General features: G+C 36.1%; 3 protein-coding genes across 6 annotated transcripts; 2 read left to right on the top strand and 1 right to left on the bottom strand.

The window, feature by feature from the left end:
• Positions 1-9,614: 9,614 nt before the first annotated feature.
• Positions 9,615-27,407, bottom strand: LOC123529697 (LIM domain-containing protein A-like). Of its 2 annotated transcripts, none has more exons than XM_045310148.2 (7): positions 27,254-27,407; positions 21,891-22,007; positions 17,900-18,136; positions 17,388-17,455; positions 16,690-16,838; positions 12,492-12,612; positions 9,615-11,402 (listed from the first exon to the last, which is right to left on the bottom strand). In XM_045310148.2, exons 2-7 carry the CDS (start codon positions 22,003-22,005, stop codon positions 11,238-11,240), a joined length of 855 nt encoding a protein of 284 aa, XP_045166083.2. In that variant the 5' UTR covers positions 22,006-22,007; positions 27,254-27,407; the 3' UTR covers positions 9,615-11,237. The 2 variants fall into 2 exon arrangements, with proteins under 2 accessions (XP_045166083.2, XP_045166084.2); XM_045310149.2 differs by having other exon boundaries at positions 21,891-22,010; positions 27,254-27,401.
• Positions 27,408-47,064: 19,657 nt separating this feature from the next.
• On the top strand, positions 47,065-121,691 carry LOC123529006 (uncharacterized). Of its 3 annotated transcripts, none has more exons than XM_045309159.2 (4): positions 47,065-47,125; positions 47,669-47,922; positions 48,880-48,942; positions 49,875-50,297. In XM_045309159.2, exons 2-4 carry the CDS (start codon positions 47,680-47,682, stop codon positions 49,983-49,985), a joined length of 417 nt encoding a protein of 138 aa, XP_045165094.1. In that variant the 5' UTR covers positions 47,065-47,125; positions 47,669-47,679; the 3' UTR covers positions 49,986-50,297. The 3 variants fall into 3 exon arrangements, with proteins under 3 accessions (XP_045165094.1, XP_053377219.1, XP_045166073.2); XM_045310138.2 differs by lacking the exons at positions 47,065-47,125; positions 47,669-47,922; positions 48,880-48,942; positions 49,875-50,297 and adding exons at positions 115,916-116,071; positions 116,635-116,890; positions 119,119-119,184; positions 121,562-121,691; XM_053521244.1 differs by lacking the exons at positions 47,065-47,125; positions 48,880-48,942; positions 49,875-50,297 and adding exons at positions 119,119-119,184; positions 121,562-121,691.
• On the top strand, positions 60,190-76,322 carry LOC123529099 (uncharacterized). Its single transcript, XM_053521245.1, has 4 exons — positions 60,190-60,343; positions 71,672-71,927; positions 72,998-73,060; positions 75,762-76,322. The coding sequence occupies exons 2-4, from the start codon at positions 71,685-71,687 to the stop codon at positions 75,864-75,866; spliced, it is 411 nt and encodes a 136-aa protein (XP_053377220.1). The 5' UTR covers positions 60,190-60,343; positions 71,672-71,684; the 3' UTR covers positions 75,867-76,322.
• Positions 121,692-121,896: the final 205 nt, after the last annotated feature.

The following is a 121,896-nucleotide window of genomic DNA, read 5'->3' on the forward strand; positions in this document are numbered from 1 at the left end:
TTGCTTTTGTGACTTATTCAGATTGCATAATAAAATGAGAACTTGTTTGCTTTGATATATTTGTTATAAATTATTTAACTGATATATTATATATGAATATTTTTCTTTAGTATGGTATGCAAATATTGAACTCAGTTGAAATCTGTTTTATTATATATATGCTATATAATGACTGAATCTCATTACACTAGAAAAGAAGGTACGCTGCATACAGTTTATCTATGTGATATGACTACGGTCAAACTTTGCTTATAAAACAGAACTATTGAAATAATTACAATTGTATGTTTTGCTTTACCTTCACTTTTTTTATAGGTGTGACGTCATTGTCCAAAGATTGATGAATAGCGAATATGCATTTGTTAAAGCGAGATCAGTTGGCCTATTTTAAAAATAAATAAAAATAATAAATAAAAAAATCCTTTAATTGATTTTTTCTCATGTATTCTAATCAAACTTGATTTGTAGCATCTTTATTAGGCCCGCAGCCAACTTTGTTCAGCTGGGACATTTAACCCCCTTTAGGGGCTGCTAGAGCTAAAACTAGAAACGCCTTTATACAGCGTCTCATGAACAGCTTGGTGGATCTTTGGCATACTTGGTCTGGAGCATCATTATAAGGTCCTCTTCCAAATTTATTTATATAGGAACTTGGGCCCCATTAGGGACCACTATAGCTAAAAGTAGATATGCCTTTCTTCGCATTAACCACTAAAATGTAATGGATTTTTATCAAACTCGATGTGTAACAATATCGTAAGGTCTCCTGCTATTTTGTTACACATGGGGATAGGGACCAATTTAGCTAAAAATATAAACACGTTTAATGACCTCTTCTCATGAACCGCTTCATGAATCTTCATCAAACTACTGCTGTAATTATTCGTCTAAGGATAAACGAAACAAAATTGCAGCCCTACGAAACCTTTGCGAAAAATTAAAAGAGAACCATTTAAATTGTTAAAGTGCGGTGTTTAGTTTTGCAATTTGAAAAATGTTAGATGAAAGATGAATGTTAGATGAAAAATTCATAAACTTCTTTCCTTATTACAATTCGCCGACCATCATTTTTAAAGATATTTCTTGTTTATATATTTCATGCGACAAAGAGGTTGTTCGACCGCAGAATAATTTTAACAGGGCATAGCCGGAGTGAATAATTAATATACGTGGCATGTAATCAATTCGGAGTGTTAATATTATATTAAATCATGGTTCTGCTTTATATTATTTCGATACTGATATATATATATATATATATATATATATATATATATATATATATATAAAAGTTCAATTTGTAAGGAATAAACAGCAGCAGACTTCTGTGTTTTACAATTATTTTAATTCTTCACTGCAAGCGCTTTCAATACATATATCTTCAGGCAGTTTACATTTTGAAATAATGTACAATGACGTCACGTCATAACAAAACCTGCACAAGGATTTTACTGACTTTTTTAATATATATATATATATATACGTGTATTTTATGTAAGCAAGGATCAATAGTGAAACACTACTTCATGGCACATGTATGGCGACAAAAACAGTAGGTCGTCAACACGTACCGCGAAATGATTTAGGATGCATAGATGTCTAGGGGGTTATCCAATACGACTAATCATGTGAAATTGTTATATATATTTATTATTTCGATTCTGAAATGTCTTTCATACAAAGTAGTAGAACAAATATTACACATTTCGTGCACTTCCCTAGAGACGCTAATTCCTATACCATAGGCTAAGTACATGGATTTTTCACCAAAGTCCGCAGCATCGTTTTTAAGATTTTCCTCGAGTTTGCACATATAGTTGCGCTTGGTCCCTTTAAGGACCGCCAAAGTTAAAAATATTTTTAACACTTTGAACAACTTCTTAGAAAGCGCTTGCATCTTTTCTACCAAAACCCGCCTGCTAAGCTCAATAGGGAAAGCGCCGATCTACGGATCGCGGGGCCGTGAGTTCGATCCTCGGGCGGTCCGTATGTTCTCCGTGACGATTTGATTGAAGACAGTGTGTCTGAAATCATTCGCCCTCCACCTCTGATTCATGTGGGTAAGTCGGCATTTACTTGCGGAGGACAGGTTTGTACTGGTACAGAATCCATGAACACTTTTTAAACTATTTTTGATGAACCACGTGATGGATGTTCTCAAAAGTGTGTGTATAGTATTCTTGAAATGACTTTTTTTGTTGTAAAAAATAGGTCACTTGACGACTTTTAATAGTTATCAGAGCTGAAAATAAAATAAAAATCTTTAAGCAAATGCTTTTCATAAACCATATGAAGTGTAGTCCTCTCTAAGTTTTGTTCAACTGGTAGTGTCCAGCCCCTTTAGTGGCCGCCACAGCTAACTATAAAAAATCTAATGATCAAGAACCTTGGATTTCCAGCAAACTTGGTGGTTTGGAGGAGGACTGTCTCAAAGGTTAGTTCAACTATCTGTTGTTGGCTCCTTTAGAATCTACTAGAGCTAAATATAGAGAATCCTTGAAACAACATCTTTTCATGTAATACTTGAAGGACGTTGTCTGTAGCATCCTTATTAGTCCCGTCTCTATTTTATTTAGATGGTTGTGTTTGGTCACTTTTAGGATTGCCAGAGCAAAATAAAGAAAATCTTTTAAGTAACTTACCATGAATTACACGATTTTGTTCATCAAACTTGGTCAGAAGCATCTGGCATCAGCTTTTCCACATATTTTCAAGTAGTAATGTTTGACTGGACTGTCAGAATTTAAAATACAGCAGTATTTACTGGTTAGAAACATTTTTGTTTGAACTTATCTAAAGTCAGTTCAAACAGGCCTCAAGAAAAATATGAAATCCTAAAACTGCGTCATCTCTGATACGAAGTTCGTTTACGAAAATTATTATTGCCATATATCCATGGCCATATTATTGAAAGAATGATATAAACTCTTGATTTGGCATGAAATAAACCACAGACTGACTCAAAATACCGGTAGTCTAAAACTTGTTGTGTAATGCAACATATCATAGAAGCATTATAGTAAAACATAGTGTGGAGTGGGTCTCATTAGTGTTATAGCCTAATAAGCCATGGTGACAGGAAGAAAATGTCACTGTAAATGTTATACCATACCCTTAGTATGCTATAAGAACCATGGTCATGAACGGGAAAATATACTAACCCATTTCAATCGCGCATTTTTCACATAAAAGGAGCAGTTCGGTAAATGTGTACTATAGATACTGTACAAGTGGTAATTTATATTCGATTGTGTATCGGTCATATATTCAATATTTGTTACAGAAAACAACTTGGATGAACTTCCCTTTACGGAGTTCCGGTCTAGATAACAAAATTATTCTGATTGGCTGATGTGAAAATGTATGTCAGTCGTCGTTTAACTACACGTGTACGCTAAATGTGCAATGTGAATTAAATAAACAATACTTATAGGTTATTAGCTTTGTATCGGGAAATATGCACGAGTTCTTCAGCGGAAATATTGCGCGACTTTAAGAGCGCAATATTATTCCGCTTAAGAACGAGTGCATATTTCCCGATGCAAAGATAATAACCTTTTTATTACGTCACGCACCCGATATGAAATTCAGGCGTTAGTGTATGGAAAAATATTGACGTTTCCGGTACCAGAGTAACTTAACGGGGAATAGAAACGAGTATGTAATAAAAATGTGTACTAATGTATGACCATTTCTAAGATGAAATTCATTCATCATTTCGATTTTTGTTGTACAGCTGTAAATATTTTGCATTCTAATTTTGTTTATTAACAATTCGCCTAGCATGTACACACTGCTGTGACCCCTAGACCGGATGGTCATTAGGGAAGTTCACGCAAGTATTTTTCTATAACGTTGACGAAAGCATAAAATACACAGTAGGGAGTATCTCTGCAATGTGAAATATTGATACAAAGCGACTGATGCACGATGGAAAATAAATTACCGCTTGTTCAATATGGTTGATACCCATTCATCGAACGAGAAAAGTACGATTGAAATAGGTTAGTGCATGTTACCGTTTATGACTACGATTCTTATAGTATACCTAGGGATAATTATAGGTTATTAACTTTGTATCTGAAAATATGCACGAGTTCTTCAGCGGAAATATTGCGCGACTTTAGGAGCGCAATATTCCTCCGCTGAAGAACGAGTGCATATTTCCCGATGCAAAGATAATAATCTTTTTATTACATACGTATCTACACGTAAATATATAACGCAATTATCATAAATTTGTTCAACAGCCTGAATAGGACTGACAAAACTGAACTAAATAGAAAAAAATAGTGCAGCAACACACACTGAATTACGTCACGCACCCGATATGAAATTCAGGCGTCAGTGTATGGAAAAATATTGACGTTTCCGGTACCAGTGTAACTTAACGGTAAATAGAAACGAGTATGTAATAAGGTATAATATGTACAGTGGCATTTTCATTCTGGTCTGGTGCCAGTGACTTAAACATACTGTGGATTGGAGTTGAGTTTACTGAATAAGATTTATATCTAAGGATTTTAATGATTGATGCCGATGGATTTTTTTTTATATTTTACACAGTGTTTGAGGTACAATTGCATTAAATTGTTGACATACTCTCGTTAAATTTCGAAATAAATTCTACACTATAATCATTTTCTTGGAGCGATAACATAACAACGATAGAAGGTCAATGTCTATAATAATTTCTCTTACAATAGTGACGCAATACAAAGGTATGTACCATCTTTTTATTTAAAAATAAAAACACACACACAACAATTGCTGTATTGCATTCAGGCCAGTAAAAGGTTTGCTTTGATGGTGTCAAATAAAACAAATATTCATGGTGATCTTAGTCAAGTTGTGAATATATTACAAAAGATACATGTCCGTATTCTTTCTAAACGATTGAAATACCAACGGTATCTGATTCTATTTTCTATTCACAAATAATTATGATTGCTATTGTTTACCTAATTCATTTTGCACCAAAAATAGTAATATGTATTTTCATACATTTTGCAATTATTATATAAACTAATTGTGCTTGTCTAACAGATACTTCTCAGATACGGAGTATAACGTTCTGCTATGTTGTGGCGTTCAAATTGGTCATTTCAGCGGGTGGCAGGAGGACTTCATCTATGGACAGTACCTGAGAAACAGGTCCAATATGTTCCCATCTATAGACAGTACTTGAGACACAGGTCCAATATGTTCCCATCTATAGACAGTACCTGAGACACAGGTCCAATATGTTCCCATCTATAGACAGTACCTGAGACACAGGTCCAGTATGTTCCGGTTTCGTACTAAAACTGTTTCACGGAGCCAGTAGATGGATTTGATTTCAAGTTCCAGATTTTTTTAATGCTTTGGACGCCAAAATATGTAGAACTGTACCCGAGGAGTAATAATTGACACAAATTCAACTTATATATATTGAATTCTGCTTAAGCCGGTGCTAGGGGGCGTGGGCAGTGTTGCGTTTTCCATTACTTCTCATGAACAGACTCAATAAAACCGAGTCTGCAATTTTCACTGTTTGCTTTGTTCTCGGTGCTTCCGAGGGATCTACTTTCCAGATTTTATATCAATTCATACTACTTTGAATATACGAAACACTAAAATTCAAAATAAATAAAATCATGGAGGTAGACTCATTGTTAAATCTACAGATTTTGTTTGATCATTAAAAATACAGTCATACATCATTGGGTGTTTTTAACAGTTTATACAGTATAGAATACAGAAATTGTCACGTTAAAAAAATAGAAGAATTTATATAAGTTAAGACATTAGCCGAGTTTACCTATAAATGCCAAACAGCAGGTTTATCGATATTTTAGTGTAAAGGGAAACAACTACAACGGCGCACAAGGCAAAAAATCAATACCGACAAGAGTTGCGGTTCTCGTATATTTCACGCTCAAAGTTGGGGATGTTAAGACATTATTACTTTTGCTATCGTTCTATTACAGAGAAATCAGTCGTCCTGCAATATATGTACTTGAGAACTCTGTATTTATCGTTACAAATCTTAATGTATTTGCATACAAATGTGTTTTAAACATATAATTGACAACAGATATGGACTGAGTAAATTTTCAATGTATTCCAATTGCCACGTCATGCATCGGTATTACAGCTTTCACGCCGTCTCTTATACTAACAAGAGGGTCATGATAACCCTGGATCGCTCACCTGAGTAATATGAGCTACATGTTTCAAATGTCAAACTGATGCTAAAATATTAAGAAAGTTGGTCAGTAGGTCACATTCATGGTCACTGAAAGTCAGTTTTAAGATCAGTGTGCAAAACTGTATGTCATCCAAATTTTAAGGCTGTATCTTAAGGAAGAAGGTCAAGGTCACAGTCAAGTGACCCCTACTTGGGGTCATCAGGTAATTATAATTTTAACAGTCTAGGAAATATGATTTGATCATTTTTGAAGTATTTTTTCCTATATAACTAATATAACAAGTGACCCCCGGGGCAGGGCCTCTTTTCATCCCAGGGTAATAATTTGAACATTCTTGTTAGAGAACCACTAGGCAATGCTACATAACAAATATCAAAAGCCTAGGCCCTGAACTTTCAGACAAGAAGATTTTTAAAGTTTTTTTCCTATGTAAGTTTATGTAAAACTTTGGACCCCTAGGGCAGGGCCTCTTTTCATCCCAGGGAGCATAATTTGAACAATTTTGGTAGAGGACCACTAGTTAATGCAACATACCAAATATCAAAAGCCTAGGCATTGCAGTTTCAGGCAAGAAGATTTTTTAAGTTTTTTTCCTATATAAGTGTATGTAAAACTTGGGACCCCCTGGGTGGGCCTCTTTTCACCTCAGGGGAATAATTTGAATAATCTTGGTAGAGGACCACTGGGCAATGCAACATACTAAATATCAAAAGCCTAGGCCTTGCAGTTTCAGACAAGAAGATAAAAAAAGAAAATTCCTATATAAATCTATGTAAAACTTGGGACCCCCGGGGCGAGTCTCTTTTTAACCCAGGGTAATAATTTGAATAATCTTGGTACAGAACCACTTGATGATGCTACATACCAAATATCAAAGCCACAGGCCCTGTGGTTTTGGACAAGAAGATTTTCAAAGTTTTTCCCTATATAAGTCTACAGTAAACCTCGCTTACAAGGAACAGCTTGGGACCTCTAAAATTTGTTCCTTATAACAGAGGTTCCTTATATCCATACAGCAAACTAGTTCCTTGTAACCGAGGTTTGTATAAAGAACACAATTTGTATAGCAAACACTATTTGACTGACATTTGAAAAGGGCTATGTGTTCACACTCTGGGCCAACCATGAATCTTTATGTGAGAAAGTTGCGAGTCTAGTACAGAGATAGTAAAGGTAAACCGCCTGCATCTATATGACTGAAACAGTGTTCAACCTTATCTATGAACATAATTATATCTATGAACACAGTGTTAAACCTAAACTTAGCCAAAATGTACGTTCGTAAGAATGACCGTAATTTGTGTTTATTTTTTCTGTTATTTCTATCTTCTTTTTTAGAGAGCGCTACATTATGACTATGACTCCCCTTACCTTGCTCGACTGCATATTATGTGAATAGGCAACAATACTAATACAAGAGGACCATGATGGTCCTGAATCGCTCACCTATCCCAACATGACCCAGTGTTGAACTAAGTATGATGTCGTTATTTCTATTATTTGACATAGTGGCCTAGTTTTTGAGCACATGTGACCTAGATATCATCAAAATAAAAAATTCTGACCAATTTTCATGAAGATCCATTGAAAAGTATGACCTCGAGAGAGGTCACAAGGTTTTTCTATTATTTGACCTAATGACCTAGTTTTTGAAGGCATGTGACCCACTTTTTTATTTGACCTAGATATTATCAAGGTGAACATTCTCACCAAATTTCATGAAGATCTCATGAAAAATATGGCCTCTAGAGAGGTCACAAGGTTTTTCTATTTTCGACCTACTGACCTAGTTTTTGACCGCACATGACCCAGTTTCGAACTTGACCTAGATATCATCAAGTTGAACACTCTCACCAATTTTCATGAAGATCCATTGAGAAATATGGCCTCTAGAGAGGTCACAAGGTTTTTCTATTTTTAGACCTACTGACCTAGTTTATGAAGGCACGTGACCCACTTCGAAATTGACCTAGATATCATCAAGGTGAACATTCTTACCAGTTTTCATGAAGATCTCACGAAAAATATGGCCTCTAGAGAGGTCACAAGGTTTTTCTATTTTTCAACCTACTTACCTAGTTTTTGACCGCACGTGACCCAGTTATAAACTTGACCTAGATATCATCAAGCTGAACACTCTCACCAATTTTCATGAAGTTCCATTGAGAAATATGGCCTCTAGAGACGTCACAAGGTTTTTCTATTTTTAGACCTACTGACCTAGTTTTTAACCGCACGTGACCCAGTTTCGAACTTGATCTAGATATCATCAAGATGAACATTCTGATTCATTTTCATGAAGATCTCTTGAAAAATATGGCCTTTAGGAGGTCACAAGGTTTTTCTATTTTTAGATCTACTGACCTAGTTATTGACCACACATAATCCAGTTTCGAACTTGACCTAGATATCATTAAGGTGAACATTCTGACTAATTTTCATGAAGATCCATTGAAAAATGTGGCCTCCAGAGAGGTCACAAGGTTTTTCTATTTTTAGACCTACTGACCTAGTTTTTGACTTCACGTGACCCAGTTTCAAACTTAATCTAGATTTCATCAAGGTAAACATTCTGACCAATTTTCATGAAGATCTCATGAAAAATATGGCCTCTAGAGAGGTCACAAGGTTTTTCTATTTCCAGACCTACTGACCTAGTTTTTGACCGCACGTAACCCAGTTTCAAATCTGACCTAGATATTATTAAGATGAACTTTCTGACCAATTTTCATGAAGATCCATTGAGAAATATGGCCTCTAGCGAGGTCACAAGGTTTTTCTATTTTTAGATCTACTGGCCTAGTTTTTGACCGCATGTGACCTAGTTTCGAACTTGACCTAGATATCATTAAGGTTAACATTCGGACTAATTTTCATGAAGATCTATTGAAAAATATGGCCTCTAGAGAGGTCACAATGTTTTTCTATTTTTAGACCTACTGACCTAGTTTTTGATCCCACGTGACCCAGTTTCAAACTTGGCCTAGATTTTATGAAGGTGAACATTCTGACCAATTTTCATGAAAAACTCTTGAAAAATATGGCCTCTAGAGAGGTCACAAGGTTTTTCTATTTTTAGACCTACCGACCTACTTTTTGGCCGCACAAGACCCAGTTTCGAACATGACCTAGAATTTACCAAGATAAACATTCTGACCCATTTTCATAAAGATCCCATGAAAACTGTGACCTCTAGAGATGTCACAAGGAAAAGTTTACGGACGGACGCACGCACGGACGCACGAAGGACGGACGACGGACACCGCGCGATCACAAAAGCTCACCTTGTCACTTTGTGACAGGTGAGTTAAAAATGTGTGTCAAGGTATTTAAAGTCACACAATAATTTCGGGCGGACTATCCTCGTCAATGGAGATATAAATGAACTAACCTGGTTTTCAAACACAAAAACAAAGGCACAGAATCTGTGAAATGAAATTTATTTAGTACTACAGATTCTTCTATATACACTGAATAAAATTGCTTTATTAAGTACTCTACTAACACAGATACTTGCGATGCTAAATTTGTAATTTTTTATAATAGCAATACCATTACTGAAATCGACATAAAATTTGATTAAGTGGTAAAACTTTACAATGAAGCAATGATAAGCCGTGTCTTTTTTTTGTTAGCTGGAAATCAAAAATATGGCGGAAATAACTCATTTGTAACAATTTCCTTAAAACTTTGGGACATGTATCCGAAACAAACCATGTTTTATTGTTATTAAACTGAAAATAGACTAGACACATAAAATGTAATTTTCGATTTAAATATCTTTGCGCATGCGTTTTTTTTTCATTTACATTTTGTAAACTGCTGTGTTTTAAACAACAATTTGCTTAATTTCATTTCATAAAATGATATTTTGTTGGTATATATAAATTATATTGTGTGTTAACAAATTACGTTACTCCCGAAGATCTCCTTAGCAGATGAAACCGGTTGAGTTATTTTATTTAAGACAGAATTTAATACGAATAATTAAATATAAAAAATGGCAATTTAATTAATCTTTTTTTCTGCCATTTAATGCATTACCAATCAATACATTTTGAAGATACAGATCTCTCAAAATGTTTTGTTTTAAACAGTCATTGAAAATTGGTGTATTTAGCAATGTTGTTCAGTGTACATTAAATATTAGACACATAAACCAAACTTTAACCCTTACCATGCTAAATTTCTGTAATGTCCATCTTTCAATTTTGACAGCACCATTAACTGTTAAAAGGGTGCCCACCAAAAAGATACTGACTGAATGGCGAACAGTGCAGATCTTTGATCAGACTGCATGGATGTGCAGGCTGATCGTGATCTACACTGGTCGCTAAGGCAGAATTAATCGTGTCCAACATGATAAGGGTTAACATATTGCAATGGTCTAAAATTGTACTCTCAACACTCAATAAATAACACTGTCCCTATATTCCAAAAGCATGTACAGTGCTTTAGGGTATAGCGGATTTTATGGTATAGAGGATAGATTGACAAATTTTATCTTTAGACTTCAGTTATTGTATAAATTTTCATATCATTCTTTTACTGGCATGCAAACAGACAAATGACATACATTTTAAATATTTGCTTGTTGTGTTATTTTTCATATGTCACCAAATGTAAAATGTAGCTATCCCCTATAGACTAAATCAGTGTATATGTAAAAAAACGTCAGTGAATGAAAAGTATTTGATAGAAATTTAAAAAGCTGAATGTTTTTGAAAAGAGAATACATTATTATTCTGATTTATAGTAAAGAAATCTTGGAAAGTTTGTTAAGAAGTGGATTTTAAACTAATAATTGAAAAATTGACCAAAGCTATCCTGTACACCCTAAATCAGCGCATATGTAAACAATGACTATGAGAGAAAAAACATGTGAATTTCTATTAAAAGCTGAATGTTTTAAGAAGAATAGATGTTTTCTGTCTGATATACTGAAAAAAAACCTACTATTTTCATTTTTTTGAATTGGAATGCAGGAAAAATTAGTTAGCTATCCGCTATACCCTAAAGCAATGTAACTGTCTGAGAACTTTAAAGCTAATGATGGTGACTGTGACCGGTGTGATCGTGGTTGTGCGTGGAGTGATCGTGGTTGTGTGCGGAATGATCGTGGTCGTGGCTGTGATCCATGCCGTGATCATACGTTTCAGGACTCCAGCCAATCGCACAGCACGACATAGATTTGCCATCTGAATCATGTACCTAGAAATATAAATAAGTACTATACAATAATGTCTCACTCAAACGTATATGGTAGGGTTGAAGTCCAGTCTTATAATTGTTCAATTCTTCACGTGAGGAAGCCATCCAGCTGGCTTACGGAAGGTCGGTGGTTCTACCCAGGTGCCCGCTCGTGATGAAATAGTGCACGGAGGGGCACCTGGGGTCTTCCTCCACCATTAAAGCTGGAAAGTCGCCATATGACCTAAAATTGTGTCGGTGCGACGTTAAACCCAACAAAATAAATAAATAAATATAATTGTTCAACATTATTATAGTTATGAGATACGAAAGTCCTTAAAAAAGTTACGACCCTCTTGTTTAACAGCACATTTAAATCATTTTGGGCAGAGAATTTCTTAAAGTTGAATTATTACAAAATGTTAAAAATATCTTACTTAGAAAACAGACGCTTTCTTGAATAATTGTAAAGCTATATAAACGTAAACAATATTACAAAACCTTACATCTTTTTGTCAAAGAAAGTTGAACAATTCATCGTATTTCATTAAACAGTACAAAATGAACCATTTTTGGAGACAAGCGAAACGGAATGATAGTTAAACGTCATATTGCGGATGATCATTATAACTCTTTTGAATGTATTGTCATGTTTGCGATTTACCGTTTTTAAATATGGAAATTAATCCGTACAGAACAAAATGCCAGTGCAGTCTGCATATAAATACTAAGTAGCCCGAGCCCAAAAAGCAATATGTACATGAACTCTGTTCCTATGTGTGTCTTCACGGCGCTGTATACTGCTTATCTACCATAAAAGTCTTGCCAAGACGACGAAATCGAAATGTGTGCTATGTATTCTGTGAGTGTGGTAAGTGGACATTTTCCCTAACCATCATGCACCAGCCTGCAGTCTAATGCACGTCAAATTTGTGCTATATTTCTAGGTGCGTAACTGATACATACACATTTATACATATATCTTTACTTTACATTACTTTATACATATATCGTTGAGACATACAAATCCAGGAAGGCCAAACTGCGTGTTAACTGTTTATAAATGTCGTCTGCAGACAGCAGAGAACACTCCTATAAAACATTACCTACCATTATACTCCTGCCTACAATGCTAAACTCGCTAAACAGTGTAAGATGAGTGTCGTTCTTCCAGGTTCCAGCAATTTCGCCATTCCCGTCTGTTTGAATTGTACCCATGTCTCCGACGTCACTGTTATAGGCGAAAGACAACAATTAAAAAGTCGCAAAACAGAAATGCTGCCAGAAGATAATGATACAGATACAATTAAGAAATAATTTATAGGAAAATAGTGTTTCAACAGTTATTCATGCACGATGGGAGGTAATACGTCGGGCGTAATAATTTCACGAGGGCGCAGCCAGAGTGAAATTATTTTGACGTATTACCGTCCAAGTGTATAAATAGTGTTAAAAAATGTTTTTGCTATGAATTATTTCGATTCTAAATAATTATGCATTTAATGTAAAACAGTTGATATAATATAGAAGCGCTCTTTCTTGGTCGCAACAAAAACTTTGACGTCATCGCACGTTAATGTGACGTCGTGTTTTAAGGTATTGGACCCGTAATAGAGTACCTCCTTTTTAAAGAGTATTAAATTCCTACCATAAACCTACTTTGACTGCAATTTTCAGGGGGCGTGGGTTCAAGCCCCACTGGGACCAACATTTTTTCCATATTTTCCTTTTTTCTAGTAAGATTTTACTTCTTTCAAGACTTATTATGGATGTATTGTACAAAAGTGGAAAATTTTCATTTCATAAGCGATTTCTTGCTGTTCAAAATGAATTTACCTCTGAATCAGGAGGGATAGAGTTACACATCTTTAAAAGTACTGATATACATGCGGTAAAAGTTCTCTCTTTTGCCTTCAAACTTTAGATTACATATTGTGGAAGAAATGCAGGTAGGTTTTACTTCTACCTCAAGGCAAGGTTATTTTCGAATGAAGTGAGCAAAATTCAAAACAGACCCACAGGATTCAACCTTAATTTTTCAATGTTGGGAGTTAGAATTCTGTCTCATTAAATCTGTTGACTTGAGGCACCCTAGAAAAAAAAAGATATATACAGTTTTGTTTTGTGTTGTGTTTTATAATTGTTTAACAATAGTTTGATGTTTTTTTTTATCAAAATTAATGTTGTAATGAATTCTCTCCTAACGTTTTAGATTGTGGCCATCACATTGAAATTTGTCTTCACTTGAGCTTGAGGAAATGCCATACATTATACAAAATTTACAAGAAACGGCACGGTAAAAGTTGTTTAAAATTTGTAACACAGTGCGAAACATGGTCAACTTGAAGAAAATACCAAGCAAATTTTCAAACATTACTATTAGGGGTCCAATACCTTAACAGAGAAAAGCATATTAGAATGTATATTTATTCAACAGTCGTGAACCTAAATTGGTGATTCAGCTTTGTTTGAGAACACTGTAAATTTTTGTTATTACGGCCACTATGATATAGACTGGCATCACAGGTGGCAGTAACGTACCTAGGATACAGTATAGGTCCATGGGCCATATGCACTTACATTTATTACAATTATAATGTTTTCTTAGGAAAAAAATGACAAAAAGCCATTTCGAAAAAAATTTTGCTCCTGTGACAATGAGCCATCTACAAGGTAAGTATGAACAGTTTCACACGTGTATTGCTACCAGGTCCGTATTTTTTTTTCAAAACAATATTTCCTTATCAATGATTGGCCGCCTTTTCGGCAAGAGATTAATCTTTCAGAAAAACCTTACTTCAAAACCCAGTTCCAACCCGTTTACGCATCACGAGCGAGCAACGGCGTACAAAACGATAGTGATTTCTCCACCCGAAAAAATCCCACACATTTTTCGCACCGAAGTCTCCCCCCTAAAACAAATCAAGTACACCTTGTCAGTTAAAAGTTGCGCTACAAGCAGTCAGAATATGCTAAATGTAAACTAACAAGACTAAAAGTAAGGTTCAATTCTACTTTATTACTTACCAGTTGTTATTTATTTGAATTTGGTAAATAATCTTCGTGAGCCATCGCTGCTTGTTTATATTCGGGTACTCTTTGGATTTTATCGCTACGTTTGAAATACGTAAACTGTCTCCGCCAATGAAAACGTTCTTTACAACCACCGTTTTGTCAACGGTAATCATGGCAGGCGAAAGTAATTTTCGAAAGCGAAAAAGTTAAATTGCAAATTTGTAAGTAATTACGAAGAGTTAAACCTGATGTTCGGTCTTGCTAGTTTGCATTTGGCCAATTCTGACCGGTTGTAACGTTATTTTTAACTGGGACGGAGTACTTGATGTGTTTTAGGGGGAGACTTCGGTGCGAAAAATGTGTGGGATTTTTTCGGGTGGAGAAATCACTATCGTTTTGTACGCCGTTGCTCGCTCGTGATGCGTAAACGGTTTGGAACTGGGTTTTGAAGTAAGGTTTTTCTGAAAGATTAATCTCTTGCCGAAAAGGCGGCCAATCATTGATAAGGAAATATTGTTTTGAAAAAAAAATACGGACCTGGTAGCAATGCACGTGTGAAACTGTTCATACTTACCTTGTAGATGGCTCATTGTCACAGGAGCAAAATTTTTTTCAAAATGGCTTTTTGTCATTTTTTTCCTAAGAAAACATTATAATTGTAATAAATTTAAGTGCATATGGCCCATGGACCCATACTGTATCCTAGGAACGTTACTGCCACCTGTGACTGGCATCAGTCTTTAGAGTCCTTCAAAACAAATACCCCTACCATACAATCCTCTCTAATAGCACTTTCTTGAAAAAAAAAACAATATCTCTTATCTCTGACTCTAACTGTTGAGATGAGCTAGTGAGAAAATGGTTTCTTGAGAAAAAATCATTGTCAGTATGAAAAAAGATATCAACATTATTACAGATTATTTAATTTTAACAGACTTTGTAAATCTAGGACTGATATTGTTCAGTAGGTGGGGGTTTCAGCAGCTTCTGATGGGAAAATGTTTCAAATTTCCTATGCGGCTTAACCCATAGTGTTTCACTTCTTGACCCATGGCTATACGTATAGTCTATGATGGTCTTTAATATCAATAAACAAAATCTAAAAGAGATCTGTACACTTAAACAAAAATGTCTGCATACTTTTATAATTTTATAATGAACTAAAAATTCGAATAAAGTAGTGCTGTCTTTCAGAAAGTTACATCCTTTTTTGCTACCAAGAACTCTAGTTGTAGGTCTGAAAAAATGCAAACCTTCTGCGAAAACAAGCAAAATGTCTGTGACCACAGGAAACATACCTCTATGTTTTGTGCAAAATGTAAAAGAATGAAATAGAATTCTATGTACTACCATGGGATTACTAACTGTCTGAAATTAATGTCATGAATGATTATCGTCAGAGATTTTGCTATTGATGAATAACGGTTGAATTCATCTTTAACAAAATATGATATTGCCATATGAGCCGTGCCATTGGAAAACCAACATAGTGGCTTTGCGACCAGCATGGATCCAGACCAGCCTGCGCATCCGTGCAGTCTGGTCAGGATCCATGCTGTTCGCTTTCAAAGCCTTTTGGAATTAGAGAAACTGTTAGCGAACAGCATGGATCCTGACCAGACTGCGCGGATGCGCAGGCTGGTCTGGATCCATGCTGGTCGCAAACCCACTATGTTGGTTTTCCCATGACACGGCTCATATAAGTATTGAATGAGCAATCTTAAAGTTATTCTATTTTCCTACAGCTGAACCAAACATCATGATAACATCATTTTGTAGAGAAAACTAACCATTTCCTTTGATATATAACATGACGAAACAATATAAATTTGTAGCTTTTTAACTCATACATAGCAAGGCCAATGTGCACATTGGGCTGCATCAGCACAATTTTGCCTTTGACTGACTACTGACACCTTTTTATTTTAAATATAAATTATTTTAAAACATTTCATTAGAACTGTTTCTCGTTTGACTTGTGTGATAGGAGATAAAAGGCTGTTTTCACTGAAGTATAATTTGTTTTTCTTTCTTTCTTATGCATAACCTTTACACAACAATATATTAAAGAATGCAACTTTTCTAGCCAAGTATCACATGAATATGTGTAGTGTACTTTATGATCTTATACGAACTGAAGGAATTTTTATATAGAAATTAATGTAACATGCACATAAACTGGTTAGAGACCAAAACTAGACAAGACTACAATACGGAATATAACGTGCAAGCGAATCTTTAACAAATTAAATTGTAGTGAAGTGATAACGGAAAGGAAAGAAATATTACTCACACGTTCTCGTGGTATGGATCATAGTGTTTGCCAACCATTTTACAATTGTCAGAGATGTCCCCATACTGATGCACGTGAAACATGTGTTCACTGTTTGCATCTCCAAGATGGTCGAATTGAAAGTGGAAGTTAGCAGCACGTTCATTATCCTAGTATAGAAATTGACACCAATGTTAAACAGATATCAAAACTAAAATGAGTAGACAATGCGCCATACCCATAGTCCAGAGAAGCAATATGTACATTTTGCTGGATTATGAAAACCCTTAAATCTTATGTAATTACATCTCAAGAAACTAGTTCTGGTGCCGAATGAGGAGACGTAATTTTTACCCTTTTTAGACACATTGTATTTAGCCCAGGCTAAAAATTCTAGAAAACGATTTACATTAGTGTGCAACGCTTAACTGACCGTTTTCAAGAAAGCGTCCGATTCAGTAACATCTATTATTTTAAACTAAATGTGCGACAAAATAAGGTTGACTGATTTTCGCTTTTCTATTTGTTAATGTTGTTTGTTTAGATCTGATAACAAACAATTCACGTGATTTTTGTTGTCTTTATCGGTATAGCTACAACAGTTTTAATTGCACTTTCACTGTGGAGTAAATAATTTCGTTTTCCTACATTATACTGGAACAGTCTAAAAATAGCATTTTTATTGCGCGTGCAATTGAGTAGCAAGAAAAATCACCTACCCCTTGAACAATAAGTATTGTGCCATCAGCATTTGAATCGTGCATATTGCAAAATGCTACATGTTCATCTGAAATTATTGTAAAAAGTATAAACACATTTTGTTGCATTTCTTTTTCCGAACATGCACAAGTATTGGTACTACTAACTATGGTTATAATCATTAAATAAGAGGCAGTACATAGAGGATATTTGTTGATAGAAATGTATATATCATATGCAATAATTCACGATATACTAGTATTTGTGTAGGTATTTATATACATCTATATCTATCCGATTATTTATAATTCGAGTGTAGTTCCGTACCAATCAAAAATAAATAATATTTTCATTGTTTACTCCACTGATATATTCCAGTATTTCATTGAAAAACATCAAATACATAGAAAACCGTTACTACGGGTTATAAACCGAATCTGGCGTTATTTAAGAGATAGAGCAGTCAACATTTGCTAATGTATATTTCAAGCGTCCAGCGGAGCTTTACACGCGCGAACGTTGACATACTTACGGTGTACGTGATCTTCCCCTCCACTGTGATCATGTGGATCATGGTGGTCATTTAAGTGTAAGTCAATATGCACGTGCGTATCGTCCTCAGCGTGACTGTGTTCGTGCTCATGCTTGTCGTCGCCGTGGAAAAAGAAATGGACGTTTTGGCCAGGACACGAGCCGTCGGAACCATGGGCTGATTCAACTTTTTCCTCCAGCTCTTCCACTCTCGCGATTAATTTCTGAACTTCTTCATCTGAAACAATCAGTAGCATCAGCCGAGTGTAAACTTTAGTTTTCCCGACGAGTATTGTTTTCAGTTCTGATTATAGTTATAAAAGTACATAATTGTCTAGTTTCTGTCCATAAAGGTGGTTTTAAGTGAAATGCGGCCTTCTGTTGTAAGAGGCAGATATAAAAAATACAATATTGTAAAGGTCTTCATTGACTGTAGTAGGATCTTCTCGAATGTTTAACATATCCTAAATACTGTCAATACCATGGCCCAAATTGTTTTTTCCATTGCAAAAATCGGACAAAATCACAATTTGAAGCTAATATTGATTGAGGTGTCTCGCGAGCAACATCATACGGTGTCTATGTTTCACAACTTATTCGTTTTGCAAGAGCTTGCTCAAAGATAGAGGATTTTAATGATAGAACTCTTCATATCACCAAGAAATTATTATAACAGGGTTACCGTATTCAAAAGCTACGGAAAGTTTTCAGTAAATTTTACTATAGATCGTCCGAACTGTTAGAAAAATACAATACTAACCTAAAACACTTTTAAAACATTGGACTTACAAACCCGGAATACTATGGAGATGTAGTATATAAAATTCGGAAAAATTAAACATAGTCCTTATTTTAATTAGATATTTGTAAAATGTGTTAAAAATTTTATCAAAAGAGACGATGTGAAAATCGTGAAGCACAGTGCATGTTTAGTGATTGACGCTAATTGCTACGCTTTCCTATTTGATGGTGCGGTGACTAATAAAGTGTAAGACTCCATGATGCTTTCCTCCTAAATCCTACATACAACGGACGGAGGGAGTTGATGTTTGTCTTGCAGCTTTCTTAGTCGTGCCCTTAAAAGTTAGACTCTTGGTGCTGCGACTTCAGACAAATTGTTGAGTACATTGGTGTAATTATACCTTAGATTACCTTAATTTTATGTTTTACTTAATTAATCAGGTATTTTTTCGCTAATTTAAGCGGGGATTTTATTTACATTATGTTGTCTAACTTGTTAAAAATAAGATAAGTGCGAGGTTGGCATGCCCTTAACGCATTTAACCCCCCCCCCCCCCCCACACACACACACACCCCAGTTTCCTTTATATAGGTTACTGACCGTTCCAAGGAAGTGCCCCTATTTTCAACTGATTTTCTGTCTGTCTTGTATTTTCTGTTGCGTATGTTGTCTTGTTTGTTGTAAGCATTTTTCCCCTCCTTCTCCTTGCTCCCCCCTGTCGCCCCTCATTTCCCCTTGTATTTGCGCTACCCCGTGTTTTGACGTCCCCTCCCCCTTTACTATGAGTTGGTTTTCGTGCCTCCCTTTGCTTTTGCTGCCGAGGTCCTGGGGCGGTGCACGATTGTTTTTCCTGCTTGTAGGTGTGCGTTTGTGTGCTTGTGTGTCTAAAGCGGTGCCCTGCAGTATTCTTGTATCTTACTTGTCTGTTTTCCTATGTTAGTCAGTTGGGCGTGGTTCTGTGTTTATCTTTGGTAAATGAATGTCTGCGCTATTGTGAGTGTAACTGTGATTAAGGAACGTGACATTCCCTTTGTATATTCATCCTTGATCTACTTTCCCCTTAAACCTCCTCCCCGACCCTATTTCTACCCCTTACTACTCCTCCCCCCTCTATCTATATTTGGCATAAATTTATCTGTACTTGTTAGATTCTTGAATTAACCCGTCTGTAATATTTTTCAGTTACAGCTTCGTTTTTGTTGTGGGCCTAATTTACAAATGCGTGGCTCTGAGGCTGTTTTCAGTGCTCCTTGCTTCTGAGAAATCTACCCTTACCTATTATCGTTTGCATTTCACAAATAAATATGAACAGACAGGCAAAAGTTCCGTATTGTACCTTTTGTGTTTTATGTTGCCGGACTACTTTCATTTAATTAGCATGATAAATAGCGCACATAAAACATCATTAATTTCTTTTTTAACATTGAGAAACATTTAAGAATTCGTACAAACAAAAAGGTGGAGGTATATAATAGAAGAGTCATTACAACAGTAGCTAGATCTGGCTTTTGTATTCGGCTCAAATGGAGTTTTGCCAGATCGGATTTCACGAGGAGAGTCATTACAACAGTAGCTAGATCTGGCTTTTGTATTCGGCTCAAATGGAGTTTTGCCAGATCGGATTTCACGAGGAGAGTCATTACAACAGTAGCTAGATCTGGCTTTGTATTCGGCTCAAATGGAGTTTTGCCAATCGGATTTCACGAGGAGAGTCATTACAACAGTAGCAGATCTGGCTTTTGTATCGGCTCAAATGGAGTTTGCCAGATCGGATTTCACGAGGAGAGTCATTACAACAGTAGCTAATCTGGCTTTTGTATTCGGCTCAAATGGAGTTTTGCCAATCGGATTTCACGAGGAGAGTCATTACAACAGTAGCTAGATCTGCTTTGTATTCGCTCAAATGGAGTTTTGCCAGATCGGATTTCACGAGGAGAGTCATTACAACAGTAGCTAGATCTGGCTTTTGTATTCGGCTCAAATGGAGTTTGCCAGATCGGATTTCACGAGCGAGTCATTACAACAGTAGCTAGATCTGGCTTTTGTATTCGGCTCAAATGGAGTTTTGCCAGATCGGATTTCACGAGGAGAGTCATTACAACAGTAGCTAGATCTGGCTTTTGTATTCGGCTCAAATGGAGTTTTGCCAGATCGGATTTCACGAGGCGGTCATACAACAGTAGCTAGATCTGGCTTTGTATTCGGCTCAATGGAGTTTTGCCAGATCGGATTTCACGAGGAGAGTCATTACAACAGTAGCTAGATCTGGCTTTTGTATTCGGCTCAAATGGAGTTTTGCCAGATCGGACTTCACGAGGAGAGTCATTACAACAGTAGCTAGATCTGGCTTTTGTATTCGGCTCAAATGGAGTTTTGCCAGATCGGATTTCACGAGGAGAGTCATTACAACAGTAGCTAGATCTGGCTTTTGTATTCGGCTCAAATGGAGTTTTGCCAGATCGGATTTCACGAGGAGAGTCATTACAACAGTAGCTAGATCTGGCTTTTGTATTCGGCTCAAATGGAGTTTTGCCAGATCGGATTTCACGAGGAGAGTCATTACAACAGTAGCTAGATCTGGCTTTTGTATTCGGCTCAAATGGAGTTTTGCCAGATCGGATTTCACGAGGCGAGTCATTACAACAGTAGCTAGATCTGGCTTTTGTATTCGGCTCAAATGGAGTTTTGCCAGATCGGATTTCACGAGGCGAGTCATTACAACAGTAGCTAGATCTGGCTTTTGTATTCGGCTCAAATGGAGTTTTGCCAGATCGGATTTCACGAGGCGAGTCATTACAACAGTAGCTAGATCTGGCTTTTGTATTCGGCTCAAATGGAGTTTTGCCAGATCGGATTTCACGAGGAGAGTCATTACAACAGTAGCTAGATCTGGCTTTTGTATTCGGCTCGAGTGGAGTTTTGCCAGATCGGATTTCACGAGGCGTGCAAGCGCCGAATGTGATCCGACCTTGCAAAATCCACGAGAGCCGAATAAAAAACCCCAGTACTAGCTACTGTTGTAATGACTCTTCTATTATATACCTTCCAGCTTCCCAGATTGAGCTACTATTATAATAACCCTTTTATATTTAACGAAAAATCAGAGTAAAGCCTTGTTACAGAAATAGTGAATCAAACAGAAACCAGTATTTATAATTATTGATTTTGAAGTCAGCTGAATATTTTCGCTATTTAATTTTCTGCTGACTTCACAATCAACCAATAAGCTATAGTACACGCGAACATATACCTGAATCAACGGACTTCCCTGGCCTTTTTCTCTTTCCCTTGTCCTTTCTGGCAGCTGATACACTCACCAACAACACAAAAAACAACAGAACGACAGTACGTCTCAGGAACCCCATTTCTACTAAACATATTTCAAAATGTTAAAGTCAATAAGCAATGGGCAAAAAACTTACACTTTCTTAACACATGCGGAATTAAAAAAAAAATAGATATAAACAGAATGACGCCAACACTGCATAACACATGACACCTGAAAAAGCTTCAATAATAATATTAAGTCGAAATGGAACATAACAAAACATTAGTCAGACATGAAACTCTTGATAAATTGCACAAGACTACTTGATGCTAACCAGGTTTCACTTAAAATGAAACGAAAATGTAAAATTTGAGTGCATCATGTTCTGATAAGCTAAGAAAGGGGTTAAAAGGCACATAAATTGTTTAACATTTAAGTCCCAAAAGTATATGCATGTCCCCTTTTTGCTAATGATGTATACATGAACTTTCAATTCAGCTGGAGAGTCTAGTACACAAGAAAGTCTGACGGACGAACGTGCATACGGACAGTATGCCTCTAAGATCTTCAACATAAAGACATGAAATTAGGATATAATTCGTAACAGTGTTGACTAATTCTGCATAATCATATACTGTGGCTATAGACACTTTGAGAATACACTTTGGAAGAGATACTTTCTGTGCAATTTTTTCTTTAGGGGAGACCGGGGCTAGTTGATACACGGGGCAGGTTGTTACAGCGCTTGTTTTGAAAAGATGACGTAGTTTATAAAGTCATCGATTTCTAGAATCTACAGGATTTCAATACCGCCATTTTTTCCGGAAGCCTGACGACCAAGAGAAAGGTATTTTTGAAAATTTTACAATAAAGTCAAGTTTTAGCCTCAAAAGTAATTTTCCTAATTTTTCCGAAAAAAAAAAATTCTCATTTATTCAATAATTGAGATATATTGCTCCGAATCAGAATGAAACCTTTGCACCATATAATGAGTACAATTTCTTCAGTTCAAAACAGTAAAATATAACATCTGAATTGTCTAGCTTGGTTTATGACACACGGGGTAGGGATGGGGCAAGTTGGTACACACACCACGGGGCACGTTTTTACAGTGTACCAACAATATTTTGTTTCAATTTATGAGTTACTTTTGTGCAAAGCTGGTTATAATTTTGCATGTAGACATCCACTATTTGGTTTAAGCGTCATTTTACATCTAGTGAATTTCAGAATAGGCTAGATCTCGTAGGTTTAATGGGTAGGAAAGCTGAAATACTCTATATTAGTTTCAAGTATGAAAACAAGAAATATCTTTAAAAATGATGGTCGACGAATTGTAATAAGGAAACAAGTTTATGAATTTTTCATCTGACATTCATCTTTCATCTAACATTTTGCAAAACTAAACACCGCACTTTAACAATTTAAATGGTTCTCTTTTAATTTTTCGCAAAGGTTTCGTTGGGTTGCAATTTTGTTTCGTTTATCCTTAGGCGAATAATTACAGCAGTAGTTTGATGAAGATTCATGAAGCGGTTCATGAGAATAGGTCATTAAACGTGTTTATATTTTTAGCTAAATTGGTCCCTATCCCCGTTTGTAACAAAACTGCAAGAGACCTTACGATATTGTTACACATCGAGTTTGATAAAAATCCATTACATTTTAGTGGTTAATGCGAAGAAAGGCATATCTACTTTTAGCTATAGTGGTCCCTAATAGGGCCCAAGTTCCTATATAAATAAATTTGGAAAAGGACCTTATAATGATGCTCCAGGCCAAGTATGACAGAGATCCACCAAGCTGTTCATGAGACGCTGTATAACGGCATTTCTAGTTTTAGCTCTAGCAGCCGCTAAAAGGGGTTAATTGTCCCAGCTGAACAAAGTTGGCTGCGGGCCTAATAAATATGCTACAAATCAAGTTTGATTAGAATACATGAGAAAAAATCAATTAAAGGATTTTTTTATTTATTATTTTTATCTATTTCTAAAATAGGCCAACTGATCCCGCTTTAACAAATGCATATTCGCTTTTCATGAATCTTTGGGCAATGACGTCACACCTATAAAAAAGTGAAGGTCAAGCAAATCATACAATTGTAATTATTTCAATACTTCTGTTTCATAAGCAAAGTTTGACCGTAGTCATATCACATAGATAAACTGTATGCAGCGTTCCTTTATTTCAGTGTAATGAGATTCAGTCATTATATAGCATATATATAATAAAACAGATTTCAACTGAGTTCAATATTTGTATACCATACTAAAGAAAGATATTCATACATAATAAATCAGTTAAATAATTTATAACAAATATATCAAAGCAAACAAGTACTCATTTTAATATGTAATTGTAACAAGGAAAATCTTTTAAAAAGCACTTCTCTACATAAATGACTCTTATCACACCCTTATTCATGTGATACGCAGACTGTATTCAGCTCTTTCTTTAATTTGATATATGTTGGTATTTGAACAGGTTTTTATCATATTTATTAAACTTACTTATCATTTTGAGATATATCAATATTCTTGCTAAATATACCGAGCCAAAGTTAGCTTTAAAACTGTGAACAGCGTCGTTTAGGATAAACGCTTTGTCTACATTTCACTCAGCGTAGCACAATCAACAGAGTGAAAGAAATTGACACTCTCGTCCAATCAGGCAGAGTGTTACATAAATCTTCCATTTTGATAAATTATCTATAATGCGTTATCAAGTAGTTTGATTTGCTAACTGAAGTCACGTGGCATAGGTAACGAAAACGAATTTAGACGGCGTCGCCGAAAAATGACCTCAACATATTTATAGATCTATATCCATGGTTATAGAATACATGTTTATAAATCTAGATAGATCTATACCATAACATCATCTTATATAATCATCTAGATCTATCTTGTTTTTCAGATTGTGAGAGATTATATACGAAACACAAACGGGTCCTCAACACCACACGATCTCTTTTATTGTATACTAGATAGGCCTCTTTACAATTATTAATCAAAATTTTTGTTTATTTTACTAACAATGAAAAACTAATGTATGTGAATTTGCAAGATCAGAAATATTCAGTTTCTAAACAAAATTATTTAGATCTAGATTTATAAGCTATTTGTTTCAATTACTTTCAGCGTTGGCATAACAATGCAGATAAGTCTATGAAAAAATAAGGATGATTTCATAAACATTTAACCTTTTTTTATTCAGGTTACAGGAATTCACCCTTTAAATGAAGACACTTTTGAGGAGACATAGTTTGGCGCTTCCTATGTAACAGATCGCCCTCAGCCTTGTCCAGATGCGACCGTGAACGGCAGACTTAGCTTATGGGGGTAGGAAAGCAGTTGAAAGCCAAGTCAGCAGTGAAATTTCTACACAGCAAGTCGAGTCGGACTTGCAAACCATTTATGCGATTATGTTGTCATGTTATGTGTTCTTATTAGAAGCTACATTGTTATGATTTTACAATTAGAAAATTTCAAGGATACTATAGACTTTTGAATAAGTGAGTGTTTTTGAAACTTGAATGTAAGTTTAAATAGACAGAACATTTTAAGGATACTATTAATATTTAAAAAAATGCTGTGTTTGAAACTAGTATTTAGGCTTACTGAAGTATGCAGAATGATGTTCTTTGTTGCTGCGTTGAAAGTTTTTGAAGTTTATAAAGTTAAAAGCAAAATAAATTAGCAATTTTGTTATTTTTTTGACGAAGTACAGTTTGTAACAACTTGCTCCAATCTATGTAACAACTTGCCCCGATGGCGGGATAAGTTGTTACATTCGACCTGGCTGATTCAACCGAACCTTTCAAGCTGTTGAATACTTCCCTTTGGGGAACCACAGCATTTATTTGATGGTCGGTAGAATGAGCTTTCTGAAAATAGTATCGAATCCGAAACTGGTGTATTAGTTTAGATCGTACACCAAAAAATCTAAAAAGTGTAGCAACTAGCCCTGGTCTCCCCTAAGTTTTGTTTGTTTTGGGTTTAACGCCGTTTTTCAAAAGTTAACCTAACCAGTGTTCCTAGATTCTGTATGACCTGTTCTTCGCAAATAACTGCCAGCTTTCCCACATAAATCGCAGGTGGAGCACGAATGATTTCAGACACAATGTCTTTTTATCAAATCGTCACGGAGAACATACGTCCCGTCCAGGGATTGAACAAATGACCTCGCGATCCGTAGATCTGCGCTTTCGTTATTGAGCTAAGCGGGCGGGCTTTTTCTTTAGTAGATAGTGTTATTTGTTCATATATAACAATTATTCTCAAGCATAATGACGTTACAAAGTTATTAAGATAACGAATTCGCAGAAAGAACGAAAGTCGCAAACACATTCGTAGGTACAACTTTTAAAAAAGGCTTCTGGTTACTCAGCCCTGCATCGTGCAGTTAGAGAACTGAAGACTTAAGCATTGAGTATTAAGTTCTAGCTCAGTACACAACTATATTGCTTTGTGTAAGCTTTTCTTTTGGGTTTAACGTCGCACCGACACAATTATAGGTCATATGGCGACTTTCCAGCTTTGAGGGTGGAGGAAGACCCCAAGCGCCCCTCCGTACATTATTTGATCACGAGCGGGCACCTGGGTAGAACCACCGACCTGGATGGCTTGTGTATGCTTTCATGCAACACATGCAAATTTTGATGGAAAGGGAACAGTAGAAAAGAAAACTGACATTTTTCTGTACAGCTGTTTACGGATTTGAATAGATAAAAATGTGTATTGGTTTGCAAATGAAAGCCATACGATAAAATAAAACTGGTTTTTATCTTCTCACAAAGCTGACATTATATAATAATAAGAGGATCCTTTGGAAGCAGAGAACGCAAATACTAGCAGACTTGGTTAGACTGACTCTGTTCGTCGATTGGAATGAAATGCGCCGGCTAGATCTAGCTTCGACGGAAGTCTGTTTCAAAAAAAAAGGATGTGTTCCATGGTCCCAAAGGATCAAAATATAACTATATAAATCTGAGACTATTTGAAAACAAATGTTTCTAGAGTTTTATAAAATGAGCAAGGAAAAATGTACAAGAATTTAAAGCATACAATATTCTAAAAAGGAGGTATAAGATATGAAAATATTGATCTCTTTTTTTCGGGCAATTATTTTAATATCTGGTACAAACAAAATAGCTACAATCAGCGCCGATCTGCGATTGAACTAGAAAATTAAATAAAACACATCTGTCCACTTAAAGGGCCCAGTATCACAAGTGTAGCGCTTGAGTCAATTGTAAAAATAAAACAGCATTAATTAAAGCCTGACCGTGGTTAAAAGCTGAATATTACAGAAATAGTTCATCAAATTATAAAAAATGTACTTACTATTTTAAGTTATATGAAATCTACGTCCACAGTATGTGTGTTTATTATAGTAAATGATAACTAGGAGAAATAAAAATTGGCATCAAAGTAATTATTTTGCTTACACAAGTACTTTGTCCTTATTACTGTGACATTCTATAATTAACTTGTGATGGCAGCGTTTTGCTTTTAATTAAGAGGCAAACTTCAAGCCTTTTGTTTGTTTCAAAGTGAAATATGCCTAAGTAACGGAAGACGAATAAGAAGCCAACAAGCGAATGTTGTTAATGAGGCCAACTTTACTGTGGCACTTGCTTTATTTGCATTCAGTTAAGTTTTTTTTCCTGTCTATTTTTTTTTTTTGCCTGTATTAAAAGTTTGTATATTTGGTCATAACTAAATGCCAATAATTTTATTTTGACTGTTACTGTTGCAGTAACCTTTTTCTTTTGTTTCCCTCCGAAATATAACTGATAGTTACCGTCCAGTTACCTGAATCAGGGCACCAGAATCCTCACCCAGAATCGGTGTATTTTGTTTATGCATGCGCCTTGTTTAAACAGGGAGTCGTATGACATAATACGTTTTTGCACTGGTTGTGTAAACTTATTAACTACACCAGAGCTGTCAAACTTTGCAAAATGTGACTTTAGATAAAAAATAATGATGATTTAAAATACCCATGTGTAAATTTTCATGAATTTCTTATTACTTTTTACCACTGTTACAAAATCTCCTCCACTTTCCACACTTTTTAACCAATGATTTGTAGGATGTAGTTTCAACATCAGCCGGAATTATAAATATATAATAAAATAATATGTATTACACAGAATTAGCATACAGGGTATTCCCAAAGTTTCATCTTCTTATACAAATGTATATTTTCCTTGTAAAAAGTACTGTTTTATCTCCATTTGTTTTATATGTGGATGTAAATAAGTCTTGTTTTTCGGCCAGAAATGGAAAGATTAAAGTTAAATAGTTGCATCTCATTTGTATTCACTCAACTGGGACAATGTAATCATAAAGGATGTCACCATCAGCCACCTCTTATACTGCTGCTTGCAAATGGCGGTTAGACTGCATGGTGGTTTTCACTGCCAGTGCTTACATGATATAAATATTACAAATACCAGTTAGTGTATTCATTTTCATGATGAAAACGTATTGCTTTTATGATAACTTTAATGTTTTGGACATACTTCTCCATTTTAATATCACTTAATCATATGGAATTGAGTACACTGATTCAGGTGTCGGCATTTAGACATACTGTTTATCGGGGTCATGTTATTAAAATGGCTCAGATTTGAAATTGAAAGCTGGTTTTAAATAATTTGGATCTCTTTAGGTTGTACAAGTAAATAATGTATCAAAATAAGTTTATTTTGATATATTTAAGCCAAGTTTAGGTAAATGAACAGGAAATGAATGCTTAGATATGGAAGGTGAGATTAAAAGAATATATTAGGTATTTTAAAATGATCCTTTGGATGCATAGAACGCAACAAAGCAAAACTAACAGCAGGCTTAGTTTAATTGTGTCTGTTTAGGAGTGGAAATGAAGTGTGCAACAACTCTTATTCACCATAGCACGGACTAAAACGGAATACTTCTACATAGCAGGCTTTATTTAAAAATATACGGGGTGTAAAAGGTTTTGAAGATCTACTTTCTTGGAACAGTTACGATATTTAAAAAGCATTGAAACCCTCAACATTTACAGCCAGTTTTCACCCAAAACAATTCTTTACATTAATTAAGGGCCCGATATCGTCTTTAATGTAACTAAAAAAAGCATCCAAAATTTTTGGCGTGCAATATCGTATTTAAATTTCTGTCTATGAAACAAAATATAACCCTGAAATGTTTAAATGTATAAATAAAGCTAAATGGAACTATTCTGACCAATTCTAAATATGCTATTATATTTCCATATCAAATCAAGAAAATAAATATAGTAATACTATAAAGTTTGACACCTGTACAAAAAGTTTCTGAAATACTATTGAAAAATGGCGCTACCCTAAAACAAACTACATTTCCTGAGAAATGAAAAAGGTCGTAATTATATATATTTACCATTCAAAATTCATATATACCAACGAATTAGTCATCGTAACCTCTCTTTACCTATCTTGGTTGCGCAATCAGGATAACATGGATAGAATACAAACTGCCTTAAAACTTTCCTTATGGTTCAGATTGTTGAAATATCCCAGTATCTTATCTATAAAATGCAATGTAAATGTGGTGAGAGATACTGGGAAGCTTTTCTGCTAAATTACACATAGACGGAAGGAGTGGGAGGTTTCTTTTGGTGTTTCAACTTGCCTAATCATACGCTTAAAATCTCAGAGGCTGGTAATATGACTTTAGATCAACCCTGTTTAATACTTTTACTAGTTTGTCACTAATGTTACAGCTTATCTCGGCGAGGATTTAATTCATTTAACTAGATGATAATAGAGTAAGTTAGAGGTTGACATGCCTCAAAGGCGTTTAAACCCCGAGTTTCTTCAATATAGGTTTCAATGTTCCAAGGCGGTGCCCCTTTGTTCAGTTTGCTTATTATCCGTTTAGTTTTATAGGTCGTGTATATTGACACGGAATGTTGAGGTAGTGTTACGTCCCTTCATCTCCCACTTTTATGCTCCCCAATTTTTATGGCCTTTACCCTCTCTTTATATTTTACTTTTCACCTTTCACCCTTCACCTTTTCCCCTTTCCCTACACACAAACACACTTTAACCCCATTTCCATTTTTATAGCTTTCACAGAATTAAAATAAGAATTAAAATATCGCTGTTCATTTTTTTGTGCTGCCTCTATCTTTGTTTACTGTGCCCATTGCGTTCAGGAACACTACTATTAACAATTAGTTATTTTAGACAATGAGTTGATACGGGCGTGCAGATTTTGATTTGTTAAATATCACCATTGTATTAAATACTCTTTTAAAGGGCAAGATTTTGTTTTTGTTTTTATTTTCAATCCTCATAACGTGTTATAGTACTTTGTAAATTGCATAAACTGAGTTTATTTTTGTGATATTTCGTGAAAAGTCAAAGCCAAAAAGTTTAATGGCTTAAACATATACATGTCCGCAGCCAGTTCAAATATTATAACTGTGACAGATCTTAGTTTAAATGGCCTCTCTTAGCTGTTGCAAGATATACATCAGGTTAAATCAATCATAAGACTTTATCTTATTTATAAACTTATTCAATTTTGGCAATGTTTAATAGTATCTAGCATACCATGGAAATGCAAAGATCTCAGGTCAGAATAATACGGACATGCAAATAAAATGGTACCCAAATTCAACGACATGCCTATCATGTTTTGTAAAAAAGTTTAAGATTCCTAACTTTATTTCTAAATAGCTAATCTATGAGCGGAACGTTCGCGTCTTGACAATGCATATCATTGTTAAATAACACATTCATTTCTGATGTTTCCACTTCAAAATCATGTCCTCTTTCATCATCTTACAGTAATCTTATTGTTTTGTTTAATTTTACTAAATTGACATATGACTTAACGCGAATTTTGTAGCTCTGCGCTAGCAGCAATTGACTTGATTTTAGTCTGATATCCAACCTGGTGTTATTGAAACTAGTTTTAGTGATCATAGGATGTACAAGAACTTTTTAAACAAGTCATAGGAACTCGTAATAATGCTACATCACGTTCTATGAAAAACTATAGTAGGGAGGATTTTCAAGCCATCTTGTTATCTAAAGACTGGCGTCCAGTTTTGCTCAGCGAAAAAGCATCTGGTGACTGGGAAAATGTCAAAACTTTATTTATGTTGGTTATTGACAATAACTCCAGCTGAGCAAGTCCGAATTAAACAAATGACGGAACCTGGATTAGCTGTGTTGTTTTAAAAGCTATTAAAATAAAGCATAGTGCTTGATTGATATGGCTAAGGAAAAAAATACACTGAGACTCTAGAAGCTTCTTCGACCTAGCTGTCCGTGGTTCACAGACGAACTTCATGAGGCTAAACACTTGAAACGCAAGCTTGAGCGGAAATGGCGTAAATCTAAACTAACAACAGACCATCAACTTTATAGGGACCAATGTGCTACCATGAATAAACTCCTAATTCAGGCCCGAACCTACTACTTCTCTGAGAAGGTGAAGTCGTGTGGCACTAACCACAAAAGTTTGGTCAAGATAACCAAAACTCTACTAGGAGACTGCCATGATGCTTCCCGTCCCTCTAACTCATCATCAAGGGAACTTGCGCAGAAGTTTAGTGACTTTTTTATCGAGAAAATTGAAAACATTAGGAATGACATTATTTCGCACAGCCAAACTGATTGTGATTCAGTTGACTTGCATTGTTCAGAACACCAGGAAGTAGCAAACTGTCTTATTGATTTGGCTCCTAAAACGATAGAAGAGGTAAAGCAAATTATACAAATATCTCCAAACAAATCATGTGAACTTAACCCTTTACCAACATGGCTTTTGAAGAAATGTCTCGATGAGTTCTTGCCGTTGATAACAAACATCATAAATACATCAATGGAATTAAGTTATATACCAAAAGAGTTTAAAAGTACTAGGATAAGACCCCTGCTTAAGAAACCAGGTCTTGAACCACACGGGGGAGGAAGTGTCACACGAAGGATGGAGTTCTTCTGATAACCTGTCATGTTTTCTTCTGATAACTGTTACGGAGTTCGTCTGATTTCTGAATGACGTGCCAAGGAATCGTAGGAAAAATGGTAATTATTTATCTTTAAATAGAGAGAATGGGGTGTAAAACTAAAGTTTGATGATCAAGGTTGCCTGATGTCTTGTGCTATGCGTCAGAAAAAACTGTTTAGTCTAATAATCAGCCCCACTACTTTGAAAAGAAGACATTTTGAGTAAAATATCGAAATCGTTTGCTCATTCATACATATTATTCTTCTTATTCGCGTTCTTCATCCCCAGCACATGCAATAGAATAATTTTAGTGCAAAGTTGCAAACATATACCACTTTCTAACAATTTTATGCCGATTTTTTCAAATGTTACGGAATTCGGTGATAACTCTGAAGATGTCGCAGAGTTCTTATGATAACTTTTATTACTGCCAGGGTGTTTCTTGAGCTATGTTAAGATACTTTTTAGCTAATTTTATTATTTAAAAAGGGTGTTAACGATGTTCTAACGTAATATATTTATCCAAGGCACAGTATTGTGGTTATATAATGTACGGTATGTGTGTTTTTGAGTTCCAATGATAAGTTTTTAATGTTATATTTGTTATTCTGACTAGATGTTACTTTTAAAGGGACTGTGTACGTTAATAATGATGATCTGGCTAACTATGGTTAATTTTTTAAATACAAATTGCACATAAATGATGTACAGTGTTAAACAGTTACAGAAATATACTCTTATTTTCATTTTTACACGATCCGCAGCAGTTGCTATATAAACATTTAGCGAAATCGCCTATACATGAATCTACGATAAAATATAGCTGTTCCATTCCACCCTACGATTGTAACATGACTGTGAGATTCTATTCTGCTTCCGTTATATGCCGACTAAATACTCGACTTTTTCAGTGCTAAGCAGTAGTAATAAAATGTACATCAAATTTTCTGAAACAAACAATTTCTAACTGATGAATTTATTTGTTTATATTTTTACCGTAAGAAAATCAGTGCATCTATCTGGTCGTGTACGTAGTTTACAATTTCTGCGCTGTAAGCACCACGAATGTCAACTAGATTCTACTTTGACATTACTAAAATAAAATTATAATTCATGTTTCAATCTTCCAGACTCAAGTGTTTACGTGTTTATGTGCCGCAATGTTCTGGCGTGTATGTTTCAGTGCCATCATGTAGTGACGTGTACTATTTTAAGAAACTGCATATATATAAGGTTTGAATAAAGTATTTACATCTGATTTCTATATCTGACCTTAGATATTATTGAAAATAGCATTTTCACAATTTAATACTTTAATTAAAATTTAATGAATATCGGAAAATTCCGTTTTATGCAACGCTTTCCATTCGTGGGAGGTTTTTGTAATAGCATATGGCCAGCCGAATGACATATTGAGCTAAAATGTAGTGCTGTAAAATGCGCAGAATTTGCGTGGTTAGAATCGAAATAATAAATATGTTCCAATAATTTTATCAGTTAATAAAATATGGGCAGTCGTTCGGATGCGAATATTAAATCACTCGTGCTACGCACTCGTGATTTAATTATTACGCATCCGAACTCCTGCCCATATTTTATTAACTGATAAAATATAGGGACATATTTATTATTTCTTAATTAATTGGCTTGGAAATTACATTGTGGATTCTATTGTAAGAAAGTGCAGAATCCTCTTACTTTATAATATTTCCAGCTAAACTCTAAAATGCCATTCTATTCATCTTATAGCATTTAGATAGCACTTTAAAATTCACATTATTCACTTATTATGATATTCTATATGACAATTAGTATATGCACGTATGAGGATGACAACCCCCTATTTGGTACGCAGTATTCAGCGCATCGAAAATTATATGCATTCTGTAAGATGTAATGACAATACTGCAGTATTAATGCCAGTCACATTACGAACATGTCGGTTATCTGCCTCAAATCTGTGGTAAATATGCTATAGCATCATATGACTCATGTCAACTGATTACACATGAAGCGGTAGCTCGCTCTCTGTGTTGTGTAGTGTCACATTGTGACTGTACTTTTTCAGTGTCAACTATATGAAGGATTTAAAAAATTATGATGGTAAAGTTATAATTATCATGGTAAATCATACTATTTAGCATTATTTTTTATCATTAATCCGATCAAGCACTTCAGAAACAGACAGCCTCTGCAAATGCAGCAAATAGATGTACCCTAAATTAAAGATAACGGAGTTGATTTCAATTCAGTGATCAATCAAAACGGAAACCAATAAATCGTTTTTCACGAACATTAGCACATCCATTGATAGAACGAAAAAATACAATTTACTGCATTTATTATCTATTCGTATTTTACTATATATGTCATTATACTGCATATAGTTTTAAACTTTACAAAAGACTCATACCGTACATTATATAACGACAATACTGTGCCTTGGATAAATATATTACGTTAGAACATCGTTAACACCCTTTTTAAATAATAAAATTAGCTAAAAAGTATCTTAACATAGCTCAAGAAACACCCTGGCAGTAATAAAAGTTATCATAAGAACTCTGTGACATCTTCAGAGTTATCACCGGAATTCCGTAACATTTGAAAAATCGGGCATAATATTGTTAGAAAGTGGTATATGTTTGCAACTTTGCACTAAAATTATTCTGTTGCATGTGCTGCGGATAAAGAACGTGAATAAGAAGAATAATATGTATGAATGAGCAAACGATTTCGATATTTTACTCAAAATGTCTTCTTTTCAAAGTAGTGGGGGATTATTAGACTAAACAGTCTTTTCTGACGCATAGCACAAGACATCAGGCAACCTTGATCATCAAACTTTAGTTTTACACCCCATTCTCTCTATTTAAAGATAAATAATTACCATTTTTTTCTACGATTCCTTGGCACGTCATTCAGAAATCAGACGAACTCCGTAACGTTTTCCAGGAACTCCGTAACAGTTATCAGAAGAAAACATGACAGGTTATCAGAAGAACTCCATCCTTCGTGTGACACTTCCTCCCCCGTGAACCAAACATTCTCAAAAACTACAGGCCTGTGTCTAACCTCCCTTTCATTTCAAAAATCTTAGAAAAGGTAGTAGATGCACGTCTTGAGCGGCACTTGAGTTAAAATAAGCTACATGAGGGACTGCAGTCTGCTTACAGAAAGTTTCATTCAACTGAGTCGGCTTTGATAAAGGTACAGAATGACATCCTCACATCTCTCGACCAAAATTCTGTAACAGTCCTCGTGCTACTTGATCTGTCTGCAGCTTACGACACGATTGACCACCAAACACTGTTACACCGACTCGAACATCATTTTGGAGTCACAGACAAAGCACTTGCATGGATGCAATCATATCTTAGTGACCGCTATCAAACTGTGTGCGTTGACGGTGAGTTGTCGACGCCTATGTTGATGAAATACAGTGTGCCCCAGGGATCAGTGCTTGGTCCAAAGAACTATATCATGTACACTAAACCCGTGCCATATGCAGACGCCACGGACTTCTTCACCATTTCTACGCCGATGACTCTCAATTATGCCTATCCTTTAAGCCGATAGAGGCTGTGGCTAGAAGTGAGGCTTTGCGCCGCATTAAGAGCTGTCTGCAGTGTCTGGCTGAAATTGTCTCGTGGATGCATTGCAATATGCTGAAGCTCAATGCTGATAAAACGGAGGTAATGCTATTCACTTCAAAGCGTAACTCAAGTTTCTGTGAAGGTCGGTGACTCTGTGATAAAATCCACAAAATGTGTTAGGAATCTTGGTGCAGTACCTGACAACAGTATGGATATGAAACAACAAGTCAACTCTGTGTGCCGGTCTGGATATGCACAACTTCGCAGAATAGGTCACATCAGACGGTATCTTACCAGTGATGCCACAAAGACCCGTATCAACAGCCTTGTTACTTCACAGTTAGACTACTGTAATGCCTTGTAAAGTGGTATTCCAAACAAAACACTTAACAAGTTGCAACATGTCCAGAACACGGCAGCTCGCGTCACCACTAAGACGCCCCGTCGCAATCATATAACACCGGTTCTGAAGGAGCTCCATTGGTTGCCAGTAAAATACAGGGTGCACTAAAAGGTTCTGACCCAGACCTTTAAGGCTTTACAGTCCCCTGCCTATATTAGGGATATGATTGAAGTGTATAAACCGGTCGGAAACTTAAGATCACAAGACACACTGTCACTGGTTATGCCAAAAACTAAAATCATGATGTATGGCAATCGCAGCTTTTTGTGCACTGCTCCAAAGCTTTGGAACTTCCTTCCCGTCAAGATCAGGGAAGCTGACACGCTAGCTGATTTCAAAAGCCTGCTAAAACCCACTTCTTTTTAAAATATTTTGTTAACTGACCTATACATTGATGCTTTTTTTCTTCTTCATAAAACTGCGTAAAACAGTATTTTATCCTTGGGTAACTTAAATACTTTTAAATATGTATGTATGTTTATCTTGTTTAATCTATACGTTTTACATTTATGAATTTTGTTAATGTGGAATGCATTATTTCTGTATGCGTATCTGTTAGTATTTTTGCATTTTTTTCTGTGAAGCACTTTTGAACGTGTACATGTGTATGAAAAGAGTGCTATATAAATGTGGTATAATGATAATAATAATAATAATAATAATAATAATAATAATAAAAGGAGCTAATAAAATGATTAAAACATCACTGTGGGATATTATTAAGAATCTTGGTTTATTATCTAAGAAAGGGTTTACTTCAGCTTCTAATATTTGTCTTCAAATTGACGTGATATATGTTTTGATAAGGAAAATAATTGCTGGTTCTAATGAATTTTATACAACAGTTGTGTCGAAGTTTGTTGATAAGTTACCAGCTAGTGTTCATAAGTTGGTAATCCTTTTGGTACATTTTTTATGTAAATTTATGTGCACCGTCAAATAGTCATTCTTTCTCAGTAATTTCTGAAATAAGGTGTTTAAGTATTTAACCCAGTTAAGTGCTTAGAGAGCTTCGGGTATAGATTGAATTCCCTCGCACTTTGTGAAAGATGTAGCTCTGAATAAAAAGTAATAAAGCAAAGCATGGTTCAGTATATAAGCAGAAGCATTGGGCAAACTCAATGCATATATATTGTTCATTTGAGTGTTCGACAACATTTAAAAAAAACTACATATCACTCATTGTTAAGATATGATGGTACAGTCAAACGTGTGTAAATACCACCTCTGAAACAGAGACCACCTAGCTCTAAAGACCACATGTATGTTTTGTTTCCCATTTTAACATTTAAAGTGTATTTTAACCTGTGAATAAAGACCTCCCGATAAAGACCACATTTTGGCTTTCTCATGGAAGGGGTTTATAGATAGGCCTGACTGCATATTTAAGATCAGGGAGCGTGTCGTATAGCTGAGAATATTGAAACGTGAAAGGTTTCGTACCTAACAGAGTTTATAGATAGGCCTGACTGTATATTTAAGATCAGGGAGCGTGTCGTATAGCTGAGAATATTGAAACGTGAAAGGTTTCGTACCTAACAGAGTTTATAGATAGGCCTGACTGCATATTTAAGATCAGGGAGCGTGTCGTATAGCTGAGAATATTGAAACGTGAAAGGTTTCTTACCTAACAGAGTTTATCCGTATTCTGCAATCCATGGAAAAGATGATAATGATTGTTTTCCTGGAAAGGGCTAACAGGTTTGCCACCAAATTGTACTAGAGATTACCAACAAATACAATTATATGAATTGAATTGAGAAAAAATGAAAGATCAAAATTTGTTGGAATTTAACCCGTACCTCAAATACATGAGTTAAGTGACATACAGCATGATCAGTTTTAATACGTCTGATAGTCTTATTTCCCCTTACCCTGCTACATTTTTATAATGAACTTGTCCACCTTTCAATTTAGACACTACCATTAACTGTCAAAAAGGGTGATGACACAAAAGATGCTGACTGGACGGCAAATAGTGCAGATCGTGATCAAAATGCACGGATGTGCAAGCTGATCATGATCTACACTGGTCCCAAAGGCAGAATCGGCCAGGGTTAAAACTGACTTACTCATATTAAATGTTTAAATACTAGACCTGCCATTTTAGATCTAGACTGCATACGCTTCTTACCAGCTCAACTTAGCTAAAGGTTCACATTATTTTTCCCCCAGAAGAAAATCCCTTCCCTGGCTGTCAGGCTAGTGTGAATTCAAATGGCTGTTACAGCCCAATTTCTACTAGCAATGCCTGTTGCAACCATATACTAGTATCCACTGGTCACTGGGCCCCGCTTTAAATCAGCATCCCTTCGTTCAACTGCCAATTGAAGAATAACATTAAGATATTGAAGTGGATGATCTTAGTCGATATCAGGAACATCTGACTTACAAGTTCGAGCAAAGGTCAATTCATCGAGGCTTCAAGGCAGTACAGTCAGTTCTCATTGCATATATAAGAACTAAAGTTGAACAGATAACATCTATTGTTTGGCGACAAATATTGAACATTCTTCGTATTTATAAATAGATACATAAAATATCATTTGATGTGTGCTTTTACCCCGGCAATATACTTGGAATCCATTTTCAGCTGGATCGGTTGAGACATCAAAGTGCCTTGTCCAAAGGCATACCACATTGGCTTCAGCAGGTAAAGAACCTCAAAACAACTCAGCCACAACACTTTAAAGCTACCATAAAAATGTTTCGAGCATAATTAATGATAAATATTTCATTTTAATACCTTCGACTCAAGGGCTTTTTATTGGTTGTGTGGAGGCTGGAAGCCCCTAGTGTTATAAAAATGGAAGTATATTCGCGGTGAATGTCATAATTTTGTGGGGGAATTTCGATGAATCTAATAAATTGTGAAACATTAGCAATTAATTACAAATGATTAATGGTTTAAAACTTTATTTTTCTTGCTTAATTGCAAAACTATTAGAAACAAAACAATGTTTGTTCGCAATACAATCTGAAATGGAATTTTTTTTTTATATTTATCTGCTGACTGACTGAAATGATTTTGCAGATGTATATTATGAAGCATACTCATTTAGAGAATTTAGTTTTCAGGATTTTTAAAGCTTGTGTTGTTCTAATATAGTAATGAAATGTTAAATTCCTTCTTAGAATATGAAAATTAAACAGCATCAATGGCAAAAGTGAAAACATCAATTGTATCATTGTGCAATTTTTCATTAACCCATTAACGAAAGGTACAAAAACCGTACTGTACATGCTTTGAAGCAGTTTTACAGCTTAATTCCATATTTTTTAAACAATAAACTACTCATTTCTATAAACGAAGTTTTTCAAAGCCACCATTTTTCTTTGCCGTCTTTATTTTTTGTTTATAACAGACTTTTAAATAAATATGCATACGACTGCAGATTTTCCTTTTTAAAGGCCAAATGATTTGAGCCGTGCCATGGGAAAACCAACATAGTGGGTGTGCGACCAGCATGGATCCAGACTAGCCTGCGCATCCGCGCAGTCTGGTCAGGCTCCATGCTGTTCGCTTTTAAAGCCTATTGGAATTGGAGAAACTGTTAGCGAACAGCATGGATCCTGACCAGACTGCGCGGATGCGCAGGCTGGTCTGGATCCATGCTGGTCGCATACTCACTATGTTGGTTTTCCCATGGTACGGCTCATATTAGAATAGACTTTATCCTATTGTTCATTCGCATCGTTCAAAATTCCTTTCTGTGTATAATAAACAACACTCTCTTAATAACTAACAGCTCAGTGTTACTGACCGATCGGTCTATCCTGCAAAACTTACCATTATCATACCAAGGATTCTTAAACTTACTCTCATTGCTGAAGTTGTAAAAATATATAAATTTATATGATGGAATAGTTTGATTTTGTTGAACCTTTGTCTTGTCATTAACAGCATATTTCTCTTTGCGAGAGCGCATTACTTCTAAATCAAAATCATGAAAGAGTATGAATATATGTATTTGTAACATCTAAAGAAATAAAGCAAATAAACATAAAATGAATGTTGCGTTCATACACTTGCAGCTGTTTTTGTTTGATTTGCATAAACGTTTGCATGTTTCGTTTATATTATTATAAGAGGTATAACGAATGTTCCAAGAAAGACATTTCCGACGGAAAATAGTTGTTCGTTGACAAATATATGTGATTATCTTATCACATTAGAGGTTTAACGAATATATGTCCATCCAATATATTAGACAAAACATAGTTTTTGTAATCATATATTAATGTGTTTGACAACAACGTTGTGGTCTATATCAGTTAATATGCATCACATGATTTTTGTCAAAATTTTCATGCTGTTAATATCTCATCTGAACGTTGTAAGAGGGAGATATTAGTGTAGGTGGATGGTCCTGATCGAGCATTCCGGCATGGACCTCCACCACTTTTTACGGATGGTTCAGCTTTGCCCGTGTTAGGGGCAGCCAAAGCTACAGAAAGAATCACCTATAAACACGTCGTCTCATGAACCGCTTGATCGTCATTAAACTTGGTCGGTAGCATCGTTATAGGGTCCTTTCCCACGTTTTTTTTCTAATGGCCACTTTTAAGGGCTACTAAATCTAGGAATGCTTTAAATGTCTTCTTCTTTCAAACCACTTGATGAATCTTCATAAAACTTGCTTTTTAGCATCACTGTAAGATCTCCAAAACGTTAACAATAATATCGCTTTGTCCCTTTTAAGTGCCACAAGAGCTAAAAAAAGAAATAACGTTAAACGACTTCTTCTAATGAAACCCTTGCTTGTTATTTATCAAACCTGGAATGAAGCATCTTGTAATGTCATCCCCAAAATTTATCCGACACATTTTGCTTGGACCCTATTAAGGGCCGCCAGACCTGAATACGGAAATGGACCTTCAAATCTTCATCAAACTTGGTCTTAACATCGTTATTAGATCCTCTCTTTAATGTTTCAAATGGATTCGCTTATCTTCTTTCAGGGGCTGTCACATCTCAAAATAGAAAAAAAAAGCCGTTTAACGTCTAACCCTGTTAATCCGCTTAATAGATCTTCATCAAACTTGGTCTGTATGATCATTATAATGTCTTCTGTCAGCTAAATTTGGCTTTTGACAGCTTTTAGGGGCTACTGGTGCTAACAATAGAAATAATTTTAAAGAATAAAAAGAAAATGCTTTTAGTTTTCTCCTCATAAAGCGATTGGTGAATCTACATCAAATTTGGTTTCTAGCATGATTTTAAGGTCTTCTCCAAAATTTATTTGAATTTATGTACTAAATATAGGGTTCACTTGAGCTAAAATAGAAAAAGCCTGTCAACAATTTCTTCTCATGAACTGTTTAAACTTGATCTGTGCCATCATTGTAGGGTCTTCTCCGAAAGTGTTTTCAAATGGTGGGGGAGGGGTTGCACTTTGTCCCTTTTAGGGGCCACTAAATATAGATATGTATAGCTAAATATAGAATCACCTTTAACCGACTCATTCTTATGGACCCCTTGATGGAACTTCATTAAACAGGATCTCTAACTTTGACTGTAGTATGATTGTAAGGTCCTCTCCATGTAAGTGTCCATGTAGAAATAGAAAAATACTTTAAACAATATCTTCTCATGACCTGTTTGATAAATCGTCTCCAAAATTGATCTGTAGTATCATCATAATGGCCTCTCCCAAACGCGTTTTAAGATGGGATTATTTGGACCCATTTAGGATTCACTGGAACTAAACATCGAAAGCAGTATGAACTGAACTTGTATTGTCCTCTTTTAAATTTGTTGAAATAGTTCAGATTGACCCCTTTAGGAGGACACAGGAGCTAATAATTGTGAAGAAAAACCTTTCAATGATTTTTTCTCATGAACCACTTGATAGATCTTTACCAAACTTGGTTTGTACCAACAATTTGAAGTCCTCTCTCAAGTATGTTCAATTGATTCTGCTTTCTTGGTCGGTTTTAGGGGCTGCCATAGCAAAAGCAGGGAAACACTTTTTAAAAGCTTTAAGTTTAACTTATCGTTTAATAGATGTTCAGCATACTTGGCAATCTGATCACCTCGGCCTTTATGTTACGCAATAGACCTCTGACATAATAAGGCGCCATATTGGACTACTTTCAGTGACTTTGAAATGGCAGCCTCCATGCAATAACCTACTTCTACTTATTGATAATTATATTTTACATTTGATAAGCGTCAGTGTTTCCATTTCATTTTATTTCATTCTGGGAACATTTTGAGTAAACATAGAGGGAGATGAAGACAATAAATCTGAAATCTACTGATAGTTATTGAATTTATTTCTTTGAACTGCTGGATTAACCATTCTGCTGGATACATGTATATTAAAGGATATATTGTATGATTCATCACGGGGTTATCATCATTTGATTAAAAGGGAAATTTTAATTAATCACTGTTAGGCTGTGAGTTATACTGGTCTTACATTGATTAGATCACTTGAGGATAACCTATGACACCAGACAGAGAAGTTATTGTGTTTTGTAACCAGTGACAAATTGCATGCAGATGACCATGACAATTTATTCTGGGGAATTCAATTACCTGAGAAAATTGAGGAGGATAAATAAACTGTAAGTCATTTGAATCAGTTAATGTATACACCATGAATTGTGAATAGGTAATAGTTTGTCTTAGAAGATGCTGGATGTTAATGTTTAATTGCATACTTTCTTTTGTCAATGATTGCCACAATGCTTCTGATGTGTTTGTTTTCATTAAAACACACACATCTCCTGTTATATTAAGGGCTTTCTAAACTTTTTATTGTGAGTTTTACCATTTCAGTTCAGATATTCAGTTTAAAATACAAAATTTCCTTTTAAATTATTAAAACAGAATTTATCACAAAGAGCTCAAAGTAAATATAACCTAATTTACACATCTCTTTTTTACTATATTTTAACATCAGATTCATATGTATATGCCTTCTTAGTACTTTGCACTCTAAGTAAGACTAAGACTGTTCATGTCTTGAAATTGACATAACAAAGTATGTGTTATTTTTCATAATTTTCAAACAATACACAATCTGATTATGTATAAAAATTGAAAGTCCTTGGTGATAAAAGAAATAGTTTAGGTCATGAACTGTTGACAGCACACTTGACTATTCAAAGATTTAATGTTAATATGGAGTCAAAATATATATATAAAAAACCCGAATACATGCTTTTAGAGGATTTCAACATGAAGCATGGTTTCTAGGTATCACTGGCTTTTCAGTGTGTAATGAGCCTCCCTGATAAAAGTTGCTCACTTCAGCTCTCTAAGATGCTTGAAACACTTTCTAAACCCTGCTCCCCTATGGAAAATATAAAATTGAAGGAGCAATGATATATTTTTGAATAATTTTCAATATATTTTTGACGAAACTGGAGTTTATAAATGTGAGAACAAGTGCCAGATCAGGATTTGAACCTGAAACCTCTCCATAACATTGTACTTACATGTTTGGGGTGCTCTAACCATTTGAGCTACCTGACACAGACTGTCCACGTTGGAAAAAATATTGGAATTTTCAATTTCCAAGCAAGCTAGGAGATCTCTAAGTCATATAGATTTGCAATATTATGGAATAACCACATTAAGTCAACAATCTATCTAAACATTACAGTATAAATTGACCACTCTGGTATCATAACATTTCCTGTGAACAGAATTGTCTATTTAAATTAAGAATAGGAAATGAAATAACTTTCTACTAACTAACAAACATTTCATGTATTGCTGCATTTTACATGTAATACATTAAAAAAGTATCAAAACTACTTAGGTAGTGTGTTACAGATGTTTTTGTATTGATTATCAATGAAAAGTTGATTCCTGTTTAGTTAATTTCTTTTCCATGACTGTTGTAACCTAGGCAAAGATACAAAAACAACAACAAATGTATTTAATCTAATGCAATACAGCTTTCTTTTATGTAAATTAAAGTCATAAGACAAGTACTGTCAAGCAGTTTTTGTACAAAATTAACTTTGTGTTAACAAAAGTGTAATGTGCACTTTCCCATGCAGACAGTAGATTAAAACATTTTTTATAAATTATTGAAAACTGACCACAAACATTTGGGGGTCACAATACATCGAAAAGTAAGTCAAGATATATTTAATGGTTGAAAAATATCAGTCAGCTTAAAGTCATATGTGCCCACCACTACAAGACCAAAGAGGTCTGACTGTAAATAAATTCTTGTATCTAGGCCATGGCCTTTTCTGACCACAGAAGACTATAGTATTATGGGACTTCACTTGTACTGTATTTTCTGTCATTGATATTAATTAAAGTAATAACTTGTATCTAAATGTAATGTCATGATGTTAAAATGTTCACTAAATATACAATGTAATAATTCATTTCTACATGCATTTCTTTGTCACACTTCTGATTTTACCTGTTGAGTTTCAGGTTTAATTTTGTATTTGTATACAGTTAAATACTCCTACCTTAGGCATACAAGATAAGATAAATAAAATAAATGGAAATGGTTAACTGTTCATAAACAAATTGATTTATTACACCAAACGCCTAGGAAAACCTTACAGGTTAGGCTATGCATCCGGTAACTGTAAGGCTAGGGTGCAGGCAAACATTTGCTTACCAGACAGCTAGAAACTGTGGCCCAGCAAATCTTTACATTCATAAAACAAGGACCAGCAGTCCTAGTGCTAAGCACTCTTTAATGAAAACAGGTATATGTCTGATGATGAGAAAATGATTATAATTTTCATTGATGAAAACTTTGTATATATATATATATATCTGCCAAATCCTGCTTTCATATTTTACTTGAAAGGTATGGTGGCTGATTTCTGCCATTTCGTGTCGGCGGGGCGAAAACACGAAAACTCGACAAATACCTAATACCTTGAAATAGACCAAAAATTATGTAGTGATAGTAGATTTATATCGGCCACTTCCAACAACCTTGCTGTTGGGTTAACACTTTAATGATGTGGTTAGAGTGTCCATTTTCAGACCATGAGGTCCGGGCTTCAAGCCCGAGAAGGGACCTTGGTATTTTCTCTCCAAGGGGTTACTTTTTTAAAGGACTCATGGGGTGTGCATTGAGCTGGTAAGCTCTGAAAAGTAAAGGGGGAAAAGTGTAGTGATAGTAGATTTATAGGCCACTTCCAACAGCCTTGCTGTTAGGGTAACAATTTAGCGACGTGGTTAGAGTGCCCGCCTACGGATCATGTGGTCCGGGGTTCCAGTCCGAGTAGGGACATTGGTCTTTTCTCTCGCAGAATTTTCTTCCGTTTCGTGGGGGGTCTGATTTAATAAAAATCTAACCTGGAATAGCCCATTGTCAAACCTTTGACATTTTATTATGCCTTCTGCATGTCAATATCTGAACAATTACCTTTTATTAAGACTCGTTTGGTGATACAATCAACGTATCTTTAAAAATCAAAGTTTACATTTTTGTTGTTTGTATACATGTATTTTGACAATATAAACTTTGGCTAGTCAGAGCGGATATTTTAAAAATCCCTACAAAATTGACTAATATTAAGTGTATAAATAAAAAAGAAATCGATTACATAACGTGATATATTCAACTTAATTCATCTAAGTAATGGATACATAATTTGTTACTTTCACGCGAACGAACACAGACATTTAACACAGGCGAATAGCGTTGGTGTATTCTGGAGCTATACACGAGGCGTATTTACTGGTGAATACGGAAATGCCCGATATTGCACGATTGCATACTTGGTAGAAGCAAGTCTAAAGGTCGTGGTCCCCGTCAGGTGAGCGACTAAATAAAACCTGGCCAAGAGCGACAAATGCTTTGTCAATATTTGCATATGCCAACATGTCATGTCCCTGTAAGAGTGTTATGAAAAATTGCAATGTATCAATTCTATTGTATTAACTTCTATTTTTACTGGGTGCAATCAATTTTCTAAATTTCTACATGTCGTAAGTTTATTATATCATGTTTAATCATTTTATACATTTGTAAATTTACAGTACACATTAAACATTTTGAAAACACATTTTTACTTTTGATAGTATGCAGTTTTGTCCAAAATTATGAAAAGAAGATGTTGTTACCCCACGCCAAAGGCGGAGGGATATAATTTTTGCGTTGTCCGTTCGTCCGTCCGTCTTTCCGTCCGTCCAGCCGTCCGGAGCCATATGTAGGAAGTGGTTTGGAATATTTACATAAAACTTCATGTACATTTTATCACTATAGGGAAATGCGGCACGTCACGTTTCAGTTAGACTGCCCAAGTAACACCAGAGTTATGGCCCTTAGTAGTTTCTAGTGTTAACTATATAGGGTATTATAAATATGGCAATATCTGCTTCATAACTTGTGACATATTTGATCTAGAAATTTGTAGAATTTCATTAAACTTCTTTCATTCTGATCACATAAACCCCTTCCCACCCTATTTTTTTTCTTTTTTTTTCTTTTTTTCTTTTTTAAGAGAAAACCTTGAACTTTCCATGAATATTTATCAACATGCAAAGTTGTATCCTTCCCCCACCTCGCTCCCTCATGAAGACACCAACATCACCCCGATGATCACCCCAACAAAAAATCATTTTTTCTTTTTATTCCCATCAATATTAATTATCAACATGTGAAGTTTTTATCCTCACCCGGTCAAGCCCCTCCCCCATCCCATCTCCAAATGTTTTCATTCCTATTTTTTCCAATTTTTCAAACCTTCCATGAATATTTGTCATGTGAAGTTTTCTGTTAAATTGATCCTGACTTATGAAATTATTTGCTTCTTAGTAACATCGTTTTTTTTTTGCCGGATGTATTTCTTTGCTATTTCTCACCACAAACACTTTCGGCGGGGAATACCAATTCATCGAATTTGCTTGTTCTGTGGTCTGTCTTACTTGTATGTATGAAAAGAAAATCTAGCATTTTCGCTTGTTACAAAACGTACGTTTACCAACACATGTTGGATGTTTTACTTTTAACAAAATGCATGTTTTACAACACATGACATACGTTTTTGCTTTTTACAACATGAATGTCACATTTTTCGCTTTTTACATTATGTATAAAAATATTTGTTTTACATATTAAGCTAATTTCAAAATAAGTAAATTAAGTTTATACCGCAATATGACGTTCGCAGAATACCGAGTTTTTAATTTTTTTACAAACTGTATCCGGGTTGAAATCTATATAAGTAAAAATGTTTTCAAACGATTTCAATCTTGAATTAATTGCAAGAAGTGAACAGAAGGTAAGTGGTATCTTACCTACAAAACTTAACTGAATTTTGATAGGAATGTAACGGCACTGGTTGTTACCTCTAATCTTCTAACTGATGAATTACGTATAATATCTAATATAGGGAAGAAAGATTTGTTTTAATGTTTAGCATGATAAAAGAACTTTGATTCATTTAATTTAAAAGAAAGATACGTTTATATATTTATTTACAAAAATCTATCACTTTTTGCATAAAGAATTGATGTACCACGGTGCATCAAGAACTGACCAACATTGTAATCAGTTTAATTTGGAACCTTGGTAAGGTATTTGCCTATTAGGTCATTATTAAATGACAAGGGTACAGAACAGAGAGAAACACCCGTGCATCAATCGTATAGGCAGGGTCAAACTCTTGGAATAAACCAATTAAGAATAAACCTATTTTATTTTATTAAAGAGAAAAATCATGACGTAAATGACCCGTGTTTAGCTGTTCGTCATGTGTAGCGATGATTCGCCATGTGAATACCGAATCTCAAATGGTTTTTATTAGTTCTTTGATTTATTTCAGTGTGTAACAAAATGTTTACCAAGAGTGTTTTTATTCTGGCTGTTGTTTGCTTCGCTGCGACAATGGCAGGAAAATATGTTGGAAGAAAGAGTTCGCCTGCACCAAAGCCTGGAGGTGCACCTGGCGGATTAATCCCTGGGGGTATAGGGGAATGTTTACCTTTTAAGCCTTTCCATCAAGTGGTTGCCGATTTCGCAATAGGACGATTGGGAATTGGATATACACTGATAAAGATCCGAGGAGTACGAACTCAAGTAAAGACCTAGTTTATTATTAAGTATACTAACAATAATACAAAATGTTCCTAATTGTAATGCTTCGAATTTTGACGTATATCGTGCACATGGGGTGTTTTGAGTGCCAAAATTTTGAAAAACAGTTATGTGGTTCTGACCTACTATTGAAACTTTGGTAAGGCCGTTATTTGTTATTGAGATATTGCATGTTGTTTTAAGGCAGTAGACACGATATAACAATCGGCATTTTCCGTTCGATTACGTTTTTATCCATATGTGATTTCGGCATTCTCCGGTTGTTACGTAAGTTATGGCCGAATGGTGCCGAGAAAGCCTACCATGACACGTAATCGCACGGATATTGGCGATCGAAATTAGGTCATCTTATTCAACTGAAGTTTTCCAGAAGTTCAACCAAATTTTCGTTTCTGTATTCTCAAGTGTGAGGGATTCAAAATTGTATAAAAATATACTTTGCCTGAAAAACTTGATTGTATTAAACCTCAATTACCAGGGATCCAAATCGCATAAGTGACGCCCCTCAACACGTTAGGACAAATAGCAAAGGTGTTTTTTTATAGTGTGCTGCCTTAAAATGCCTAACATTTCAAAACTTACTAAACCAGTTTTATTTCAAAAAAAAGAAACAACAACAACAACAAAAAAAACTCAACAAATTTGGCCTTTAGTTTTCAAAACGCTTTAAATTTCTTACTACGAAATATAGGCACCAAAATAGTATATGATATGAAACGTAACAAATGTACAAAATTGTATCATAACAATTCGATGATAATAAATCCATAATAAATGCCCTTATCTTTGCATCATATCTATGATTACGTTTGAGGATGGAAACTGAAAAGGATCAACACCGCTTGTATGGCTAACCTGTTCTTAGATTTCAACGTCCTACTGAGACGTTTGCTATATGAATTTTCTGGTATGGTAATTTAATATTTTCCATTATTTTAGGTTGTAGCGGGCATAATGTACCACATGGAGCTATTTGTTTCCAGAGTTACCAGTAACGGTAAAGTAAGTAAATCCTTTTTTATTTGAAATTTCAACGCGGGTAGGAGCAATGAGCATGTTATGGTTTATGTAACACCGAAAGCTGCGGATGATTTCATTTATCACGGTTTAAGTTACGCAAGAAGGTACGGTCATGTGGTTAAGGAGGACTTCATTTATCACAGTTTCAGTAACACCGAAACCTACGGTCATGTGGTTAAGGAGGACTTCATTTATCACAGTTTCAGTAACACCGAAACCTACGGTAATGTGGTTAAGGAGGACTTCATTTACCACAGATTAAGTTACGCCGAAAGCTGTCGTATTTTGGTTAAAGAGGATTTCTTTTTATAAGTTTAAGTAACGCCGAAAGCGTCGGTTATGAGTTTATAGAGTACCTCGATTACCACAGTTTAAGTTACGCCGAAAGCTGGGAAAAGTGATTAATGAGGACTTTATATATCACGTTTAAAGTCAAACCAATATCTACGGTCATGTGTTAAAGAGGACCTTGTTTTCCAGTTTAAGTAACACCGAACGATACAGTGTACTTCGTTTACCACAGTTAGTTACGCCGAAAACTACGTTCATGTGGTTAAGTAACGCCGAAACCTATAATCATGTGGTTTAGGAAATCATCATTTTCCATTCCTGTTATCAGCTTGATGGCTCTTAATATGTGGATTCGACTATATAATGAGGCCCCAATCTCAAACAAAATTTACACAATTAAAACACAGTTTTAGTAGTTATGTCAGTTTTATAATAATAAAGTTAAATTATTGAACTAAATGTGAACAATCGATGAAAAGCTCTAATTCACAGGTAACGTTTACCATTAGTGTACCATGTTTACATATAACAACAAGTCATGTAAAAATAATTTAATTGACCTTTTTCAGCACGTCGAACACCAGTACGAATTTCTCTAAATTATTAAATTATTCTGTTTTCAGATTTGTGAACAGTGTGATGTGAAGGTTGTGCACGCACCTTGGATGGAAGGACAAGAAATGACCCTACACAGCCAACGATGTAAAGAAACATGTTGTCCTATAAAATACTAAAGTGAAGAAACTTATTACTGTATAGTGTAATTCTGTGATTTTTTTTTCATTCCGGTCAATGTTTGAGAAAATTGTTTTATTATTTTATTGGCCTAAATGTTTTATGGACGACTGAAAACAAGGTTTACTTGTCGGGTTGTGTAATACAACAAAAAGCTAAAAGGAGCAATGAACGTGAATAGCGAATATTTAATGTTTTCAAAGAGAGCTGTCTTGTTTCATGGAAATTGCATTCTTCGCTGATGGACAGGTTTTCCTGAAATAATTGTCATTTTGTTGGCTTATTTTCAAAAAATAAAATATTACAAACAAGCTGAGGGTTAAGTTCATATTAAAAACTACCAAATTGTATTAATTTACAACGTAATTTATATTTTAAATAAACTGTTTAATCTTAAAACTGCCCCAGAGAATACGTATTTTTGACTTGTATTTATTACATAGCATTTTCCAGCATTCTTTTAAAATGTTACCCTATGTAGATTTGTATGTCCCGCTCCATTTTTAATCAGACAACATATTTATTATCCCCCGCCGAAGGTGGAGGGATATAGAGTTGGCGTTGTCCGTCCGGAGTCATAACTAGGACGTGATTTGGAGTGTTTATAAAAACTTCGTATAGTATGATATACATCTTCCACATGAAAGGGAAATGTTGCACGTCAAGTTTCAGTCAGATTGCCCAAGTAACACCAGAGTAATGGCCCTTTGTAGTTTCTGGTGTTTACTATATAGATTACGGTAATTCTATATAGATTACTGCAATTTCTGCATCGTATCGTGTGACATTTTTGACTAGAACTAGAACTATGAAACTTAAATGGAATTAAGATCACTATAATATGGTAGAGCACACATAATTTCGTCAGGATCTATTTGGTTACTTCAGAGTTATTGCCCTTTAATCGTTGAAAAATCCACATATTTGTACAAAACAAACTAACCAATTGGTAGAATTTCATTCATTCAGAGTTTATAAATTCCAGTTTGTTTAGTTCTGTCCACTGTTTTCCCGTTTAGGACACTCATTATTTAAACGAGGGACAATATGCCACTTTTCATGGAATTACACGCTAGTGTATCATTGAAGGTTCCATGTGCACCGCCGTATGAACTATCTGCGGATGTCTCTAAATTGTTTTTTGTACTTGTGTCATGGTGTTCCGCTCAACCCGTGGCTAGAGGGCATGGACGGTAGAATGCATTTCCACTACCGTTCATGAACAGGCTCAATCAAACTGATCCTGCAACATTTTCGTTTTTGTCGTGTTGAGCGACATGCGGAGTTTCCACTTTTTCAGTTTTTCTTTCATTTGGTTCCATGAGCATTTATTATCAACATGTGAAGTTACGTACCCACACCCGGTCACCACCACCGCCTTGGTCAAACACCTCCACCTTCCCAATCCCCTCCCACAAATTTGTTTTCATCTTTATTTAACCTTCCATGAATATTTATCAACATGCAAAGTTGTACCCTCCCCAACCTCACCCCTCCACCCAGCCACCCCCATCAGTCCGATCATGCACCCCGGCCCCTACAAGTTTTCTTCATTTTCTTTTTATTTTCCATCAATATTTATTATCAACATGTGAAGTTTATACCCTCATCCGGCCATCGCACCCCCCAAAATAACCAAAACAAAAGAAAAACATCTTTCCCTTCTTTTTAATTATTATTATCAACATGTGCAGTTTTGTACCCTCAAACGACCCCCCCCCCCCCCCCCCCCCCCACACACACACCCAAAAAAAAAATCATTCCTTTCTTTTTGATTTTTTTATATCAACATGTGAGGTTGTAACAAATGTAAGGACATCTGTTCTTTGAAGTTCAATTTGCAATTATTCGCTTCTTAGTAACACCCTTAACTTTTTGCGGGATATATTTCTTTGTCATTCCTCACAACAAAAGATAAAAGGTAAGGGTAGATTTCCCGGAGGCAAAGAGCACCCCAAACACAGCCATAGAGCCATGTATCGCAAAGTAGGCCCACAATAAAAAGAAGCTATAACGGAAAATATTGTAGACGGGTTGCTAAAATATCAACAACAAATACATTATAAATATATGCAAAAATACAGAAAAATGGGAGCGGGGTGGTAAGGGGTAGATAAAAGGGTAGGAGATACCAATTCATCGAATTTCCTTGACACCTTACTGCAAACCACTTGTCGCAGACTTATATTTTATTGCTTTGAAACAGATATAATCCGGTTGTTACTCTTAAATGTGTAAGGCATTCGCTGTAAGGATTTTGCCAAATTGAAAAGAAATTCGCAGGTCAAAACTGAATGTCAATACGGAAATTATAGGCCAAACTGTTTTTTGTTTTTTTTATTAAAACACGAGTTAATGAAATGCAGTGTTATAAACCGCTGTATTTGAGTAGACATTGATGTTGTCAAATACAGATTATAACCAATGTATATAATATGATCAGTCTCAACTATATTTGTTATTTTTAGTGTGAACGGCATCATACAGAATGTAAATGTATATAATTCCCAAATCGTAAATTTCCTCTAACTACAAAACAGTATTTCATTATGAGCTCGTATGTTTTAATTTATAAGTTCCAGCTATAGACTTACATGACTTTAGGTTACTTTGAAGAAAATAATTATTTTTTGAGAGTTACCGTCTGTGATAGATGTTTCTGTATACCTTATAACATTAACATACGGCATTTCACTATATTCGTGTATTTCAAAAAAATCCAAGTAACGGCGACAAAAGCTTAGTTTTAGACCATAAGGCAAAGCGGGAAACTTTCCGTATATCGATTATCTCCACCGAATGTCACGCGAAGGAGACCACGGCGCATTGTTAGCTATTGCTGATCTTTTTTGTCTCAATCTGCTTTTATTCTGCTTGATTGCATTCTACGCTTCCAAATTTTTACAGATTTTATTAACCATCACAACAGCAATCTTTAAGTGCCAGGTGGCTGTAAAAATTCTCTCCGTACTTGGATTCAGTGTTGTTACATTTTCTGGTCCTTTAGGCTCATGGAGTCCATTCATTATTTTTGTAATAGAGTTCCGCTTAAGCCGGTGCTAGGGGGCGTGAGAGGTGTTACACATTTCATTACCTTTCGTGAACAGATTCAATCAAACCGACTCTGCTATTATTCTGCTTGGTTGCATTCTATTCTTTCAAAGGATCTTTTTACAGATCGTATGAGATATAATCTTGTGGATGCCACAAAGCTTCCAATTCTATGCCTCACGTACAAGTAGTTAGTGGCCTCGTAATGACACTGTAAATTCCGTGTAATTACGTATTCTCGTTAAACAATTTGGCATTTTTCGTATGTAACTAGATAAACGCTCACTTGACTTTCAGTAAAAACGGGCAAATGACAAAATCGCAGTTGAAAAATACGGAATTACCCTTCTAACAGATACTGATCTTGAAATTATATCTATTTTGTTAGGAATATGACTGAAAAACTCGAAACCGGTCTTATTTGTTCAATATTTAGAAAACCATCAGTTTAAACAAACTGGCTCGAGCTCTTGATTATGCAGATTGGTATTTTGTTTTAAATATGCCATGAGATGTACATTATAAGTAATAAAAGCATCAATCTTGCAATAGACTCAATACACTTACAATAATTTATACAATGGAATGTCCATATTTACACCAACAAAGCATATATCGCACTTAAGCAAATTTATACCCAAGTCTGTTCATGTGAGGAAATGAAAAGTGCAACACCTGTGACGTCATGCATCCTAACACCGAAATTGTGACATAAGCAAGAAACTTACTTCAAAAGTTAAATGGGCCTAAGAATATCTTTCCTACAACCATTCTATACATAGAGCATGACGTCACTCTTTCCGTCTGACCTCTATACTAGGGACTGATAATTAGCCGATTTTAGGTAACTGTACAAACACTAAAATATAGTCCCGCGGAAGAAACTTTTTTTCAGAATTACCTTATTTTTGGCATGTTATTAAAAGAAATATAAGTAAATGTGATTACATAAGTGCCAAAGAATTATTTTTTGACAAAAAGGAAAGTCTACTTTCACTTTCCTATACTATTGCAACATGGAAAACTTAGAAATCATAAGATCAACGTCAGAGAAGTTTGGTTTTAAACGTCTGAAGGATGCACAAATAGAATGCTTAAGTCATATCATCAAGAAGAAAGACTGTATTGCTATTTTGCCTACAGGCTACAGAAAAGCCTGATATACCAGCTGGTATCCCATGTTTTAAAGACAAAGTATGGGTTGGGGAAGTCCGTATGTCTGATATTAACTCTGTTGAAAGCATTATGCAAGACCAGATATTATCTCTACAGAAACTAGGCATAAGTGCCTGTGCTGTAGATTATAGGTATTCGACGGCACAGACAACATCGACCAAGACGATGACGATGATGATGGTGATGATGACGATGATGAGAGTGCTTGATATCCCCATATAGAATGCATGAAAGGGAAGATATTCACTTGTGTATGCGCACCCAGAGGCATTTTTAAATACCAGAAAGGGAGAACATCTTATCAGACAGTTTGAGCTGGAGCATATACACTGTCTTGTGTGGCTGTTGATGAGCACTACTGAAAATGGGTAACACATCAAACAAATACACTTCATCTAAGCATATAAAATTCAGATATTGAATTACTTGCCGGTCAATAGTCAAAATGGCCTGAAGCCCGAAGGCTTAATTATGACTACTGACCGGCAAGCCATTCAATAAGTGGTATATTACACGACATTAATTTTCAGTATTATTCTTTTACTTATTATAACTAGAATGTTAATGATTAATAAACAGTCATTAAAAATGTTTAAAATGTTAAACCTAGACGTTAAACACCTTCTGCTCATTGTTTTGTATTTGATAGTATTTCACACAAGCATTCTATTTCACCCAGGTTACTTGTTTTTGGCTCATTCTTCTCGCAAAAAATATGTTGAACATTTGACAAAATTTCCTCTCCATCTTTTTACATCTTCCAAACGAAACGTTTAGTAAATGTTATGTCAACCATACCATTTAAAGAACAAAGCAACGCGCTCTTAACTCCCTTTCTATTGAAATGTAATTTGTTTAGGACAAACATTTGTATTATGACACCATTCCCCCCATAGTTGTGTTGATGGAAAGCAATTGGGACCTGTCACCATTTCCCTGTAAGTGATAAACAACTTTGTCCTGTTATTTTGATACAAATTACAAACTCATTTAGTTTAAAAAGATTCCTTTTTGCGGTTATTTCTATCTGTTACAAATTTTTGACAGACCATGCAGCTGGTTGAGAAGTATAAAAGGATTATGTACCTAACAAATATGTAATATACTGGTGTCACGTCATCTGGGTCACCATTCATCAAAAATAGACTAATCGAGCTTGATTACTTCTTAAATTACAACGGAAATGCTAATACAAAAAACAAATGTTCCGATTTGTATTGGCCCTTGACCTGCAATCAAAGTACAAATCACATAAGTTCTCTAAGATGCTCGAAACACTTTCTAAAATGTGCTATGTTATGAAAAATATTATGAGATCAAATATCGAATTCAAGTTTTACGAGTGTAAAGTGACAAAACTGGAGGTTATACGGGGGACAAGTGCGAGGTCAGGATTCGAACTTCAGACATCCCCATGACATTGTACTTCCATGTCTGGGGTGCTCTAACCAACTGAGCTATCTGTCACTGACTGTCCCTACTGCGAAGTAATAAATTATGAGATTTCCAAGCAAATTAACTCCTGTGAATATGCTGTATATTCAAATTTTATATGAGAAAACAATACCTCTGGTACATTGTAAGTTATTTCAAATGTTTTATCTATACGCAATTCTGCAACTTGTTTATAATTTAAACATATGCCCTACTTAATAAATGCTTAGCTTAATAGGGCGAGCGCAGATCTACGGATCACTTGTTCGAGGAAAGCTCATTCAAACTCATGTACTCTTGTCATCATTTAGTACTTTTATTGATATGTTTCATTTTTCTCTATTGATACATGACTATACACTAATTTGTAGCTCTACACCAACAACAATTGACTTGTTTTTAGTGTGATATCCCACTCTGTTGTTATTGAAACTAATTTTAGTGAAGATAGTATGACTTTTTGTACAAGGAAAAATTACAAACAATTCATAGAAACTCATAATAATGTCACAATACGTTCTATGAAAAGCTATAGTAGGGAGGATTTTCAAGTCATCTTGTTATCTAAAGACTGGAGTCATGTTTCGCTCAACGAAAAAGCATCTGATGCCTGGGAAAATTTCAAAACTTTATTTATGTTGGTTATTGACAATTGCCCCTGTTGAGCAAGTGACGGAGCCTGGATTAACTATGGTATTTTGCAAGCTATTAAAATAAAAAAGTGCTTGATTGATGCGGCTAAGACATTTGTTTATCACTGAGACTATAGAAGCTTATAAAAATGACTCAAAATCATTAAAATCATTTAATGATTTTATACAACCGTGGTGTTGAAACTTGTTAGTAAGACGTAAGTTTGGTAAACGTTTTGTAACATTTTTTGTGTAGACTTAGGTGTACCTTCAAATAGTCATTTTTTTCTCAGTAATTTCTGAAAATAAGGTGTTTAAGTATTTGACCCTGTAAGTTTAAAAAGCTACAGGATTAGAATGTATTCCATCGCGTTTTGAGAAAGACAGAGCTCCCGTTATTACTCAACCAATTCTAGGTGTTTGTCAAGATGATCTGAAGTCTGCTAGGGTCGTTCCTGTTTTAAGAAAATAACAAAACCTCTGTAGGTAACTAACGCCTAGTTTCAATATTAAGAATCTTTTCTACGAATTTTGAAAAGGTTGTTTTAGACCAGGTTGAATCATATTTCAAGGATAATAAATTGTTTTATATATTTCAGTCCGGGGTCAGAAGTGGGTTTTCAACGAAAACGTGTTTGGTTTATCTGACTGACTATATTAGTGTTGAAATGGACAAAGGTCATGTTATAGTGATGATTCTATTGGATATGCAGCAAGCTTTCGGTACAATCGATCACTCATACTAGTCTATTGATTTTTATTTATATTAATGACATGTCAGCTGTGGTTAAAAACAAGCTCTTATTATATGCAGATGATTCGGGTATACTTGTTACAGATAAACGAACGTCAAACATTAAAATTGCCCTAATAGAGGTTCTACATCTTGTAAGTCAATGGTTGATGGACAATAAAATGTCCCATCATTTAAGTACATCTGTCTTGTTTGGTTCTAAACATAGGTTAAAGATAAGCACGACTCTTCCGATCACCTGTAATGGTACAGTTATCGTACCTATTTTTTCCGTTTCGGTGCAATTTTGGATCATAATTTATCTTTTGACTCCATGGCTCGTTCAGTTTTACAAAACTCTAATGCTGGGTTCAAGTAACTTTACCGTAAGAAAGCTTCCACCTTTTCTATTCAATTACTCACAAACTACAAACAATACAGAATAAATTAATTAGATTTGTTCTTGATCTCGACGATATGTCGCACATTGGATCAGACCTCGTTCAACAGGTTGCCAGTCAAAATATTTGTAGACCAGATTATCCTTTGTCAAGTGAAGAGTGGATTTGGTTCAAAATCTTTTTGCTATTTAGGGTGTTCATTGTAGAACAATCTACCTGCATTTTACTATTACTCAGATTAATAAGTTAGCACTGTTCAAAACAATAACGGATTATTACTGTCATTTGTGAACATTAAACATAACATTTTTGGAAGAAAGTTTATTCGTTTTTTCTCCCTTTTATTTACATGTTCTGTGTTTAAAAACTTTCGGACTGCTAAGATTGTGTATCCTATACAGTTTCAAGATCGTTCTTGTCATGTGATTAATTAGAATATAAAGTTATTATGATAGTAATTTCAGTTGTAATATGTGATGTTACATAAATATTTTTTTTAAAATTTAATGGTGCAATGATTTCACATATTTAAGCATTTTGTTTTCTTTAAATTGCTTCTCAATGTCATGCCACCAACGCACAGGACCGTAATGGAAACGAGAGCTTTCTCTTTCTTGTGTTATCCATGGCGATGGTGTGTATGTCATGCTATTATTTATTCTCATGTATGTGATACTTTTAAATTTCTGTATATGTTATTTTAAGTATTTCATCAGTGCATAACTTACCGAAATACATCTGTCTGTCTATCTGTCTACAGCCTAAGTATTTTCAGTCACGATATTCATACCGCAAACCATTGTTGTGCACGCTGATCTTTAATTCGATGTACAACATCATTTAATTTTGCTTGCTAGAAGAGGAAGTGGCCACAGGTTTGTTAATATGATTGAAAATTAATGCTTTATGATATTAGTTGTTGCTTATTAATGAAATTGCATCTGAATGAAAAGTAGTACAGCATGGTTCAGTACATAAACAGAAGCATTGGGCAAACTCAGTGCACGTATTTTTCATTCAAGTTTTCGAAAACATTTTAAGAAACTTATAATCACTCATTGTTAAGATATGATGGTATATTTAAGATCAGGGAGGGTGTCATATAGCTGAGAATATTAGAAGTGAAAAGTATCATACCTAGAGAGATTGTCCATAACGCGCAATCCATGCAAAGAATGATACAAATTCTTTCCTGGAAAGGACTAACAGGTTGGCCACCAAATTATACTAGATGACATCAACAAATATAATTATATGAAATGAACTGATAAAAGCAAAAAATATATAAAAAATTGTTGGATTTGAACCTGTACCTAAAATACATCAGATAAGAGACATACAACATATTCAGTTTTAATACGCCTGTTTGCCAAATGAACGTATCACTTTAACTGTTTTATTCCGCGTTTTAAAACGTTCACATACTGGTATTGCCAGATTGAGCATGTTTTACACAGTGGTATTACCAGTTTGTGAAATATGTAAAATGCAGAACAAATCAGCGATCTACTGATGCTTTTGTACTGGGCTGAACACATTCTTAGCATTTTATATCAACCTCTGTTAATATCCCAAGACTAAGTCCTGTAATTTTATAGGCAAGCGATATTTGATGCAGACTGACATCAAGTTTTACATAAGAAGGCCACATAGTCTCCTGAAACAATAAAATTCAAGAGCCCAGTCCAAATTTGTTATGCCCAATAAATAATTTTTTTCTCAGTAACCCCTTGATGGATCTTCGTCAAACTCGAAGTTCATTAAAGCTCATGTACTCGATGTAGGGGCATTATAGCTAAAGCAGTAAAAGGCTATCAACAATTTCTTCTTATGAAATATTTGATGTAGCTTCATCAATCTGATCTGTAGAATCATTCCAAGGACCTCACCAATTTTTTGTTTGTTTTTCAAATGGTAGCACGTGGTCCGATTAAAGATTCGCTGGAGCTTGAAAAAGAAATTTTCGTTAAATGGCTTCTTCTCATGAACAGCTAAATGTATATTCATCATATTTAATCTGTAATATCAAAATAAGGTCCTGTCCCAGATTTTTTTTCAAATGAGAGCACTTGTGTGGTCCTCCCTTAAATTGTTGAAATGGTTCAGCTTCCCCCTTTTATGAGGACAAAGGAGCTAACATTTCAGAAGAAAACCCTTTCAATGATTTCTTCTCCTGAACCACTTAATAGATCTTCACCAAACTTGGTTTTCAACATCACTATAAAATATGTTCAAATGGTTAAGGGCTGCCACAGCAAAAGCAGAGAATATTTTTAACTTACTGTTTAATAGATGTTCAGCAAACTTAGTAGAAGCAAGTCTAAAGGTCGTCGAGGTTACCATCCGGTGAGCGACATGTTTATGAAGTAAATAAAACGTTGTCAAAAGAGCGACAAATGCTTCGGCAGTATTGCATGTACAAAAAATAGAGACACGTCTCCTATAGGACTGATATGAAAAAAGTGCAATGTGGCATTTCTATTCACCATTGTATTAATTGTAGAAGATCATTCATCTTTTTACTGGGTGCAATAAATTTTCTGAACTTCTACATGCCGCAAGTTTTATTGTTTAATTATTTTATATATTTTTTTTTCTTCAGTAGTAAACATCTGATGTATTTTTATTGCTATTAAGTTTGGTCTCTCTTACTTGTATGTAATAAAATCTAGCATTTTCCTTGTTATAAGAGTATGTTTATCAACACATGTAGGACGTTTTGCCCTTTACAACATGCATGTTTGTAAACCGATGTCATATGTTTTTGTTTTTTTACAACAAGCCGACATTGATCATGAAATGTCAGTTTTTTCGCTTTTTATATCATGCATGAAATATTTGTTTACATCTTAAGTTAATTGCAAAATAAGGAAATTAAGCTCATACCACTTTCTTTAGCTTCCCCGCAAATGACAAGCAGTGGACACAAGGTAAGTAGTATCTTTATATACAAACTGTAACTGTATTTTTATAGGAATGTAATTATGTAACGGAAGTGGTTATTATCTCTAATCTTCTAATTGTTGTATTACGTTAAATATCTAATATAGGGAAGAAAGATTTGTTTTAATGTCTAGCGTGATAATGACACTTCGGTTCAATTAAAACGAAAGATACGTCTGTACATTTATTTACGAAAATCTGTAATTTGCATGAAGAATTGATGTACCAAGGTGCATCAAGAACTGACCAATAATAATTTGCGACATTGGTAAGGTATTTGCCTATTAGGTCATTATTAAATGACTAGAATACAAAGCAGAGAGAAACACCCGGGCAGCAAATGTTGTCGTATAATGACTTTATGAATTCATTATACTTATTTAGATAAGCACATTTTATCATCTTGTTTTTCGGTCAGCAATATGTCATCGGTCAGTAAAAAGTCATACACAAAGAACTTCGGAATGCTACTTTAAATAACTTCAGCGTTTGTTTACATCTGGAAAATGACAGGTTAAGATATCTCGTCCAGGTTAATTACCCTCTGGCCACGTTATTCGCTGCGTCATGATTGTTGTTTTGTTTCTAACTAATTGTAATGACAGATGACTAAATGAAATAATGACATGTTTTTATTATTATGGTCAAAATGCGTGCCCTTTTGGAGAAAAACAATTTAGTCATCCCTACGAAGTTTTCCTTAAATACCGCTAAATTCTAGATAGAACTTCAGTATCAATCTGCCCGTGCAAATGTTAGTAACGTATGCCGATACTCCATACGATTTAAGATAGTTTAGAGCCGGGGCAATTAGCAATGAATTATTATTGTTAGAGTTAGACATTAATGAAATAATAGAGATTATGTTAGGAAATTGTGAAGAAAGACATTGTTGTATATATTTACTCAGAACATAGTACTATATTAAACAGTAGTTATCATAGAGAACTGAGTTGTTGTTGTTGTAGTTAGAATAGTGAACTCTAGACCCTGTTACACCACACGGGACTTATTTGGTGCCTTAAAAGAACCAGGATTCGAACGAACCTTCGGAACGTCGCGGCCACAACGCAAAAGAAGTACTACCAACCACGGTTCGGTTACCCGGGGGAGACTGTGACGATCATATCCTCTGCACTGGTGAGTGAAAATTTCTTTGCTTGTTTTTTGTTGGCTTAATTATGGCAGATCAAGATATCGCAGCAATTTTCGAAAATCTGGGGCGTGAATTGTCTAATGTTTCGGCTGTCGTAGGTACTCAAAGTATATCTCAGGTTATTCCACAATTTGATGGGGATCCGAAACAATTTAAATTTTGGCTGAAAAATATTGAAAAATACGGTGTTCTTACGGGTTTAACTGGAGATAAATTAAAACTTGTCGCTTATCAGTCAAGCAGAGCGGCAGTAAGTGATTTTATACAAAGATATTTAACGGAAAATGTTGATAGGGACTGGAATCATTAAAAACAGAATTGTCTTCAAGGTTCGCTGAAATACAAGATCCTCAGCATGCATTTTGTTTACTAAGAACAATCAAACAGGCTCCAGGTGAAAATGTTCAAATTTATGCCGAAAGACTTCTTACTTTGGCAGAAGAAGCTTTCGTAGGTCACAATGGTGATTTAAATTTAATTGAAAGACAAATGATTGGATTTTTTGTGGATGGGTTGGCACACGATTTTTTAAAAATGAAAGTTATGAGAGATAATCCACAAACTCTTCAGGCCGCCGTACGGTCCGCCATGAATGAACAAAATTTGAGAACTAGATTTAATCTACGGATAGGACGGAGTGTGGATTCGTCCTCACATAATTCCGTTCAAGAAAATGAACCTATGGAAGTAGATCATTTAAGGCCACGCAGACCTTGCGCTTACTGTAAGAAACCAGGTCACCACATAAAACAGTGCCGACACAGGCTTCAATCTATTCACTCTGTTGAGTATGGACCTCCAAACGTTGATCCTCGCATTCCACCTAGATTTAAAGATCAAGGTCAAGATAAAATCGAACAAGGTTATAATTCTCATAGGTATCAAAACTCATCTAACTCTGACTGGAAATCTAAGATTACTTGCTGGAACTGTGGTAAGTTAGGGCACCTTGCCAGGGAATGTAGAACTAATCCAAACCGTTACGCTAATTATCAAAATCCAAATTATCAACGTACATATAGCAACCAGGGAAACTAACAACCTCCTATCACAACGAAGTCGGTGATAGGAGAAATCGTATGTCTACTTTTAATATAGCAATTTGTGGCAACCCAAACTCATGTATAATAAAAATTAGAGAAAAACGTTTAAGATGCCTTGTAGATACCGGAGCTGAGGTATCGCTTATATCATATAGAACATATGCGTCCCTGCGACGTAAACCAAAACTTTTAAATAATAAGGCTAATCTTCAGTCTGTAAATGGACAATCTTTGGCCGTTAAGGGTAGTGTAAATTTAACATTTAAATAGGTTCAGTTAAAAAGTCCCATTTATTTTATGTGGTAAGCAACATAAACAGAAACGGTATCTTGGGCCGAGATTTCTTATCGCAAAATGGTGTTAGATTATATTTTGATTTAAATTGTTTAAAAATAGATGATGAATATATTGCTTTAGAGGAAGACATACACGTAGCTTCCGTGGTTAGACTTCGCCAAACTACGGTCCTGAGACCTAATACTGTAAATATTATAAAGGGAAAAGTCAGATATACTAATGGACTGAAACATAACAGAGTTTATGACCTAATGGGGATGAACAACTCCTTTTTGAATAACGAGCCAGGCTTGCAAATTGTTGATTCTGTAATTAGATTACATGGCCACAGGCAATTACCAGTCATGGTTATAAATAAAACACATAAAACTATAAAGTTAAGAGAAGGTTTTCCGATTGCTAGGTTAGGTGATTTAAGCCTAAGGGACATATCGTCCGTAAAATTAGATACTAGCAATCCATCCAGTGAAGAGGACATCTTTTCAGAAATTAATGTGCCCGAAGAACATTACGACTTAATATATAATCTGCTTAAAAACAATAGAGATGTTTTCGCGAAAGATGACTCAGAACTAACATTGACTGATACCGTTACAATGAAAATTGACACCGGGTCACACCCACCAATTAGACTCAGACCTTATCGCATTCCTATAAATCACCGCCAAGCAGCGGATGACGCAATAAAAAAAATGTTAGATGCAAACATTATACGTCCGTCCCATAGTCCATGGCGATTTCCTGTTGTTATTGTTTCCAAGAAGGACAGCAGCAAGCGATTATGTCTGGACTTTCGTGCATTGAATTTAATATGCCGTCAAACGTCTTATCCGCTTCCTCGTATAGATGATATCTTACCATTATTAGGAAAAAGTTGCTGGTTTTCCAGTCTGGATTTAGCTAGCGCCTTTCACCAAATACCTATTCAGGAACAAGACAAAGAAAAGACCGCCTTTGCCACGCCATTTCATGGACTCATGGAATTTAATTCCATGGCATTCGGGCTTTCCAACGCACCAGGTTATTTCCAATCATTAATGAGAGAAGTCTTAAAAGGCTGTGAATCTTTTGCTATCGCATACGTTGATGACCTCATTCTATTCAGTAAATCTTTTCAGGAACATATTGATCATATTAAGACTGTTTTCCAAAGGTTAAGACAACATAAGCTTAAACTTAAGTTAAAAAAATGTCATTCCTACAACAAGAAACAACCTATCTCGGATTTACAATTGATAAAAATGGTATCCGTCCGGATCCGAAAAAAGTAGAAGCAATCCGAAAATTGCCACGCCCACAATGTGTGCGCGACGTACGAAGCTTATTAGGAATGGTAAATTTTTTTCGTCACATGATACATAATGGTAAACAATCATACACGGAAATTGTCGAGCCACTTATCGATCTAACAAGAAAGAACGTCAAATTTAATTGGTCAGTAGCTTGTCAGGATAGTTTTGATCAATTAAAAGATAGCTTGTCCATTATTCCACAGTTATCTTTCCCAGATCCAAGTCGACCTTATAGGTTATATTGTGACGCTAGCGATACTGTGATTTCTGCAATACTTACACAAAAATACGATGATGAAGATTCAGGTCATTATGTTAACGAAAAACCAATTTATTTCATTTCACATAGACTCAGCAGGACACAAAGGAAATGGCCTATCGTAGAAAAGGAAATGTACAGTATTCATTTTGCTATCTCAAAGCTTTCTGCATACCTTACGGGTGCTGAATTCGTTATATATACGGACCAGAAATCACTCATTTACCTATTTAACTCCCCCATGCAAATAGAAAGATTCAAACATGGGCATTAAATATTTCTAGTTATAACTGCAAAATCGAGCATATACCTGGCCGACTAAATGTCATAGCGGATTTTCTCAGTAGGCCACCGGCGCTTAAAACCAACAATACAATTAATTCTGATGTCGACAGCGACCCTGTCTCTGATGTCAAGGATAACACGTATAGCTGTCAACCTAACAGTCCAAATTCAGCGGACATACCGGTCAAAACAATTAACGCTATTAATTCACACCAGTTAGATCTTAATGACCTGGCCGATAAACAGTTTATTCCGCAACAATCACACATAGAACCGGTTCCTTCCTTTTCGGATTTAAATTTAGTCATGGAACAAGATAAAGATCATACTATTCTTGAACTTAAAATGAGATTACGGCATGGAAAACCATCTAAAACTGAAGCTACCAAGTATATTGAACTTGATCAGACACTATATTACGTCTCCAATGTCGATGAAGAGCCGAATTTTCGATTATTCGTACCCAGTCACCTTAAACATTTGGTTATTAAACAATACCATGATGATAACGGTCATCAGGGATGTCAAAGGTTATTTGCAACAATTAAACAACACTATTTCTGGCCCAGAATGTTTAAGGAATTGTATGATTATGTTTCTCAATGTGTTGTTTGTCAGACAAGAAATCTTACTACCATTAAAACCCCTAGTAAGGAAACTGGTATACCCCCGTTTCCATTTTCTATTGTTTCAATTGACGTTTGTGGGCCATATCCTCAAACTTTATCGGGAAATAGGTACATCATTTGCTTTGTAGATAATTACTCAGGTTACCCGGAGGCATTTCCTGCTCCTGATAAAAGTAGTAATACCATCATACATCTGTTTTTAGAGGAGATATACAGCAGATACAGCACTTGTTTAAGAATTGTAACTGACAATGGTTCGGAGTTCACTAGCGGCGCAATGCGTGACGTGCTTCAGGAATTAAACATAGAGCACATAAAAACTACACCCTACCTTCCATCTTCTAACGGAATAAATGAAAGATCTCATAGCACTATGAATGATATTCTCTCGAAAAAGGTACAAGATGATACACGTCAATGGGATCTCTCACTTAAATATGACTCTCGCCGCCATGCGATTCACCGTTTCTACCAATTCTAAACATTCTCCATTTTTCTTGCTTTTTAACCGTGATCCTATTCTACCAATTGATAATTTACTTAAACCTCGACGGAAATACCATGGTGAAGAGTATCACAAAATTATATTAGAGGAACAACATAGAGCCTTTTTAAATGTGCATCGTACACTGAAAAAGATAAAACGCAAGCGTGTTTTAAAAGCTAATGAGAATATTAAAGAGACAACCTTCCAAGTTAATGATCCTGTATATTATAAAAATTTCAACAGAAAAAGTAAGTTAGACGGAAAGTGGAAGCCCTATTTCAGAATAATTGAACAGAAAACTCCCTTAAATTTTATTATTAAAAACCAACTTGACAATTCAACGCACAATGTTCATGCTAACCAAATTCGTCTGGCTAAAATAAATGAATGGCCGATTCCCGCGCCTCCATCTGGAAGGCCGCTAAGAAAGGTTAATTATGCGGTTCCCCCTGCGAATTTAAGCAGCAGTGATTCCGACTCTGAGACTACAATAAACGACCCATTACCCCCCATAACTAACAGAATACGCCAGGAGCGCTTAGATTCTGATGAAACAGACGATATTCCCTTAGCAGAATTACAAAAACAATTACGCAATAAAAACCATATTTCAGGTGAAAATATTAAGTCCTCAGATGACGAGATGTCTATTGATAATAAATCAGATGTTTCTCTCCCTTCGGGCAGTCAATTACCTTCCGAACTGTCATCGCCCGTCACGGAAACAGACGGAAACGTATTCGCAAATTATGATTCAGACTCGGACATCGCCCTTAGCTTGTCCGACAGTGATAAAATGCAGCTCAATGCCATTACTGTCAACCCGACTAAACGTCGGCGCACTAATCGTAAACATACGGTTAAACATACAGACTCACCTACTGCTAAGTCGGGTGAAAAACATAAAACTATCAATCACATGCTCTTAAAGTGTCTTGCTACTGTATTGTAAAACAAACATAAAGAATGATAGTCATCTGCTCTTGACAGCTTGACCTCAGTGACTTATGAAATCTTTTTACTAATTGTTTTTTTTTTTTGTTATTCTTGTTTCAGTAAGGATGCATTACCTGCTATTCCTGTGCTCTTTTACATTGGTCGGTGCTACAGAAACTTATGATAATGTTATTTTTCAAAAGATAAATGAAGTCTCTACCACACGTTCGCATTGGAGCGTGGCTCTAGTTTTAGACACTTCGATTTTTAGTTCCTTTTTGGATCAAATTGACAAAGAAATAGAAACTGTTAATTCCACCACAGAGAATGTGAGCAACCACCTTAAAAACAATCCTAAGAACTTAGACTTATTACCCTATCTTCTATCTATATCAAATGTGAAGCTGGAATTACAATACGTCCGAAGCACGTATGCGAAAATACTTAATAGTTACTCTGACTACCTATCTTTACACGTTAGAAACAAAAGAAGCATTCTGGGATTAGGGTCTGTCTTCAAATTTCTTTTTGGCACTGCTGATAATGATGAAGTTCAAGTAATTAAACATAACGTAGTTAGATTAGCTAATACACAAAAATCCATCATTCACATACTAGAAAACAATTTGTCAATTTTAAACATTTCACGTTCTCACATATCAGAGAATAGGCAGTCTATTAACGAATTAATACAAGCTTTACAACAGGTCGATGAGAAAATGAAAAAATGGCAAGGTCGCATGGAAAAACAGATTGAACAAATTCAAGGTTATACTATTAATTATAACAACCTCCAGCTTATCATTGATGAAATCAAACAGACTGTTTTTTATGCTAAGGCTCATCTCTCAGAATTTAAATCCCAGCTCGACATATTAAGTGCTGGCAGGGTATTCCCTGGGCTATTATCTCCCTTTCATCTGAGGGCATTATTAGTAGAAATACAGAACCAGGCGCCTAAAACTTACGCCCTGCCGGCGGATCCTAGCACGGATCTGTGGAAATTATCAATTCTTACGCAGCTCGACTATGATTGCTGAGGACAAGATTATCATTAATATTCATGTTCCCTTAATCGATTTCAATAGTCGTTTTGATGTATATCGTATTCATAATTTCGAACTTCCCTACAGTAACATTAATCGATCATCGATACCTCAGTCATCTCAGGTACATCTTGTCGCTAAGTACGATTTAGAATTTTCAGCTCTACTTTTTAATCGTGAACGCACAAAATTTGCTGTCATTCTGCCCAGTGAATTAGAATCTTGCAAAAGTAGCTTTACGCAATTTTGTCAAGTCAGATCCCCATTTTATCAAGCAAGCATGTCTGAATTATGTGTTACGGCTTTATTTCTACGAAACCCAGCTAAAGTTACGCAAAACTGTAACATTATTATTAAACCTAACACCAAGTTACCTTACGCCGAAAATATAGATAATGGTCTATGGGCAGTCACCACTTTAATTGATTTAAGATTCGTCATCGTGTGCCAATCTGACACTAAATCTAACCATGAATTAGTTGTTAAAGCCCCTCTCAGTTTAGTTCAACTTGAGATGAACTGTCAGGCCTTTAATGAACATTTGAACTTAAGTCCATGGTACTCTCAAATTTCTAAGAAAACACATCACCTTGATTATAACCCTCTACTTCCTCCTAATATTTCTACAAATCACCTATGGAAACAATTTCACTACAAACTTGAGAATTTTACAAATGTCAAGCTGCCCCACGAATTAAAAACTATTAAGCAAATTCCGCTTGACATTCTCATTAACAAATTAGAGAATCTAAGACACTCTAAACTAATTGATGATTCGATTTTCCCCACCTGGATTATAGTACTTATAGCTGCTGGTTGCTCAATTACTCTAGGAATTGGGATTTTTATTTATTGTAAATGTAAATTACGAAATTCTAAGCACCGATCTGCCATAAAGTCACGAAATACGGGTTCAGAAGTTATTCGCTACAAATTTGTCTCTGGAAACGACGCAATAATTACTCCTGCTGTCAAATCCGGACCATTTCAAGCTACTGCACCGATCAAGGAAGATAACAGTGTTGCCGAAGGCAGTATACTATCTGCCTTGTATCCGAAACTTTAAGTCTTTAAGTGCACATCAATGTCGAAAGTGTCTATTGTTCTGAGTAATGACTGTATATATTTTTTTGACTGTTCGTAATTTGGGTGACGGATACATCTACTATATAAGCAACTTAAAATGGATTGAGCGGTCCACTCGTTCACAGAGACTTGAGATTCTGTTTACTTACAAATTTCACTTGTATTTAATACGTAAGATCTAAGTATAACTATGGAATGTATCAGAAAATTCACTATTGCCAGGATCTTTATATCCTTCACTTTGGAGTACTTAGTCTGTAAGATTTGGCACCTGATCCAAGACCAGGCGAAAGCAAACTGTGATGAATGCTGGGGGACAGATGACGACTGTTCCCACAATTTTAGAGCCACAGACGTCATCCAACGTTTTGACAATGTGTATACGGCCGTGGTAAAAACACTGGCCGACGACCAGTTAGCCAGGCACATCTTCATTCGAAAGGCGGAGCGTCGAGTACTGGACCTTTCCAGAACCAGACACCAGTACGTCTGCCAACATTGCATACGTACTGAATTGAACGACTCAGCGCTTCAGTCTACAATGGAGGACTGTGCAAACTATGAGGCGGTGTTCCGGGCGGTACTTCAAAAGGTTCCGAAGTCGGCAACGTCACATCTTTTACCAATCTGGCCGTACCAGCTACCGTGCGGAGAGACGTCTGCAGCCGACCTTAATGACGTCGACTGATTGTGTCGTTCATTAGTATTTTATACTTATATTTTCATTATATTATTCAATTACAAAAAAAAAACTTTTAGAAAAACAAAATACGGAATTTATATAATCGCATATACTCGCTTTTTAATTGTGTTTTTGTTATATCTATAATATCCTTAAAAAAAAAAAAAATTTATATACATATTAAGTAATGATTTCATTTAAATAAGTAATGATTTTTTTTTAGTTATTGTACTATATCTATCCTTAAGAAAAGTAGGTCATTAAACACTTATCACTATGTATACCAATTTTATGTTTTACAATTATTTTTTTCCCTCACAGAAATACTGTTGCAGCCAAGATCAACAACAATTTTTCTAGTAATTTTTTTTTATCCAACCAGTTCTTAACGATTTTACACTAAGAATGTGAATACATTAACCTTACTTGTTGTTCTTCTTCCATAATTCCTGTTATGATGATAAATTTAAAATCGATGTTTATTTATTGTAACTTTTAGCGGAAATTTTCACTCTTAATTAACATATTCAGAGAGTAAAATTCATATTTTTCTTATGTCATTTCCTACTAATTGTCAGTTTATCCTTTCAGATTGCGGAAATTCCAGTAAATTATATATTAATTACCGTACTTAAAAACCATTACTTGTCATGATGATTAAAGCATTTTTCTTATTCTTTCTATTTCAGTCACACTCTTGAAGGCAAAACCCCTCTGGGCAAGGGAGGAAAAAATGGACTTTTAATTACGGAATTTATTGTGAAATCGTGTTCCGCTAGCAATTTAGTGTTTTATTAAGATTTAGAGTAATTAAATGGGGTTTTGACTTCAAAACGCAAGAAAAAAACAATCTAGGACTGAAACAAAAACGAAAACGAATTGAAAATTCTAGGACTAAATCAAATCGTGAAAATTGTAAAAATTAAATCTACGTATTCCATGTGATTTCCTATTCATTGATTATGTATATTATATCATGTGTTGAAACTATATATTCTTGATTTTGTATTCTGTTGTATTCTATCCTTCTCAAATCATTAATCTTCAGAAGTACGGCTAAAAACATTTAAAATAAATTCTACGTATTACTTATAAAAATCAGCCGGTTTTATGCATTGCCTTGTGTTAAATTGTTAATTGCCTCGCTTGAATTTTAATTTTTGCTTATTTTTTTATTTTTCTTATAAATAATTAAAAAAACAAAAAAACTCACGAGTAAGAGACGAGTGTCGTATAATGACTTTATGAATTCATTATACTTATTTAGATAAGCACATTTTATCATCTTGTTTTTCGGTCAGCAATATGTCATCGGTCAGTAAAAAGTCATACACAAAGAACTTCGGAATGCTACTTTAAATAACTTCAGCGTTTGTTTACATCTGGAAAATGACAGGTTAAGATATCTCGTCCAGGTTAATTACCCTCTGGCCACGTTATTCGCTGCGTCATGATTGTTGTTTTGTTTCTAACTAATTGTAATGACAGATGACTAAATGAAATAATGACATGTTTTTATTATTATGGTCAAAATGCGTGCCCTTTTGGAGAAAAACAATTTAGTCATCCCTACGAAGTTTTCCTTAAATACCGCTAAATTCTAGATAGAACTTCAGTATCAATCTGCCCGTGCAAATGTTAGTAACGTATGCCGATACTCCATACGATTTAAGATAGTTTAGAGCCGGGGCAATTAGCAATGAATTATTATTGTTAGAGTTAGACATTAATGAAATAATAGAGATTATGTTAGGAAATTGTGAAGAAAGACATTGTTGTATATATTTACTCAGAACATAGTACTATATTAAACAGTAGTTATCATAGAGAACTGAGTTGTTGTTGTTGTAGTTAGAATAGTGAACTCTAGACCCTGTTACACCACAATGTATTCGCAGGGTCAAGCTCTTTAGGAATAAACCAGTTAAGAATAAACCTATTTTATTTTATTAAAGAGAAAAAAATAACGTAGATGATCTGTGTTTAGGTATTCTGCTCGTCATGTGTAGCGATGATTCGCCAAAAGGTCTGTCATACTAATATTTTAGATAATGCACGTATTGACATGTGAATACCAAATCTCAAATTGTTTTTATTAGTTCTTCAATCTATTTCAGAGTGTTTGATAAAATGTTTACCAAGAGTGTTTTTATTCTTGCTGTCGTTTGCTTCGCTACAACAATGGCTGAAAGGTATGTTGGAAGAAAGAGTTCGTTTGTATCAAGGCCTGTAGGTGCACCTGGCGGAATAATCCCTGGGGGTATAGGGGAATGTTTACCTTTTGATCCTTTCCATAGAGTTCTTGCCGATTTTGCAGTTCAACAAATGGGAAATGGATATTCACTAATAAACATCCGAGGAGTACGAACTCAGGTAAAGACCTAGTTTAAGTAACTAATAATGCAAAATGTTCCTAATTGTAATGATTTATATTTGGACGTATATTGTGCAGAGAGGTAAGGTGTCAAAAAGTTTGAGTTCTGAGATTCTGACCCACTGCTGAAACTTACGTAAGGCCATTTTTGTTATTGAGATATTGCGTGCTGTTTTAAGGTAGTGGACACGTTATGATAATCGGCATTTATCGTTCGATTACGTATTTATCCGTATGCGATTTTGGCATTTCCCTTTTGTTACGAAGTACTGGCCGAATGGTGCCGAGAGAACTTACCATGATACGTAATCGCCCGGATATTGTCGATCGTCTTTACAGGTTTACAATTATAAATGACTTCCTCTGTTGTTAACTATTAAATAGGCTTGCACATAATATGGCTGGTGTTAGTGAATTGGTATTGTTATTTGTTGTAATTAAATCATCTAATTCAACTGAAGTTTTCCAGAAGTTCAACCAAAATTTTGTTGACGTATTCTCAAGTGTGAGGGATTCAAAATTGTATAAAAAATATAAAGTTTGCCTGAAAAATTGATTTTATTCAATCACGTTTGCCATAGGATCCAAATCGCAAGAGAAATGGGACAAAGAGCACAATGTTATTTTATTGTTATGGCTTAAAATTTTTAACTTTGCTAAACTGACTTGAAGAGCTATAATTTCCTTGGCTGGGGGCAATGATAAACCCAAAACAAACAAGGAGTTGGGACGCTTAGGTGTAATAAATCAGTTGAGTATCGTACTTGTAAAACAAACCAAAGAAATTTGTAAGTAATCAGAGCACATTATTCTTTTACAATGAATTTTAGGCAACAAAACAGTATATGATACGAAAAACAACTGTTCAAAATTGTATCATAAGAATTCGACGGTAATAAATCCATTAGAAATGCCCTTATTTTCGCTTATGATTACATTGTAGGATGGAACCTAAAGAAGGATCAACATGGACTGTATAGATAACCAGTTCTTAGGTTTCAAAGTCTTACCGAGATGTTTCCTAGATGATTTTTCTAGAATGCTTATGTAATATTATCCGTTTCTTTAGGTTGTTTCCGGCATAATGTACCACATGGAGCTCTTTGTTTTCCGAGTTACCAGTTTCGGAAACGTAAGTTAATCATATGTATTTGAAACTTCATCGCGTGTATGAGGAATGAGCACGTTCAGCTTATTTATCATGGTTTAAGGTACACCAGAAGGTTCGGTCATGTGGTAAAGGAGGACTTCATACGATGTAACTCACTGCAGAGTTGGAGCGGTCTTCTGCGCATGCCCGAAAGTGATTATCAATTGTAGCGCACGGCTAAAATATGCATATTTTTGCATGTCCGCACGCATTTAGTGTATAATTTGCATAAAATACTGACTAAAGGTTAGGGTTAGTATCACCATGGTTACAAAATATACACATTTAAAATATTTTTCGTTTAAATTTAGTTAATCCGGTATATACCGGAGTCTGTAATTTATACCGGCGCTCAAAGTCTGCATTGAGTCACAGTCGACTTCATATGCCACATTTAAAGTAACCAATAGCTACAGGCATGGTTTTAAGAGGGCCTTGTTTTATATAGTTTGATTTTTTAAACACCGAAGGTTACAGTCACGTATTTACCGAGTACTTCGTTTACACAGTTAGTTACGCCGAAATGTACGTTAATGTGGTTGAGGACGACTTCATTTGTCAAGGTTTAAGTAACGCCGAAATCTAAAATCACGTGGTTTAGGAGCACTTTATTTGTCAAGGTTTAAGTAACGCCGAAATCTAAAATCATGTGGTTGAGGAGGACTTCATTTGTCAAGGTTTAAGTAACGCCGAAATCTAAAACCATGTGGTTGAGGAGCACTTCATTTGTCAAGGTTTAAGTAACGCCGAAATCTAAAATCATGTGGTTGAGGAGGACTTCATTTGTCAAGGTTTAAGTATCGCCGAAATTTAAAATCACGTGGTTTAGGAGAACTTTATTTACCATTCCTGTTATCACCTTAATGGCACTAATGTGTGGATTTGACTACAGTCTAACATGCCTTAACTGTCACTTGAATCGGCGGTCACCTGACGTTAACGGTCAGTTTGAGACGTCCCAAACGAAATTGCCTTTATTTTATACTTTTATTAGGCGGTCACCTGCTGTCCGCGGCCAGCGGCCACTCAAATTGCCTCCCAAAGCCTAACAATGGCCTGCATTAGACGGTCAGCGGTCAGTCTCACGGCCATGTTTAAAACTGGATTTAACAGGTTGCTAAATTGCAAGCCATGTCCAAAGCAACAGACAAGAAATCAACCACCGATGACAGACACGTGATGCCGAAGTTTATCGAGCGGCCGGTAGACTATAGAAGTTATAAGTAGAAGTATATTTGATGTGTAATGATGACATCGAAGTGGGTGTGTTTATTCAAATTACTTTGAGATGTTGTAATGTTTGATCATAATATCTAATCGCCAATTAAACACATTAAAAATTAAACCTGTTTTTCGCATTGGAATCGGTTGTATTGTTCAGAAATTTATTGATATTTGAAAACGATAAAATGACATGAGCTTCTCAATTTCAACTGATAACCATAGGTGTGATCGTCTTTTTTGTTACGATCAAATGGCCAGTAATTATCGGCAATTAGCGTTTCACCTCGTGTCAATTTTGTTGTTCACAGTTTGATCTTTGTTAAAGATAATACTCTATCTTGAATTAGACTTTTTATATTTCTTTCATCCAAATACTGTTAAATTTATAAGAAATTAATTTTGTTTGAAAGAAATATAAACCACTCGATCTTTTACGGAACGTAACGGCAATCTTAGATTTTAACGTAGACAACAAGCGCGGAGAGTAGTTTCCCTTTACCAAAATAGCGAAAATCGTAAAGGCTGATCACAACTAAATCCAATGTAAGCCTCTCACAAGTAGTCCAAATATAAATAGTGCTAATCCTTTTTCCTTTCCTAGTGCCTTTTCTCAATAGCAACGTATATACTTTTACTCTACCGTGTTTTAGTATGTATCACTTTGCATTCTATCGAAATCGGCATGTTCCTATCGCAGGCTAAGTAAAAATGGCGGCGTAAGAATTTAATGTGTCGAAAAGAAAAATTAAAAGAGGTGAAAAGGAGTAAATTCAGCGGGTTGTATTTACCGAACAGTAGTTTTCTTATATAAAAGTTAACTTCTCCTTTTCTCTTTGTTTTTCTAAAGTAGCGATATAGTTCTTTATGGGAATTAAGTCTCTGAAAATCTGATATGCTAGAAAATGTCGAAAAACCGTTACAAAGTAAGTGTATTTTATATAAAATAAAGAACAACCGGATTTAGTGGTGTTCAGCCTAAACAAACTTGTTTTGAAGTTGGAAAACTTTTGTTGTAAAACACAAGCCGGAGTTGTTGATTGTTAAGAAGACCATGCATATTGCGAAGGTAAATGCACGCCAATGTATCCTGTAAAACGAAAAAGAAATGGGCTTAAAGTCATCATTGAACAGTGGTCAGAAGTCTGATATATATAACATGGCTTAAGCAGCCAATTTGGCTGCATCCCTTGGTTGGCTGCCTAATGCAGGTTAGACTGTATATATTGAGGCCCAAACCGCCCTTACACAGAATTTACAGATTTAAAATATAGTTTTAATAGTTCATATCAGTTTTATAATAATAAACTTGATTGTTGATCAGGCAATGAAAAGCGCTGATAAGTCATAGGTTACTTTACATTTAACAGCAAATCATGTCAAAATGCTTTGACTTAACCCCTTTCAACATGTTGAGCAACAGTACGAATTTCTCTCAATTATCAAATTATTATATTTTCAGATTTGTGAACAGTGTGATGTGAAGGTTGTACACAGACCTTGGATCGCAGGACAGGAATTGACCCTACACAGCCAACAATGTAAAGAAACATGTTGTCCTTTTTAATAAAGTGAAGAAGCGTATTACTGTATACTTTAATCTGTGGTCTCGTCTCATTTAGGCCAATGTTTGAGAAATTTGTTTTGTTATTATTTCACTGACCATATATGTATTATGGACGACTGAAAACAAGATTTACTTGTCGGGTTGTGTAATACAACAAAAAGCTTTAAGGGGCAATGAATGTAAATTGCGAATATCTTGTGTTTTCAAAGAGAGCTCTCTTGTTTCAAGGAAATCACACCCTTCGCTGATGGACAGGTTTTCCTGAAATAATTGCCATTTTGTTGGTTTATCTTCAAAAATAAAATATTACAAACAAACTGAGGAATAAATTTATATTAAAAACTACCAAACTGCATCTGTTAGTACATATGACTTTTCAACTTTGTACATTATATACGACGCAATTTATATTTTAAATAAATTGATTAATCTTAAAACTGTCCTAGAGAATATGTATTTTTGACTTGTATTTATTACAGAGCGTTTTGCAGATTTTTTAAAAAAAAAATGTTACCCTATGTGGATTTGTATGACCTGCTCCTTTTTTATCAGACAACATTTTTATTATCCTCCGCCGAAGGCGGAGGGATATAGTTTAGGCGTTGTCCATCCGTCTATCTGTCCGTCCGGAGTCATATCCTGGAAGTGGTTTGGAATATTTAAATAAAACTTCATTTACATTTTTACTACTATAGGGAAATGTTGCACATTTAGTTTCAGTCAGATTGCCCAAGTAATAATAGAGTTATTGTCCTTTGTAGTTTCTAGTGTTAACTATATAGGTTACTATAAATATGGCAATTTCTGCTTCGTAACTTGCGACATATACTGACACCAAAAAGAAACTATACACTTTTATATTCAGCGTAACTTGTTCGTTACTAAGTTTAAAAAGATAGATTTAACTATCATGAGTTACAAAATAATATTCCATACATTGCACTAATTTACCCAATATTTAAGCGCGTGGATGTCCTTCAAACTGGCCGAAGGCTATTATGCAACTTCTTGCATGTGCTACCCGTGCAACATGTTTACAAGTACAGATTATCACTGACCGTTATCTTTACTGGTTATGCAATAATAAAATCACAGTGCATTTAAACACTCGTTAACAAGATGCCACGGCTTCAAGAAAATGAACGAATTCAGGAACTTCTGCAACTTGCATTCGGCGTCAGCGTCTCTGACGTCGCTAGGCATTTTAACTGCCACAGAAATACCATCATGAAACTGCGACAACGTTACTGTAAAAATGGAAGCGTTAGAGATCTTCCACGATCCGGCAGGCCGAAGGTGACAACGGCACGTCAGGATAGATACATGACGTTGACGCACTTACGTCACAGGTTCAAAACTGCAACAAGCACTACAGTAGAGCAAGGAATAGGCAGGCAAACGGATCTAAACCGTCTCCGGGCCAAGGCAAATCCGTTAAGAGCTAGGCGATCTTATGTTGGTCAGATCCTTAATAATCGACATCGTAATCTTCGTTTGGTCTGGGTCCGCCGTCATCTACGCTAGAACCATGTCATGTGGTCTAGGATGCTTTTAAGTGACGAGTCGCGTTTTAATCTTAACACTGCTGACGGGTAGAGTTCGTGTATTTAGGCGAACAGGGGAACGTTTTGCCCAGTATTGTTTGTAAGAGCGAAATCGTTTCGGAGGGGGGAGATTTATGGTCTTAGAAAGTATTATGGGCGGTAGGAAAACAGACCTTGTGGTTATTTGCCCAAGGTTATGTTGACAGTGCTTACGCCCAGTAGTTGCTCCCTTCCTACAAGAAAACCCTGGTTGTTTAATGCACGACAACGCAAGACCTAACCCCGCTCTACATACCAGAAATTATCGCTCTAGACATAACGTCAACGTCTTGCCATGGCCGGTTTGCTCTCCGGACATGAACACCATTGAATACTTGAGGGACTTGCTGGGGCGGAGAGCAAGGAAAAGCATGTCATCAACAATATCAATGATTTCACTGCTGCCTTGATTTAAGAATGGAATGCTTGCCCGACAACGTTATAAGACGTTACGTCAGGTCAATGCGTTTGAGAACACTTGCCTTGATCCGTAGAAGAGGACGACATAACACATACTGATTGATTTCCATATTTCTTGACAAATACCTGAAAGCAAGTAAGCATCTAGAAAACAGTACAGATTTGCAACTTTTACTTTTAACCCCTATTCATTCAAGCGTAAAACAATGCACTAAAAATTACCTGAATTTGATTAAAAAGTATGGCATCGTGTAAATAAAAGATTTTAAAACATTTTGTTATCAAGTTTGCCTATATGTCTTTCACAAAGGATAGAACTTGTATTTCTTAAACAAGTGCATAGTTTCTTTTTGGTGTCAGCATATTTGACCTAGAACTATGAAACTTAAATTGAATTTAAATCACCATAATGTGGTAGTGCACAAACAATTTCGTCAGGATCTCTTAGTAACTTCAGAGTTATTGCACTTAAATTATTTGAAAATACAGATATTTGTACAAAACAAACTAACCAATTGGTAAAATCTCATTCATTAAATTCCAGTTTGTTTAGTTCTGCCCGTTGATTTCTCGTAAAGGGCAAACCCAATATTTGAACTGGGGACAATATGCCGCTTGTCATGGAATTTCATTGAAGGTTCCATGTGTACCGCCGTATGAACGGTCTACGGATGTCTCTAAAAACTTTTTGGACCTGTAGCATCTGCAAATGTTGAGTTTTGCTAAAGCCGGGGTTAGAGGGCATGGACGGTAGCATGCATTTCCATTACTGTCCATGAACAGGCCCTATCAAACCGAGCCTGCAACATTTCATTTTTTGTCGTGTTGAGCGAGCTTCCACTTCTTCTAATTTTCTTTCATTTTGTTCCATGAACATTTATTAACAACATGTGAAGTTGGGGACCAACACCCGGTCCCTCCCACCGCCTTGGCCTCACCCCCTCCCCCTCCCCACCACCCTCCCTACATATTTTTCTTTTTTTTAACCTTAAACCTTCCATGAATTTTTTATCAACATGTAAAGTTGAACCCTCCCCCACCTCGCTCCTCCACCCAGTCACCCCCATTACCCCATATTTTTTTTTATTTTCTATTTTCCATCAATTTCTATTATCAACATGTGAAGTGTTGTACCCTTAACCGCCCCCTTACCCCTCTCCTTACCCCAAAAAATCCATTCCTTTCTTTTTAAGTTTTCATAAAAACATGTGAAGTTGAAACAGATGAAAGGGCATCTGTTCTTTAACGGTCAAATGTAATGCAATTATTCTCTTTTTAGTAACATCCTTAACTTTGTGCCGGGTATATTTCTTTGCCTTACCTCATAACAAACCCATTCGGCGGGAGATACCAATTCATCGAGTTTGCTTGCAAGGTTTAGAAATACCGTTTATAGGCAGGTTACTGGTATTCCCATGACACCTAACTCCACCCAACTTGTCGCAGACTTATTCTTTATTGCTTTGAAATAGATTTTACATTAGATGAGAATAGTATTGTTTTAAAATATGATCCGGTTGTTACTCTTAAATGTGTAAGGCATTTCTTGTTAGGATTTGGCAAAATTGAAAAGAAATTCGCAGGTCACAATTGAACGCCAACACGGAACTTATAGACCAAACTGTTTTTTCTATTTTATTATTAAAACACGAGTTAATGAAATGCAGTGTTATAAACCGCTGTATTTGAGTAGACATTGATGTTGTCAAATACATATTATAACCAATGTATATAATATGATCAGTCTCAACTATATTTGTTATTTTTAGCGTAAACGGCATCATACAGAATGCAAATGTATACAATACCCAAAATGTAAATTTCCTCGAACTACAAAACATACGATCTTGCATGTTTTTACTTATAAGTTTCATCCATTGACGTACATGACTTTCATTTACTTTGAAGAAACTGATTATGTTTTGAGAAAGTGTTCATGTCAGTGACCATCATTCTTCAAACGATTGTGGTGGATGTTTCTGTATACATTAAAACATTAAGATAAGGTATTTCACTGTATTCGTGTATTTCAAAAAAGCCAAGTTATGGTGGCAAAAGCTTTGTTTTAGACCACATGGCAAAGCGGGAACCTTTCCGTAACAGACTCGATCAAACCGAGTCTGCTTTTGTTCTGCTTGGTTGCATTGTATGCTTCCAAAAGATCTTTTTTTTTTACAAATTTATTAACTATTACACCAGCAATCTTTAAGTGCCGTTTTGGCGGCTGGTAAAAAGTCTCCCCGTACTTGGATTCAGTGCTGTTATATTTTCTGGTCCTTTTGGATCAGGGAGTCTACTCAATATTTGTGTAATTAAGATTGAGATGTGTTGCACATTTCGTTGCCTCTCATGAACAGACTAAATCAAGTCGAGTCAGCTATTATTATGCTTGGTTGCATTCTATGATTTTAAAGGTTCTTTTTACAGATTTTATTAGACATAATCTTGTGGATGCCACAAAGCTTTTGAATTCTATGCCTCATGTACAAGTAGTTTAAGTTAGTGGCCTCCGAATGACACTCGGCAAATTACGTGTAATTACGAATTCTCAATTCGGCGTTCTTCAGGCGTAGCTAGCTAAACGCACACTTAACTTTCAGTAAAAACCGGGCAAATGACAAAGTCGCAGTCGAAAAATACAGAATTATCCGTGTAACATAATATAATATAGTGATCTTGAAATTATATCTATTTTGATAGGAATATGACTAAAAGACTCGACACCAATCTTATTTGTTCAATATTTAGGAAACCATCAGCTTAAACAAACTGTCTACATGTATACAGAAAGTTATTTTTAAATATGTCATAAGATGTACATTATAAGTAATAAGAACATCAAACTTGTTACAGACTCAAAGCTCTACAGTAAATTTACTTACAACAGCTTATCCAACAGACTGTCACCAGCAGGAAGTTGGCAGTTAGCAGTTGCAGCAGTTACAGCAGTTAACTCCTAGAACTTCCAGCAGTTACAGCAGTGAACTGCTAGAACTGCCAGCAGTCACAGCAGAAAAACATTGCGAATGTATAAATGTCAATAAGTACAAAGCTGAAAAATATCAAAGCTTTTAGTAAGAATGTAACATTCATATACAGTATGAAGTAGCATAAACCTACGGATCACCGGAATTAAGTTTGCACTGGAGTAGTACTTACAGTTTTGCTGCTGTTAGATTTTAAAAGCGGTAACAACATTCTTTATTCTATTGCTATTGCAACAACAAACACTAAATTTATAGAATCCATGTTACTACTGCACTATATTCCCAATTCTGAGGGCGAACCATATATAGCTACTTTTATTTTGGAAATAATATCTAGCATAAACACATTTTAACATATGCTATATATAAACAATACGCAGAGTATAGGGCCTACACCTGCGGTCTAGCCCGAGTGAATTATCCACGCAGCGTGTAACTGACTGGTATTGTTTGGATTATTAAAACATGGCTCTGCTGTTTATTATTTCGATCGATTGTAATAGGTTTATTTATGTAAAGACGCAGATGGAAGAATGGGGAAGCACTATTTCACGCCCATTTAAGGCGCCAAATCTTGTAGGTGGATACGTCACCGTGCAACGTGTAATTGTGCTAACAACGCTGAAAAAACGTAGGAGTGCGTAAAGTGTGTTATAATCTGCGTGCCTAGTAATCCATACCCTGTGCGTAAATTAGCTTTTTTAAGTCTAACAAGCCTTTCATATGAAATAGTAGATTAAATGCATACATAGCAGCACCCTTTATTCGTACTGTTAAATGTAATTTTCATATTAGAATCAAACTCTCATTTATTGATTCACCAACGGATTGTCAGTATGCCAGAGACCTAATTACAAAATGTACACAATACATATGATACTGACTGTTCCATTTCTTTCAGCAATCACAGATTAGGGCATGACTTTGGTGAAACAAATTAATATTTACAGAGTAACTGTTACCGTAGGTTGCGCATGAAAGCCATATTACTATTGTTCATCTTTTATCACCTTTTCTCAAAACGCATTCGTATACAGATCAGCTCAAGCAGAAAATCTATTCTACTCGATCCTCGGAGGATGGCCAAAAGGAGTACTAAGGCTTCGACTCGATGTTTCATCGAGTCAGCCAATTTCCGCCAAGGAATTTCGCTGTCTGACTCTGATAATTTATGTGAAGTCACTCGAAGGAAATCCTTAGAGTGACTCGAGATGAAATCCAATTAGCGGAATACACACCTGTATTTGTTTCAATTGTTCCCGAGTCACTTGACGGAATTCCTTTGAGTGACGGATAAATTATTACCTATACAAATTTAATTGGGTCTTCGAGTATTTTCGAGGACAGATTTTAGATTACACGAATCAAGATAATTATATTTTACGAAGTGATACGCAGAAAAGTAATTTTTGAATAATTATAAAAGTATCTTTCTATTTTATATTAAGATAAACCAGATTTTCTGTTCACTTATAACATTTCATGACTTATCCAGTAATTACGTCAGCAATAATTTTCCCTTTTTATAATTCCTTCCAAATGAGCGAAAGACCGTTTTCATAATGAAAATTAATCATTTCTCCTATAATTTTCAATGAAAAATTATTATCCTTTAACGGCCGTTATCTTTAAAATGTCCAGTTTTATATAGTTCTTAATTTAGTTCAAATTATATATATCTGTTTCTGGATTTAATTTGCACTTTCAGAAACTTTTTCAATATGATATTTAACAAATCATTATTCTTTAACGCCAGTTATTTGAAAGTCTGTTTAGTTTTATATAATTCTTAAATTTAGTCCATTTTACACAATTTATTTCTTATTTAAGTAGCATTGTCAGAGAGTATTTCAATATCAAACTTAACAATTAACTTTTAAGCGGGTGTTATTTTAAAGTTTACCTTATTATAAATTATACTTAATTTAGTGCATTTTATATAACTTTATTTCTAAACTTAATTCACAAAGTCAGAAATTACTTCAATATCAAATTTAAACAAATCACTTTTCTATAACGGTGGTCATTTAAAAGTTTATTTAATATTATATGATTAATAATTTAATCAATTTTACATTAATATGCTGTTTAATCTAATTCGTATGGTCAGAAACAATTTCAATATCAAAATTAAAAAATTTAAACAGTAAAAACAACAAGCTGATTATATAAAATTCCATCAAGGTAAGGAATACCGCATCGAAGTTTCGTGATATCGTCTCGAGTCAATCGAAATGACATACTAGTTGTTTATTTCAGACTTGGAGTCGCGCGAAATGGCCATAAATTACAGGAAATCATTATAGTGTTACCTGTGTAATTTCGACTCGGAGTTCCGTCAAGTAATTTATCGGAGTGCCTCGACGAAATTCCACAAAAGTAATAAAACTGTAACAATCGGTTATCCGGGTCAGAATAAGGCAGTACTCAGAGGAATTCCTCGATATGCAAGAATTTTCCTTCGAGGAAAAAAGGAAAGTGGGTTTTCCGCGTGAGCTGATCTGTACGACATAACGCAGCTAACAGAGAAATCGTATTAGAAATATGTTAAAATATCTGGATGCTGTGGCTTTTGTGTTTTCCCCTTACTACCATTGAAGATATATCTTTGAAACGTATGGTTTGATCTTCATTTTGAGGGGTCACACTGCCAATTAGGTTCACTGGTCAGGCCATGGTGACGGGATCAATCTGGAGAAAATTTAAGATTTGCAGAGCTAATGTTACTATACGCTGCATTTGAACAAAATATATATGATACGGGCTGTACCATTTCTTTCAGCTTTCACAGATGAGGGCATGACTTTGGAGTAACAAATTAATATTTACCGAGAAACTGTTACTGTAGGTTGCGTATGAAAGCCATATTACACTTGTAAATCTTGTATCAGCTTTTCACAGAACGCATCCTTATACGACTCAGCGCAGCTAATATAGAAATTGCATTACAAGTATTTTATAACATCCGACAGCTGTGGCTTTTGTGTTTGCCCCTCTCTACCATTGAAGATATATCTTTAAAATGTATGGAGTGATCTACATTCTGAGGGTATCACACTCCGATTCGATTCAGTGGTCAGGCCAGGATGACGGTTTCAATCTGGAGAAAATTTAAGATTTACGGAGCTAATGTTACTTGATGTGTATTTGAAAAAATATATATGACACTGGCTGTTCCATTTCTTTCAGCGTTCACAGATGAGGGCATGACTTTGGAGTAACAAATTAATATTTACGGAGCAGCTGTAACTGTAGGTTGCGTACTTGTTAATCTTGTATCAGCTTTTCACAAAACGCATCCGTTTATTACTCAACGCAGCTAATATAGAAATCGCATTACAAGCATGTTTTTATATCCGGCTGCAGTGGCTTTTGTGTTTGCCTCTCTCTACCATTGAAGATATGTCTTTAAAATGTATGGTGTGATCAACATTTTGAGGGGGTCACACTGCCGATTCGGTTCATCGGTCAGGACTGGGAGACAGTATCAATCTGGGGAAAATTTATGATTTACAGAGCTTATGTTACTATACGCTGCATTTGCAAAGAATATATGATTTCTTTCAGCTTTCACAGATAAGGGCAAGACTTTGGAGTAACAAATTAGTATTTACGGAGCAACTGTTACTGTAGGTTGCGTATGAAAGCCATATAACACTTGTTAATGTTTTATCATCTTTTCATAAAACGCATCGGTATACGAGTCAACGCAGGTAATATAGAAATCGCATTACAAGAATGTTTTAATATCCGGCTGCTGTGGCTTTTCTGTTTGCTCCTCTCTTCCATTGATATGTCTTTAAAATGTATGGTGCGATCTACATTTTGAGGGGTCACACTGTCGATTCGATTCACTGGTTCGGCCAGGGTGACGGTATCAATCTGGAGAAAATTTAAGATTTACAGAACTAATGTTACTATATGCTATATTTGAAAAAATATATATGATACTGGCTTTTCCATTTCTTTCAGCTTTCACAGATGAGGGCATGAATTTGGAGTAACAAATCAATATTAACGGAGCAACTGTTACTGTAGGTTGCGTATGAAAGCCATATTACAGTTGTTAATCTTGTATCAGCTTTTCACAAAACGCATCCGTATAACACTCAGCGCAGCTAATATAGAAATCGCATTACAAGTATGTTTTAACATCCGACAGCTGGGGCTTTTCTGTTTGCCCCTCTCTACCATTCAAGATATATCTTTGAAATGTAGGGAGTGATCAACATTCTGAGGGTATCGCACTCCGATTCGATTCAGTGGTCAGGCCAGGCTGCCGGTATCAACATGGAGAAAATTTAAGATTTACGGAGCTAATGTTACCATACGCTGCATTTAAAAAAAATATATATATGATAATGGCTGTTCTATTTCTTTTAGCTTTCACAGACGAGGGCATGACTTTGGAGTAACAAGTTAATACTTTTGGAGCAACTGTTACTATACGTTTCGTATGAAAATCATATTACACTTGTTAATTTTGTATCAGCTTTTCACAAAACGTATCCGTATACGACTCAACGCAGCTAATATAGAAATCGCATTACAACCATGTTTTAATATCCGGCTGCTGTGGCTTTTGTGTTTGCCGCTCTCTACCATTGAAGAAATATCTTTGAAATGTATGTTGTGAGTGATCTACATTTTGAGGGGTCACACTGCCGATTCGGTTCACAGGTTAGGTTAGGTTGTCGGTATCCATCTGGAGAAAATTTAAGATTTACAGAGCTAATGTTACTATACGCTGCATTTGAAAAAAATACATATGATATTGCCTGTTCCATTTCTTTCAGCTCTCATAGATGAGGGCGTGACTTTGGAGTAACAAATTAATACTTACGGAGCAACTGTTACTGTAGGTTGCGTATGAAAGCCATATTACACTTGTTAATCTTGTATCAGCTTTTCACAAAACGCATCCGTATACGACTCAACGCAGCTTAGATAGGAATCGCATTACAAGCATTTTTTAATATCCGGCTGCTGTGGCTTTTTTTTTTTGCTCCTCTCTACAATTGAAGATATGTCTTTGAAATGTGATCTACATTTTGAAGAGTCACACTGCAGATTCGGTTCACTGGTCAGGCCATGGTGACGGTATCAATCTGGAGAAAATTTAAGATTTACAGATCTAATGTTACTATACGCTGCATTTGATATAGAAATCGCATTACAAGCATGTTTTAATATCCGGCTTCTGTGGCTTTCTTGTTTGCCTCTCTACTATTGAAAATATGTCTTTGAAGTGTATGGCCTGATCTACATTTTGAGGGGTCACACTGCCGATTCAGTTCACTGGTCAGGCCAGGGTGACGGTATCAATCTGGAGAAAATTTAAGATTAACAGAGCTAATGTGACTATACACTGGATTTTATATAGAAATCGCATTACAAACATGTTTTAATATACAGGCTGATGTGGCTTTTCTGTTTGCCCCTCTCGTCCACTGAAGATATGTCTTTGAAGTGTATGATCTCATCTACATTTTGAGGAGTGACACTGCCGATCTGGTTCTCTTGTCAGGCCAGGGTGACGGTATCAATCTGGAGAAAATTTAAGATTTGCAGAGCTAATGTTACTATACGCTGCATTTAATATAGAAATCGCATCACAAGCATGTTTTAATATCCAGCAGCTGTGAATTTTCTGTTTGCCCCTCTCTAATAATGAAGATATAACTTGGAAGTGTATTGTCGGATCTACATTTTGAGGGGTCACACTGCCGATTCGGTTCACTGGTCAGGCGGCCAGGGTGACGGTATCAATCTGGAGAAAATTGAAGATTTACATAGCTCATGTTACTATACGCTAAATTAGATATAGAAATCGCATCACATGCATGCTTAAATATCCAGCTGCTGTGGCTTTTCTGTTTGCCCCTCTCTACCATTGAAGATATGTCTTTGAAGTGAATGGCCCGATCTACATTTTGAGGAGTCACACTGCCGATCCAGTTCACTTGTCAGGCCAGGGTGACGGTATCAATCTAGAGAAAATTTAAGATTTACAGAGCTAATGTTACTATACGCTTCATTTGATATAGAAATCGCATTACAAGCATGTTTTAATATCCGGCAGCTGTGGCTTTTCTGTTTGCCCCTCTCTAATAATGAAGATATAACTTTGAAGAGTATTGTCGGAACTACATTTTGAGGGGTCACACTGCCGATTCGGTTCACTGGTCAGGCCAGGGTGACGGTATCAATCTGGAGAAAATTTAAAATTTAAGATTTATAGAGCTTATGCTACTATACGCTGCATTTGATATAGAAATCGTATTACAAGCATGTTTAAACATCCGGCTGCTGTGGCTTTTCTGTTTGCCCCTCTCTTTTATGAAATATATGTCTTTCAAGAGTAAGGTCTGATCTACATTTTGAGGGGTCACACCGCCGATTCGGTTCACTGGTCAGGGGAGGGTAACGGTAACAATCTGGAGGAAATTTTAGATTTATATAGCTAATATTACTATAAGCTGCATTTGATATAGAAATCGCATTACAAGCATGTTTTAATGTCCGGCTGCTGTGGCTTTTCTGTTTGCCCCTCTCTACCATTGAAGATATGTCTTTGAAGTGTATGGTCTGATCTACATTTTGAGGGGTCACACTGCCAATTTGGTCACCGGTCAGGCCAGGGTGATAGTATCAATCTGGAGAAAATTTAAGATTCACAGAGCTAATGTTACTATACGCTGCATTTGATATAGAAATCGCATTACAAGCATGTTTTAATATCCGGCTGCTGTGGCTTTTCTGTTTGCCCCTCTCTACAATTTGAAGATATGTCTTTGAAGTGTATGGCCCGATCTACATTTTGAGGGGTCACGCTGTGGCTTTTCTTTTTGCCCCTCTCTACAATGGAAGATATGTCTTTAAAGCGTATTGCCAGATCTACATTTTGAGTGGTCACACTGCCGATTCGGTTAACTTGTTAGGCCAGGGTGACGGTATCAATCTGGAGAAAATTTAAGATTTACAGAGCTAATGTTACAATACGCTGCATTTGATATAGAAATCGCATTACAAGCATGTTTTAATATCCGGCTGCTGTTGCTTTTCTTTTTGCCCCTCTCATTTATGGAATAAATGTCTTTCAAGAGTAAGGTCTGATCTACATTTTGAGGGGTCACACTGCCGATTCGGTTCACTGGTCAGGCCAGGGTACCGATATTAATCTGGAGAAAATTTTAGGTTTATATAGCTAATGTAACTATACGCTGCATTTGATATAGAAATCGCATTACAAGCATGTTTTAATGTCCGGCTGCTGTGGCTTTTCTGTCTGCCCCTCTCTACCATTGAAGACATGTCGTTGAAGTGTATGGTCTGATCTACATTTTGAGGGGTCACACTGCCGATTCGGTTCACTGGTCAGGCCAGGGTGACGGTATCAATCTGGAGAAAATTTAAGATTTACAGAGCTACTAATGTTACTATACGCTGCATTTGATATAGAAATCGCATTACAAGCATGTTTGAATATCCGGCTGCTGTGGCGTTTCTGTTTGCCCCTAACTACCATTGAAGACATGACTTTGAAGTGTATGGTCTGATCTACATTTTGAGGGGTCACACTGACGATCCGGTTCACTGGAAAGGCCAGGGTGATGGTATCAATCTGGAGAATATTTAAGACTTACAGAGCTAATGTTACTATACGCTGCATTTGATATAGAAATCGCATTACAAGCATGTTTTAATGTCCGGCTGCTGTGGCTTTTCTGTCTGCCCCTCTCTACCATTGAAGACATGTCGTTGAAGTGTATGGTCTGATCTACATTTTGAGGGGTCACACTGCCGATTCGGTTCACTGGTCAGGCCAGGGTGACGGTATCAATCTGGAGAAAATTTAAGATTTATAGAGCTAATGTTACCATACGCTGCATTTGATATAGAAATCGCATTAAAAGCATGTTTTATTATCCTGCTGCTGAGGCTTTTCTGTTTGTCTATCTTTACCATTGAAGATATGTCTTTGAAGTGTATGGTCTGATCTACATTTTGTGGGGTCACACTGCCGATCCGGTTCACTGGTGAGGCAAGGGTGACAGTATCAATCTTGAGAAAATTTAAGATTTACAGAGCTAATGTTACAATACGCTGGATTTGATATCAATCTGACTAAAGTACATCTTCTATTACGCTACGTTTAGGATCTGAAAACGAGCTATTCATAGCCTCGTTCTGACGATCCTTCCGCTAGCCAATAAAAAGTTAACTTACAACATTCTGCAAGCTTTAAAAAGCCTTGATTTTTGATATCTACAATGTTTATATCGTAAGATGTCAGATAGTCGGTTAGCTCAGTCGGTAGGGCACTTGCTCTGTAAGCGAGAGGTCCCGGGTTCGGGCCCTGGATTGACTGCAAATTTTTCTTACTCTGAAATTCGAGCAAGTTGTCTGATTGGTTCAAATTAAAATAGATTTGCGAAAATGAAAATAGCAATATTGGAAATCCAAAATATACAGAAGACGAATGTGAATGGGGCATTCTCAGATCTTCGTTTAGAAGATCAAGTACTTTAGTCAGATTGCATTTGATATAGAAACCGCATTACAAGCATGTTTTAATATCCGGATGCTGGGATTTTTCTGTTTATCCCTCTCTACAATTGAAGATATATCTTTGAAGTGTATGGTCTGATCTACATTTTGAGGGGTCACACTGTCGATTCGGTTCACTGGTCAGGCCAGGTTGACTGTATCAATCTGGAGAAATTTTAAGATTTACAGACGTAATGTACGCTGCATTTGATATAGAAATAGCATTACAAACATGTTTTAATATCCGGCTGCTGTGGCTTGTCTGTTTGCCCCTCTCTACCATTGAAGATATGTCTTTGAAGTGTATGGTCTGATCTACATTTTGAGGGGTCACATTGCCGATTCGGTTCACTGGTCAGGCCAGGGTGACGGTATCAATCTGGAGAAAATATAAGATTTACAGAGCTAATGTTACTATACGCTGCATTTGATATAGAAATCGCATTACAAGCATGTTTTAATATCCGGCTGCTGTGCCTTTTCTGCTTGCACCTCCTACCATTGAAGATATGTCTTTCAAATGTATGGTCTGATCTACATTTTGAGGGGTCACACTGCCGATTCGGTTCACTGGTCAGGCTAAGATGACGGTATCACTCTGGAGAAAATTTAAGATTTACAGAGCTAATGATACTATACGCTGCATTTGATATAGAAATCGAATTACAAGCATGTTTTAATCTCCGGCTGCTGTGGCTTTTCTGTTTGCCCCTCTCTACCATTGAAGATATGTCTTTCAAATGTATGGTCTGATCTACATTTTGGGGGGTCACACTGCCGATTCGGTTCACTGGTCAGGCCAGGGTGACGGTATCAATCTGGAGAAAATATAAAATTTACAGAGCTAATGTTACTATACGCTGCATTTGATATAGAAATCGCATTACAAGCATGTTTTAATATCCGGCTACTGTGGCTTTTCTGTTTGCCCCTCTCTACAATTGAAGATATGTCTTTCAAATGTATGGTCTGATCTACATGTTGAGGTGTCACACTGCCGATTCGGTTCATTGGTAAGGCCAGGGTGACGGTATCAATCTGGAGAATATTTAAGATTTACAGAGCTGATGTTACTATACGCTGCATTTGATATAGAAATCGCATTACAAGCATGTTTTAATATCCGGCTGCTGTGGCTTTTCTGTTTACCCCTCTCTACTATTGAAGATATGACATTCAAATGTATGGTCTGATCTACATTTTGAGGGGTCACACTGCCGATTCGGTTCACTTGTCAGGCTAGGATGACGGTACCAATCTACAGAAAATTTAAGATTTACAGAGCTAATGATACTATACGCTGCATTTGATATAGAAATCGCATTACATGCATGATATAATATCCTGCTGCAGAGGCTTTTTGGCTTGTCCCTTTCTGCCATTGAAGATATGTCTTTGAAGTGTATGGTCTGATTTACATTTTGAGGGGTCACACTGCCGATTCGATTCACTGGTAAGGCCAGGGTGACAGTATCAATCTGGAGAAAATTTAAGATCTACTGAACTAACGTTACTAAACGCTGCATTTGATATAGAAATCGCATTACAAGCATGTTTTAATGTCCGGCTGCTTTGATTTTTCTGTTTGCCCGTCTCTACCACTGAACACATGGATTTGAAGTGTATGGCTTGATCTACATTTTGAGGTGTCACACTGCCGATTGGGTTAACTGGTCAGGCCTGGGTGACGGTATCAATGTGGAGAAAATTTAAGATTTAAAGATCTAATATTACTATACGCTGCATTTGATATAGAAATCGCATTGCAGGCATGCTTTAATATCCGGCTGCTTCGGCTTTTCTGTTTGCCCCTCTCTACCACTGAAGACATGTCTTTCAAATGTATGGTCTGATCTACATGTTGAGGTGTCACACTGCCGATTCGGTTCACTGGTCAGGCCAGGGTGACGGTATCAATCGGGAGAAACTTTAAGATTTACAGAGCTAATGTTACTATACGCAGCATTTGATATAGAAATCGCATTACAAACATGTTTTAATATCCGGCTGCTGTGTCTTTTCTCTTTGCCCCTCTCTACCATCGAAGATATGTCTTGAAAATGTATGGTCTGATCTACATTTTGAGGGGTCTCACTGCCGATTAGGTTCACTGGTCAGGCTAGGATGACGGTATCAATCTGGAGAAAATTTAGGATTTACAGAGCTAATGATACTATACGCTGCATTTGATATAGAAATCGCATTGCATGCATGATATAATATCCTGCTGTAGAGGCTTTTGGCTTGTCCCTATCTGACATTGAAGATATGTCTTTGAAGTGTATGGTCTCACCTACATTTTGAGGGGTCACACTGCCGATTCGGTTAACTAGTCAGGCCAGGGTGACAGTATCAATCTGGAGAAAATTTAAGATTTACTGAACTAATGTTACTATACGCTGCATTTGATATAGAAATCGCATTACAAGCATGTTTTAATGTCCGGCTGTGTGATTTTTTTGTTTGCCCATCTCTACCACCGGACACATGGATTTGAAGTGTATGGTTTGATCTACATTTTGAGGTGTCACACTGCCGATTAGGTTAATTGGTCAGGACTGGGTGACGGTATCAATGTGGAGAAAATTTAAGATTTAAAGATCTTATGTTACTTTACGCTGCATTTGATACAGAAATCGCATTACAAGTTTGTTTTAATATCCGGCTGCTATGGCTTTTATTTATGCCCCTCTCTACCACTGAAGATATGTCTTTGAAATGAATGGTCTGGTCTACATTTTGAGGGGTCACACTGCCGATTCGGCTCACTGGTCTGGCCAGGGTGACAGTATCAATCTGGAGAAAATTTAAGACTTATAGAGATAATGTTACTATACGCTGCATTTGATATAGAAATCGCATTACAAGAATGTTTTAATGTCCGGCTGCTGTGATTTTTCTGTTTGCCCATCTCTACCACTGAACACATGGATTTAAAGTGTATGGTTTGATCTACATTTTGAGGTGTCACACTGCCGATTAGGTTAACTTGTCAGGCCTGGGTGACGGTATCAATGTGGAGAAAATTTAAGATTTAAAGATCTAATGTTACTATACGCTTTTATGATACAGAAATCGCATTACAAGTATGTTTTAATATCCGGCTGCTGTGGCTTTTCCTTTTGCCTCTTTCTACCATTGAAGATATGTCTTTGAAGGGTATGTTCTGATCTACATTTTGAGGGGTCACACTGCCTATTCGGTTCACTGGTCAGGCAAGGGTGACGGTATCAATCTGGAGAAAATTTAAGATTTACAGAGCTAATGTTACTATACGCAGCATTTGATATAGAAATCGCATTACAAACATGTTTTAATATCCGGCTGCTGTGTCTTTTCTGTTTGCCCCTCTCTACCATTGAAGATATGTCTTTCAAATGTATGGTCTGATCTACAATTTGAAGTGTCACACTGCCGATTCGGTTCACTGGTCAGGCTAGGATGACGGTATCAATCTGGAAAAAATTTAAGATTTACAGAGCTGATGATACTATACGCTGCATTTCATATAGAAATAGCATTACAAGTATGTTTTAATATCCGGCTGATGTGGCTTTTATTTATGCCCCTCTCTATCACTGAAGATATGTCTTTGAATTGAATGGTCTGATCTACATTTTGAGGGGTCACACTGCCCATACCTCACTGGTCTGGCCAGGGTGACAGTATCAATCTGGAGAAAATTTAAGACTTATAGAGATAATGTTACTATACGCTGCATTTGATATAGAAATCGCACTACAAGAATGTTTTAATGTCCGGCTGCTGTGATTTTTCTGTTTGCCCATCTCTACCACTGAACACATGGATTTGAAGTGTATGGTTTGATCTACATTTTGAGGTGTCACACTGCCGATTAGGTTAACTGGTCAGGCCTGGGTGACGGTATCAATGTGGAGAAAATTTAAGATTTAAAGATCTAATGTTACTATACGCTGTATTCCATACAGAAATCGCATTACAGGTAAGTTTTAATATCCGGCTGCTGTGGCTTTTCTGTTTGCCTCTTTCTACCATTGAAGATATGTCTTTGAAGAGTATGGTCTGATCTACATTTAGAGGGGTCACACTGCCGATTCAGTTCACTGGTGAGGCCAAGGTGACGGTATCAATCTGGAGAAAATTTAAGATTGACAGAGATAATGTTACTATACGCTGCATTTGATATAGAAATCACATTACAAGCATGTTTTAATATCCGCCAGCTGTGGCTTTCCTGTTTACCCCTCTCTACCTTGGAAAATATGTCTTTGAAGTGTATGGTCTGATCTACATTTTGAAGGGTCACACTGCCAATTCGGTTCACTAGTCAGGCCCCTGGACGGTACGAATCTTAAAAAAATTTACGATTTACAGAGGTAATGTTACTATACGCTGCATTTGATATAGAAATCGCATTACAAAATTGTTTATATATCTGGCTGCTTTGGCTTTTGTGTTTGCCCCTTTCTGCAATTGAAGTTAGGTCTTTAAAGCGTATGGTCCGATCTACGTTTTGAGGGGTCACACTACCGATTCGGTTCGCTGGTCAGGCCAGAGTGACGGTATCAGTGTGGAGAAAATTTCAGATTTACAGAGCTAATGTTACTATACCCTGCATTTGATATAGAAATCACATTACAAGCATGTTTTAATATCCGGCTCCTGTGGCTTTACTGTTTGCACCTCTCTATCATTGAAGATATGTGTTTGAAGTGTATCTACTGATCTACATTTTGAGCGGTCAAATTGCCGATCCAGTTCACTGGTCAGGCCAGGGTGACGGTATAAATCTGGAGAAAGTTTAAGATTTACAGTGCTAATGTTTCTAGAAGCTTCATTTCATATAGAAATCGCATTACAAGCATGTTTTAACATCCGGTTGCTTTGGCTTTTCTGTTTGCCCCTCTCTACTATTGACGATATGTATTTAAAGTGTATGGTCTGATCTACATTTTGAGGGGTCACACTGCCGATTCGGTTCACCGGTCAGGCCAGGGTGACGGTATCAATCTTGAGAAAATTTAAGCTTTACAGAGCTAATGTTACTATACGCTGCATTTGATATAGAAATCGCATTGCAAACATTTTTTAATATCTGCCTGGTGTGGCTTTTTTGTTTCCCCCTCTCTGCCTTTGAAAACATGTCTTTGAAGTGTATGGTCTGATCTACATTTTGAGGGGTCACACTGCCGATTCGGATCACTGGTCAGGCCAGGGTGACGGTATCAATATGGAGAAAATTTAAAATTTACAGAGCTAATGTTACTATACGCTGCATTTGATATAGAAATCGCATTACAAGCGTGGTTCAATATCCGGCAGGAGCGGTTTTTCAGTTTGCCCCTCTCTACGATTGAAGATACGTCTTTGAAGTGTATAGTCTGATCTACATTTTGAGGGGTCACTCTGCCGATTCGGTTCACTGGTCATGCAAGGGTGACGGTATCAATCTGGAAAAAAATTAAGATTTACAGAGGTAATGTACGCTGCATTTGATATAGAAATCGCGTTACAAGCATGTTTTAATATCCGGCTTCTTGGCTTTTCTTTTTGCCTTCCTTTACCTTTGAAGATATATCTTTGAAGAGTATGGTCTGATCTACATTTTGAGGGGTCATACTGCCGATTCGGTTCACTGGTCAGGCCAGGGTGACGGTAACAATGTGGAGAAAATTTAAAATTTACAGAGCTAATGTTACTATACGCTGCATTTGATATAGAAATCGCATTACAAGCATGTTTAAATATCCGGCTGCTGTGGCTTTTATTGTTCCCCCTCTCTGCCATTGAAAACATGTCTTCGAAGAGTATGGTCTGATCTACATTTTCAGGGTGAACACTGCCGATTCGGTTCATTGGTCATGCCAGGGTGACGGTATCAAACTGGAGAAAATTTAAGATTGACAGAGATAATGTTACTATACGCTGCATTTGATATAGAAAATCACATTACAAGCATGTTTTAATATCCGCAGCTGTGGCTTTCGTTTCCCCTCTCTACCTTGAAAATATGTCTTTGAAGTTTATGGTCTGATCTACATTTTGAAGGGTCACACTGCAATTCGGTTCACTGGCCAGGCCCAGGTGGACGGTATCAATCTGAGAAAATTTACGATTTACAGAGTAATGTTACTATACGCTGCATTTGATATAGAAATCCATTACAAATGTATTATAATATCGCTTGCTTTGGCTTTTGTGTTTGCCCCTCTGCTAATTGAAGTAGTTCTTTAAAGGTTTATGGTCGATCTACTTTTGAGGTGTCACACTGACCGATTCGGTTCCTGGTCACGGCAGGTGACGGTATTAGTTGGAGAAATTTAAGATTTACAGAGATAATGTACTTCCTGCATTTGATATAGAAATCACGTTACAAGCATGTTTTAATATCCGGCTCTTGGCTTTTCTGTTTGCCCTCTTATTCTTAGATATATGTTTGAAGTGTGGTCTCACTACCATTTTGAGGTGTCATAATTGCCGATTCAGTTCACTGGTCAGGCCAGGGTGACGGTATAATCTGGAGAAAGTTTAAGATTTACAGAGCTAAATGTTTCTAGAAGCTTCATTTATATAGAAATTGCATTACAAGAATGTTTTAAATCCGGTGCTTGGCTTTTCTGCTTTGCCCTCTCTCACATTGACGATATGTTTTAAGGGTATGACTGATCTACATTTTGAGGGGTCACACTGCCGATTCGTTTCACTGGTCAGGCCAGGGTGACGGTATCAATCTTGGAGAAAATTTAAGTTACAGAGCTAATGTTACTATACGAATGCATTTGTTATAGAAATCGCATTAGCAACATGTTTTAATATTCCGACTGCTGTGGCTTTTTGTTTCCCCTGTCTACGCCTGAATATATGTCTTTGAAGCGTAATGGTCTGATCTACATTTTGAGGGTCACACTGCCGATTCTGTTCACTGGTCAGGCCAGGGTGACGGTTATCAATATGGGAAAATTAAAATTTACAGATGCTAATGTTACTATACGCTGCATTTGATATAGAAATCGCATTACAAGCGTGGTTCAATATCCGGCAGAGGGGGGTTTTTCAGTTTGCCCCTCTCTACGATTGAAGATACGTCTTTGAAGTGTATAGTCTGATCTACATTTTGAGGGTCACTCTGCCGATTGGGTTCACTGGTCATGCAAGGGTGACGGTATCAATCTGGAAAAAAATTAAGATTTACAGAGGTAATGTACGCTGCATTTGATATAGAAATCGCGTTACAAGCATGTTTTAATATCCGGCTTCTTGGCTTTTCTTTTTGCCTTCCTTTACCTTTGAAGATATATCTTTGAAGAGTATGGTCTGATCTACATTTTGAGGGGTCATACTGCCGATTCGGTTCACTGGTCAGGCCAGGGTGACGGTAACAATGTGGAGAAAATTTAAAATTTACAGAGCTAATGTTACTATACGCTGCATTTGATATAGAAATCGCATTACAAGCATGTTTAAATATCCGGCTGCTGTGGCTTTTATTGTTCCCCCTCTCTGCCATTGAAAACATGTCTTCGAAGAGTATGGTCTGATCTACATTTTCAGGGTGAACACTGCCGATTCGGTTCATTGGTCATGCCAGGGTGACGGTATCAAACTGGAGAAAATTTAAGACTTACAGAGCTAATGTTACTATACGCTGCATTTGAGATAAAAATCGCATTACTAGCATATTTAAATATCCGGCTGCTGTGGCTTTTCTATTTGCCCCTCCTACCATTGAAGATAGTTCTTTAAAGTTTATGGTCTGATCTCCATTTTGAGGGGTCACACTGCCGATTCGGTTCACTGGCCAGGCCAGGGTGACGGTATCAATCTGGAGAAAATTTGAGATTTACAGAGCTAATGTTACTATACGCTGCTTTTGATATAGAAATCACATTACAAGCATATTATAATATCCGTCTGCTGTGGCTTTTCTGTTTGCCCCTCTCTACCATTGAAGATATGTCTTTAAAGTTTATGGTCTGATCTACATTTTGAGGTGTCACACTGCCGATTCGGTTCACTGGTCACGACAGGGTGACGGTATTAGTCTGGAGAGAATTTAAGATTTACAGAGATAATGTACGCTGCATTTCATATAGAAATCGCGTTACAAGCATGTTTTAATATCCGGCTGCTTGGCTTTTCTGTTTGCCCCTCTTTACCTTTTAAGATATATCTTTGAAGTGTCTGGTCTCATCTACATTTTGAGGTGTCATATTGCCGATTCGGTTCACTGGTCAGGCCAGGGTGACGGTATCAATCTGGAGAAAATTTAAGATTTAAAGAGCTAAAGTTACTATACGCTGCATTTGATATAGAAATTGCATTACAAGAATGTTTTAATATCCGGCTGCTGTGGCTTTTCTGCTTGCCTCTCTCTCCACTGAAGATATGTCTTTGAAGGGAATGACCTGATCTACATTTTGAGGGGTCACACTGCCGATTCGTTTCACTGCTCAGGCCAGGATGACGGTATCAATCTGGAGAAAATTTAAGATTAACAGAGCTAATGTTACTATACAATGCATTTGTTATAGAAATCGCATTACAAGCATGTTTTAATATTCCGACTGCTGTGGCTTTTGTGTTTGCCCCTGTCTACCACTGAATATATATCTTTGAAGCGAATGGTCTGATCTACATTTTGAGGTGTCACACTGCCGATTCTGTTCACTGGTCAGGTCAGGGTGACGTTATCAATCTGGCGAAAATTAAAGATTTACAGTGCTAATGTTACTATACTCTGCATTTGATATAGAAATCGCATTACAAGAGTGTTTAAATATCCGGCTACAGTGGCTTTTCTGTTAGCCCCTCTCTACAAGTTAAGACATGTCTTTGAAGTGTATAGAATGATCTCCTTTTTGTGGTATTACACTGCCGATTCGGTTCACTGGTCAGGCCAGCGTGACGGTATCAATCTGGAGAAAATTTAAGATTTAAAGAGGTCATGTTACTATACGCTGCATTTGATATAGAAATCGCATTACAAGCATGTTTTAATATCCGGCTGCTGTGGCTTTTCTGTTTGCCCCTCCCCTTTATGGAAGATATATCTTTCAAGAGTATGGTCTGATCTACATTTTGGGGGTCACACCGCCGATTCGGCTCACTGGTCAGGCCAGGGTAACGGTATCACTCTGGAGAAAAATTTAGATTTACCTAGCTAATGTTACTATACGCTGCATTTGATATAGAAGTCGCATTACAAACATGTTTTGATATACAGCTGCTGTGGCTTTTCTTTTTGACCCTCTCTACAATTGAAGATATGTCTTTGAAGCGTATGGTGAGATCTACATTTTGAGGGGTCACACTGCCGATTCTGTTCACTTGTTAGGCCAGGGTGACGGTATCAATCTGGAGAAAATTTGAGATTTACAGAGCTAATGTTACTATACGCTGCTTTTGATATAGAAATCACATTACAAGCATATTATAATATCCGTCTGCTGTGGCTTTTCTGTTTGCCCCTCTCTACCATTGAAGATATGTCTTTAAAGTTTATGGTCTGATCTACATTTTGAGGTGTCACACTGCCGATTCGGTTCACAGGTCAGGTAAGGGTGACGGTATCAATCTGGCGATAATTTAAGATTTACAGAGCTTATGTTACTATACGCTGCGTTTGATATAGAAATCGCATTACAAGCGCGGTTTAATATCCGGCTGATGTGGCACTTCTGTTTGCCCCTCTCTACCATTGAAGATATGTCTTTCAAAAGTATGGCCTGATCTTCATTTTGAGGGTCACACTGCCGATTCGGTTCACTGGTCAGGAAAGTGTGACGGTATCAATCGGGACAAAATTTAAGATTAAAGAGCTAATGTTACTATACGCTGCATTTGATATAGAAATCGCATTACAAGCATGGTTTAATATTCCGCTGCTGTATCTTTCCTATTTGCACCTCTCTACAATTGAAGATAGGTTTTTGAAGAGTATCGACAGATAAACATTTTGAGGGGTCACTTTGCCGATTCGGTTCACGGCTCAGGACAGGGTGACGGTATCAATCTGGAGAAAATTTAAGATTTACAGATCTAATGTTACTATACGCTGCATTTGATATAGAAATCGCATTACAAACATGTTTTAATATCCGGCTGCTGTGGCTTTTCTGTTTACCCCTCTCTACAATTGAAGATAACTATGTCTTTGAAGTGTATGGTCTGATCTACATTTGGAGGGGTCACACTGCCGATTCAATTCACTGGTCTGGCCAGGGTGACGGTATCAATCTGGAGAAAATTTGAGATTTACAGAGCTAATGTTACTATACGCTGCTTTTGATATAGAAATCACTTTACAAGCATATTATAATATCCGTCTGTTGTGGCTTTTCTGTTAGCCCCTATCTACAATTGAAGATATGTCTTTAAAGTTTATGGTCTGATCTACATTTTGAGGGGTCGCACTGCCGATTCGGTTCAGTGGTCAGGCAAGGGTGACAGTATCAATCTGGAGAAAATTTAAGATTTACAGAGCTAATGTTACTATATGCTGCATTTGACACAGCAATCGCATTACAAGCATGTTTAAATATCCGGCTGCTGTGGCTTTTTTCTATGCCCCTCTCTACCATTGAAGATATTTCTTTGAAGTGTATGGTCTGATCTACACTTTGAGGGGTCACACTGCCGATTCGCTTCACTGGTCTGGCCAGGGTGACTGTATCAATCGGGAGAAAATTTAAGATTAATAGACCTAATGTACGCTGCATTTGATATAGAAATCGCATTACAAGCATATTTTAATATCCGGCTGCTGTGGCTTTTCTGTTTGCCCCTCTCTACCACAGAAGATATGTCTTTAAAGTGTATGGTCTGATCTACATTTTGAGGGGTCACACTGCCGATTCGGTTCACTGGTCAGACCAGGGTGACGGTATCAATCTGCAGAAAATTTAAGATTTACAGTGCTAATGGTACTATACACTGCATCTCATAAAGAAATCGCATTACAAGCATGTTTTAATATCCGGCTGTTGTGTCTTTTCTGTTTGCCCCTCTCTATCATTGAAGATATGTCTTTAAATTGCATGGTCTGATCTACATTTTGAGGTGTCCCACTGCCGATTCGGTTCTCAGTTCAGGGCAGGGTGACGGTATGAATCTGGAGAAAATTTAAAATTTACAGAGCTAATGTTACTGTACCCTGCATTTGATATAGAAATCGCATTACAAGCATGTTTTAATATCCGGCTCCTGTGGCTTTTCTGTTTTCCCCTCTCCACCATTGAAGATATGTCCTTTTAGCGTATTGACTGATCTACATTTTGACGGGTCACACTGTCGATTCGGTTCACTGGTCAGGCCAGGGTGACAGTATCAATCTGGAGAAAATTTAAGATTTACAGTGCTAATGGTACTATACACTGGATCTGATACAGAAATCGCATTACAAGCATGTTTTAATATCCGGCTGTTGTTTCTTTTATGTTTGCCCCTCTCTATCATTGAAGATATGTCTTTAAATTGTATGGTCTGATCAACATTTTGAGGTGACACACTGCCGATTCGGTTTTCAGTTCAGGGCAGGGTGACGGTATCAATGTGGAGAAAATTTAAAATTTACAGAGCTAATGTTACTGTACCCTGCATTTGATATAGAAATCGCATTACAAGCATGTTTTAATGTCCGGCTGCTGTGTCTTTTTTGTATACCCTACTCTATTATTGAAGATATGTCTATGAAGTGTAAGGTCTCATCTACATTTTGACGGGTCACACTGCCGATTCGCTTCACTGGTCAGGCCAGGATGACGGTATCAATATGGAGAAAATTTAAGATTTAAAGACCTAATAATACTATATGCTGCATTTGATATTGAAATCGAATTACAAGCATGTTTTAATATCCGCCTGCTGTGGCTTTTTTGTTTGCCCCTCTCTACCACTGAAGAAATGACTTTAAAGTGTATTGTCTGATCTACATTTTCAGGGGTCACACTGCCGATTCGGTTCACTGGTCAGGCCTGGGTGACGGTATCAATGTGGAGAAAATTTAAGCTTTAAAGACCTAATGTTTCTACACGCTGCATTTGATACAGAAATCGCATTACGAGCATGTTTTAATATCCGGCTGCTGTGGCTTTTCTGTTTGTCCCTCCCTACCACAGAAGATATGTCTTTGAAGTGTATGGTCTGATCTACATTTTGAGGGGTCACACTGACGATTCGGTTCACTGGTCAGGCCAGGGTGATTGTATCAATCTGCAGAAAATTTAAGATTTACAGAGATAATGTTACTATACGCTGCATTTGATATAGAAATCGCATTAAAAGGATGTTTTAATATCCGGCTGCTGTGGCTTTTCTGTTTTCCCCTCTCCACCATTTAAGATATGTCTTTTTAGTGTATTGACTGATCTACATTTTGACGGGTCACACTGCCGATTCGGTTCACTGGTCAGGCCAGGGTGACGGTATCAATCTGGAGAAAATTTAAGATTTACAGAGCTAATGGTACTATACACTGCATCTGATACAGAAATCGCATTACAAGCATGTTTTAATATCCGGCTGTTGTGTCTTTTCTGTTTGCCCCTCTCTATCATTGAAGATATGTCTTTAAATTTTATGGACTGATCTACATTTTGAGGTGTCCCACTGCCGATTCGGTTCTCAGTTCAGGCCAGAGTGACGGTATCAATGTGGAGAAAATTTAAAATTTACAGAGCTAATGTTACTGTACCCTGCATTTGATATAGAAATCGCATTACAAGCATGTTTTAATGTCCGGCTGCTGTGGCTTTTTTGTATGACCCACTCTACCATTGAAGATATGTCTATGAAGTGTATGGTCTGATCTACATTTTGAGGGGTCACACTGCCGATTCGGTTCACTGGTCAGGCCAGAATGACGGTATCAATATGGAGAAAATTTAAGATTTACAGACCTAATGTTACTATACGCTACACTTGATATAGAAATCGCATTACAAGCATGTTTTAATATCCGGCTGCTGTGGCTTTTCTGTTTGCCCCTCTCTACCATTGAAGATATGTCTTTGAAGTGAATTGTCTGATCTTCATTTTGAGGGGTCACACTGCTGATTCGGTTCACTGGTCAGGCCAGGGTGACGGTATCAATCTAGAGAAAATTTAAGATTTACAGAGCTAATGTTTCTATACGCTGCATTTGATACAGAAATCGCATTACGAGCATGTTTTAATATCCGGCTGCTGTGGCTTTTCTGTTTGCCCCTCCCTACCACAGAAGATATGTCTTTTAAGTGTATGGTCTGATCTTCATTTTGAGGGGTCACACTGCCGATTCGGTTCATTGGTCAGGCCAGGGTGACGGTATCAATCTGGAGAAAATTTAAGATTTACAGAGCTAATGTTACTATACGCTACACTTGATATAGAAATCGCATTACAAGCATGTTATAATATCCGCCTGCTGTCGCTTTTCGTTTTGCCCCACTCTACTATTGAAGATATGTCTTTGAAGTGTATGGCCTGACCTATATTTTGCGGGGACACACTGCCGATTCGGTTCACTGGTCAGGCCAGGATGACGATATCAATCTGGAGAAAATTTAAGGTTTACAGACCTAATGTTACTATACGCTGCATTTGATATAGAAATCGCATTACAAGCATGTTTAAATATCCGGCTGCTGTGGCCTTTCTACTTGCCCTTCTCTACCACTGAAGATATGTCTTTGAAGTGTATGGTTTGATCTATATTTTGAGGAGTCACACTGCCTATTCGGTTCACTGGTCAGGCCAAGATGACGGTATCAATCTGGAGAAAATTTAAGGTTTACAGAGCTAATGTTACTATATGCCGCATTTGATATAGAAATCGCTTTGCAAGCATGTTTTAATATCCGGCTGCTGTGGCTTTTGTGTTTGCCCCTCTCTACCATTGAAGAATGGTCTCTAAAGTGTATGGTCTGATTTATATTTTGAGGTGTCACACTGCCGATTCGGTTCACTGGTCAGGCCTGGGTGACGGTATCAATCTGGAGAAAATTTAAGATTTACAGAGCTAATGTTACTATACGCTGCATTTGATAAAGAGATCGCATTAGAAGCATGTTTTAATATCCGGCTGCTGTGGCTTTTCTGTTTGCCCCTCTCTACCATTGAAGATATGTCTTTGAAGTGTATGGGCTGATCTACATTTTGAGGGGTCACACTGCCGATTCGTTTCACTGAACAGGTCAGGGTGACGGTATCAACCTGGAGAAAATTTGAGATTAACAGAGCTAATGTTACTATTCCCTGCATTTGATATAGAAATCGCATTACAAGCATGTTTTTATATCCGGCTGCTGTGGCTTTTCTGGTTGCCATTCTCTACCATTGAAGATATGTCTTTGAAGTGTATGGTCTGATCTACATTTTGACGGGTCACACTGCCGATTCGGTTCACTGATCAGTCCAGGGTGATTGTATCAATCTGGCGAAAATTTAAGATTTAAAGACCCAATGTTACTATACGCTGCATTTGATATAGAGATCGCATTACAAGCATGTTTTAATATCCGGCTGCTGTGGCTTTTCTGTTTGCCCCTCTCTATCACTGAAGATATGTCTTTGAAGTGTATGGTCTGATCTACATTTTGAGGGGTCACACTGCCGATTCGGTTCACTGGTCAGGCCAGGGTAACGGTATCAATCTGGAGAAAATTTAAGATTAATTTTACAGAGCTAATGTTACTATACGCTGTATTTGTAAAAATATATATAATACTGCCTGTTCCATTTCTTTCAGCTTTCACAGATGAGGGCATGTTGTATATAGTATTCTGTTGCTATACAACATTAAAAAGCTTTTTTTAAAAAGAAATTTGTTGGTTCATGTTGAAAAATTGTCAGTTTTAAATTGTTGCGTCAACCATTTCTGTCAATTCATCACACAGCAACATTGATCAGGTCTCTGGTACTGAATTAATAGAGTTATAGGTCTATAATGCCTTTTTACAGATTAAAACTTCTAGTCATCAATATGTTTAAATTATAGTTACTTTAATATAACTGTTATATTACATTGGTATAATACGTACCTTAAACCTTGTCAGAACAATGTTTTCTTTTTTCTCCTAGTATCGTGTGCGCGGAACTAATGTGTCAAAAAACTTGAAACGGGGTCAATATTAAGATGTCTGCCTTTGGATCCTGGAGTTGTAGGTTCTGGGGTCGCGACAAGACCTTAATCTCTGAAAAAAAGTGTGAATCTTCAATACAACTAGGGTAAAATCAATAGATAAAACGGGAGACCATGTGAAATACAGTAGGAAATCATTACTACTATAAAATCTAAAATAAATTATACTTTGGTGATGACATCTGTCATCATTCTATTTACCTAGACTCATTTTATTTTATATTATTTTTTATTTTTTTTATTTTTTATTTATTTTTTTAGTCGGGGAGGGAGCGGTAATATATGAACCCGCTAGCCTAATGCTATTGAGTGAGAGATACGCAACGAGATATAGCTATTATATACTGAAAACCCTTCCTTGAAAGTGAAAGCATGGTGTCTTCAGTCAAAACTAGACAACGATTATCCCTGAAACATTAGAAGTACGCAAGTCAAAATAGGAGACATGAGCAGGATTCAAAGAGACACATTTGGTTGACTTGGTGAATAAATAGGGATCATCAACCTGACATGTCCGATCATACAATTGAGTTTCAAAGTTCTAGGTCAAGTGGTTCTTATGTTATGGACTGAAAATGGTTTCCCAATGTTCTGGCCCTTATGACCTTGAACTTTGACATAGTGACCCTAAAACCCTAGTTTCTTCAACGGTTACGGCCAGGCAATCAACTGCTGGAGGCGAAATAGCGTTTTCGAGCGTTCCTGACCAAACGCAAAAGTACACCCTTGCTCGGAAACCAGACCTTAACCAGGATGGCCTTCACCCGGGCGTGTCGGGCGTCCACTCTCTCTACAACGCCCACCCGGTGGCATCCCAGTTTTTTTCTACTGTTGCGGGACTGGACCCTGATATCAGAAAATGTTTTAAAACTGATAAAATAAATTCAAATTCACTATTTTTAACTGAAATTTTGAAATAATGTTATTTATACCATATCACACATCATACGTAAATACAATCAAAAACTCTTCAGTATTTATCATGAAAATGGACATTTAAATGAAATGACTTATCACTAAGTTTTTGCATTCCGCATTTTAATTTTCGTCACACAGGGGCAAATGTAAATGTAAGGTAGAATTATTATTTGGGTAAGTGATTGAACTCTAGTACTATGTCTACGGTCTGGCCCGACTTTAACGCATCCGCACTCATTTGGTTTCTAGTCATACATTATTTTTATTCTTTTTACGTTCTGTTATAATGATAAATAACTACTTGAATATAAAGGCATGTAAAATGCATATACGCCTTATGTATAAATTTAGTGCCTGGGACACATACGAAACTATTAAAATATTTTTCTAATTGGAATTCCCTACTTTCGTTTTAGTGAAAGATAATTATAAGGGGATGCAATTCCGAGGAATTCTTTGTGATTAATTTCACTTTTATTGAAAATAAATGACAACTGTACCTGTAAACTGCTGCAACTGCCAGCAGTTGTTGCATTTAACTGCTGTAGCTGCCAGCAGTTCTAGCAGTTAACTGCTGTAAATGCTAGCAGTTGTTGCAGTTAACTGCTGTAAATGCTGCAACTGCTAACTGCTCACTTTTCATCGATCAGACTGTCCATATTTAATTTGCACTCCAACATTGCATAGCTTGCATCTAATCGTAATGAAATTGCGGCACAAGCAAAAAACTTACTTCAAACGTGAAATGGACTCAACAGTATCTTTCTTACATCCATTCTATACATAGAGCATGACGTCACTCTTTCCGTCTGACCTCTATACTAAGGACTGATAACTAGCCGATGTTTGATAATGGGGAACATTAGTCAGTTACTTCCCCTGATTATGTCCAAGATGTAGATTGGTCCTTCCTTGGTTTTTATCGTTGACTTCTATGTAATTTTCAAAAGCAGTATCTATACTAAATTTCATTGGATTGGAAAAATTAAGGACGGGTTTTCTCTTAGGGGCCCTCTATTAAATTTGGGTTGGTTTAATCATTTTATTTAGAAACCTATACTCATAAAAGCATATTTAAATTTTGACCAACCGCAACATCTTGGATAAAGGTATAACGAAAAAGTAAGAGGAATCCAACTGAAAGGGACCAATGTAATATCTGGTTATCCTTGCGCTTTATCATACAACAATTCAAGGGAAGTAACAAGCTAATGTTCCTCATTGTACATACACTAAAATATAGTCCTGCAGAGGTGGTAAAATGTTCAGAATTACCTTTTTTGGCATGTTATTAAAAGAAATATTAAGATTGCGATTACAAAAACTGTTAAAACCTTTATTGTTTCCTAACTCGTGCCATAGAATTATTTTCTGACAAAAATCTACTTTTACTTTCCTATACTATAATATTGCAACATGGAAGACTTGGAATCATAAGATCAACGTCGGAGAAGTTTGGTTTTAAACGTCTAAAGAATTAATGCACAAATAGTGCTTAAGTCATGTCATCAAGAAGGAGGACTGCATTGCTATTTTGCCTACAGGCTACGGAAAAAGCCTGATATACCAGCTGGCATCCCATGTTTTAAAGACAAAGTATGAGTTGAAAAATCCATATGTCTCATATTAACTCCAGGGAACAGCATTGCGCAAGACCAGATATTATCTCTACAGAAACTAGGCATAAGTGCTTGACGTCCTGTAGATTATAGCTGTTCAAGGGCACAGACAACAGATAGCGACCAAGACGACGATGATACATGTTGAAAATCAATGCCGATAAAACTGAAGTAATTGTATTTACCTCTCAAAGAAAGGAAAAACATATTGAATCGGTGTCTGTGAAAATTGGAGAAGAAAATATTATACAATCTAAATGTGTAAGGAATCTTGGTGCTTTTCTAGACTACAAAATGAGCATGGACAAACATATTAACTCAGTTTGCAGATCGGGATACGGACAGCTACGTCAAATAGGCCACATCAGGAAATACCTAAATACAGATGCTACAAAATCGATAGTAAATTCACTCGTCACTTCACACCTTGATTATTGCAATGCGCTCTTGTATTGTTCCGAATCCTTGCTGAATAGACTTCAAAATCTTCAGAACACTGCAGCTAAATCATAACGAGAATACGCGTTTTTAAATCACAATGCACCGGTCTTAAAAAGAACTGCATTGGATACCAGTTACTCACAGAGTGGACTTTAAGATTCACACATACAAAGCATTGCATGACCAGCCACCGATCTATGTTAAATAATTGCTAGAACTCTATCAGCCAGCAAGAAATTTGAGACCCAAGAACAACTCAAAACAACTAGTCGTTCCAAAAAGCAAAACTATGAGGTATGGTGATCGTAGTCTTTCATCAGCTGCACTGAAGTTATGGAATACTCTTCCATTAGAGACGCTAAAAGTTTGAATGCTTTCAAAAAAGTCATTAAAACGCACTTTTTCTTCAAGGTCTATTAAAACTAACTTTGCACTAGAAAACAATATGTTGTATGACTGTGCAATAGAAGTTATTCACTGTTCTTTATCTAGTATAATTAATATGTAGAGTCAAACCTGATCCTAGCTAACCACCTTTTATTGTTGATACATTTTTGAATATATTTTTTGTGTGTTGTATTGTGTGTCCATATCATTCTGTGATATTTAGTTGGTACAGCGCTTTTGTACGTTTATTTAATAGATGAAAAGAGCGCTATAAAAATCTGGTAAATAATAATAATAATAATAATAAAAAATAATAATAATGGTGATGATGATGATGAGAGAGGTGGCAATGTACCGCTTGGTGTCCTCATATGGAATGTATTAAAAGGCAGATGTTCACTTGTGTATGCGAACCCAGACGCACTTTCAAGTACCAAAAAAGGAGAACATCTCAGACAGTTTTAGCTGGAGACTGTACTTTCTTGTGTGGCTGTTGTTGAAGAGCACATAATACTGGAATGGTAAATAAATAACATTCTAGGGGTCGGTTGTTGCAAGGTTCGGATGAATGATATACTAGTACAGTGATCGGCGTATCTATACTGTGAAATCATTTAATTTCGTGGGCATGAAATTTCGTGGTTTTGGTCAAAACGGCAATTTCGTGGGGATGAAAATTCGTGGATTTCAACTTGTGAACATAAAATGAGTGTGAATTCAAAATTTGTTGGGATTAAATTTCGTGTATAGATTCAACCACGAAATCCACGAAAAATAGTCCCCCGCGAACAATAATGATTTCACAGTATTACCATTTTTATTGTAAAATATTTTACTACCTCTTTCCACAATATATGTCATTGTCAATTTGAAACTAAAAATACTTGTGTATCTCATACTTTTCATGCATATCATGTATAAATCATATAATTACTATCGTGGAAATACAAAAGAATACAGTTATTTTGTTACGCGTCTTTAAGTATTTGACCCCGTTAGCTAAACAAGCTACAGGTTTAGATTGTATTCCATCGCGTTTTGTGAAAGATAGAACTCCCATTATTACTCAACCTCTTGTACAAGTCATTAGTCTTTCTCTAATTCAAGGTGTTGTTCCAGATAATCTGAAGTCTGCTAGGTCGTTCCTATTTCTAAGAAAAATGACAAACCCTCTGTAGGTAACTATCGCACAGTTTCAATATTAAAGGTTGTTTTAGAACAATTGTATTTCAAGGATAACAAGCAAATTCGATGAATTGGAATCCCCCGCCGAAAAGGTCAGAGTTGAGGAACGGCAAAAAAATATATCCAGCAAAAAGTTAAGAATGTTACCAAGAAGCAAATAATTTCATTAGTCAAAATCAAAAAAAAAAGAAAATGAATGGTTTGTTTGGGTGGGGGGTGGGTGAGGATACAACAGTTTACATGTTGATTATAAATATTGATAGAAAACGAAAAATGAAAAAAAAAAATGGGGGGGGGGGGGGTGTGAGGGGGAGGGGGGTGACCAAGTGACCAGGTAAGGTGGTGACCAGGTGTAGGTACACAACATCACATGTTTATAATAAATGTTCATGGAAAGATGGAAGAAGTTTAATGAAATTCTTCCAATTGGTTGGTTTGTTATGTACAGATCATGGATTTTTAAACAATAAAGGGCAATAACTATATGGAAAATTTACCAATCGAAAAAAACTTGAAGGCATCGTCGCAGTATCTTGGTTCATGTCTATTCAAGTTGATGAAATTCTACCTGCTAGTTACTGAGAAATGCTGCAGACGGACATTTTTCATTAAATCAAGGGCAATAACTCTGAGGGAAATTGACCTATCAAAAAAAAACTGGACGGGCATCAGCGCAGTATCTTGGTTCATGTCTATTTCAAATTTGATGAAATTCTACCTGTTAGTTACTGAGAAATGGCCGCAGACAGACATTTTTTTATTAAATCAAGGGCAATAATTCTGAGGGAAATTGACCAATCAAAAAAAAACTTGACGGGCATCATCGCAGTATGTTGGTTCATGTTTATTTCAAGTTTCATGAAATTCTACCAAGTAGTTACTGAGAAATGGCTGCGGACGGACGGACGGACGGACTGACTGACGGACGGACAACGCCATTTCAATACCCCCCTCCCGATTTCATCGGCGGGGGATAATATATAAAGTCGTTTATAAATTTCAGTCCGGGGTCAGTAGTGGGTTTTCAACGGACACGTGCTTGATTAATCTGACTGATTATATTGGGATGGAAATGGATAAAGGTCATGTTATAGTGATGATTTTATTGGATATACAGAAAGCTTTCGATACAGTCAATCACTCGTACTGGTCTATTTTTTTTCAGTTATTTCAATGACATGTCAGCTGTGGTTAAAAACAAGTTCTAAATATATGCAGATGATTCGGATATACTTGGTACAGATAAACGTAAGGCAAACATTACAATTGCCCTGACATCTTGTAAGTCAATGGTTGGTGGACAATACGCTGTCCCCTGTCCCTTCATTTAGAAAAATCTATTTTGTTTGAGCCTAAACATAGGTGAAAGACAAACTCGACTCTCCAGATCTCTTGTAATGATTCAGTTATCAAATCTACTTCTTCCGTTTTGATGCAATTTGGATCAAAATTTATCTTTGACACCATGGCTCGTTCAGTTTTACAAAACTCTAATGCTGGGTTAAAGTAACTTTACCGTAAGAGAGCTTTAATTACTGAAGACACCAAGAAACTTCTTGGCATGTCCCTTATTCAATGTCATTATGATTGTGTCTGTTTGATATGGTACAATGGTCTGACTCAGTAGTTAGGAAACAAACTACAAACAACACAGAATATGTTAATAAGATTTGTTCTTATCTCGCCGATAGGTCTCACAATTGGAAAGACGGCTTTCAACAGGTTGCCAGTGAAAAAAAATGTAGACCAGATTATCCTATAGCAAGTATTAAAGTGAAGAATGGGCTAGCTCCAGTTTATATGGGAGAACGTTTTATCCCCCAGAACAGTGTTCATTCATATAGGACAAGCTTAAGTCACGTGCGTATTTTGCTATCCCAAAGGTTAAAGGATTTGATTGAAAACCTTTCTGCTATTTAGGACGTTCATTATGTAACAATCTACATACATTTTACTATTACATGTACTCACATTGATAAGTTAGCAAGTTCATAACAGTTGTAGAGGAGTAAAGAAGTTTTTTGCTTGAAAGACTGACATAATTATTTCTGTCATTTGTGAACATTAAACGTAATATTTTCGGAAGAAATTTTATTCGCGTTGTCTCCCTTTACTTATATGTTCTGTGTTTAAAAACTTTCGGACTGCTAAGATTGTGTATCCTATACAGTTTCTGTGATATTTATCTTGTCATGTGATTATTTAGAATTATATAAGTTATTATGACAGTGATTTAAGTTGTAATATGTGCTGTGAAATAAGGTTACTTTTATAAAATTTAATGGTGCAATAATTTCACTTATTTAAGCATTTTGTTTCCTTTAAATTTCCTTTAAATTTCCCTTAAATTGCCTCTCTATGTCATGACGCCAGTGCAAAGGACGACAATTGAAATAAGAGCTCTCTCTTTGGTGTTGGTGTGTATGTCATGTTATTATTTATTCTCATGTATATAATATTTGTAAATTTCTGTACATGTTGTTTTCAAATATTTCTTGAGTGCATAACTTACCGAAATAAATATGTCTGCCTATCCGTCAACAGCTCAATTTAAGTAATTTCAGTCACGAAATACTTAAGTCAGCAAACCACTGTTTTGCATACTAATCTTTAATTCGTTGTACAACATCTTTTCATTTTTGCTGCTTGTGGCCATAGGTTTGTTAATATGATTGAAAACTGAGTCTTTATGATCTTAGTTGTTGCTGATTAATATTTTAAGAAACTGATAACAACTCATTGTTACGATATGGTGATATATTTAAGATCAATGAGAGTGCGATATAGCTGAGAATATCAAAAATGAAAAGTATTATACCTGGCGCAATCCATTAAAAAATAAACTGATGTATATTCTTTCCTGAAAAAATCTAACAGGCTTGCCACCATATTGTACTACAGAACATCAACAAATACCATTTATCACATGTTTGCGTCGTTGGAATGTAAGAAAGCCATTACCACGGGTGGTAAACGCACAATCCAATTCCCACTGTGAATACGCTAAAAATGGGTTGCGCGACTTCCGGTGCTGGTGTTGCGCATCAATATATACAAAATCGAGGTAGGTTGGTTTTTGTTGTTGTAAATGATGACACATGTTGTAAATGATGACACATTTACGAGTGTTTTCGAAAAAAAAGCAAAATGCTATTCGACATAAAAATGAATAAAGATCATACGTGTGAAATACCAACTTATTAATTTAAGAATCAGCATTGTTATGACGAAAGCTCTGCTGGCTCGAACTGCCCAAAAAGCATGGAATCATGAAAAATGCAGATTTTCTAACTCGTGTGCCTTCTTTCTGGAAATGTGACGCTTCTTATGATCAAACGTGTAAAACAGTCAGGAATATTACATACGCTTGAATGAAATATTGTTTTTGGGGGAAAAGATTGGCAAAAAGTAATCGGGAATGGGGTTGTGCCCCGGGAATGGAGTTGCGCGTATACATTATATACATGATGATGTATATGAGCAACTCCATTCCCGGTGCGCAACCCCATTCCCGATGATTTTTTGTCAATTATGTCTCCCGTAAGCAGGACTTGAAGCAAATAATTTTAATATTCGATACTTTATAACAGTTGAGTTATCAAAAAAGCATCAGATGTCCTCAGATTAGGCATATGAGGTCAGAAACTTCCGTTTTTTTTTATTTTATAGTTTTTTCACGTTTCGTGTCGCCCGAGTTTTAGTGATAATAGAGCCGAATAATAAATTACAAAACAGATACTTTACACATATAATGTATTATCATATTTGTGTCGAATAGCATTTTGCTTTTTTTCGAGAAAATTTATTCTTGTCTTATACTAAGCAAAATCTTAACTTCACATACCTCAATTTCGTCTTTTTTTACGCGCAACACCAGCACCGGACGTTGCGCGACCCATTTTAAGCGTATTCCCAGCGGGAATTGGATTGCGCGTTTACCACCCGTGATTAATTAAAAATGATAATACACTAGTGTAATAAAGCTTTGACGTCGACGTCGTTTATAGTATAGATGTTGGTCAAATTGACATCTTTATATAGTAAAAAAAGTAGAATTGTTTATGTTTCGAGAGGGAAAGCTGACATGTGATAAAAGAATATTACATTTGTGACTTTCCACAATGAATTTATAAAACTCGTTCAATAAAATTAATTAAATGCTCGGCAGAGCCTCCCATTTTATTATTATATTCAACTCGTTTAATAAATTCAATATGAAAAGATATTCATGCAATATTCTCAATATATGAATTGAACTGATAAAAAGCAAAAAGATAAAAAATTGTTGGATTTGAACCCGTTACTAAAACACATGAGTTAAGATACATACAACATGTTCAGTTTTAAAACGCCTGTTTGCCAAATGAACGTATCGCTATAACTGCTTTATTCTGCTTTTTACAACGTTCACGTACTGGTATTGCCAGATTGAGTATGTTTTACACAGTGGTATTACCAGTTTGTGAAATATGTAAAATGCAGAACAAAGCAGCATGATGCTTTTGTACTGGGTTGGACACATTCTTAGCATTTTATACCAAACTCTGTTAATATCTCAAGACTATGTCCTCCTGTAGTGTAATAGGCAAGCGATATTTCAGACCGATATTAAGTTTTAACTAAGAATACCACCTAGTCTCCTGAAACAATAAAATTCAAGATCCAAGTCCAACTTTGGTAGACCCTGTAAATAAAATTTTATGCAGAATGGCAGGCTTTTTATCTCTTGCTAGCTATTAAAACTGACTTATCCATATTAAATGTTTAAGTTCTATCCCTGCCAGTTTGACTGCATAAGCTTAAGCATGAGCAAATGTTCCGTGATAAATGGGCCATTTCCCTCTGACTCAAGGATTTTTATGGGTTGTGGGGAGTCTGGAAGTCCCTAGAGCGCATTATTTCTAAAACAAAATCATGAAAGAGTATGAATATATGTATTTGTAACATCTAAAGAAATAAAGCAGATAAACCTGAAATGAATGTTGCGTTGATACACTTGCAACTGTTTTTGTTTAATTTGCATAAACGTTTGCATATTTCATTTATATTGTTATAAGAGGTATAACGAATGTTCCAAGTAAGACATTTCTGACATAATGACAAAATATGTGATTATCTTGACACTTTATGAGTTTAACGAATACATGTCGTTTAAACGTGTTTATTTCTGTAGTTATATCAGCTAACTGAACCATCTGAAAAAAGCGATTGGTGCGTCTTCATCTAATTTGTCTATAGCATCATTGTTAAAGGGCTGTTAGATCTAAAAATAGGAATACTTTAAACGACTTCTTCTTATGAACAACATGATGGATCTTCATCAAACTTGCATTTAGGCGTTATTGTAAAATCTCCAAAATGTTTACCATAATACCGCTTTGCCCCTTTTAGGAGCTGCAATTGCTCAAAATAAAAGTACATTTGAACTCCTATTAACGGCCGCCGCCAGACATAAAAAAGAAAATGCCTTTAAACTTCTCTTCATGAACCGTTTGATGATTTAAAATCAAAATTAGTAGCATAGCGATAATTTCCTCTCCTGATTTTTTAAAATATATATTTGGTTGCATCCTTGCTGGGGCTGCTAGAGCTCAAAATGGAAAAATCGTTAAAGGACTAACTCTCTTGAACAACTCAATGGATATTCATCAAACTTGGTCTATAGCCTCATAATAATGTCTTCTCCCAAGTTGGCTAAATGGGGCTCTTGGCCCTTTTAGGGGTCAGTGATTCAAATATTAGAAATGATTTTAAACAATTTCTTCTCGGGAGCCCCTTAATGGATCTTCATCAAACTCGAAGTTTATTACAATTCATATTCTTGATGTAGGGGCACTGGAGCTAAAACAGTAAAAACCTATGAACAATTTCTTTTCGTGAAATATTTGATGTAGCTTCATTTTAAGAACCTCTATATTTTTATTTTAAATAGGAGCGTTTGACCCCATGAAAGATTCGCTGGAGAGAAAAAAGGATCTGTAGCATCATTTTAAGAACCTCTATATTTTTATTTTAAATAGGAGCGTTTGACCCCATGAAAGATTCGCTGGAGAGAGAAAAGACGCCTGAGCTAACATTTGAGAAGAAAACCCTTTCAATGGTTTTTCTCATAAACGACATAATAGATCTTCACCAAACTTGCTTTGCAGCATCACTGTACAGTCTGTTCAAATGGTTCTGCTTTCTTGATCGGAGTTAGGGGCTGTCACAGCAAAAGCGGAGGAAAACTTTTTAAACACTTTTAACTTACCGTTTAATAGATGTTCAGAAAACTTGGTGGAAACAATTTAAATGTCGTTGTCCCCCTCAGGTGAACGACAAGTTTATGAAGTAGATAAAATCTGGTCAAACGAGCGACAAATGTTTTGGCAGTAGTACATGTGCAAAAATATAGACAAGTGCCTTTTTTCATTTGAATTCACCATTGTTTTAATTGCAGAATATCATTCCTATTTTACTTGGTGCGATACATTTTCTGGACTTCTACATGCCATAAGTTTTAGTGCATGTTTAATCTTTTTTGTTTTGGCATTTGTCAATTTGTTTACGTAAACAGTAAACATCTGATGGTGTGCATTTTTATTCCAGATTATGAAAAGGAGGAGACATTGTTATTAAGTTGGTCTCTCTTACTTGTATGAAATAAAATTTAGCATATTCGCTTGTCATAACACGTATATTTATCAACACATGTTGGAAGTTTGGCCTTTTGCAACATGCATGTTCGTCAACTGATGTCATATGTTTTTGCTTTTAGCAACAGGCGGACATTCATCATGAAATGTCACATTTGTCACATTTTACACCATGCATAGAATATTGGTTTATATCTTAAGTTAATTGCAAAATAAGGAAATTAAGCTCATACCACTTTCATTAGCTTCCCCGCAATATGACGTTCGCAGAACACATTTTTGTTTTGCTTTTATACAAACTGTATCCGGTTTGAAATCTATAAATAAGAATGTTTCCAGACGATTTCAATCTTGAATTAATTGCAAGCAGTGAACACAAGGTAAGTGGTATTTTTATATAAAAAGATGTAACTGATTTTGATATGAATTTAATGACAGTATCTCTAATCTTCTAATTGATGAATTACGTATATATAGAAGATGTCTAGCGTTGTAATGGAACTTCAGTTCAGTAAAAAGAAAGATACGTCTATACAATTAATTTTACAAAAATCTATCACTTTTTCCATAAGGAATTGATTACCAAGGTGCATCAAGAACTGACAAACATTGTAATCAGTTTAATTTGCGACCTTTTTAAGGTATTTGCCTATTAGTATTAGGTCATTATAAAATGATTAGGGTACAGAACAGAGACAAACACCCGTGCATCAAATGTCGCATGGTCAAACTTTCTAGGAATAAACCAAGAATATGCTTATTTTATTTTATTGAAGAGAAATTAATGTTGTACAGTAGATGATATTTGTTAAGCTATTCTGCTCGTCATGTGTATCGAAGTTTCGCCAAAAGGTCTGCCATACTAATATTTTAGATAATGCACATATTGACATGTGAATACCTAATCTCACATTGTTTTTATTAGTTCTTCGATTTATTTCAGAGTGTTTAATAAAATGTTTACCAAGAGTGTTTTTATTCTGGCTGTCGTTTGCTTCGCTGCGACAATGGCAGAACCAATTTCTGAAGGAGGGGGTTCGTCTGCGCCAGGGCCTGGAGGTGCACCTGGCAGAATAATCCCTGGGGGTATAAGTGAATGTTTACCGTTTGATCCTTTCCATCAAGTGGTTGCCGATTTCGCAGTAGGACAATTGGGAAATGGATACACACTGATAAAGATCCGAGGAGTACGAACTCGAGTAAGACCTAGTTTATTCTCAAGTATACTAATAATACAAAATGTTCCTAATTGTAATGCTTCGAATTTGGACGTATATCGTGCACATGGGGTGTTTGAGTGCCAAAATTTTGAAAAATAATTATGTGGTTCTGACCTACTATTGAAACTTTGGTAAGGCCGTTATTTGTTATTGAGATATTGCATGTTGTTTTAAGGCAGTAGACACGATATAACAATCGGCATTTTCCGTTCGATTACGTATTTATCCGTATGTGATTTCGGCATTCTCCGGTTGTTACGAAGTTATGGCCGAATGACGCCGAGAAAGCTTACAATGACGGGTCTGCCCCTCTATTGTGAACTATTTGATAGACTCATTTAATTTAAAGATTGAATACAGCTTAAGCCGGTGCTAGGGGGGCGTGGGCAGAGTTGCATTTTCCATTACTGATCATGAACAGACTCAATCAGACCGAGTCTGCAATTTTCACTGTTAGCCTTGTTCTCGGTGCTTCCGAGGGATCTACTTTTCAGATTTATTATTGTTTGTACATAATATGTCTGGTGATAAGGAATGTGTATTGTTTTGTGTTGAAATTAAGTCATCTTATTCAACTGAAGTTTTCCTGAAGAACAACCCGTTCCCGTATTCTTATGTGTGAGGGATTCCAAATTGTATGAAAATATATTTTGCCTTAAAAACTTGATTTATCAAACCTTATTTGCCTCGCATGTGTCCACTCAATTGCCTCGCAGGGATCCAAAGTCGCAGAAGTGACGCCCCTCAACACACAAAAAGGAAAGGAATTTATATAGTGTGCTGGCTTAAAATGCCTAACTTTTTAAAACAAACGTGAAACATCTCGAAAAGCTGTACTCTTAGGTGTACTAAATCAGTTCAGTCGTTTTCAGTATTTTAATTGAAAAAAAAACAACAACAAATTTGGCATTTAGTATTCAAAACGCTTTAAATTTCTCACTATGCAATATGTATGTGTGTTCGGGTTTAACGTCTTTTTCAACATTTTTTTCAGTCATATAAATGACGGTGTCTACTTGTAGCAGTGAGCACAATGCCCAACTTTATAGTACTGCCTCACTGGAATATCACGCCGTAGACACATGACGTGATACCCCACCCAGTCATATTATACTGACACCGGGCTGACCAGTCCTAGCACTACCCTCTTAATGCTGAGCGCCAAGCGAGGAAGCTACTAGTACCACTTTTACGTTTTTGGCCGGGGATCGAACCCACGACCTCCCGCACTCGAAGCGGACCCTCTAACACTAGGCTACCGAGGCGGTTACTACTATGAAATATAGGCAACAAAATAGTATATGATATGAAATGTAACAAATGTTCAAAATTGTATAATAACAATTCGATGATAATAAATCCATAATAAATGCCCTTATTTTTGCATATTTGTGACAAGTTAAAACATAGCAAAAGTTCCTTCTAGGGCGCATCTATATAAATATATAATGATCATCTTATAAAATGTTGGTTTCAATGTGTGTTTTAAATATTGGCCATCAGTGTGTGTGGCACCCCAGGATTTGACGCAAGGAGACCATTCTATCTTATTGACATATACATGTATTTGCTTTATTTTGTTCTGTCTAACATTCTAATGTAGTGATTTGATGTGCTAACAGTCTACGTCCTCTGTGCACACAACAAACTTAGTGGTCAACGATCAAGTAATACATGGCTGTAACTTCTAAAGAAGTATCTGTCTTAAATCTCGTAAGCGTGACATCCGGTCATTCGATGTGTGAAAATATTGCGCACAATGAGAGGATCGCAATAGGGTTTGTTGTCACATATTGACCATTCATTCGGAGGTAACGACCTATGTAAACCTTTGTGACAAATAAGATGTTTGCATGTTTCAACCACGCCACTTTTCCATCCTCGGGTTTAGTAAAATGTAATTAGCCAGAGAGTCGCCTCAATAAGAAAAGAAGCATTTTAACGTCAGAGGTTATTTTTAAAGTCACGGAGTCTAATTGGCCAGCTTGTAATGACAACAGTTTTATAGGTCAGTTCTCAGTCAAGTGTGACTTACCAATTCTTAAGCGTTCCTTCTCAAGAGGAGGAACAATTACATTTGAAGACGGAAACTGAAAAGGATCAACAAGGCTTGTATGACTAACCTGTTCTAAGATTTCAAAGTCTTACTGAGCCGTTAGCTGCATGAATTTTCTAGTATGGTTATTTAATATTTTCCATTATTTTAGGTTGTAGCTGGCACAATGTTCCACATGGAGCTACTTGTTTCCAGAGATACATTCTATAACAAAAAAGTAAGTAAATCATATTTATTTGAAATTTCAACGCGTGTATTAGTAAAGAGCATGTTAAGGTTTGCCTGCTTTTAAATTTTGTCTTTTGGCAGTTCCTGTGATATGCAGGTTCCATAACCTCAGATCCCTTTCTAAATTCTAGTTTGTTTAGTTCTGCTCATTGTTTTCTCGTTTAGGGCAAACCCATTATTTTAACTGGGGACGCCGCTTTTCATGGAATTACATGCAAGTGTATCATTGAAGGTTCCATGTGCACCGCCGTATGAACACATCTGCGGATGTCTCTAAATTATTTTTGTACTTGTAGCATGTGTAAATGTTGAGTTCTGCTCAACCTGGGGCTAGAGGGCGTGGACGGTAGCATGCATTTCCACTACCGTCCATGAACAGGCTCAGTCAAACCGAGCTTGCAACATTTTCGTTTTTGTCGTGTTGAGCGACCTGTGGAGTTTCCGCTTTTTCTATTTTATTATCACAGCTAGCAGCGTTGTTTGTGCCGTATGGCGGCCGTAAAAAGTCTCCCCGTACATTCAATCAGGGCTGCTATATTTCTTCTCAGATCGTTAAGCACGACTTTTATGCCGTGTTATTGGTACTGTTTAGTTTCTCAGCTTGAACGTTTTGCCTTGGTGGTTCCAATAAGTACTCCTGCTTTCATAGCTTTGGGTATTGTATAATCACCCCTTGGATATGGTGCTTGCTTTTTAATTTTGTCTTTTGGCAGTTCCTGTGATATGCAGACTCCCCTTTCTAAATTCCAGTTTGTTTAGTTCTGCTCATTGTTTTCTCGTTTAGGGCAAACCCATTATTTTAACTGGGGACCGACCATACGCCGCTTTTCAAGGAATTACATGCAAGTGTATCATTGACGGTTCCATGTGCACTGCTGCATATGAACACATCTGTGGATGATTCTAAATTATTTTTGTACTTGTAGCATGTGTAAATGTTGAGTTCTACTCAACCGGGGGCTAGAGGGCGGGGACAGTAGCATGCATTTCCACCACCGTCCATAAACAGGCTCAATCAAACCGAGCCTGCAACATTTTCCTTTTTGTCTATTTTAAGTAGCAGCTTAAAGTTTTTGCGTTTAACTTACGATCTTGTGGTGAAAGATGATTTTATTTATTACAGTCATATGGTTAAGGAAGTCTTCATTTATCACAGTTTAAGTAACACTGTATTTTACGGTCATGTGGTTAAGGAAGACTTAATTTTTACCAAAGTTACGCCGAAAGCGTTGGTCCTGTGGTTAAGGAGGACTTCGTTTGCCATATTTTAAGTAACGCCAAAAGCGTTGGTCTTTTGGTGAAAGAGGATTTCTTTTTATCCGTTTAGGTAACACCAAAAACGTCGGTTATGTGTTTATAGAGTACCGCGTTTATCACAATTTAAGTAACGCCGAAAACTACTGTCTTATGGTTAAGAAGGATTTCGTTTACCACAGTTTAAGTTACGCCGAAAGCTTGGGTGTGCGATTAACGAGGACTTTATATACCACGTTTAAAGTTACACCAATAGCTACGGTCATTTGGTTAAAGAAGACATTGCTTTCCAAAGTTTAAGGAACGGCGAAGGTTACAGTCATGTATTTTTTAAAGGTGTACCTCGTTTACCACAGTAATAAACGCCGAAATATACGTCCGTGTGGTGAAGGGGGACTTCATTTTTCACGGTTTAAGTAACACCAAAAACTTAGCCCCAACGCGTGACTCTACTTACCTCCCCTTACGGTCCGTCCACAGAGTCGCAAGCAACAACTATTTAAAATCGGCGTAATCGAGGTACTTCAGTCTGATTACGCCCGATTTCAGACGTGGCTTAATTAGACGTAATATCAGACTGAAATGAATTGAGAGTGATAATTACGTCACGGGTTGGACTACCGAAAACTGTAATCACGTACAATTATTTACGAGAACTTCATTTACCATTCTTGTTATCAGCCATATAGTTTTAATGTGTGGATTCGACTATATTATGATGCCCTAAACTCCAAGCAAAGATCGTTCGAAGCCATGCTTAAACAGACTTTACCGTCCATGACGGGCTTAATCAAACCGAGCCTGCAACATTTTATATTTTCTGTCGTGTTGAGCGACCTGTGAAGTTTACACTTTTTTCTATTTTACACAAATAAAACACAGTTTTATTAGTTTATGGCAATTTTTAATAATGAAGTTTATTGTTGAACTTAATACGGAAACAATGGAAAGCGGTAATAAGTCACATGTTAAGATTACCGTAAGTGTACCAAACACCATTATTACGTTTACATTTAACAGCAAATCGTGTCAAAATAATTTGACTTAACCCTTTTTAGCACGCTGAGCGGCAGCACGAATTTCTCTTAATTATCAAATCATTATCTTTTCAGATTTATGAACAGTGTGATGTGAAGGTTGTACACACACCTTGGATCGCAGGACAGGAATTGACCCTACGCAGCAAACAATGTAAAGAAACATGTTGCCCTAATTAATAAAGTGAAGAAGCTGAATAATCTACACTGTAATTCTGTGATTTTTGTCTCATTCTGTTCAATGTTTTGTTATTGTTTTATTGGCCAAAAATGTTTATGGACGACTAAAAACAAGGTTTACTTGTCGGGTTGTGTAATACAACAAAACGCTTAAAGGAGCATTGAATGAACGTGAATAGCGAATATCTAATGTTTTCAAAGAGAGCTGTCTTGTTTCAAGGAAATCGCAC

Source organism: Mercenaria mercenaria, chromosome 13 (assembly GCF_021730395.1).
Source record: "Mercenaria mercenaria strain notata chromosome 13, MADL_Memer_1, whole genome shotgun sequence".
NCBI classification, from domain to species: Eukaryota; Metazoa; Mollusca; class Bivalvia; order Venerida; family Veneridae; genus Mercenaria; species Mercenaria mercenaria.

Coding starts and splice junctions, on each gene's coding strand:
- LOC123529697 (XM_045310148.2), bottom strand. CDS start 22,005: ATGGGGTTCCTGAGACGTACTGTCGTTCTGTTGTTTTTTGTGTTGTTG. Junction 18,137..21,890: donor AGGGAAGTCCGTTGATTCAG/GTATATGTTCGC, acceptor TGATTGTTTCAG/ATGAAGAAGTTCAGAAATTA. Junction 11,403..12,491: donor TTGTAGGCAGGAGTATAATG/GTAGGTAATGTT, acceptor TTATATTTCTAG/GTACATGATTCAGATGGCAA.
- LOC123529006 (XM_045309159.2), top strand. CDS start 47,680: ATGTTTACCAAGAGTGTTTTTATTCTGGCTGTTGTTTGCTTCGCTGCG. Junction 47,923..48,879: donor TCCGAGGAGTACGAACTCAA/GTAAAGACCTAG, acceptor CCATTATTTTAG/GTTGTAGCGGGCATAATGTA. Junction 48,943..49,874: donor GAGTTACCAGTAACGGTAAA/GTAAGTAAATCC, acceptor TTCTGTTTTCAG/ATTTGTGAACAGTGTGATGT.
- LOC123529099 (XM_053521245.1), top strand. CDS start 71,685: ATGTTTACCAAGAGTGTTTTTATTCTTGCTGTCGTTTGCTTCGCTACA. Junction 71,928..72,997: donor TCCGAGGAGTACGAACTCAG/GTAAAGACCTAG, acceptor CCGTTTCTTTAG/GTTGTTTCCGGCATAATGTA. Junction 73,061..75,761: donor GAGTTACCAGTTTCGGAAAC/GTAAGTTAATCA, acceptor TTATATTTTCAG/ATTTGTGAACAGTGTGATGT.